General features: G+C 51.2%; 1 protein-coding gene across 6 annotated transcripts; it reads right to left on the bottom strand.

Annotated features, from left to right (window-relative positions):
* Positions 1–30,728: 30,728 nt before the first annotated feature.
* Positions 30,729–125,468, bottom strand: BCL11B (BCL11 transcription factor B). Of its 6 annotated transcripts, XM_067726177.1 has the most exons (6): positions 123,882–125,065; positions 123,510–123,624; positions 123,051–123,342; positions 109,297–109,665; positions 83,181–83,396; positions 30,729–34,021 (listed from the first exon to the last, which is right to left on the bottom strand). In XM_067726177.1, the coding sequence occupies exons 3-6, from the start codon at positions 123,106–123,108 to the stop codon at positions 31,950–31,952; spliced, it is 2,715 nt and encodes a 904-aa protein (XP_067582278.1). In that variant the 5' UTR covers positions 123,109–123,342; positions 123,510–123,624; positions 123,882–125,065; the 3' UTR covers positions 30,729–31,949. The 6 variants fall into 6 exon arrangements, with proteins under 6 accessions (XP_067582278.1, XP_067582258.1, XP_067582268.1 ...); XM_067726157.1 differs by adding an exon at positions 125,404–125,468 and having other exon boundaries at positions 123,051–124,101; XM_067726167.1 differs by having other exon boundaries at positions 123,051–123,624; positions 123,833–125,065.
* Between the last annotated feature and the right edge of the window lie 18,159 nt (positions 125,469–143,627).

The following is a 143,627-nucleotide window of genomic DNA, read 5'->3' as shown; positions in this document are numbered from 1 at the left end:
TGCTTCAGTAAATGGTCCCACCTTCCAGCCAGCCAGGACCACCTCCAAGTGGGCAGTCAGGACCTGCGGTCTTACCAGCCTGCCCCACACTCACCCTCTCTCCATCAGCCTGCAGCCCAGCTTCTGTCACTTTCCCCATCCTCATAAGTTCTCACATGACCTTCCTGCCCCCAGCTGACCCACTTCTTCCTCAAGGCAATGCCAGCTGCTGTTAGAAATAAAAACCACAACTTCAGAGGTCTAGCATGATAGATCTTTATTTCTCACGTAGCTAAGGGGCCAGGGCCAGTGCTCCTGGTTGCAGCAGGTGTTTTTTCTGCAGGTGGTGACTCAGGGACCCACGTTCCTTCCATTCTGTGTCTCTGGCAGCCCGCAGGACTCAGAGCTCTCTGCTTGGAGATAGTGGAAGAGCTCTCTATGGAAGAGCTTAGAGACCCAGCTTTATCTCCAGCATCCCAGCCCCTGACTGATTGAGAGGCAGTCACCTGGCTACACCTGGATGCAGGGGCTTCTGGGAAATGTAGTTCTTCCATGAACAGCCTCACCTGAGTCCTAATACCATATGGTGGGAGAGGAAGGGTGAGTTTCTTGGTGGTCCTCAGCCACCTCGCCACACCATCCCCCTCTCCACCCCCATACAGAGTGAGGCCAGTCCAGCGTCCTTGGGGGGCATAAGGGGTTCCCTGGGCAGTGTGGCTCACCTCCTCAGCCTCAGCCCTACCCACACGTTTACCCTGTGCCCCCAGGAGGCTGAAAGCCTTGAAGGTCTCCGAATGCACTGGCCTCCTCCTCTCCACACCTTGGCACAGGGGAACCCTCTGTGGATGCCAGGATAAAAACACCAGTTGACTGTGGAGAGCAACGATGAACCTTCAGACGTAGGCATGGCCCCTCCGAGCAGATCTTAGACCGGGAGGGAGCTGGATTCCGGGACATGGCCCGTGATGCTTTCTTGCACTCTTGGCAGGGCCAGGCTGTGGACAGGACATTAACACACTTCACTTCGCTGGGACCTCCCAGCGAGCCTGGAGGAGGGTCCAGTCACCGCCTTCCCTTTGCTGATTGGGAATTTGGAGCTCTGGAGGGCAAGGGGCTCCTTCAGCGTCACACACATTTGCTGAGTGGCTCCAGTGTGCTAGGCAGTGAGAACACAGGACTCATGGGCAGGGCACCCTCACGCAGCACCACCACCTTGGGGCTCAGCACAGAGCCTGGATCCCAGGCCCTCTCATCCAAGGCAGCCCTCTGGCCTCTGTCTCAGGGCCTCTGGGTGGGTGAAGGTCCATCCTCCCTAACTAACGGCCACCGGTTCCAGAAGGGCGGGCTGGAGCTGTATCTCCTCCCTGCTCCCTGAACCACAGACGCACAGCGTCCTGGGACCAGAGGGAGGAGAGATCACATGCGAGGGGTGTGGCCTTGCGGTGGAGTGGGAGTTAAACTCTACCAGAAAGCTTTTAACCTGAGGAGAGAGAGAGAGACAGGAAGGAGTTCTAGATGGAAGAATCGGGATGACAAGATGAAGGGATCTCAGAGAAGAGGCAGGGTGCAGGAGTCCAAGTGTCGGAGCAAAGAAGCCCTGGGGCCTGGTGAGGCTGTAGCCCAGGAGGCCGGGCCTAGAGGCGTCAGCAACCCCAGATCAGGAAGGGACTCTGGCCAGTGTCCCCGCCCCAGACCCACAGCATGGCTTTATCCAGAGCAGCAAGTCGGTCACCACCGACTTTGTGGAGAGCAGGCCAGGGAGCAGCTGTCCCCAGAGCTCCTAACCCTCCTGGTGCCCATCAATCCCCAGACCCCTCCCCCTCAGGAAGTGAGCCTGGGCTGCTTGGAACGATCCCAAATCAATAATACATCTTAATCAAATAGTAGCAAATCTTTAATTGAAACCAATCATGGAATTGCATTCTTCTCCCTTCCAAAGAGCTATGCTTTTGATTAGGCAGACAGAAGACAGCATAATTTCCCACCCAGGGACTCAGGGTCCTGCCCAAGCCCCCCCTTTTCTCTGCTCAATGGCTGAGGAAGATAAGACCCGTTGTGGGGACTGTGAGCTCCCAGGCAGGCCGCGGTCTGGGGCTGGCTGTGGTGTGGGGTTCCTTGTGTGGTCCCACAGAGGCTCCCTGATGAGGCCTGGCTGGAGTGACCCCCAGGAGGTGGGAGCTGTCCCCACCTGGGCTCCATAAGAGCCCGGGGTTGGGTGCTGCTGCCTCTGTAGCCCCAGGGTGAAGGATGGATGAATGAGTATCCCAGGGCCTGGAGGTGCCAGGAGGGCCTCCCTGGGGGAGTCTGCAAGCAGCTGGGAGGTGGAGAGCTGGGGATCTGGTGACTGCCAGGAACTGGACCCGGCCTCTGTATCTCAAAGCCAATGTCCAATCAAAGTGCTGTCATCTCTCCCTTCTACTCCAGCCTTGAGCATCCCGTACACAGGATGCAGCTCAGCATCTTTCCATGAGATGTGAGTGGGCTGGACTGAAGTCATCTACTCATTTACCAGAGACCTTTTTGACCAAGCCTGCCCTTGGCTCTGGCTCTAGCAGGGCGACCCATCCTCTAGAGGCCTGAGTCCCTGCCTGGCCGCAGTCCTGGGCTCACCGTCTTCACCTCCATGGGGAACCTCCTGGGACCGGACTTTGCGTGTATAAGCACTTTGGGTCTCCCAAGCCAGGATTCTGCTAGTTATCCAGCTCACCTAGCCCCCCTCAGGACCTCTGACTCTTGCCTCTGACAGTCAGGGGGCCCACCTGACCCTGTGGAGTGAAGAGTTAGTTAGCGCTGTGTCTACATGACCCACCCCCTCCTTGGCATTCCTTGGGAAGCCTCCCCAACTCCACACAGTTCTGTAGGACAACTAATCATAGGTCCTGTCCCCCATCTATCAAAGGAGCCAGGCTGCCAGCGTACCTCACCCCTGGCCACAGCAGTTTGTTCTGGGACAGATATATGAGCCAGGGCAGTCACAGGCTTCTGCCAAGATTGCTAAGCTTGGAGGATGTTGCCCAGGTGAGCACCATCTTACCTGCCAGACGAAGTCAAGAAGTGGCCAGCAGAGCCGTGAGATGCATGAGGGAGGGGGGGACTTGGCAGTGTTGCTGGAGGTCCTGGATCCAGCTGACCTGAAGGTCCAAATGGGATATCTCAGTTACCGGGACAATAAATTCCCCTTTTGTTCAAACCCCTTTGAGTTGGGTTTTGTCACTATCAAAGGACTTCTAACCTAATCCTGATGAAAATGTCATGAAATGTCACAAAATGTGTGAGCAAATGCTGGACTTAAAACCACCCAACATCACGACCCTCACAGTGAACTCCAGGGTCACTGGTTCCCAACCTTGCTAAGGACGAGGACTCCTTTACAATGTCCAAAACAACCTCACAAAGCCTCACAAAATAATATCTGCACATTTACTATCCCTGGGATGGTTGCAAAAACACACAAAGAAATCGCTAAACTCTCTAAATGAATGTGTGTTTTTTCTATATCAAGTATCTGCATACATCAGAGAAAAGCACACACACGCATGGTAGAATATTCATTATTATCAGTCCTGAGAGATGCTTGCTGGCATGTCGTGTGGACTTAGGCGGGAAGTCTCAGCGTCTCCTGGCCATCTCCCAACCATAGAGTCTCCCAAGTCCTCCAGGGAGAGGTTGCCCATCTCAGGCTCCAGGTCCCTGCCCTGGGAAACCAGGGGATCACTCCTCTCTTAGCCTTCTTCCAAGAGGCCCAGGCTTCCCGCAGCCCCAGGTCTGAGTGGCCCAGCCACCAGCAGTGTCAGGACCCTTTTTCTCATGCTTGTTTAAGGTACTTCTTCAGGATTCCCGCCTTCAGTTGGTTTCTGCCGGAGTTTCATTCCCTCCTGATATGCTCTACACCTGTGCTTCTCAGTTGCAGCAACAGATCACCTGGGACATCACTGGAAGTCCCAGACCCAGATTCTGTAGGTCCAGCTGCAGCCCAAGAATTTTTATTTCTAACAAGCATCTGGCTGTGTCCTTGGCCACGTGATCTTACAGTTCAGCCCCACAAACTTGAATGTTCCTAACATGCCACGTGCCGGCTTCATCTGTGCCCTTGGTGCCCCACCCACTGTGGTGATAGGAGGGACATACTTGGGCACTTGAGGTAGGGAAAATCACTTCCTTGTTGGAGTCCAAACAGGACATGGCACAGGAGCTTCCTGGGACACTTCCTGTGTAACATCATGAACCTTCCCCTGGAAACAGCTTGACCATTTCCTATGCAATACTCTGAGCAAGGGCTGACAAGCTCTCCAGGTCTCCCCACCCACTCCCAGACCTCATCTCTACTCCTCCACTCCTACCAACTTCTTTAGCCAGAACAAAACACTTTTTCAATTCCTCTGCAATGCCAGGCTACCAGCCTCTCTCTCTCTCTCTTTCTCCCTTCCCCTCTCTCTCTCCTTCACCCCCTTCTCTCTTCACTTTTACTGTCAGATTTCACCTCCTTGAGAAGCTTCTTGCTCCACACACCATCAGAGTTAACCATTCTGTCCGCCATGCTTCCTGACCCTTGTGCTACTGAGAACTTGCACAGAAGGGTGAGGAGCTGGAAGGCAAGGATGGCTCTTATCCACCTCTACTGCCTAATGCACTGCCTGACCTGTGGTAGGGACCCAGTATCTGTTGATCTGGAGAGAACAGAGTGTCCCAGGTTGTAAGATAGGGAGTTTTAGCTTTTAGAGCAAGAAAAGAGCAAAATCTAACACCCTCATCATAGAGATGAGGCCACAGAAGCTCAGACAAGTGAGGGGACTTGTCTAAGGCCACCCAGCAAGAAAGTATCACAGCAGGGAACCAAACTTAGACCTGAGTCCAGAGAGCTCAGGCTTTTCTGGCTTTCCCAGGCTGTCCCTATGGAGTGGTATTTGCTGAAATGGCGTTTTAGTGTTGGGTCTCTGAGCAACTCTTCTTTCTTTTGATTTTAACTTGGAGGACACTGTAAACTAAGGATGGCTTGCTTGTTTTATCCTCTTTGCTTTAGCAGCTAGCAAGCTCAGAGCCAAATTTCTAACAACATAATGGATACAGGCTGGCATCTCATGGACTGGCATTTCTCTTTTTTCTTATCCTCCTGCCCTGGTTTCCTCCCTTACTAATTCTTTCCTCTTGTACTGTTTGTTGCACACCTCTAGGTACAAGATATAAATACTTGAATAGTGATGTAGCACCCATGGCAAGACTGGAATCAGAGCCACCCCTCTGGACCCCCACCCTGGCACTCCTCAGCATCTCTGAACATCCCTAGCCCTCAAGGAGCTTACAGTTGTGGAGATATTCTGACCAAACCCAGGAGAACTTTCAAAGATCTCACTATCCTCATTTTATTTATCCCAAACTTTGGAAATTTCTCTGAAAACCCGATTAAGCATTTTCGCAGCACACAGCACACAAAAATCAAAACCTCCCCAGCCGTTCCTTTTGCCAGTTATTCTGGGAGAACAGGAAGAGTTCAAGGGAAAGAACAGAAGTGAATTTCATTACCATAAGAAGACACCAAGAACAGAATATGATTCACAGAGGTCACTGAGCTCTGACAGGCACATTTTGCTAAACAATTACCTGTTTTGTGCATTGTCATAAACTACGGCATCTTCCATAAAACGTCCAAATGTTACCGAGGGTGGAATTGGACCTCAGGGCCCTATTTCCCACCACATTACAAGTCAGTAATTAACTCAGCTCAGAGGTCCCGGTCCTCCCTCGGCACCTCCAGGTTCTGCCTCTCCTCGCTTCTTTCAAGACAGCTCAGTAGCTCACAGACTCAGAGCCTCAGGACCATGTCTGTAAAATGCTCCCCATATTTCCAGACATCACACCACCAGGCAGCCTGATGCAGTTTAATTCACCTCCACCTGGGGTCACCCACATGGCAAAGAGGTTCTCAGGGGTACCATCAAAGGAGCACACACTGAGATTCCCGAGAAAATCCTGTTCTCATGGCAATACAGGGACACCAGACCCTAGTTCCTTGTGCCTCCAAGAGCCTGTCAATGGCTCCCTAACCAGAGCTTGAACCCCGTCTCCCAGGAGAAGCACTCAGGGTCTTCCATGACCCGAGGGCTCCCTCATCAGCCACCTTGTTCCACATACACCTACACTCCAGCCCCACACAAGCACCGGGCCGTGCTCCAAAGGTACCCCGTCCTTGACGTCTCTGCGCCTTTATCCATGCTGCCCATCCCCCACCTTCTCTTGACAAACTCCCACTCATCCTGCCAGAATCATTAACTCCTCCAACAGCCTCACTCCAATCACCAATCATTAGCCAGGTCCTCCTCCTGCATCTATCAAGCTGAAAGCAAGAAAAGCCAATTCCAACCTCAAGCCTTAGAAGGAGGCCACGTGGCATGGTGTCCAGAGCCCTCTCATTCCCACTCACACCACAGTTATGGCTGGTAAATACCTTATGGCTGGTAAATACCAGAGGTACAGTCATGTACAGCAAGCAACTACTACTAAGTCACACTTTTTATCTGTCTGAGCTGTTTGGGTTCCATATCCGATTTCTTTAAAAAAATAATAATAAACTTGTTTTGTGCTTTAAAAAGAATTGTGCTATGAATTTGACACTGGCTCCTGGGAACGGGTGGAGAATGGCTGTGAACCAAGCTGCCGGAGACTACAGAGCAGGACGGGATGGCGTTACGTAGGGCTAGCCTGGGGGAAACCGGGAAGGGCATTTCGAGCAGGGGGTACAGTGTGTACAAAGGCCCTGACTTTGACACATTCATCTGCCAAAGGCCACAGCCTCTGTCTATCTGCCCCTCTCTCTGGGTCCATGCCCCTTTGCCCTCTCAGGCCTGGCAGGGGCAGCTCACCACTGGTGCCAGGCCGGGAGGCACTCACCAGCCCGTGTTGGTTTCGTTTAGTTCTGCCCACAACTTTGTAAATGTCCTCTCAACCTCTCCAGTCACCCCTTCTGAGCATGTCAACTGCTCCCCACCAGGACCCAGACCTACATCGCCCACAGTCTCGATTCATCTACTCAACCATGGAGAAGAAAAGGATGCAAGTCTGGAATTTGTAGAGTGCCCACATCAGGCCAGGCACTTTGGCTGTGTCATCTCATTGGATCCTCATAAACAATCCTGTGATACAAGTGTCATCAGTCCCTTTTAGAGAGGAGGAGACAGAGGCGTACAAAGGTGAAGTGACTGGTCTAAAATAACAAGCATTTTTCTTTTAATCCTAGAAACATCTTTTCTAAACATTTCTCTCTCGCTGTGAAGTGACATGACTAAGGACCACTCTTGCTTCTCCCGGATTTATGTATACGGAGGATCTTGAATGATGGCCACTTAAGGTTAGTGATGCTTATTGGGGGGTGGGGCGAGTGACAAGATTTGTGGTGTATGAGATTGTTTTCCTTTTACCTGTGTACTTTTATATATTGCTTAAATCTTCAAAATAATGAACATCCATCATTTTATTAAAAAAAACAATGATAATTATTCTAAAAAATAGAAACTGGGGCATAGGAAAGAGTCAGTGGTGGGCGACACTTTGTGCATTCCTCTGTCATGACTGCAGGGCTGGAAAGGAGGGTGTAATCCCAACATCACTCTGATATCAGACACTGGCTCAGCTCACTCAGGACACCCCTCACATTAAAATGGGGACCTGGGCTGAAAGTGTGTATTTTTATCCTACTCCAAAGTAATTTCACAAAAATATTTATGAATTAGTAATTCTGTGACATAGACATTTGCTTATATCACATGCCAGAGTCATATATCTTGTTAGTGAAAGTGTTTCTGGTTCACATCTCAGGAATTAGGAGAATCTATAGTTCCTAGTGTATCACAAAGAGCCCCGTGACATCCAGATGTGGGTGCTCCCTCCAGAATATATTTGTGACCTACTGGAGAAGGTGATGTCCAAGGTCCCATCTACCCCAAGTGTCAGGATTCTGTGTATTAGCTGATGTAGATGTCACCTAGAGATGATCCCATCTCCCAGGCTAAACCCAATAAAAAGTTGGTGAGTGCCAGGAGTAAACTGAGAAGGATTTGATGTTACAATTGGGTTCATGGGGAAAAGAGCAATGATAGATTAGTCAGGTCTGCATGGTCGTGAGAGGAGGTGTTGGAGCAATAAAATCTCTCACCTGATTCCAAGTCCTCAGATTCAATCAACTTGATCAAAACTTTTGTTATATTAACTCCTCAGGATATTTAAAATTGTCTGAAATATTGCGAGGTGGCATGCTGCTCACCAATTCTCCACATTTCCTGCTCTCCTGGGCACATCTGAAGTTTAGGCATTATTTTTTTCTTTTAAATTAGCTTTAGTGAAGAATAACTTACATACAATAGAATTCACCAATCATAAGTGTACAATTTGGTAAGTTTCTGCAAATGTACACAGTCATGTAACCACCACTACATTCATGATATAGGACATTTCCATCACCCTGAAAGTTCCCTTGTGCCCTTTGGAAGTCAATCCCCTCCTCCCACCCAGTGGCCCCCTCCTACTCACTAGTCTGCTGTCTATCACTGAAGCTTTGCCTTTTCTAGAATTTTACATAAATGAAAAGCATTCATATAGAATCTTTGGCTTCTTTCATTTGGTTTCTCTCATTTAACATAATGCATTTGAGATTCATCCATGTTCTTGCACATATGAATAATTCAATACATTTTATTGCTGACTACCATTCCACTGTTTATCCATTCAAACACTGATGAACATCAAAGTTTACCCAGGGTTTTTGGCTATTATAAATAAAGTTAGGCAAAGCCTTCACGTGAACCCATGTTTTTATTTCCCTTAGGTAAATATCTAGAAATGCAATTGTGGGTCATACAGCAAGGGTGTACCTGACTTGTAAGAAACTGTCAAGCTCTTTTCCAAAGCTGTGTATTATTTCGCATCCCCATTAGCAATATATGAGCGTTCCAGTTGCTCTTCATTCTTGATGGCTTTTGTCAGTCTCTGTCTCTGTCTTTTTTAATTTTAGCCATTGACGGATGATGTTGTGCACGTTTTCATGTGCTTGTTTGACATTCATGTATCTTCTTTGGAATAGTGTCTGTTCAAATACTTTGCCTGTTGTTTTTATCTTATTGTCTTTTTATTATTGAATTGTGAAAGTTCTTTTTATATTCTGGATACTAGTTCTTTATTAGATAGCTGTTTTGCAACTATTATTTCCCAATTTGTGTCTTGCCTTTTCATTTCCTTAATGGGGTCTTTTGAAGAGCAAATGTTTTAAATTTGAAATCCACTGATTTGTTTGTTTGTTTTTTAGTTCACCTGCTTTGTGTTTTATTTTTTAAATCTTTACCTAATTAATACAAGGTCATGGAGATTTTCTCTTGTTTTTTGTTTTTTGAAGTACGCGGGCCTCTCACTGTTGTGGCCTCTCCCGTTGCGGAGCACAGGCTCCAGACGCGCAGGCTCAGCAGCCATGGCTCACGGGCCTAGCTGCTCTGCGGCTGGGATCTTCCCGGACCGGGACACGAACCCGTGTGCCCTGCATCAGCAGGTGGACTCTCAATCACTGCGCCACCAGGGAAGCCCTCTTGTTTGTTTGTTTTTTAAGTTTTATAATTTTAGCTCTTACATTTAAGCCTGTGATACATTTTATGTTAATTTTAAGGTGGGAAGTAAGGGTTGAGGTTCATTTTTTAGTATATGGATACTACCTTGGGACAATAGTCAAAAACCAGTATGTATGTATGGTTCTATTTCTGGACTCTATATTCTATCCCATTGATCTATAAATCCACCTTTATGGTAATACCAACAGTCTTGATTATTATAACTTTACAGTAAGTTTTGAAATCAAGTAATGTGGGTGCTCCAATTTTTTAAATTATTTAGGTTATTCTGAATCCTTAATATTTCTACATAAATTTTAGAATCAGTTTGTCAATTTCTACTTTAGAAATCCTGATGGAATTTCAATTAGTATTGTTTTGAATACATAGATAAATATAGGGAGAATTAATATTGAGTCTTGCCATCTATGAACATAGTATATCTCTTCATTTCTTTAATTTCTCTAAGCAGGGCTTTGTAGTGTTCAGTGCACACACATGCATTTTTTGTTAAATTTATTCCTTGAAATATCTTTTTTTATATGATTGTAAATTTTACAGGCATACCTCAGAGATATTGCAGGTTTGGCCTCAGATTGCCACAATAAAGCAAACATTGCAATAAGGTGAGTCAAGTGAATTTTTTGGTTTCCCAATGTATATAAAAGTTGTGTTTACGCTATACTGTAGTAAGTGTGTAATAGCATTATCTCTAAAAAAAAGTACATACTTTAAAAAATAGTTTATTGCTAAAAAAATGCTAACCCTCATCTGAACCATCAATAAGTCTTAGTAGTAAGATTAAAGATCACTGATCACAAATTACCATAACAAATTTAATAATAATGAAAAAGTTTGAAATATTGTGAGAAGTACCAGTATGTGACACAGAGACTGGAAGTGAGCAAATGCCATTGGAAAAATGGTGTCTATTGACTTGCTCAGTACAGGATTGCCACAAACCTTCAATTTGTGAAAAATGCAATATCTGTGAAGTGCAATAAAATGAAGCACAATAAAACAAGTTATGGTCGTATTGCTTTTTAAAATTTATATGACACTTATTCATTGGTATTTATAGAAATACCATTGACTTTTGCATATTGACCTTGTATTCTGCAACCTTATCAAATTCACTTATCTGTTCTAGTAGCTTTTTTGTAGATTCTTTGGGATTTTCTATGTGGAAGGTAATGTCATCTGGGAAGAAACAGCTTTACTCCTTCCTTTCTAGTTCATAAGGCTTTTGTTTCTTTTTCTTACCTTATGGCATTGTCTAGAATCTCACATATAATGATGAACAGAAGTGGTAAATGCAGACATCATTGCCTTGTTCATGATCTTAGGGAAAAGCATTTAGTTTTTCACCATTAAATAGGATGTTAGCTATAAATTAACTTAGAAAGTTTCTTTCTGTAACTACTTTGCTAAGAGTTTTTAATCATTACTAGGTACTGAATTTTGTCAAATACATTTTCTGCGTACATTGAGATGATCATTATGATTTACTTTCTAGTCTGCTAACATGGTGAATTACATTAATTTATATTTTAATTCCTGGCATAAAACCCACTTGGTCATGATGTATTGCCATTTTATATATTACTGGATTCAATTGGCTAAAATTTTAAATATTTATATCCAAGAAGGATGTTAGTCTGTAGTCTTCTTTCTTGTAATATCTTTATATTGTTTGGGTATCAGGGTAATGCTAGCCTCATAAAATAAGTTGTATTATCCCCTCTTCTTCTATTTACAGCAAGAATTGGTATGCAATTAACATTATTTCCTTCTTAAATGGTAGATAGAGTTCACCAGTGAAGCCAGCTGAGCCTGGAGGGACTTTTGTTGGTTTATTTTCGTGGGAAAGATTTAAACTACAAATTCAATTTATTTGCTAGATATAGAGCTATTCAGGTTGTCTATTTATTCTTGACTGAGCTTTTGTAGCTAGTGTAGTTTAGAGAACTTGTCCATTTCATATAAGTTGTGGAATATATTGGCATTAAAGTGTTCATAGTATTCTCTTATTATTATTTTAATATCTGTAGGACATGTAGTGATGCCTACTCTCTCGTTCTTGATATGGATAATTTGTGTTGTCTCTCTTTTTCCTGATCAGTCTAGCTAGAGACTTACCCATTTTATTGATCTCACAAAGAACTAGATTTTGTTTTTATTGATTTTCTCTATTGTTTTTCTTTTTTCTATTTCAGTGCTTTCTGCTCTTATCTTTATTCCTTTTTTCTGATTACTTGAGGTTCCGTTTGCTCTATTTTTTCTAGTTTCTTAAAGTGGAAGATTGTCACTGATTTGATAACTTATTTTCTTATATAAATATTTAGCGCTGTAAATTTCTCTTTAAGCACTACTTTAGCTGTGTCTCACAAATTTTTATGTTTTGTTTACATTTTTATTCAGTTCAAAATATTTTTTAAATTTTCTTGTGATTTCTTCTTTGATGCATGAATCATTAAGCGTGATATTTACTTTCCAAATATTTTGGGAATTTTCCAGATCTCTTTTTGTTATTGACTTCCAGTTGAATCCTACTGTGATCAGAGAACATTAGTATGATTTCTTACCACTAAAATTTATTAAGACTTGTTTTTATAACCCAGGATATTATCTGTCTTAGTGAATGTTCCTTACGTTCTTTAAAAAAATGTGTACTTTGCTTTTGTTGTTGAAGTGTTCTATAAATGTCAATCAGGTTGAGGTGATAGTGTTGGTTGGTAGTTATGTCTTCTACAACCTTTTTCATTTTCTATCTATTTGTTCTATCAAGTATCAAGAAAGGAGTATGAAATCTCCAATTGTAATTGTAGATTTGTCTATTTCTCTTTTTAATTTTTTCAGGTTTTCTGAACATAAAATTCTATTATTATATACATATGCATTTAGGATTATTATACCCTCTTGAGGGTTATCATGGTCCCTTTTATAAGTGATGCTCAACTTTTTTGTCTGAGGCCCACTTAGTTGGAGCAAATGATCCTGAAGTTCATTACCCTGCCCATTCCCATTTTCCAAAGTAATTACCAAGAAAAAAAAAGATTAACAAAATGAAAACCTAGAAGCTATTCCACCAGTATATTTACCAATGTGAGACTAGAAACCATTGAAAACCACTTGAATTCAAGACCACACTGATAATTCACTAATAACAAAGTGTCCCTACCCAAAACTAGGGAAATTTCAACTCTTTATCTATGTATTTGATCTACTGTAATTTTGCGTCAATGTCAGGAAGTCGGGTTCCTTGATGGAATGCTAAAATAAAGTTCTTAGTAAACTCCGGTAATGCACTAAATTTAATTTATGAGAACTATATTTGTTAACTTTGAATAACTCAATGAGTCATTGCTAAGTAAACATCAGCCATGCATAACAACAAAAATAAATGGGCTTGTGCATCATTCACAACTATGAACTGGACTCAGAATGTACATTTCTAATTAGTTTGTGACTTTCCAGGAATCCCTTGCTTCCCACCAGTGTGCGGTGGACCACACACTTAAAACCACAACTCCATGCAAGGATTCATTAGAGAAACTGCTTTCAGATTAAAGTACCAGGAAACACTCTGCTTCCCCTGAAGCAGTACAATGGGTTCACACTGATGACTATACTCATTGTATCCCTTTTCTCTTTGACAGCCAGGAAGCTTGGAGCCAAACTTTCAAATTGCCTTGCGTGTTTTCATTCTCACTTCTTTTATTTAAAGCAGAATTTGCCCTAATCGTATTATTCATACCGTTCTGATTATTAAACATTGCTCTTATCAGCCATCTCTTTATCTTTTTTCTTATTTGTGTGTGTGTTGAACAAAGCACTGACATGAATAAATAAATGCATGACTCTCTGTGGGTCGCTTCAGATATTCCCACCATCCTTGAATGCAAAACTCCGACCCCAGCTTTGCATTCTGCTAGTCCCCTCCGGCCCCTTCCAAGCTGCTAAAAATACCCTTGCGTACTTAACTCTTTTAAGATAGAGGAGAAACAAAGTCAGCTCCCTGCCAGCCATCCCAGCATAAGAACATCCCAGAATTGCAGACACGGCCAGGGCCTGGTGGGCATGCGATGACTGAGAAAAGAAAAGCAATCCTGGTCACATGGCATCGCAGTGGAAGCCAGGGGTTGCCTTGTGCATTCTGCTAGAGCAGTTACCGGGGTCTGGAGTCCCGGCGAACATGACATTGTAATCTCAGTTATGTTTTATTTATGGGGAGTGGTGGCACATCGAGGGTGTGTTAACAAACAAAGATGATTGCTTCTGAGCCACTCTCGTCCTGAGGTAATTAACACAAAGTAATGCACCAGTTGGGGGATTCAAAGAGCCAACAACATTTTCCATAGGAAAATGATCGGCAACACCCAGGCCAAAAGGGTGGAATCTGGAGAAGTGAGGAAGTGTTTTATCTCTGCTTAAAGGTGCCTCATTAAAAGGCACTGGCATAAATTATCCTTCCTTGTTTTAAAAAAATCCATATAACGTTAAGAAAACTACAGAGTATAAAATGTCAGGGACAGAGATGTGTGGATTTGCAGCTGTTGGTGAAGTGGGCCAGGGGCTCCTGGTGTATCTTGCATGGCATAAATTAAAAATATTGACTGCAACCCAAATAGCATTTGCAATCAGCGCAATGTGGCAATGTGTTATGCAGACCATTTGCTTTTAAAAAAATTAAAATATGAATCAAACTTGGATGACAAAGAAGTTCAACTCGGGAAAAATCAAATACATCATCAAAAGGTCACAATTCGTAGACAAATTGCTGTTAAAATTTATGACTTGTTTGCAAAATGTACTGTTGATCATTGGTAACTGCTAAACGCTTGGGCGCCTTCTGACAAAATAAATAAATAAATAAAGCACTCTGCATTCATTAGGGGGAAAAAATATGAAAAACTACCTGGGATGCTAATACCTAGCTGAGGCAGGGTAGAGGGTGAGGCTGCTAGTCTGGGCGAAGCAGAGGAGGAAGGACTCAGGGACCTCAGAACCCAAAAGCAAAGAGGAATGAGTGTCAGCCAGGCTGACGCACGATCACTCCTTGGGAGGATCTGAGATGGCCAGTTGTCTAAAAATCACAAAAATCAGAGCATCTAAACATTAACCAGCAAGGTTCCTGAGGCCCCAGAAGACGTGCTTAGAGATTCTGTGCAATTCTAAGCTTCCCGAGGGCCCCAGCTCTGACCCTCATCTGTGCCGGGTTCTCCAACCTCATTACCTACACATCTCTGAACTCCCTGGTGGCAGAGGCCACGCCCAAGTCAGATGGGCCCCTTCAGTGCCCAGCAGAGCACCCAGCACTGAGCAGGGCAAACTGGAGGGCTTTATGGTCTCTCCCCAGCATCCCTTCCACCTTTCTTGCACTGGGCAGCAGCTACAGATCTAGGGTAGGGTAGAAATGCGCCCCCAGCATCCCAGTCCTACGCCCCTGGCCACCCTGATTGGTTTAGAAAACCAGGATTAAGCCAGTTGACACATGGCTTTCTTCTGGCCAAGGAATTGGTTCAGAAATAGCCGTGCAGTCCATTTCAGGCCAATGAGAAGTGAGGCAGAGTTGGCTGGGGAATTCTAGGAAAGGGGGTTCCTCCCTCTTCTGAGAGAGCCCCTAGAAACCTGTACCCTCACTCCTCGGGACCATGTGAGGATAGGAAATGGAATAGAAGGAGATGAAACGGGGAAGGTACGCTGAACCCAGCTATGAAGGATTAGAACGCCATGCTGAAGCCTCCGCAGCCCCCCCTAAAGTTAGGTTGGGGCCATGTCATTGCTTTCTGGCCAAGGGGATGGGGACAGAAGTGATACTCACCACTCCCTGTCCTGATCCAGTAGGACACCTGCGTGTGACTCTCCATATTTCCCAGTACTGATGGCTCAGCACAGAGGATCCAGCAGAGACCCCCGAGGAGACTCTGCTCAGCTCCATCCAACAGAACTTTCTGTGACGGTGGAAATGTCCTATGTCTGTACTGCCCAATATGATGACCACTAGCCACATGTGGCTACTGAGCCCTTGAAAGGTGGCCAGTGCAACTGAGGACCTGAATTTTTAATTTTATTGATTGTTAAAATTCACTTGAATTTAAATAGTTTCTGGTAGCTACCATATTGGACAGCACAGTTCTAGAAGATGGCAGCAAAACAAGACAGAAGGGGCTGGAATTCCTGACTCTCTCCATAGGAAGCTGCCCATCATTCACTTTATGGGACTGTGACATTAACAAGAAATCAACCTTCATTACATTGAGTCATTGGGATTTTGAGGTTGTGCCAGCAGAAGTGTGAATGATCCTGGCTGACTCACTGGTGCCTATTGGGTGTTGACTCAGTGCACCGTGCTGAGCACTTTGCATGCCGTACCGCATTCAATCATCCCAACAACTGAAGGAGGTGTGTAGCATCATTACCCACATGTTACAGATGAGGAAACTGAGGTGTCGGGTGGTCATACATATGGAAAGAGGCTGAATGGGATTACAACCCAAGACATCTGGCTTCAGAGCCCCTCCAAGGTTAAAACCAAGGAATCCATGAGGGATGTTCTTGTCGGGACCCAGACGGAAGGCAGTGGCTACATTGGAGATGAACCCCAAAGAGTTCTATAATCTAAGGGAGCTCAGACAAGAAGACCCCTTGGCAAAAGAGGCACCAGGTACCTGGTGGTCCTGTTCCTAGCTCTGAAATCCTCCTTGCCATGCTGCTTTGACAGTGCCTCTGAGGGGAGGGTACCTGATTCCCCAGGGTTCTGTACCCCCCCACACACAGATGGGTGTTCCCCCCACTGAGCACAACGGGACACCTCCTCCTTCCTCAACTCATAGCCCTCCAGGACCCAGGATGCTAAAAGCTACAGGGGACCATGCCAGGGCCTATGTGCCCATAGGTGAGAAAGCAGCACATGGTCTGGGGTGCAGGAGGTCCAGGAGACGGGGCAGGAGAGGATCTCGAATCATACATCCCATAGGACATGGATGGGAGGGGACACGTATTCCTGAAGGCGGGGACAGCATGGAGAAAGGCCAGATGTCTGGGAAGAGCTTGCAGTGTTCACAGGGGCAGGAGGCTTCCTCTGAGGGATGTGCTGTGGCAGGTGAGGTGGACTTGGGGTTGCCATCGTTCATTTGGTTGTTTATTTAATACATCCATCATTTTCTGATATATGTCTAGGAGCATAAGTCCTTCAGAGCCTTCCTCATGCATCACCTCATCAATCTTCCAACCGTGCTGTGAGGACCATACATCCACCCCTGTTTGCACAGAAGGAAGCAGGCTGAGAAGTGACGGGACCCGTCCAGGGTGAGGCCTCAGAAAAAAACGTGGAACCAGGAGGCACCAGCTGACGGGGGCAAGGCCAACTCCCCCTTGCTTCTCATCGGCCTGAAATGGACCGCACCAGCTCCGGAGACTAGCACTCATTTAACCCACACGGGGCTTCTCGCATGTGAACCTCCCCAAAAACCCAGCATCAGAATCTCTCAGGATTTATGTTTAAAATGCATACTCCACATTACTCAGCCACAAAAAAAGAATGAAATAACACCATTTGCAGCAACATGGATGGACCTAGAGGTGATCATACTAAGTGAAGGAAGTCAGACAGAGAAAGACAAATATCATATGATATCACTTATATGTGGAATCTAATTTTTAAAATGTGATACAAATGAACCTATTTACAAAACAGAAACAGACTTACAGACTTAGAAAAGAAACTTATGGTTACCAAAGGGGAAACGTGGTGGGAAGAGATAAAACACGAGCTTGGAATTAACATACACGCACTACTATATAAGATAGATAACCAGAAAGGACCGACTGTATACAGGGAACTCTACTCAATATTCTATAATAACCTATATGGGAAAAGAATCTGAAAAAGAATGAATATATGTATATGTATAACTGAATCACTTTGCTGTACACCTGAAACTAACACAACATTGTAAATCAACTCTACTCCAATTAAAAAATGCATATTCCAGGACCCAGACCTGCAGACTCGGAGTCTCCAAGCAGCATGAGCTGGAAATCTGTATTTTAAATACAACCTCCATGGATGAGGCTTCTACTAGTTAAAGTGTGAGAACCAGCAGACTAATCAGGTTTTGGGGGCTCCACTTCTTCAGGGAGCCTGTGGGACTTTCTCCAAGAGGCAGCAGCCTCTGGACAGGGTCACTGGTCCCTAGAGCCCTCAGGATGACCTGGGTGGGTGCCACACAGCATCTTCGCCCAGAAGATGCTCGCCAGGGTGGGTGCACTGGGTGTGCAGCGCAGGGGAGGGAGGAAAGGATCAGAGATGAAAGAACAGAAGGAGAGACGGAGGCGAGTGAGGCTCAGTGATGACAGACAGACAGAACGAGAAAGTGGAGGGAGAGGGAGGGGAGGGAGCATAAGAAAGACTAGAAGACAGAGGAGATGGTGCAACGTGACGGCTGCCATCTGCCAGGTCTCTGGCCCCTCCTGCGAGCGGGGGCCGGCCAGGCCGGATCAGCGCCCCACCTCCGGAGAAGCGCCCACCCCACATGCCAGCCACCCCCTGCCCAGCTGCCTGGCACTCAGGGCTGGGGCAAGTGGGTGTTTCCATGACTGTGCCCGGCAAGGCTCCCCCAGACACACACATGGTGGGGGGTGCAGTGATGGAGCCAGCCTTCCCGAGTCCAATCCCAACGGCCATCCGGAGGCTGCAGGTCATCTGCAGACTGCAGGGCGTCACGGGTGGGAGGCAGGGGGCAAGGAGGCTGGAGTGGTGAGGGGTGAGGTCCAGGGCTTGCTGGGAACATGGGACCACAACCAGAAAAGGTAAGGGAAAGCAATGGAATTTTGTTGGGCACCTTGCTTGTACCAGGGGCCTTGGCTACCTTTTGCTATTTGAGCCTCACAACTCTGCAGTGAAGAGATCTTGTCCCCATATTACAGATAAGGAAACTGAGGCTAAGAGACTACAGACCCCAGGTATTTAGCTGGTAAGAAGCAGAGCCGAGATTCCTGATCAGTCTCAAGTGCATCCAATTCTAAATTCCATATTCTTTCCACTGCACAAAAGTTTCTAAGTTCATAAGGAGACAAAGAACAGTACAGGAGATTTTGAAAACAGTGCAAGTTGGCAATACCAGAGCCATCACAAGGCAATCATGACCAATCATAGACAGGCATGTTTGGGAGTCTGGGGGAGAGAAGAGTAGCTTCAGCACAATGTCTTGGGAAGGCTCCATGGGGTGAAGGGAGTTATCTACTTATTTATCATTCTCTATCTCACCATTTTCTAAAAAGTATTGAAGAGGTTACAATAAGATCACATATACAATAAAGCTGTCAAAATAGAAACTCAAAAATAATATAGAAGAAGGAATATTTTTTCGACATCACTACAGCAATCGAAGGAGGAATATTTTTTTTTAAATCTCAAACTATGTGGATGCCGTGGTTGAACACTAAATTTACACGGAGCTTCCTGGCAGTTGTGGCAAAAAGTGAAATGCAGCAAGTTACATGATTCAAATACAAGATGAGCTATATGGACTTATCAAAAGAGATGTTTATTTCTCAATGCTAAGTCCTAGAAATCAGGGATAAGAGTTCCAGAAGGATAAAATATCACAAATTCTTGTTATACACTCAGACACACACATATATATAACTACATATATAAAACATGTGTGTATATAACAATATAGTTGTGTAATTACACAGTTATACAACTATATAACTATACAAGTATAGTTGTATATAAAACTTGTATATGTAACTCTATATACTCTTCTAGTTATATATATATGATTGTAAATACAGTATATAACTATATAGTTATATATACAACTGTAGCAATAGAGCTAAATAGTATATAGTTATATGGTACATAGTTATATATAGCATGTGCCTGTTTGTGTGCCTGTGTGTGTGTGTCTAAACCCAAAAGAAAGGGAATCCTTCCTGTAATAAACCATAATGGAAAAGAATATGAAAAAGAATATATATATATATGTATAACTGAATCACTATGCTGTACACCAGAAACTAGCACAACATTGGAAGTCAATTATAAGTTTAAAAAAAAATTAAGTTGCATGTACCTAATAAAAAAAAAAAAGGGAATCCTGGAAAGAAAAAGGAATCAAAGCCAGAGTGGTGAGAACTGACTCCACAGCTCATGGGTTGCAGACCCACAAACAGAACCTGGAACTAGGGACTGGAGTTCTGGCATCAGTCCCTGTGATGCTGGGCACGTAGACTGGATCCTTCTATATAAAGCCTGGATTCTGAAGAGCTGCTCTGTTGGCAAAAACAGGACAAGAAACACTATACCCACTGGAATGTAGTAAAGAAGTGTGTGGCCTCTCTGGGCCTTAGGTGGAAAAAAGTGCTGGGGCCAAGCATGTGTGGGATCCAGGTTTACACTCCCTTTCTAGACCAGCTGAAGTTGCTGGGGTCCCACAGAAGCAGCCAGTAATGTGTTCTGAAAGACGTTTTTATAGCAGAAGTCATCAGACTCACCCAGAGGGGGAACCCACAAAGATGAATTCACAATCCGAAATCACAAACCACCATGGCATCAGATCCATGAGAGTCCTTGGAGGAAACAAACCAGAGAGAACTCAGAATGATGCAAAGAGCTGAGCAAGAGATCAAACTACTGTGTTCGAAGGATGTCAAACAACATAACAGAACGTGTCTTTAACAAACTTTTTGTTTGTTTTCATTGGCCATGGTTGAGAGAATTGTTGAGTGACAATAATTGTTTTTGTAGCCAGCCCTAGAAATGGCCATCCATGGCAGATGAAAGTATCACATTATAATGAACCCCATTTTAGGTGTAGCCATAGAGAAAAGTTAATTGCTCGTGCAGTTTTGTGATGTTGTACCTGGAAATGAGGTAGATCGTGAAATTCAGAGAGAACTGGACATCTTGAAGGATACAAGTGGTCAGACTCCGGTGAGAGTCTAAGTTCTGGTCCTCTTTAAGAAAGGGGACAGTCATAAGCCCAGTTACAGGTGCTCAGAGGTTTCCAAGTGGTTGGCTCACTGGATATGGAGGCACGTTTACAAGAGTTATTAATTGCATCCTCATCATAACTCTATGACATAGTGTCTCGATCAGCTCACGCTGCCATAACAAAATACTACTATCTTCTGTCCTCCATCACCTGCTTTACCTCCTGTCCATGACAGTCCGCCCTCCACATGCAGCCGGAAGGGTCCCACTAAAATGTAATCCAGAACCAGCCACCAGTATCCTTCCCACACATTTCCTCCTGGCACTTGTTTTGACTCATATGTGTCTTCATAAAATCACAAGTATATAACAGACCCTGTAATGTGTTTATTTTAAAACCTAACATTCCATCACGAACACCTTTGCAGTGCCATTTAGGTCGATCCAATAGCAGTATTTTTGATACCTGAAAAAATATTCCATTGCATGGATGTTCTATCACTTACTTATCTCATCCCGTGTTTTGGGGCATTTTCTAGATTTCCAGCACAGTGAACGTCTTTTTAGTTAAATCTGTGACAGAATTATAGTTTCTTGAGGATGATTTTCTAGAAGAGACATTATGTCAGAGATTAATAAAAAAAAAAAAGGCAAGTTTGCTTGTGTTGTGATCCACGCTAGGTTTAGGGATGTATAGGCATTTCCACATTGCCCAATGGTAATTCTGTATGGAGCCTTTATATGTCTTAGAAAATCATCTGCTAGAGCAAAGGGCTCCAAGAGAGAGCAAATACTGGAGAGACATTTATTAGAGCCTCTCTGACACACATTGTTCACTTGAATATTTTCAGTTGCAAAGGCAATAGCACTAACCTCCTGAAACTCTGGAAAAGGTAGGAGAAATGAGGCTCTCCCTGAAGCAGCCACATCTGATATACTTCCATAGCCACACACACGTTTAGCTAGATAATTTGGAATCATAGCATATGAACATTTTCTATTCTTTTAAGAGTTAACATTAGGTAGGGCAGAAGATCTGAACAGACATTTCTCCAAAGAAGACGTACAGATGGCCAAAAACACATGAAAAGGTGCTCATCATCACTAATTATTAGAGAAATGCAAATCAAAACTACAGTGAGATATCACCTCACACTGGTCAGAATGGCCATTATCAAAAAAATCTATGAACAATAAATGCTGGAGAGAGTGTGGAGAAAAGGGAACCCTCCTACACTGTTGGTGGGAACGTAAATTGGTACAGCCACTATGGAAAACAGTATGGACGCTTGTTAAAAAACTAAACGTAGAACTACTATATGATCCAGCAATCCCACTCCTGGGCATATATCCAGAGAAAACCATAATTCGAAAAGATACGTGCACCCCAATGTTCATTGCAGCACTATTTACAATAGCCAGGACATGAAAGCAACCTAAGTGTCCATCGACAGAGGAATGGATAAAGAAGATGTGGTACATATATACAATGGAATATTACTCAGCCATAAAAAAGAATGAAATAATGTCATTTGCAGCAACATGGATGGACCTAGAGATTGTCATACTGAGTGAAGTAAGTCAGACAGAGAAAGACAAATATCTTATGATATTGCTTATATGTGGAATCTTAAAAAAAGGGTACAAATGAACTTATACAAAACAGAAATAGAGTTACAGATGTAGAAAACAAACTTATGGTTACTGGGGGGAAGGGAAGGGATAAATTGGGAGATTGGGATTGACATATGCAAACTACTATATATAAAATAGACAACTAATAAGAACCTACCGTATAGCACAGGGAACTCTACTCAATACTCTGTAATGGCCTATATGGGAAAAGAATCTTAATAAAGGGTAGATATATGTATATGTATAACTGATTCAGTTTGCTGTACGCCTGACACTAACACAACATTGTAAATCAACTATATTCCAATCGAAATTTTTTTTAAGTTAGCATTATCTCACATACAGTTTTTCTACTATTACCAAAGTCAACCCCCTCATTTTAAATGGATATAAACATTCCATTTGAACAAAGCCTTTTTCAATCATTCACTTCTTTTTTATTGAACACAGAGGCTGCTTCCAACGTTTGGCCGTCATGCATGTCATTGGCTGGAAGTTCTCTTCATGAATAATAAGCAGTGTGTCTATGTTTCTTCTTTCCCTTTGACTAGTGAGAAGCTTAGACGCACACTTATGATTTCAGTGCGGCACCGTATAGCCTGCTTCTCTATGATATACTTGTACACAGGTGCGGACACCTTGCTCTACCTTTTCTTCTCTCTGGTCTTGACGTTTTTCCGCTTACTTATATTTTATTATGTTTCCTATTGGCCTCCTCAGAGCTTTGTGGAATCATGGAAAAAGAATTTAATGAAATGTCAGAGTGACCATCTGTAAGCATATAACTCTTCCTCTCTCTAGGAGTCGCTGACGTGTATACTTAGTACAGTTGCTGAGAATAACATGACCAAACCAAATAATCACAATACCATTAAGCCCTTGATATGTACTACCCCAGAGCTTTCAGAAGGAAAAAGGGGAACGTGGTTGAAACACAATAGAGGTAACAAAACTGAATCCTCAATTACACCACCAAACACAGGCCAAAAGGCTGAGTGCCAAAAGTGGTTGAACGGCTGGGAGTGTCACCTGCAGTCTACCTCTTAATTTCTTCCTTTCACTTACCAATTCCTTGGATCTGTTTCCACACTGTACCGTGGGCCATGGAGTAGATGCTTTGTACAATCTTGTCAATGGAAGGAGGAAGAAGGGCTATGAAGAAAGAAGGAGGAAGGAGACACCATCCCTGATCCTCAGTAGTTCCTGACTTTGCTGGAAGACCTGCCTACCCTTTGGAAACTTCAGCCTGCAATGCATTTTGTGCCAAAAAAGTTCCATATGGCCTGTCCCATGAGCGACATGCCAGCATTGTTATCACATCATGGGATTTAGACTGGAAGGGAGACCACCCCCTTCCTCTAGACAGGACCCCTGCGTTCACATCCTGGATGTGTCCCAAACTAGACATTTCTTATTTTTTACATCTTTGGTTATAAAAGGTCACAGAAACACAAGTATATTTTCATCGTGGCCTGTGAGAAAGAGATCACAGTAAAGGGAGACAGTTTGGACTGCAGCAGGACACAATGGGGCAAGGATTGTGTTTCTAATCTGTAATAAAGACATGAATGTCTCCCCCAGCCTCATGTTGGACCCTGAGCTCCCATCCAAAAGACAGAACCCTGCTTGTCTGTTCACTCACTGCCTCCCCAGCTAACTGGAAGTCATCCATGCTGTGGACTACATCTCCAGGGTCTAGGAGCATGGGGCACTCAGCAGGAACTCCAGGGTCATTAAGGAAATAAATAACTGAATAGATGGATGGATGTCCCATCCTGCCAACTGAAAGGTAAACCCCTGGAAGGCAGGGGTGAGTCTTACTGATCTGTAACTTCCCAGCGGAGTATGTGACACAGCATATGTCTTTGATAAATGTTTATTAAGTGAATAACTTGTGGGTGGTTGGCTGGATGGATAAATGGAAGGACGGATGGATGGATGGATGGAATGGAATGGAAGGATGAATGGATAAATGGGTAGGTGGATGGATGAATGGTTGATGGGTGGAATGGATGAATGGATGGATAAATAAATGGATATATAGATAGAAGGATGGAAGGGTGGATGGATGGATGGACGGACAGATGGATGGATGGATGGATGGATGTGCTATAATTTAGTGTTTGGGAGAGGATTCCTATAGTAGATGGGCTTGTAATAGATGACTTCTAAGGGTCCCAGCCAATGATAAGATTTTGCTTCTCCATGGGCTTCACTGTGCTTTCCCAACAACCATGCATTCTCCTGTTCCATCCCCTCTGCAAGACATGCCATTTCTCCCTCACCTCTCCTCAACTTCCCAGTGAATCCTTACTCATCTTTCAAGGAGCAGCACAATTTCCCTAGTCTGCCCTCCCCCCAGCGGATTAGTTGCTCCCTCTTCTGGGCTGCTCTCACTGCCCACATTGCCCCATCCTGCAGCCTTGTTTCATAATGCATTTCTTTCATTAAACAAGGGGTCCCTCGAGAGCAAAGACCAGGCCCTAGACCTCCCTGTGTGCTCAGGTCTGACCTCCAGCTCAGTCTTTGCTTTGGGAATTAAATAGACTTTTGAGCTCAACCTGCTTTGACTTCTTCAGTGCATCCTAGATGATCTTCAACCAGAATGCTATAAAATTGTTTTGAAGGCTAGACAGAGCAGACAATTAGTGACTAAGATTTCACCTGCACACAAGAAAGTCAGAATTTGATCCTCCCTGGCTTGAAAGTTACATGCGTTTCATTATATATTTCATCACATTAACATTTTTTTAAAAGTTCTATTCATCTAGTTTTAACTCCAAAGCAGAAGATGTTTTCTAGCTTTAATTGCTGAACTTACAGTTGAAGAGTGAGCTGTTTTGCAGCCTACTCTGAGGTCCCCAACGTCCTCGGGACCGCTTAGAAAATGGGGAGACCCTGTGACTTGCAAGGTGGCGGAAGACCCCGAGGTAAAACCAGCAAAAACATGGGATTTTCTGTTCTTGAGAACCCATTCTCACCCTGTGTTTTGTCATCTGAATAGGGCACATTTCTGACCTTAACTTCCCCATCAAATTTTGTTACTCTGTGCACACACGGCAACTGAAGGCAGAATGGTTCCTTCCAGATCACCTTAACTCTCCATTTTACAGGTGGGAAAACTGAGGCCCAGAAAAGGGAAAGGACTGGCCTGAGGTCACAGAGCTACGGATGGGACAATGAGAATTGAATGGAGCTTTTCCTTTGCCCTACTGGTGATCTCCAAATTGGGCTGAGGGAAGGGACAGGCCATGAGTGTGAATGTCAGGCATTCACACATCATCCCAAGCATATTTTTTTTTTACTCAGTTTAGATGTCTGTTCCTCAACCCTAAGATGGAGGTTCTTCCCCAAATGACCACATCTCCGTGTATCCCTATCAGAAAGCAACTGACCACTTCAGCTCTGCTATTTGCACCGTTTTCTGGGCGGGAAAAATCACAAGTCAGTGGGGGATAGGCAGGACCTACGGAAAAGAAGAGAATTCTTATCGGGGCATTCTTATTCTCTACACCCCTAGAAAGCAGGGCAGGCCACCTGCCCTGAATGGCTACCCACTCCGTTTTTAGTGCTGGACTTTAAATCCTACCTCTATTCATCCGGTGGTTAGATATGGCCTTGGGAGCATGGTGACTTTTTGAAGACAGCACACAGAGGAACACATCTCCCTCATTCTTCCTATCATCTGGCCAGAACCCACACAGCATCTCTGCAAGCATGGCTCAGTGTTTTCATTTTCTGCAGTCTCCTTGTGAAGATTCCCAGGTTGCCTACCTTGGTACCTGGTTTGTGGATGGTGCCCAGTGAGTTTGCAGAAAAGTGACTTGACTGGAATGTTCTTTGTGTCTTGAAGAACAGGAAACATAAGAAGAGTGGTCGAGGGGGACGTCCCTGGTAGGTGGTTAAGACTCTGCATTTCGGCTGCAGGGGGCATGGGTTCGAGCCCTCGTTGCGGAACTAGGATCCCACATGCCGCAGAGTGTGGCAGAAAAAAGGAAGAGTGGTCGAGAACCCAGTGGGTCTTTGACCCCTTTTCACACAGGGGTGGGCTCTGACCCTCACTCATTGGAGGAAAGCAACAGTTTCCTAAGTGGGTGAAACCCAAAGGAAAGCTGCCGTCTTCCTCTTCCATCTTGTCAGTTGCTCTGGGCCCAGCAGGGGGAAAAGCCAAGCTAAAGGCTACTTCCTTCTGAAAGACATTGCCTCCTCCTCCAGATCTGAGATTATCCCTAAAGAAGGCATCCTCAACTCTATCAACCTCTCGCACAGGGGGAGGGAAGGTGGTCCTCCTGTGTGATTCTATTAAAACCCATGGATGGGTGGAGATGCTCTCTAGCCCAACAGCCTCCCTTCATGATGGGAACCCCAGGGGACCAGACCAGACCAAGGACCCAGAGCAGCAGGGTCTCTGTCCCACTCATTTCTGACCCCTCGGTGCCTCACCCAGTGGCTCTCCCTGGGAATTCAGGAAACGTCAGCTTAATTATACTAGACCTGAGCCTTGTCATTCCCAGACAAGGGCTTTTAGTTCTAAACGACTTGTTCTCAAACTTGCCTGTGTAAGAGTCACCTGGGTCATTTTCAAAACTACTGATGCCTGGATCTCACCTCCAGATTCTGATAGAAATTGGTCTGGGGTGAGGCCTTGGCAGTGGAATTTGGAAAAATTCCCATGTGATTCCAATGTGCAGGCAGGATGGAGAACCACTATTCCACATCACAGTGCTTCACAGGGGTAAACGAGGAGCACTGTTGGTCTCTCATGGCATTATTTCCTGTCCGCCCAAACACAGCAGTGAGGGGTTGAGTCAGGAGGAAAATGGAGAAAGACCTTTAAGTCACTCTTGGAAATAAGCTGTCCATTCCCTACCCTTGAAAGACACAGAAAAGGACAAGGTTTGGAGATCAAGTTAAATGTCCAATTTATTTTTATAACTTGAAACCAGAACAAACTTGGTTTTGAACAAGCGTACAAATGAAATGGCAGACACATGCTGAACTGAACATTGTGACATTAAGGGAAAAAAGAGGCCCAAAATCTTGTACAGAGAATAAAAGGAACAATAAATATTTTACTAAGCCATATTGAAATGACCTCCTGTCATCTCAACATTTTATCCATAATAAAAAAAAAAGTGCCTGTTTCTTAAACAGAGCACAAATACCAAGCAATAATAAATAGTTCCAAACTTGTAGTAAAAGACAGAACCTCCAAGTAAACAACAAAATCTCATACAATAAGTAATAGAAAAGGTAAGAAAAATATTTCGCCTTGCCAGTACAAATGCAAACAACTTAACTCAATGTAACTTTGCTTCACAGAGCTGATACAAAGAGCACCAAAATCATGGGTTTGCCTGTGTTCCACAAAATCTTTGACTGTCACTTAGGACAGGGACGAAAGGCTGATTTCCCTACTTTTCACATTTTTGCTTAGAGGAATTCAGCTTCCTCCTCCCCCCGTGAAAGACCCTCAAATGGCAAGTGGCAGGTTCCAGTTTGGGGCAACTTTGAACCAAGTTGTGGCAACTTTGAACCAAGTTGTGGCAGTGTGGAAACCGGCAGGGTCAGCTGGGTCCCCCAGGCTCGGGGCCTCTCTCACTGGGTCATCTGCTTCAGTGTTGGCTTTTTAAACATGACAGAGAAGCAAAATGCTCATTTCTCTGCAGTCGACAGAGACAAAATCTTTGTGCTTTAGGATGGCTTAGTCCTGGAATCGTGGTGACTTTGCGGAAGCTGGTGAGAGCTGGCTAGCTTCTGTTAACTACAGGAGGATCGCCTTGGAGGCTCTAAAGGACCTTCCCAGGGCATCCGGAGGAAAGGACGGGCCCCTGGGTCTTCGGATCAAGCAGGTAGGAAATGGACATCTCAGCTTTATCTTCCACTTCCTCTCCCTTTCTTTCTACTTTGCAAAGGTAAATGGCAAGGAGCAAAGAGCATACTAAACAGAAAAGCGCCCAGAAGAAAGATTTCTGCATTTGGTAAAGAATTGCCCGACAGGATGCTTGGTTATACTTTCGTAACCTGAAATGGTTTCTTAGAGTTCCTGAAATAAAAAATGGCTTCCTGATATAGGTATTTTTTAAAAAACGTATTATTCCCTCATCCAAAAAAACACCATTTTATTATCTTAAAGCTACTTGGCTTTACAAAAAAAAAAAAAGGAGTGGGGGGACAGAGAGGGAGAAATAAATCGAATAAAAACGAAAAGAACAAATAAAGGACTGACAGAGGCGTAAGGATGGAGAGGAAACACAGAGGAAGGAAAGAGAAAGCTATGGAAAGGCACCGAATTCGTCCCAGGCCCTAGGCATTCGGAAACTTGACGGAATGTAGGTTTCGGAGAGAAAAGCAGCAACGCAGGTAAGAAAGACAACAGGCCAACACTCTCCAAGGGATAAAAGGTCCTGGTTGTGATGGGGACTCCTTCCTGAAATCCGATTTGCGCTGGCCCCAGCCACAGATCACGTCACCTGCGCCTAGCTGATACACCAGCTCCCTTTATTACAATTTTTGTTTGCTTGTTTGTTTAATGCTTTCTCAAGGACTGAAGAAAGCTCAGCTTGCGTTTCTCTCTGCTCTGAAGGGCAGGGTGACGGCAGAGGAGGAAGATGCTCTGGGCTCTCCTCTACATCTGACATCTTTTACAGATGCCTCTTAAAGAAAGGGAGGGCTCTGTGAAATGGTACCTATACCTTGACAAACACTGATTTTTCCACTCAATACAAATAAAGAATTTCCCATCTGGTTTGCTGTGGCCACACCAGGGAGCCTTGATGCAAGGTTCAGGGCATTCAGAGTGAAGCCCTATTCGAACAGTCCTTTGTAGAGGCCAATTCCGACAAAAATATATACAACTAAAATGATTTGTGAACCAAAGCATTTAGCTACTTCCTTTTGTTTCTTTTCCTCAAAGGTTGTCAAACAACCCTTTTTTCTCCTGTACAATAGGACTTAACATACAAATTTTTTTTTGCAATATTTTATCCTGCCAAATTAAAAAAATATATTATGGCAGCCTGCTTGTTTTTGTTTTTTTTTTCTTTTTATTTCCAAATTCACTAACAAAAAGGTACATTAAATCCTTTTAAAAGGACAAGCTTACAGTTAAAAAATTACAAGCTCCAGTAAAAATACAGCAAGTGCTTACATCATATGAACCAACCAATATCCATTCCAGAGAGAGGCGGGAGGAGGAAAATAAGTACAGATCAGAAATGTGGATTTTTTTTTCTGCAAAGCAATAACAATATTAAGCACTTTTTTTTCTACATACTTTTTCTACATGGTGTAGCAATCCCCTTTTAATCCCCAAATACAAGTTTCTATACATTTTTTTTTGAAATAAAAATTCAACACCCAAGGCAGAAAAAAATTTACTAAAACTCCGACTTTACAGTTACTGTGACAAGAACAAATTATTATAGACCCCACCATTTAAATTTTACTGCAACATTTTCAAGGAAAAGAAAAGGGTTTTTTTTTTTTTTCTTGTTTTGTCAAATGCCCAGGCATTCTCGATTATTACAAATACTGGTCCACTTTTACAGTAATCAAGAAATTTTCATATATATAATATATACTAAAACCCCGTCACCAAAAGAAAACAATATACACGCAGCCACTGTGGCATCTTTTTATAACCTATTAAGCAAACTCTGAAAAAAACGATCGCTCCAACACACATACACACAATTTTTTTTTACCCTTGTATGTATCCAATACTGTAAACGTATTTTTAAGACAGAGTGCACTAAATTTAACGTTAGAAAAAAATTAGCCGTTGTTCCTGAATTGTTTTTGTTCTGTTTTTCATTCAACGATATCAACTTGTACCTTGTGTCACTTGAGTTTTAATTCAGCAGTAAATCACCTCCACTCCACATCTAAGCAGCGTTGTCCCACAGACAAAAGGGGCTGAGGATAATTCAGCTAATGGATATCCAAGGTTGTGCTGGGTTTATTTCGTCATTTGATTGGGTCTTATGGCATTTTCATGTCTTCAACCAGGATTTTTGAAAATTTATTTAAAGTAAATGTGGCTTTGTTTGTTTCTAAAGAAATGTACTTTTCTCGTTTTACTTTTTTTTTAAAAAAGTCTTTTCATTTCAAACAAAAAAAAAAGTTTTGCATTTGTCTCAAGAGACTCAAATAGGAAGATCAGTTTTCAAGGCACTCACATCAAATTGAATGGCAGTAGAAAAACTGTCCAATAAATTATTTTATTTTGTTCTTTATAGTGCCAGTATTGTGAATGCCACGCTTAGCAATACTGACACTCCATCTCAGCCATCCCTTACAGTTTAACCCACCTCTGGGCCAAAACGAAGAAGATGCTGCAATTTCTTGTTTAGAAGCCATTTAATTTAAATGCAAACAAAAGCTTTAAAGTGCGGGTCAACAGAATTCAAATGTCTAATCTTAACAGTCCAATGTTTAGTACCTTCCAACCTAATGGGATAGAAAAAAAAAAAACCTGGGAAGTAGCGCTGGGCATCTTCGGATGGAACTCTTCCCGTTCTCCAGTAAAAGGGAACTGAAATTGGCAAGATCCTCCCCCCACTCCCCCCCCCCCGCCCCCCGTCCGTACAATGTCATCAGTGTGCATTCCGTGAGAGAATAGTAACTTCCCTCAATTCACCATCAGTACACTTGTCTGCTTGGGAAACGATCAGTTGTCACTGGCAGCAATGTATGACTTAGGATTTCTGTGGTGGGGGTGATAGAGAGAGAGAGAGAAGCTGTCAAGCCAGAAGAAGCCTGAAAGAACACCACTGGTTTCTCTCCTTTCTGTGTCACTGCAGGCCACCACCATCTACCCCCAAAAGTACCCTCAGCCCATTTTATTTAGTCTAATCTACGGCAAATAGCAGAGATGGCATCCCAGGGCCCACCGACATTCCAAGAAAAGTACGGGATCTGATGGGAATGCACAATTTTAGAATGCTCTTGGGCCATTTCCCAGGGGCAGCCCTCAAAAACTCCTGTTTCTCTGGCAGTGCTGAGTTTTCTGAGGGCCTCTCCCCACCACCACCACGCAAAGGTCTCCTTATGTATTGCAAAGTTGAAATCAACACAGAAAAGGCCTCTGTTACTCGGGGCATCATCAGTGCTACATCTCCTTTCCGATTCTGAAACAAAGTGCTACAACTTTAAAGATTGTTATCCGCTGTTCATCCACCCCCTCCCCCAAAACAAAAACAAAAACGCATGCCACTTTTTATTTCAGGACAAAAAAAAAAAGGAATAAAAAAGTAAACAACTTTAAAAGTCATTTAAGTGTTGGCTTCTTCACAAGAAATTACACATGCTTAGCTTAGATTTCAAAAAAGCAGCGCCCTCCCCCCCCAAATTATAATTTAAAATATATGCTTCCCCTCTACATAGCTCGGGAGTCATCGCTCAGGCTACTACTGAGTTTTTAAAAAACAAACAAAAAAAAGAAACAAAAAAAAGAAACAAAAAACTGAAGAAGGGATGGATACCCAACAAAATCTCTTAAAGGAATTTCAACAGAAAGAATAATAATAAAAAGTACCTGCACATGCCAAAAAAATTACAAAACCCAATAAATACAGAAATTATTGCACAGTTAAAAGGCTCCACAATTTTTACTGCCTTAATCAACCCTCGGGTTTCCATAGGACTTCGCAGACACAGGTTAGGTTGGAGGGCCGCCTCCCCTGGGGCCCCGGGGGCTCGCAGAGGGTGCCGAGCGGCGGCGGCGACACGGAGGCAAGTGTCAGGTCAGCATTCTCTCGCTTGGCGACGGGGCTACTGTACAGGTGCGCGGGGGCCGCGCGCGCTTAGCTCCTCTCGGCCTGCTCGATTTTGACGTCGTTAGTCAGCAAGTGCTCGCCGTGCCACTTTTTCATGTGTTTCTCCAGGGTGCTGTAGACGCTGAAGGGCATCTGGCAGATGTCGCAGCGGTACACCTCCTTGCCGATCTGCCCGTGCGTCTTCATGTGGCGCGTGAGCTTGCTGCTCTGCGCGCACGCGTAGTTGCACAGCTCGCACTTGTAAGGCCGCTCGCCGGTGTGGCTCCGCCGGTGCACCGTCAGGTTGCTGCAGTTCTTGAACACCTTGCCGCAGTACTCGCACGTGTCGCTGCGCCGGCCCTCCTTGGAGCTCGGCCTCCCGGGGCCCGGGCCGCCCAGGTGCGGCGTGCTGCCCCCGCTGGCCGTGCCGCTGCGGCCCGACAGCCCGCCGTCCAGCAGGTCCCCGGGCGGCGTGGAGAAGCGCAGGCTGCCGTTCTCGGACGAGTGCTCGGACGACGTGGCGAAGGGCGACTGGCGCGCGTCCGTGAAGCCCAAGAAGGGGTCCTTCATGAAGTGCCGCGACGCCGCGTAGCCCACGAGCCACTGCGAGTACACGTTCTCGGACGGGATGAGCGCGGCGGGCGGCAGCTCCAGGTCCTTCTCCACCTTGATGCGCTTGGCCGCGCTGTTGAGCCCGGGGCTGGGCAGAGGCGCCGGCTTGCGCGGGAAGAGGCCCGGGAAGGGCTCGGCGCCCGGCGCAAAGCCGCCGCCGCGCCCGTTGACCGCGCCGCCCGGGCCCGCGTCGCCGCAGCCGCCCGCGTCGTCGTCGTCGCCCGGGTCCCCGCCGCCCGCCGAGCGCTTCAGGAAGGCGCCGCGCTTCTGCTTGTCGGCCAGCAGCTCGCCGTAGGGCGGCAGCGCGCCCAGGCCCACGTTCTCCATGACCTTGCCCAGCACCAGCGCCTTCTCGTCGGCCAGCGCCTTGGCCGCGCCGCCCACGCCGCCGCCCGCGCCCGGCACCCCGGCCACGCCGCCGCCGCCGCCGCCACCGCCGCCGCCGTTCTCCCGGTTGCGGCTCAGCTCCGAGTCCATGCTGAAGCTCGACTCGGGCCGGCTCTCGTTCTCCAGCAGCAGCTCCTCCTCCTCGTCCTCCTCCTCCTCGTCTTCCTCCTCAGGCTCGTGGCCCAGCGACGGGTCGCTCTCGTGGTGGCGGAAGTCGCCGTCGGCCGCCTTGAGGCCCTCGCCGGCCAGCTCGCTGGTGCCGGGCTCCGGGGAGCTGGCGGCCGAGAGCCCGTCGTCGGAGCGGCCGGCCAGGGAGCCGGCCTTGTGCATGTGCGTCTTCATGTGGCGCTTGAGCTTGCTCGCCTGCGAGCACGCGTGGTCGCACAGCTGGCACTTGTAGGGCTTCTCGCCCGTGTGGCTGCGCCGGTGCACGATGAGATTGCTCTGGAACTTGAAGGTCTTGCCGCAGAACTCGCACGACTTGCTCTTGGCCGGCGGCTGGGGCGGCGGCGTGCCGCCGGGGGGCATGGGCGGCAGCGGCGGAGTGCTCAGGAACGGGGACTTGGGGCTGGGCTGGAAGGGGTTCAGGAGCCGGTGCATAGGGTTGCCGCGGCCCGGGGACACGGGCGGCGGCGTGGAGCTGTTGCCCGCCAGCTCGCGGAGCCGCCGCGAGAAGTCCATGGCGGGCGAGTCGATGGCCATGGGGTTCAGGCGCATGACTCGGTCGAAGGCACTGGGGTGCTGGGCGACGAGCCCCATCTCCTCGGCGCTGAGGCGGTGCGGGTCCAGGTGGTGGCGCGGCGGCGGGCTGAAGAGCGGCGGCGTGCCGGGCAGGCGGCCCTCGCCGAAGCCCGGGTGGTCCCGCAGGATGGGGCCCGTCATGCGCAGCAGGTTGAAGGGGTTGCTGTCGCCCAGGAAATTCATGAGCGGGGACTGGGCCACGGCCTCGGGCCCGAGCGGCGGCGGGATGGTGAGCCGCGGCGTGAGCGAGCTGCTGGCCGGCCCGGGCTCCAGGTAGATGCGGAAGCCGTGCGTGTTCTGCGCGTGCTGCAGCAGGAACCACGCGCTGTTGAAGGGCTGCTTGCATGTTGTGCAAATGTAGCTGGAAGGCTCATCTTTACCTGGGGAGACACACGGACGGAAAGGCAGAGAGAGCGTGAGAAGCGGAGGACGGGGGCTCGCGCACCACGGGGCCACTGACCTGGAGGCGAGCCGGAGCCGAGTGTGTCCGGGGACCCGCGGCCCTTGAGGGCGGCAGCAGCGGGACGGCTTCTGAGCAGGCCCAGGCCTGCGACCCCCTGGCAGGTCCCCGGCAGAGGGGCTGAAGAAGCCTGCTCTGTGGGCTGGCGGCCCTGGCAAAGCCCGGACCAGGCATGCGTCCTCAGCAAGTTAGCGCAATTCGGTAGACATCCCTCTGTGCCCCTAAAATACGGTGTCCTTAAGCCCATCACCTCAGAAGCCAAAGGAGATGTGTTTGTGAGAATGCCTGATTCCAGTAATAGGAAGTATGGGAAGGCTGGACTGCATAAAAGATAGCAGGGCAGATTTCCGCCGTTCAGGGCTACCTTCACACTGGCCACGGTCTAGACCAGGGATTGACAAGCAAGGCACTACCGACATGTAGACCCTGATGATTCTCCGCCTGGGGGCCGGGGGCCGCCCTGTGCTTTGCAGGGTGTTCAGCAGCATCCCTGGCCTCTACCCACTAGAAGCCAGTAGCACTCCCCCCCCCAATCAAGAGGATCCAAAATCTCTCCAGGCATTGCCAAACCTCCCGGGGGGCAAAACTGGCCCCTCCCCCCAGTCACTGACTAGGCAATCTTTGATCCAATAAAGTTCTAAGAAGCACAAATCAAACCAAATCGCCTTGCAAACTTTTTTTTTTTTTTGCGGTACGCGGGCCTCTCACTGTTGCGGCCTCTCCCGTTGCGGAGCACAGGCTCCGGACGCACAGGCTCAGCGGCCATGGCTCACGGGCCCAGCCGCTCCGCGGCCTGTGGGATCTTCCCGGACCGGGGCACGAACCCGTGTCCCCTGCATCGGCAGGCGGACTCTCAACCACTGCGCCACCAGGGAAACCCGCCCGAACATTTTACGAGAAACGGCTGATACCTCTGCATCACTCGGGATTTTAACTACAGGACATCCCAGGGTTTCACACACCAGGGTCCATGCAGAAAGCGCTGTCAGATTTAAACACGGATGCGTAGGAACAGAAGGATTCAGCATGTCATGAACATCACTACTGGGTGACAGCTGTCCCCCACCATTGCTCTCCTGGCCTCACACACACACACACACACACACACACACACCCCTAACCACAGTGTGGAATCTGGCCTCCAGAGACCCCTGGGGAGGGGGAGGGGTGAGGTCCTTTGCCAGAAACACTGAGTGAAAGAATGTCACATCTGACAGGACGGTCAGGATTAATGGTGGCAAGTGTGGAATTGTTACAAACTGGCTCTGGTGACATCGGGAGCCAGTCTTAGTGGACGCTGGTGGCACAGAGCCAAAACGTCCCTGTCTTTGTCCATCATTAGGGTCATCACAAAATGGAGCCTAGACCTTCCAACCAGAACCTCTTTTGCGGCCAACGTCCTGAACCTGCGGGTGAAACTGGCTGCTTCTCCAGCCTGAACCTCTTCTCCTCATGCTTCACGTGAACAGGACAGGTGTGGGCAGGTCCTGCTTTCCAACATCAGGTTTGCTCACTGGCCGGGAAAGGAAAAGGGAACACGACATCACAGCTGAGATCCTGAAATACCCTTTTGTTTTTTCAAACGTTCTTGTACCTGGAAGATTTGAACGCTGATAAAGCACGGTAGCCGCAAGCTCCCTGGTGGAGCCAAACGTGCATGTTAATTTCCATACCCCCGTATCAGGAAGGGGAGGGGGGAGTACACGGGGCGGGCTGGAGCAGACAAGCCCCATCTCAGCCACTCCCTGGAAGATTAAGGACTTCTGAAATCCCGTATAGAGATGTATTTTTTTGGTTTTCCAGCCACAAATTATGTTTCTTGGGGGCTTCACCCTTAGCAGTAAAATCCAAGTGGCTCTGGGACCAAACGTCCCGAGTTCCATACAGGTTAAACTTGACCTCTCCCAAGGTCCAAGGTCCAAGGGGCCTGGACCTCCCTGAGCCATGCAGTGTGTGCGGGCTGTCCAGGGGGCAGGGGGGCAGGGTGGAGATTCTCCCAGACACAGAAGCAACTGGGCCAGATCACCCACCACTGGAAACCAAGACCTGCCTTCCAGGTCTGGTGGTCTACGGGCATCACTGCACGCTCATGTGCAACAGGACATGTGTCTGTGTCTTTGGTAGTGAGGAGACCAAGAGGGGTGCGGGGGGCAGGGAGGACAAAAAGGAAAAAAGAATTCCGAAGGTCAGCTTCACCTCACTTTTCAACACAGCTCCAGGAGAACTTCTGAGGCAATTTTCTTTATACAGGGTGTCTGGGCAACTTCCTCCTCCCAGTATGTCTGTGTAATTCAGTTCCCCATGCTGGAGCCCCTGGGGAGAATTTCCCCACCTGGAAACAGGGCCTTTCCTTCCCAAGGCCCTGGGCGGCCGTGGTCCTTACTGCGGGAGCGGTAAGGCCACACGGACACCCCAGCCTTCCCGTCCTGCGTGCCACCCCGCTACGGCAGAGAGCGCCAGCTTCCTGGAGGCAGCATCTCCTGTCCTGGCTTATTAGTTAACGCGTGTGGGGAGCAGAACTCTTCACCTCAGACAGCCTCACGGGAAAGCTGGCCAGAAGCCATGATATTTAGAGCCCTCCGCAAATCCTTTTCTGGAGCTAGGCAGAATAAACGAGTAATAAATAAGATAAAGGAAAAGTCCCTTTCTGACACAGGAGCTCATAACACAAGTGAAGCCCCACCTCCCACAAGGTCATAGATCTTCCAATTAAAGCGCAGTCTATACCCTTCACCTCCGCTCCAGCCACTCTCATTAACCAGGCTACTGCACACAGCTGCTCTGGTTCCTCATGTTTTTAAGACGACGGGCCGCCTCCCTTCCCCCAATCTCCTTTTTCATCATCTTCATTTCCTTGGGTCTCTCCAGAGCACTTCCTGTTTCTTCTTCTGATGGCTACACATTTTCTAGAAAGTTCTGCTGCCCGTGAGGAATGTTGGGTATCAGAAGACGATGCAAAACTCTTAGGCAGGCCAGGAATGAAATGGCCAATTAAAATATATATATTTTTTAACTCAAACGGCAGCTGCTGAGAAACATGTAGCTGCGTGTTCTAAAGAGTTCAGATGTTTCCACTTTTTGTATAAAAAAAAAAAAGAGCAAAAGACACTGCTAAAACTCTAACTTGGAGCAACCGGGAGGAAGTTAACTGTCCGGAATTCACCATCAGGGGGAGAAAAGCTCTGTGCGTATCCCTTGAATAGGATTCCAGGGTCCCTCGTCAAGCCAGGGTAAGCTCTTTTCCCGCACCCCTGAACCCATCTGGCGCCCACACTTCTCTCCACGCCATGGCAAGATTCACTGCAGGTGCCGGTCTTCCCAGGATCTGACAGCTTCCGATGTTTTTAAAATCTCCCAGCCCTCAAAGGCCCTCCCTAGACAATGCACTTTCCACTCTCCTCCGTAACTTTCTCTTTTAAATAAAATGTTCATTTCCATATTACCACTTCATGGTTATCTCTTACCTAGAAGCAGCCTTGAGCACTGGGGCTGCTCACTTTTGAGAACTGAACAATGTCAGGAAGCCTTTGAAGAGCCGCTCGGAACATTTTTCTGTTCAAAAACTCACTAAATATTTTAAAGCCCCAACACACACAGTCACCAATGGCTCATTTTTAAATGCAGCGGAAGACCCTCGGTGAGAGGGCTGCTTCGGACTCAGGGCTGTCCCCGCTCCTGGAGCTCAGGGCCACCTGCCCAGAGGTGAGCTGGAAGCTCTACCACGTGCCGACTTCGCTGGTGGCCCAGACAGGGTCCATGTCCCGACACGCTGCCACTGTGGCTGCCGACGTTCCAACTGAGAGGTCGACGCCTAGGTTATTTTTATTTTTATTTTTATTTTATTTTATTTTATTTTTTTGCGGTACGCGGGCCTCTCACTGCTGTGGCCTCTCCCGTTGTGGAGCACAGGCTCCTGACGCGCAGGCCCAGCGGCCATGGCCCACAGGCCCAGCCACTCCGCAGCACGTGGGATCTTCCCGGACCGGGGCACGAACCCGCACCCCCTGCATCGGCAGGCGGACTCCCAACCACTGTGCCACCAGGGAAGCCCGACACCTAGGTTATTTTGAAGCGACTTACCCAGCGACGCCAAACCTGGCCTACAGGCCGAGAAACGTCAGCTGCGTTTGGATCACTGCATCAGGCTTGGCAACTCAGAACCCAGGGCCCGTGTCTTGTTTGCTTGCTTCCTTCCTTCTTTCTTCCTCAGACATTTTTGGTATCCATTGGCAGAAACCCACACTGGGTCTTCTTTTGCTCTCCTGGCTTTCAAGGGAGGCCCTGTGTTTTTCTCAAATTCAAAACCCTCCCAGTGATCTCTGCTGAAGAGAACCCTGGACAGCAGCGTGAGTTCATACCTCCGCCTTGACATTCCCAGCAGAGTGATGTTGATCAAGTCGCTTAACCTCTCTGAGCCTCTGTTTCCTCATCAGTAGAGCGGGAATAACATATCTGCTTCCAAAGAGGGCCGGGGGAGCAAATGAGATCGCGCATATGGACACACCCTACAAAATTCACACATCACTGCGCACATGTTACGGTTGGGCTTTGCGTGTTTTGTTTATTATCCATCTCGTACCTGGCAGTGGACGCTTCAGGGATGCCTTTCAGTCTAACTCTGGCAGTAATAAAACCCTGGAGGAATTTTCTTTTCTTTTTTATTTTTTAACATCTTTACTGGAGTATAATTGCTTTACAATGCTGTGTTAGTTTCTGCTGTATAACAAAGTGAATCAGCTATACATATACATATATCCCCATATCTCCTCCCTCTTGCGTCTCCCTCCCACCCTCCCTACCCCACCCCCCTAGGTGGACACAAAGCACAGAGCTGATCTCCCTGTGCTATGCGGCTGCTTCCCACTAGCTATCTATTTTACGTTTGGTAGTGTATATATGTCCATACCACTCTCTCACTTCGTCCCAGCTTACCCTTCCCCCTCCCTGTGTCCTCAAGTCCATTCTCTACATCTGCATCTTTATTCCTCTCCTGCCCCTAGGTTCTTCAGAAACTTTTTTTTTTTTTTAGATTCCATATATATGTGTTAGCATACGGTATTTGTTTTTCTCTTTCTGACTTACTTCACTCTGTGTGACAGTCTCTAGGTCCATCCACCTCACTACAAATAACTCAATTTCGTTTCTTTTTATGGCTGAGTAATATTCCATTGTATATATGTGCCACATCTTCTTTATCCATTCATCTGTTGATGGACACTTAGGTTGCTTCCACGTCCTGGCTATTGTAAATAGAGCTGCAATGAACATTGTGGTACATGACTCTTTTTGAATTATGGTTTTCTCAGGGTATGCGTCCAGGAGTGGGATTGCTGGGTCATATGGTAGTTCTGTTTTTAGTTTTTTAAGGAACCTCCATACTGTTCTCCATAGTGGCTGTATCAATTTACATTCCCACCAGCAGTGCAAGAGGGTTCCCTTTCTCCACACCCTCTCCCCTGGAGGAATTTTAATGCAGCCTGCCTAATGCATTAGAGGTTCCAGGGAAGTAGAAACTTGCAAACGTTGAGGAAAAGGCATTTTTTATTGTGACTCTTGGGAACCAACACGCAACTGGGCTCCTGCAATGAAGTGCTACCGCCTCCCCACCTCTGCTAGTAGGAGTTGTTTTTTTATTTTTTTAATGAGCATTTAAATAATTGTTCTTCCTTATTATGCTGGTTACTCTAATAATACCAATAAAGGTATCAGGGATGTTCAATAAAAAGCACACCTTTAACTGAGTTATTATTCAATAAAAAGGCCATAATTGAGAGCAATAATTTAAGAGGGCTCTCCTAAAGCCAAGTGATACCCAGTAGAAGGGTATTCCTGCCTGCAGGGGATTTAGTGGTTCACGGCTGCTCAAAAGCCACCTCCCAGCTCAAGCAGGGCCTGGGGCGATCACCGGCCAGGGCCTTTCTCCTCCCAAAGCTGGAGGCAAAAATGAGAGCCCTGACACTTGGACACTGAAGAAAGAACTGGGTCTTGGCTTCACGTGGCCCTCTACAGTTTGCAAAGCACTTGACAGTTGGTTTGGCATTTTCACAGCCATTAGCGCATTTCATCGTCACTCACACGACCGCTGAGGGAGGCCAGGCAAGGACCACCTCCCTGCTGGCACGTGATGATGCGACAGCTCAGAGAGGCAGAGTCCCCCAGCCAGCAAGGGGAGGGCCATGTCCCTGCTCGGGCTTCCAGAGACCTGGCTCCATCCCAGCTGCACCCCCCAGCACCACCTGAGATCGTTCTCTTTACACTCGTCAGGGCCTGTTTCACAATGAAAAGGTCCTCCCATCACACTGTGTGTGTCCTCCCAGGGAAGGGCATCGATGACCCTTTGATGGAGCCCAGTCGGGTCCACCACGGGCCTTGTCCCTGGAGTGGAGATGTTTAAGAGAGCAGGTGAGCCTACGGGGCAATGTGCCACTCAGGACCTGATGAAGGGGTCATGAGACACTGGCAGCCAGGGTCTGGGGCAGGCTGTTAGATCCAGGGTCTCCCTGGGGCAGGCCCCTTCCCTCTCTGGATTTTAGGGTACCCGGTGCCCAAGGAGAGGGCTGGATTCATTGGCCGACCACCCAATCCTCCTCCAGAATCTATGCCCACTAGCAATGCCACCTCCTCAGCGCCAAAATGTTAATAATTATTGTCACTATTATCTCTAGATGTGTAGACCCCTTATTAGTTTAAAGACTGTCTTCCCTTTCATGATCCCCCAGAAAGAAAATGTCAGTTGGTTTCCTTGGGGAACTCTGTAAGTTTCATGTTCATATCATTTCTGAGCACAGTCACCTATGAAATCTATAAGCACCCCTGCTTGTTCTGAAAGCATCCTATCAAACAAAACCTCAGCCTCACCAAGAGAGAAGGTGGAGCTAAGGGAAAAATAACAGCAGTAACAAGAAACCGTTATTAAACCCTTACATGAGCTGCCTGCAGCTAAGGAGAACTGTCCTCACAACTCCCAAGGTCAAGAACTGTCAGCAGCACCATCTCACAGATGAGGAAACTGAAGACTGGAAGAGATAAGGTCATCAGCCCAGAGCCACACAGACAGCCGTGCTCTAGATAAAAGCTTAGTCAGAAGAGGAAAGGGTGCGGACCTGGGCCCCTCCCAAGACAAGGGACCCCAGGGTAGGAGACGGGGCAGTTGTGTGTGCCTCGGGATCTCACCTTTGGTTCCAGCCACGTGCTAGTGAAACGTGGAGACGTGTTGTTCTCGGCTAGAATTCAACAACTTGGTGAACTCAGGCCAATCATCTCATGGAAAAGTAATAGATGCCCTTTGTTGGGCGTTGGTTCTGGTGGTGACAGTAGTAGCACTACTACTGCTACTAAATGGTCTCCCTGGTGATGAAGTGCTGAGCCAGCCTCAGTCTAGCACAGCCAATGCCCGTGGCGGACATTGCCAATCCATCCCCACACTCCCCCACCAGGCCTCAGAATCCTCCTTAACCCAGAGCTCCAGACAGCCATTACCACCACACAGGGTGTGCGTCTGCCTCTTTGCCATCCCTGGATCCCGGCTCACATAAGCCCACTAAGTGGGGGGACCAAGATAGGTAGAGCTGAGTGGACTAGGTAGCAGGGTGTGTCCTGCAAGAGCAATGCCTACGCTTGCCTTTCATTCATTCATTGAAACACGTAGGAGCTGGGCACCCTTTATCCACTAGGTATTCTGCTGGTATCGAGGGATGCAGCTCTCGAATTCCAGGGGGAGACGAGAGCACCTAATAACCCTCTCAGTTATTTCATGAAAAGTAAGAGTGCTGCTAGGACCAAGCTCAAGGTGCAGGGAGAGAAAAGCACGCAAGGGCTTGGCTGCCTTTGGGGGTTAGAACCTGCATCACCCCATGTAGTCTCATGATAGCTCTCTGCCCGTGACCACACAGGAGCAATAAAGGAGGCTCAGAGACCGCAAGTAAGTTACCGGAGGCCACATGACTGGCCTTGGGTCATTTATTTAAAATTCATCATCTGGTCTGGATTCCAAGCTCCCTGAGGACCGGGGCTGAGGTGATCGTGCTACTGCCCCAACTCCGGCCATCAGCAGGGTGACGAACGCACACGTGCTTCAGAATTGCCGGCACCTGTGTTAGCTGTGTTCTGTCTGTTTGCTCCCGCCGTGGTCAGCGTGGCTAAAGTCATCACAGGCAGAACAAGGGCGTCTGCCCAGGTCTGGGTGAACCTTCCCAGGCTGCACAGTCTGCCCTCCAGGCAAGGCCGCCTCTGGAGCAGGGCCCAGCTCGGCACTCACCACGACCCCGCTTCCCGGGCTCGCTGGGCAGGACCCCACCTAGCATGCCCATGCCTCCCCGCTGGCTGTGTTCCAACCACCAGAGGATGCTGGGATCCAGGTGACTCCAAAGAAGCCAGACGCTCCGCCACCGCCCCCATCCACCTCTAAGCCAGCCGCCCTGGCAGAGGGGGCAAGCGGGCCAGTGATCCTCCCACATCACAGCCCTGACAGCCGCTGCTGCCCGGAGGAAGCACCGGGCTCTCAGCCTTCAGGATCCGGCCGGACTCACTGCCCACTCACGCGCTGGACCCCCACCCTCCTGGTCCTCTCCCTGCCCGTGCATCTCACACCTCCTTGCACCTGCCGTTTCAGCTGCCTGGAATACCTGCCTTTCCTCCTCTCCCTGCAAAACATCTTCTTAGACACAGCCCAAGCATAGCCCCCTCTGAATCCCCATAGCCTTGGGGGAATGCTGCTCGACACTGATCACCACACTGGTATCACCTGCCCTTGACTCTGGTGGGCTTGACTCACGTACCACTGCACGTGCCAGAGGTGGACTTGTGGGCGCTCACAGCCACTCTGGAAAGTGGGCTCTAATCCAGATCTTATGTAAAAGAGAAACTCAGTCTCATCACAGCTAAGTGAGGGGCCCTGGGTCAGACAGCCTGTGGGTCACAGAGCCCAGATTCACAGCTGGGTCTGAGCCCAGGGCCTGGGTCGTGTCTGACGCACACCTGGCTGCCCCTCCACCGGGCTTGCAAACTCCGCCGTAACCGGCCCTGGACCAGACACAGCACGCCATTCCCCCTGCCCCCGCGCACACCAGCGAGCTGGCCGGTGCCGCGAGCTGGAGGCTCTGTGCAGGAAATGCCACGTGGAGCTTGGCTGAGAATCAAGAGGCCCCACAAGTAAGAAACCTCACCCGGCTGCGGTCCACTCACCCTGAGAGCACCCATGCGGCAGAGGTCAGCTTTGTGCTTCTGATGCCCAAGTTACCTCGGGCTGGAGGACTGGGCCTTCAGGCTTCACCACAGCCTCAAACTGAGGCCCCAGCATCCCCCTAGACAGCCAGGGGCACAAGAACCCCAGCAGAGCAAAAGCAGCATCCTGGGAAGTTACTAAGGCCAAGGAAACCTAATCTTGTCCAAAATATTCTAGGGACGTCCCTTTCCCATTCATTCATTCACTCGTCCATCCGGTCACCATGTGCTAGGCGCTAGGACCCACAACAGGACCTACTTACTTGGAGGGATCAGCCACAGGTGGGGGTCGGGGGGAGCAGGGGTGGGTTAAGCTGTGGACACAAAGGATTCTGAGGCAGAGCAGGATCTGCCGAGTGACCTCAGAGCATCCAGGGAAGAGGCACGCAGGCAACACCGCGTGGAGGTGAGTTCAAGCCAGACACAGGGAAAGTGGCACCGGCCCAGATCCAGCAGGGAAGGCACTCGGAGTGGAGAGCCCTGTGTGAGCACCCTCGGGGTGCACCAAAGAGAAAGCAGGTCTGTTGGCTGCAGAAGCAGGCAGGGGCGGGGAGATGGGAGAGGCGATGAGAAAGGCAAGGACCTGCGGAGAACTGTGCAAGTGTTTCCATCCGATGCATCCCCTGCTCGTTCTGCAGGGTTTCCCGTGCAGGGCTGTCCTCACTCACCCACACTCACCCTCCAAACCCAGGGCTGAATCGTAAACGTGAAAAAGATGCCCCACTCTCGGTGTTTGCATTCTCCTCCTAAAAAGCCAGGAAGCCCCTCAGGACAACACCCAACGTCTGCACAACACTACGTCTGCACCCGGAAACCGAACCACTGGAGCAAAAGCTGAGAGGCTCTTGTCCACACGTCTGTTCGTTTGCTCCTTCCTCCCTTCCTCCCTTTACTCTACACGTGCAGGCAGCGTGTGTCGTCTGCCAGGCCCGCACTGAGCTCAGGAGGGATGCCCACGCAGAGCCTGCGGTCCAGGACAAGAGGCTCTTGACTCCACAAACATGCAGTAAGGGCTCAGGCCACTAGTTCACTAAGAAAGGGTGTGCCACACGGTGCAGGGCCCAGAGGAGGAGAGACTGATGGCCTGGGAGGATCGGGGGAGACTTCTCGCAGGAGGAGACCCTGGAGCTCAATGAGTCCATTGTGCAGAGAAAGGGCAGAAAGTGTGTGCCCAGCGGAGGAAACTGCAGGAACAAAAACATGGAGGTGGGATCTTAAGATTCGTGGAGGCGAGGACCTGGATGTGGAACTGAAGAGGCGATGGGGGATCCACCTGAGGAGGCTCTGAAAACACACAAAGAAACTGAGCTGGAGAGAGACCAAAGTCCATTGCTGCAAATTCCATCACAATGAAAACTTTGATTTTTTTTTTTAAATGAAGATTTTCAAGCCCACGCTCAAGGTCTATTTGAATCACGAACTGTTCAGTACAACAAAATCTCAGTACAACGAAAGGATGGAGGTAAACCCCTCGGAGAGTTTGGTTGCAGGCCAGACCTGCCCTTCCCAAACTAAGAAACCGTAATGTATAAAGAAATGACACTGGGGGGTGGAAAACACAAAGAGGGAACTTCAGGTCCAATCTACGAGGACCACGAGCTCAGGAAGCGAGGCGGCTTCTACATCACCGTCTCCAGCAGAAGTTCTATTATTCCAGCAGAAGCCTCTTATCTGAACACCCACGGCTGAGAAGCCCGCCTTCAGGAATGGGGTGGTCCAGACTCTTGGGGAAACAGGGAAGTATGAAAACTGAACTACGGCCGCAGGCCCCATACACCCAAGATTTCCCCCAAACAGTCTTGACTTCAACTGCTCGATTCTGTGGTCGCACCAGGTGTGCAGTTCAGGCTCAGGAAACAGCCACCCAGCCCTGAAACAAAGCAATACCTCTAACTGTGGAGGGGGCATCTCGGGGCAGGGTGAGAGCCGTGGTGTTTGCTAGTCAGATGCAAGAGCCGGAGGCAAGACACACAGAGTGATTTTATACGTGGCAACTCACAGCATTCTTGAGAAACTACAGCGCACTCCTCAAGATCATCTTTATACAGTCCCCCCCCCCCCCCGCTTTACACCAGGCTCTCACATGCGTTGGAGATCATGTCTTCCCCGAGATAGATGAATGCATCGTCAGACTCCCTTGAAATCTGCTTTCCGTAGACTTCTCTGAAAAGGACCTACACTTTTCCAGTGGGTGTTGGTGGACTGAGAGATGAATGTACTTCCCCAACCCTCTCCCCCCCAGTACAGGGTTTTCTGAAAGGATTCTAGAATTCTGGGGACGGGAATTTAGCAGAGAACATGAAGAGGAGGCATAGAGCAAACCATCCTCATCACTTAATAAAATAAAGAGTGAATTAAGAAATACACAGGCAAAACCCGTCACGCAGTGAGCTGCTTGGGTGCTTGAGCGCTGGTGTGTACACAGTTGTGCACACACGTACACACGCCAAGCACACCTCACACACACATTCTGGCTGACACAGGAAGTCTCCCTTCTCTGTAATTCATGACTTCCTTCACGAGGCGGGCCTCCATCCTTCCTTTCCTTAAATCCACAGAACTCTCCACGTTCCACCCCGAGAAGTACTGCAGGGGCAGTAAGCCTCGTTTTAACGGAGTGTACGTTTAGCCCGGAGGAGGTAACTGACGTTACGGAGAGCCTTGAGGCCGAGTGATACGGGTTAGCTAATGCGGAGCGGACCCACAGCCACACACCACAGACAAGCAGTAATATGTTACATAGATTGTTCTGAGCGGTGTGCGTTAGAGCAAAAGTGTGCGGGTCCACTGGGATTGATAAAACACAAGGAAACAGCAGATGCGCACCTGTAAATGTGTCTCATTTGTCTCTGAAGTGAAAGGTTATTCCCTTGTTCGGAATTAGTGATAAAAACATGCTAGCCCAAGGTTTGTGGAGAATATCTGAATATTTAAGTTGTGTATAATGATAGGCGATCATAGGATAAAAACTGGACCTTATGAACGGGGCAGGGGGCACTGTCTGGATCACCAAGTGCTTCCCACCGCTGAGTCATTTATCTTTAACGCACGAGCACTTCCACGCCACATGCTCCCCCCACCCCCACAAAAGGGCTGCAGGGACTGTTACCAGACCCCACCGCCACGAACCGGTAACCACCCAAGCTTGACTTTGCCTGGGTGGGTGGATTCTTTTCTTTTTTTAGTTTTGTTTTCTTAAATATGTCTAGTATCTCCCTGCAACCAAGAGCTGAGACTGAAGTCATGCCCCTCCAGGACAGCCTCCTCCAGTGGGCCACCTTTCCCGACCCTGAGAGCCGAGGCCAGGCGTAGGGAGGGGCCTCGGCCCCCGTGTGGGCGCCCTGCTCCCCAGCACCCTCCCTGGAGGCGAGCAGGGGGGCTGGCAGGAAGCACCAGCTGTGCCGCGCGCCCGGGCTGGCACCCTGGCATCCCGGCTGGAGCCGAGGTGCCCGCCTGGCCCCATCCAGGTTAACCAACTGCAATGTTACAGTAACTCCAGACAGCCTGTCACCGAGCACAAAAGTCACCAGCGAGTGAATGTTCTTTTCTGCACCACAATTAAGACGAATCAATACGACGGGCCACAAATGGTATTTTACTCTCAATAAGAACTCGAGCTGAGTTTATTCAGAATATTTTAGCGCTTCCCCGGGGGATTTTGGGCCGACGCAGATGGCAAATAAAGTACTCAGCCTAAGGCTACAGCACATTATGGTAATTCTAATGTCAGATGTACTTTAATATACAGCTCTATTTAATCACCCCATTATTTCACATTTCCATATGAAAAACCTGCAGCACTTCTGCGGTGCTTTGCCTCTGCCACGGTGCCAGCTTCCTGCAGCCCGCGGGCGGTGGGGAGATGGTCATCCTCGCCAGCCTCGGCTCACAGTGTCGAAGTTCCCAGATGCCCCTCTGCACGGCGGAGCTGCCCGGCATGATCAGAGAATCAGGGCGTTCGGAGACGCACCGAATGCCACGGGAGGTTATGGGAGAGAAACCTAGCAGCCCCCACAGCGGCTGCACACAGGTTCACACACACATGCAGGGGTGTGCACGCACACACACACACACGGGTGAGGGCTCACCACTCAGCCTCTCTCCAAACACCAATAACCCCAGCGATGTGGCTGGGTGGCCCACTGGTTAGACCCAACCAAGGCACTGGGTTGGACCAGACGCGCCTCCTGCACGCGGCTGTCACAGCACCGCCCCACGCCCCCACCCCACAAGGGCAGAGGAAGGCGGCAGCAACGCCAAGGGCGGGAGGAAATGTGCAGGGGCAAGCGGAGGCTGGCTGGCGACAGAGGAGGCGGGGTGGGAGGGGCAGAGGAGCTGCAGCCCAAACCGACTGTACATCTGGAGCCAGGAGGCCCCCAGGATGTCCTGTCGGGTTCGCACTGGAGAACGTGAAGCTGCGGAGCTCAGGCCCCAGGGGAGGTGGAGTCCCGCGAATTCCAAATGGCCGGAGCACCTCAAGGCTGGCTCGGGCGGCCAGCTGGCGGGAAGAAGCCGGTGGAAGCACGGGTTTTGGCTGAGCGCAGGAAATCACGCTGACGCTGTCACCTGCGCACTTGGCCACATGGCGTTCCAGAGAAGCCCAGCGCGAAACCCGCGGACCACCCAGTTCTAGATTTCTCACCGATAGGCTGCCGATGGGCGAAATGAAACCTGACGCCTGGCGCCTGACCCTATTGGATGCCCCACTCACCAGTCAACATTTAAGGCCACAGAACAGGATTGCTGTACATGGGTACAGCACATGCCATCCAAATGAGGCCGCTGCTGCCCGTGAGCGGGCCCGGTCCCACTCCTAACATGGGGGAAACAACCTCTAAGGGAAGCAAGGAGGCAGGCGGGGAGAGAGGAAGGAAAGAGAGGCAACAACACTGAGAAAGTCCTAGCGTACGTTGCCAGAAACACTACCAATTCCTCAGAATCGTCCGCTTACCAATAAGACTATCAGTTACCTAATTCTAGCAGATTTGTCTCATAAGCTCAGTCTGGGAGATTTTTTTTAGAGGAAAACTGCTTGATTATTTGAAGGTACAGACTCTGGCGGTTCCAAATCCTGCAGGTATCACCGCGACAAACGGCTCACCGCCCAGCATCCACCACCCACCGTCGTTGCCCCTCAAACCAGGATCAGGACTTCTTAAAATACACTTTGTGGGGGGGAAATTCAACAGCGGGAATTCTTTCTCCATTTCCAAGGCCTTTGATTCCACCCTATTATTTTTGGTGATCCGTGAACCTAAAAATAGATACTAATATTCCCCAGTCCTTTTCCTGGCTGTAGCGAGTGCCAGTTTGGAAAAAAGAGCTAGAACAGTGGTTCTCAACTGAGGACTATTTCGCCCCCCTCGGGGATTTTGGCAATGTCTGGAGATATTTTTGACGGCCACGATTAGGAGGGTGGCGGTGTTACTGGCATCTGGTGGGTAGAGGCAGGGATGCTGTCGAACATCCTGCAAAGGTCAGCAGCTCTGGGGCTGCCAATCCGAAGCTAGACGTGCCCCGGCTTCCCCAGCAGCACGGAAGCTGCACCTGGCAAAGCTGACTGCAAGGGGAAAGTGGGGATCGCGGGTAAGGCAGAGAGTGGGAAGGGGAGGAGAAAGAGGGGAGAAAGAGGGTGGAGAGAAACTCTGAGACCAGAGAAGAGAAGGAGGGGCCCACATCACTGACTTTTGGCAGTAAGCGGACTTGTGGAATCCCAGTCAATTTCGTCATTATAGAAATCATATGAATTCCAGAACGGCCTGGAGCTGCAAATATCCGGGGCTCCTAGGGAGCTCTGTGCCTGGTAAAGGGGAATGCCAGCCTCAACAGGCAGAGGGAGCAGCACCCCCTCCCCCGAGCCTGCCACCAAAAACCGTCCCCCTGACGGACGCCTCCCTCCAGAACTGGGCTCGGCCACCAACGCCAGGACGTCAGGGGCTGCCCTACATTCGGCTGCTCAGACGTGAGCCTTGCAACAGCGGCTGCAGGAGATGAAAACCCAAATACACTTCCTGAAGTCAAAGAGATAAAAATACAGTTTCTGCTGCGTACACCACGCTTTAACAAGGCAGCAATCCTGCCGCGTTGGGGGAGGGGGAGGAGGGAGCAGAGAGGATGACCACGCAAGCTTGAGTCCATTTAAAAAAAAAAAAAAAAACGCGATCCGGAGAGATTACATAAAAAGTACAATTAAGGACCGCTCAGAATCCCGAGGCCTTGGAGAACGTGCTGCCTCCGGAATATTTTTAGAACAATCACTGGAGTGATTCTTCTGAGTTGTAGAAACACTCCCAATCAGAAAGTCAATTTTTCCTCTATTTGCAGAAGTGAGCTGGCTCCACGGGACGGAATGCGTGTGTTTTGCTTGGCGCCCGTTCACAACGCTGTCTTGGCAGGCTTTCCTTGGATCGCGCGCGGTGAACCTGGCGCTCGCACAGTAGCACTTTCATCTGAAGCGCCCGGGCCACGCTTCCCTAATAACAGCCTGGGAACTGCAAAGCCCCTGCAAGCCCAGCCCTTTACATGGGGAACAGAGACGGGCTTTCGGGGGGCCCCTCTCGCCACAAGAGGGATTGTAAACCGGGGCTGGTGCTTTCAATAAAGCTGTTAAAAGGCGGAAAAGAAAACAATGCCAGCGAGTTCTGGCGACCTTTCACCTCACCCCCACCCCACCCCCCCACACACACACACACGCATACACACACATACACACACGCACACGCACACACACCCAGCCCTGATGGCTCCTCCTTCCCTCCCACTGCCCACACAGGTACCAGATTATCTCTGGACCATCTGAAGTCTGGATGGGAAGGGACACGGCCACTTCAGAACCTCACCGAGGCTGAGTCCCTTGGGCCTGACAGATCTGAATCTCCTGCTTGGGAGCTTCGGCTGAACGTGAATGTGTGAACTCAACTCTGAGCTACAGTTTCCTTCTGCACGAATGAGGTTAATACCTGTCTTGAGGATCTCGGGCACACATGTAAAGAATCTTACATCTGGCCGGCACCCAACAGAGGAAGCTATTCATGGGTAAGAATGTGAATGAGTGAATGAATGAGTGAGTCAGTGAATGAATGAGTGAATGATTAAATGAGAGAATGAATGAATGAGTGAGTGAACGAATGAGTGGGTGAATGAATGAGTAGGTGGCGCCCATGAGCCCGCCCTTCACCATCACTGATCAGCAGCCGCGGTCCCGCCCTCCCCATCAGGGGAGCTGTCACTCAGAAAAAGGACTTCCAGGTACCACTTCCTCCCCCCCCTGGCGTCAAGAAGTGTAGTTATTTCGGCCTCTTGGAACTGGCGCATCACCACTGTCTTGCTTCACACATTCCCTTTTCTTTCTCTCTGTGTTGTTTACAAAGGTTTCACTCTGTTTTCAACTCATCAGAAAGGCCCCGCTAATACACAATTAACATGTGATTATAAAAAAAAAATAAAATAGCTTCCAGAAGAAGGAAATGTAATTAACTAGAGAATGCTTTTCAGTAAGTGCTTGCTTTAAGCCATTGTCAGAACACAGTCTACGTTCACCCACAATGCCTGGAACAGATGCCCAGGGCAGAGTGTTAAAAACAAGTAAAAAAGGACATTATTTTCGGGGGGAATAATAACCATCGACTTGGTACAACACGCTGGAGAACTCAGATTCCGGCTGCAGAGGGCTGACCTCCCCCCAGTCCTCTCACCACCCTTTTCTGTAAAAACGCTTCTCTTCTAAAAAATAAAATAAATGACTACACCCAACTCTGACATAATAAGTGAAACAGAGTGAAAAAGCAAAAGCCAAACACACATACTTACAAACTCCACCATTAACAGAAACTCTAGTCCAGACCATGAAAAGAGTCTGATGTCACCACTTTTTAACCAAGTCCGGGATCATTTAGTTTCAGATCATTCTGGACAAATTTCAAAAGGGATCTCTCTTAAAAACCCCCAAATCGAAAATGGACTTTTAACCTCATGTTCAAGAAGCAATCTGAGAAATCGAAGGAATTTTTCTCCCAGCTTTCCCTGCAGCCGCCCCGACGAAATCCAGTCACTCTATGGGCCCGACGTTGATGGTTTCTGCCCACCAATATGGTGCCACAGCAAAGTCCAAATTCAAGGAGCTCCCATTTCCTTGGGAACCCTGTGAGAAACGTGTGTGTCCCCGCACACGAACCATCAACCAAAATGATGGAGGAGAAGCAACGTCGGAAAGCTCAGGGCTGGTGGCAGGGCCACCACACCAGTCACCTGTCTTCCATCCTTTGAACCCGAGCACGGAGCAAACGCTCCCAGCCCCAGACTGTTCCCAGCCGCTGAGGGAGCAGTCAGTGAACGGCCCACACTTCCACCTGGCCGGCCAAGAAGCTGGGGCTTCTGGACAAACATCCCACCGGGGAGGCATCCCTCTGGGCCACTCAGGACTCCATCCAGCGCCGCCCCTGCGCCTTGAACCACGCATGAGGCACGGCTCTATTCCTGACTCGGTGGGTGTTAGCTGGGTGACCCTGGGCAAGCTTCCCCACTCCTCTGGATCCGTCTCCAGTGTGACATTCCTCATCTGTGAAATGGCCCCAAGAGGAAGCAAATGTCTGTGTCTTACAGGAAGAAAAGTGAGATTCAAAGGGTTTAGGTGTCTGGCCCGAGCTCCTGTAGGAAGTGAGGGAGCAGAGACCACGGGCCAGTCTTCTCAACCAGGGGGCCAACTGCCCTCGGGGACAGCAGCCCCCGGGAGCCGACAGACCCTGAGGGGCACTGGGCACCCACGGGCACCAGGTCAGCAAGACCTCGTTTCATCCCACAAGTTACGTGCTTTCACTGCAGTCCATGGACGAGAAGCCTGTGGCAGAGGATTTACTCATGTCTGTCTAAGGCCACCCAAAGTGTAAACTTAAGGCAGGCAACAGCAAGGTCATCCAGCCCTCCCCACGTACCGGATGGGGAAACTGAGGCTGCCCAGTGGAAAAAAGACTTCCCAAGTCACACGTGTGTTCGGTGAGCCAAGCTCTGGCTCCTAACCTGTGCTTCTGAGTCCCCTCGACAAACCCACCCCAGGCACCAACAGGCTGGTCCGCCCTGACCCAGGGCTTCTTCTGAAGAAAAGAAAGAGAAGCCACCAATGGCTCCCCCGATATTCCCCACGCCTCCTTCGTGGGGTCTCCCCCAGCACCCCCATTTCACAGATGAGACCAGAATGCAGAAGGCGGACAGCAGGCCCACGGCCTACACTTCGCCACCCAGCACCCTGTCATCAGCCCACCCCACAACCCCTGAGACCCAGGACCCTTCCCTGGGACCCCAAATACAACAGCCTGCATGTCTCAGCATTCGTTTGATAACTCCTACTAGGGTCATTGCCTCGGGTTCAGATGGAGAATCCAAGGCTCAGAGACATAAAGCAATCTGCCTGAGGTCACACAGCTCAAACCCATCCAGCGGCCAGCAGCCACAGCGGCGCTCAAACTAAATGCAAATACATTTCCCAGTAAAGCGCCCCGACTCCGCTCCCAAGGGACAGCAGATCCCTCCAGAGTGGGAGCCTCTCTCCATCCATCCCGGAATCCCTTCATCACTTGGCACCGTCTTGACACATAGTAGGTGCTCTACCAACACCTGCTGAACTGAATCCTGCCTGCGTCCAGAAAAGCCATTAAAATTCTGCAGCCGGCGCCTGCCCCGCGCATCTGCACGGCGCAGCAAGAACTGACAATTCTTCCTAGATAAATATCTGGAAAGAAGTCGGGAAACAATTAAAACTAGAAGCTAATAAATGATGGAGAAGCCCATGAGCCAAGTCCTGGCCCACTTCCCAGTCTTCATTCATGCATCAAAAAACCCCAGCGGTCCGAGGCTTCAAGAGGGCAGCTGGGCAGTGGGGCTGTCCGGCGTAATATAAATGGGAATTAGATATGATCGAGTGTACTCATTGCACTCCCAACAGCAGACACTATCTCCCAACTCCCCCTCTCGTGTCTCCCCAGCCAAGCCCCCTCCTCAGGGAACTGGTGACAGATGATCTTGTAACCAGGCAACCAGGCGGAGGAAAGGTTCCAGAGTTCCTCCACTGGAGCGCGGACGGCTGCGTTCTGCTGAGCGTGGCTCCCGGGATGCAGCGCCGTGACACCCTCTTCCGGACCTTAAAAAAAATGGGGGAGGGGGCAGGTGCACGAGCTATCCCCCCACCATGAAAACAAGTGCTCTGGCGTCCTCCCTCCCCCTCCCAAGCTAGGCCAGTGGCCAGCTTTTCAGGGAGACAGGTTTCCATGTCTCCACGTCTCCCCCAATGACAACCATGGCTATGGACGGACCTGTAACGGAAGGTCCCAGGGCCACAGTCTTTCCAGAAAAGCTCTTGCTCTGCGGTGGCCATCCTCCTTGCCTATCTGCCATCTGTAGCTGTCTTAACAAATGCTCCCAAGATTCCAGGGAGCCTCAGAGGTTCAACCGGGTCAGCTGCACTTTGGGCAAACATGTGCCTACAAAGAGAATGCCCTGTATCCATGGTGCGGGGGAGGCAACGGAAAAAGGATGTTGGGGTTCTCAACCAACAAAATGGAAGCTCTGTGTGCAGGGAGCATGTGTACCCGTCCACTCTGACACGTCAAAATGCTTTCAAGCTGTATTAGACACCTCGAGAGCCCTTTCACTGGGTGTTTGCCATAAGCCAGGTGTCCTCACATCCAAGGCGATACTGGGTCCACACCAGTTAGGTGGGTATCATGATTACCATGCAGATCATGGCAACATCGAGGCTCAGGGCTAGAGGGGTTGCAGGAACATGTGCCCCGAGCTAGGAACTTGGTCGGGAGGATTTGTATAATCTCGTGAACTTTATTCTCAGCCTGGTAGGAGGCCCAAGATGTACAACCAGGGGGGCAGCTGTGTGGCTTCCTGCCTCCCTCACCTGTGCCCTTCCCAGGGTTCGTGACGGAGCCTTTGCCAGCCGTTGTCTCATCTTGGGGCACTGTGTAGGATTACGGTTGGTGGCATCGAGCAGATAAGTGAGAAGAGGACCACGGGCAGATGGGCACATCTGCAGAGGGCCCACAGCCTGCCAGGCGCCGCCCCGGGTCTAAGGAACCCCCTGGCCCCTTCCTGCCAGCCGGCTGAAGTCGGTATGCGAAGCAGGGTCCAGGCACTCTGAATTCAGGGCAGAGCTGTCAGTTTCTTTCTTTCTCTCCAGTAACCATAGTGCACTTAATAAAGAAAAGGAGCGAAGTTGGAAAATTGAAAATTGGAAAGAGAATAATTTCTTTTCCGGAAGGCAAGCCTCCAGGAGGTTCCTGTGGGTATCAGAGGGTAAGGGGCACTCAGGGAGGAAATGAAGACCCTGTTTGGGGGGGTGGATATCATCCAAGTATCTAATAAGGTTCTTCTGACAACGCTAAGATACACACACAAACCGCACACTCCCTCTTCCTAGCTGCATGAACAGATATGATTCTTTCTAACATCTCTATCAGAATGGAAATGACCACTGCCAGAGACCGGGCAGACGCTGGAGCGAAGAAGATGCAGAGACTGGGGCCCATCGACTCAACAGATGTCCTCACCATATGCCCCCACTTCTGGACCGCGCAGCCCCAGACCCAGAGGAGGAGGGCCTCTGACTCCCAATTTGGGGCCACAAGAAGGGAATGGAAATACAGCCAATAAAAAGAAGAGGCCTCCCAAACGCACAGGGATGCAAGCCTTCCGTGATGGGAAGCTATCCATCACCACTGGGCTGACACAAGTGTTTTCAGCTCGTATCCCCCTGTTACATCTAAGGGCTGAATGGTTTTCTGGGAAGTGGGAGGAGCTAATGAAACCACAAGGTTGGCAGAGCCCGAGGCAGGGCGTCCGGCTAGAAACTTCTCTTTCCGATCAGCTAAAGTCACCACAACTTTAAATCAATGTTACTGCGTCTTCTGATTTTTAAAGGAACACTTTCTTCTCGTAGAAAATTTTACAGATAACAGACCAGGATACGGAAGGAAAATAGAGACCACCAAAGTAACTTCCATTAACATTTCGGTGCTCCCTTCCAGTCCCTTTTCAGTGGACTTGTACAAACAGACACCTACTGATTGAGCTATTACTGTATACCGTTTTGGTTTGTGCTTTTCTCTCTTGATATTACATTGGGAGCATTTTCCCACGTTGGGAGAAACGCCGTAAAATCCTTATTTTTCATTGCTATGTGATGTTTCCCATCATACGGCTGGGACACCGTTCATGTAGCCATTCTCCTCCTACTGGAATCGACTTGCTTCCAAAACTTTCCACTGTGACAAGGACACTGCAGTGCGTGCCCATGTTTTCAGGCATATACCTAGTTAATCTTCAGGATGGTGACCCAGAAGTAGAATTCCTGGACCCAAGGGCATGAGGGATCTCTCTACATGTTCCCAGCTATGTCTCCAGCCCTCTAAATACTGAACTGCTTTACAACCACCCTAAAAGGACACAAGAATACCTACGTATTCTCAAGTCAAGAAAGCTTTCCACACGATCGATAATTTTGGAAAAACATTTCCCAGAGGGGCTGGCAGGCATGCACTCTCCTGGTCCCTGCCAGGCTGACAATACCTATTGTACGGTACAGCTGTCTCCCCCGTGCACCCTAGAAGTACACCCAGCACCGATGACCCACCAGCGTGCCTCTCTGGACGCCCTGGACGCCATCTCCCTCCACATGGAATGATGCTATTGTCCACAAACAATCATTTTTTAAAAAACAAACAGAAAGGGTGTGTAGGCCAATACTTCAGCGAGATAACTTGTCCGCTTCCTGAAAATGTGAGATAATGAATAAAAATGTTCATTACGGAATTATTCACTTTCCTCCCCGATTCACGTCCTGGTAATTACCGTGACCAGCCTAATAAAAACTGCTACAAACCGAAGGTCAACTGGCAGTTAGAAGTGTTCATTTTCATTTCAATGTATTCATCTCTGGCTCCTAATGGCCTCATTTTCTCCCATGCTCCTTAATAAATACCACTGAATTACAGGTTAAATAGCTAAATTAAATTATTGCAATTACAGCGTGCAGAGCCCTGAATCTGGGTTTACCTTTCCCAGTTCAATTAGAGGCGAAGTTTCAACAGCCACAGAATTCTGACTGCTGTCAATATTCTCAGTTGCTGAGAATCTGCGCAGACGGCCAGAAATTTGGTGAGAGGGCATTTTTTCCCCCTGCTTGTTTCTGAGGGGCTGATTGGAGCGCTCTCGACTGAAACAAAATCACACCATCAAAAGTGGTTTTTGGAAAGAGACCACAAGGCATAATTGATTCTTTTCGACTGAAAAGGGAAAAGACTTAGCAGGGTTCTGGCTAAATGCTCTGTGCATGCGTGTGTGCGTTGTGTATGTGTGTGTATGTGTGTGTATGTGTGTGAGCGTACACAAAAGAAAGTCCCATCTTCTGAAGGGGAAAAGTACATTTCAATAAATCCAAGTCCCCCCTCCTTCGTGCCACTGGCCCACAATGATTTTACAGGTCCGCATTAAAGAGCTTGCTCATCATTTAAATATATTTGAACGTTTGTTGCTATTGTCTCACCACAGGATTAATTATCCAACATCCCTTATAAGACAGAGTGTCTTAATAATACGGAGTGCCTGGGAAGAAAAAAAAAAAAAAAACCCTCACCAGTTCTGTTTTCCCAAATCCCAAGATATGAGAGTCTATTTCTTGTGGAAGAGCTCCCCCTTACTTCTCCATCCCTCTGCTTCTAAAGGCACCAGATTCCACCACGGACAGGGACTCTTGTCTGGCTGTGGTTTGTTTTGTGTTTTTTTTAACAATCTTATTGACACACAGCACGGGTGAGCGATAAAACCCCTCTAGGCCCACCCATGAGTGTTTAGAAATCTGGGATGCTGCAGGGGTCCACACCATGGAGAAGAGAGCCCACCCACTTCCCTGGCCCCCGAGCCCAGGCCTGGTCAGACTTGAAGGGAGGGCCGATTCCACCCCGGTGGGCGGGGAGGTAGGGGCCCGGCTGAAATCCCATTTGGAGATTCGTCATCCCTGTTCCGAAAGCCCACAGCTGAGCGCGTGCCAAGCACTGAAAGGCTGGTCGCGTGGCCAGAGCCCGTGTATGTGGGCGGCGGCTGAGACCCCGGGCACATCAACTATCAGGGCCAGGGGTCTACTCCCCGCCCGTGGCTCAGGAACCCACATCTGGAAGCCCTCCAACCACGACAGACCTCCTCTGGAGGCCGGGGCACTTTGCCCCCGCAAAGGTGGAGGATTCTCTGCCCAGGGCCCAGGGAAGCCACCTTGCCCGTGACGCTGGGGTGTGGGGCATCTGTGTTCACAGCGTGAGGCCCACCACTCCAGCCAGGACCATGGCCAGGGCAAACGCCTGTTCCAGGCCTGGGCCACAGCCACTAGGGACACGTGCCCCCGGCACAGGGCAAGAGGCTGGCACGGCCACTTCCAAGTCAACCCAGAACGGCATCAGAAGCAGGGGTCCCGACGGGGAGCTCCCCGAGGGCAGGGCCTGCATGCGGGTCACCTGTTGGGCCCTCTCCAGGGCCTGGCACAGAGCAGCCGGCCCTCCGTCAATATCTGCTGATCCAGACTGAGTAGGCAACAGCCTCCCAGCTGTCCACGGGCTGGCCAGAGGGAGCCAGGCCTCCCTGTCCACAGCCAGGGGCCTCGGGGAGGCCCTCGGGCCTTTCTCCTCCTACACCACGCTTTGCTGACATGGGGACAGCCAGGCCCGGCGTGGTGAGGAGATGCCTGGGCGTTGAGGCAGGTCAGAGAGTGGACAGACATGGCCCCAACGTTCCAGGCCCCCAGCATTCTCCTAGGACCGGATTAACACCACAGAGCATCCAGTTTCCCAGGAGAAGTGGCCAGTGGCCCCTGCAAATATTTCTACAGAGGAAAATGCGACTCTAGCCAAGGATTTCTACCCCTGGAAGCCAAACCAAGACTCATTTTAAAGAACGCCTGAAAAGCAAATTGACCATCCACTGCTTAAAACGGATCGGTAGTTGAAAAGCTGTCACGCACAATTAACACATCAAATACTGGGGGGTTTTTTGGAGGGGGGGGATGACACAAATGGCGACACCAGCCCTCCCAAGTACTAGGCGTGTGCACATCTGGATCCCTAGTTGAGCCTTGCAACAATCTGATGAGACATCACCATTGTCATCATCATTATTCCACTGGGGTGCCTCCTCCAGTTTACAGATGACAAGCTAAGATTCAGAGAGGTGAAGTGACTTATCCAAGGTCACACAGCTGGGAGCCCTCAGTCTCCCATTAGAGGGCTGCCCCCTGGAGAAACAGCAGACCCCCAAAGCTGGCACCTGGGTACCTCTTGATCTGCTGCCAGCGGCCTGCTCCACCCCCTGTGCACTTTGTCCCAGGCCCCCGACGTCAAGCTGGCTACTCGTAGGGCCCAGAAGTGTCTATTCCCTCACACCCTGTGCGCTGTCGCTCCCTTTGCCTACAGTGGCCTCCCATCCTCCGTGCAGCCTGGGGAAAGTCTTGGCCTCCCATGATGGTCCCTGGATGCACTGCACTGTTCCCTGGCCATTTACCTGGTGTCCTCCAGGGGCTGCCTCCCTTGTCCCTGGATCCCAGTGCCTAGAACAGTGAGTGGCCTGAGCAAGGCCTTTCCCCACTCTGGACCTGGGTCTCTGGCTGGGGAGGGAGTCAGGCCAGACAACTCCCCACCCTCCACCAAGAATCCAGGGTCGCAGAGCCCGAGAGCTCTGGGGCAGGGGTGGCCACTGAAAAGCTATGTCCACGGAGAATCGTGTGGGGCTCCCTGGTCCCTGCCCTCGGCCGTCCAATACCACAGCCCACTTGGACAGGACAAATGTCAGCTGCCTTTTCCAAGCCTCCAGCACGCCCAGGCACTAGGCTGGGCCCTTCCACATGTCATCTCAATGAACTCCCCATTTCCCGGAGGAAGAAACTGAGGCTCAGACATGGGAAGGAGGTTCCCAGCCACCGAGCAGGAAGGCAGCGGCTGCTGCACCGCCCACCAGCCCCGTTCTCGTCCCTGCTGCCCCAGCAGGCAGAACAGGCCTCGATGGCCACATGAGCACGGACCCGCCAGAGGGTCCACACTCGTCTCAGGTTTGCACCCGCAAATCCCACCGTCACGGGCGGAGACGGTGCAGGCATCACCAGGCTCTGAGCTGGGGGGGGGGGCATGCAGTTATAAAGGGACCCCCCAACACACACACCTGAATGCATCATTACAGCGCAGCAGCAAGCAACTACCTCTACCCCTTGGGGCCGGATAAATCCTTTTGCAGCACCCCTGCCCAGCCCCTCTCACCCCTACCTTCGAGCCAACAGGCATCGCAGAAAGGTCCGGGGTACCATGTGGTCCTGTCCTCCCAGGCCGCTGCAGATGGAAAGGCTTCTTCCTCATGGTTTGGGCCACTGCCCCTGCCCCAGACTTCCAGGCTCTTCCTGGCCCCCAGAGTGTGGGCACAGTCAGAGCTGACCTTGGAACGGAAAAGGCCGCATTGGACATGATGATGGGGTGTGCAGTCCTCATCCTGGCCAGTTGCTGCAGTTAAGACCAATGCCCCAGCTGCGTGGTGGCGCCTGGTGAACTTTGGAGACCGGCTATTTCCCGGGGGTCTGGGGTGAAGGCAGAGGCTGAGGCTCCTATGAAGCCCCAGCTAGCCTGTACCGAGCGCCCTGAGCTCCTCTTGTCTGCCGTGACTGAGGGCATCTCGCCCTACAGTGCAGGGGGGATGGAGGCCCAGGGGCAGGGAGGCAGGTGGGGGATGCAGAACTTTGCTCCCCCCGCCCTGGCATTTCACCCCAACAGCGCACAGGTAGGGGGTGCATGGCGACCCCTCCCCCCAGGACTTGCTCCACAGATGTCCTGCCAGTTACCCACCGTGACCCCTCAGCTGCTCACTCAGCACATCCTCAGTGATAGGGCCACCGCTGGGCAGCCAGGAGCTGGGCATTGACATGCATCCGACAAAAGTCCAGAACCTTCTCCCTGAAAAGTGACTTCCCTCTTTCCCTGCACCCAGGCAGAGGGGGAGCTTCAGCGAAAGTTGGGGAAGGAATGTTTCAGACTAAACTGAGCGCCAACATCTTAAGTTCCACCCTTGGGTCCCTGAAGGTGGTCACGAAGGGCATTCCTTGTTCAAAAATGTTAAAAACGCTAAAACCCGAAAGAAACTCATGAACTCATTCACAATAAGGTCACGTGGGCAATGTGAACACAGTTGCTTGGATTGGTTCCTAATTTAAGCCCACCTGGTGTGACAACACCTCTTATCAAAGGTACCTGGGACGGGACAGGTGGGCCAGGTCCCAGACCTGTGGGCAGGTGTTCGGAAGATGCACCTCCATTAAGGCTGAAATGACCGTTACTTAATGAAACGTGATTTTTCACAGCAGTGGGAGGGGGGAATTAAAACAGTTCCTTGAAGGAAGGGTAGGGCTGTCCTGGGAAGACGAGAGAGAATTCTGGGGCTGGTACCTCTGATGCTGCTTTATCCTCGGCCATTACTGCAGGGTGGTGTGGCCAGTGGTTCTTCAGACCCTAAAAATGAGCGTCCGGGGACATCCCTAACTCAGAATCCAGGGCCGGCTGGGACCATGGAGAACTCCCATCTACTCTGGGTGTCCCATGCAGGTTTTATACAGTTTGGGGAAATTCAAGGATTTTCCCAAAGGCTGCACTGCCCACTTCTGACAACAGTTAGTTAAAAGCAGCCACACTGCAAGGTGTCGGCTACACTGGCATCTAAGGAAAGGGGAAAGTCCATTCCCCGCACCTCCTGTGTGCCAGGTCCCGCCCTGGGAGCTTTACAAACCTCCACTTTCCAGAGGAGGAAAAGCAGCTCAAACATATGTATATCTTAGCAGTCCTCGCCCCCCTCCCAGCCTTTGGGGAATTAGGTCAGGAATAAGTAAACAAACTGAGAGTAACGGGGTCATGGCATGCACAATCTTCTAATCCCATACAGCGTCTCCAACAATCAAAAGAAAATACCAGCCCAACCACCTCTTAACCACTGTGAAGCCATAAAGCCAGCCCCAAGGCCTTCCTTCAAACACCTTTCCTTTGCAGAACAAGTTGCTGAAGGAAGGTCAAGGTCACCCCATAAGGGGCCGCCCTTTACAGTGAGGTCTCACAGGAAGGGAACCCGCAAGGCCAGGGCTTCCTGAACACCTGAGGCCAGGGCTTCGGGAAGGGAACATCTAAGCCAGCGAGGTGCATCTGCCCGGGGCTGGAGCCGGTGGCCTCCTCGACCCGATTCTCTCTCTCTAGGGACAAAGATGCCGAATGAGGTCTGGGGATGAGGAATAAAAGGACCAGACCCTCCACTTTATGTTCTGTCTCAACTTCTACCAGGGTCAGTATGAGAACCTGTCTCCGTTTCTGTGTGCTCAGTGCCATGGTGATCTGCAGTGTGACAGTCACTATTCCTTATCTCAGGGATCCTCAAACTACAAGCCTTGGCCTGGCTACCTGTTTTTGTAAATAAAGTTTTATTGAAACAGCCACACCCATTCAGTACACACTGTCCATGGATGCTCTTGCCCTGTAATGGCAGAGTTGAGTAGTTGCAACAGAGATGGTTGGGGCCCACAGAGCATAACATAGTTACTACCTGGACCTTTATCTTAGATAAAGCCCTGTCTTATCTAAAAAACCCTGAGATGAAGTCTCCCAGACTTGAAGTTGATGCAAAAATCTCTCTGTCTTGAACCATTATGCTTTGTTCCATAAGCAAATCAGAAGTCACCGTGTTTCCCTTTTTGCAAAGGCTGCCAGGAAGCTCAGAGCTAAATTCTGTGCTCCTCTGCTGTGTAGTTTACTGGGATAACCTTTCCAATAGCTTGAATGTATGACTCCCATTGTTTCATCATTGCTTTAATGCTTCTGTTACTGGTTTACTTAAAGTAAGAGACTTTATATCCCTTTATTATCAATGTGGCTACGGTATAAATCATAAAGAGAAAAAGAGCATGAGGACAGGATGACACTCCAGCTCAGGGGTCCCTCTGCATCATGATAAGTCTTTGCAGACCCCGCTCTCGAATTCACCCAGGCAAGGGACCCCCCATTCCTTCCCTTCCAATCTCAACTCCCTCCAGCTGAGTCCTCTGGACCAGGAATTCCTGCGTGAAGCTAGGTGAGCTTCAGGCACTCGCTCTGGTCACTTCCAGTGCCCTACCTGCTTCTGATGGGCAAGACACTCATTCACTCAGACCCTCCTGGACAGTAAGGCCCACTTACATGCTAAGACTCAGAGACAGAAACACAAAGCTCAAAGCACAGTCCGTGCCCTGGGAGCCCCCCATTCCACACAAGAAGGTGATGGACTCAGTCCAGAGGTGTGTACTAAATGCCGCCCAGGGGAGCTAGTCCCGGAGATGCGGACGAGAGCTGGCTCTTCGGGAGTCAACAGGCTACCCAGAGAGCCTGAGGGGCTTGCCGGGTAGAGCGCAGCCAGGCCAAAGGGCAGAGGTGCCCAGGGCTCAGCAAGGAGCCCTGGAGGCCGAGCTCAGCCACCTGCCAACCACCACCAACGGGGTTCGGGCCTAGCAGTGTCCCACAGCTCCACCCAGAAACCAGGTGTGTGGGCTGGGTGACCCTGAGCCAGCTACAGATGTTTCCTGTACTCACACCAACGTCGCAGCAGCAGCCTTAGGAAGACGCGAGTACTTTACCAATTGAAGCTGCGATGCACGGCCTGGCTGGGTGGTGGAGCCCAGGGACAGCACTGGAGGGTGAGGCCAGAGGTCCCGGAGGCCGTGAAGCTTACTTACGAGGAGCTTACTTTCCCCTGAGCATCCCCAAGGGTCCTGACATTTAAAAGCAAGAGCTCAGGATCCAATCCCTCGTCCTCCCCAGGAGCACAGTTTGAACTTGAGCTCAGCTAGGCCTGCCACCCCTTCCCCGCTATGGAAAAGCCCAGGTGTCACTGGGGTGCCAGCCACAGGCCCTGGGACTTCACTGAGCCCTGGATCCCAGGTGCGGACAGGGATCTGCCCCCGCAGAGGCCAGCGTCTCCAGGGCCGCCGCGCCGCTAATCACCACACTATTTACCTGGAGTTTATAGGCAGTTGCTGCCACTGGCTGCTGGCAGGCTCTCATATTTACACCTAGCTTTCTCGAGGTCTCCCCAAGTGCGGAAGTAATAAAAGGGCCGTTCCTTCGCGCCGCTGGCGGGAGGCTAACCCAAGCAAAACCAAGCGCGGGGCTGCGTTTAACGAGAGGAAAGGGGCTTTCGGGCTCTCTCTGGCTCGACTTCAGGATTCCGGCTAACAAGCCTCCCTTGGGGGGTGACACGCCCAGCCGCCTCCATCCTGTCCAGGGAGGCTGGGGACAGAGCCTCTGCCCAGAATTCAGCCAGACTTGCTTGAAGCATTCCTGACCCAGGGCGCAATGGGGTAGCGTGAAGGTGTATTTGCTGAAGGACCACTCTGGCTGTCCATCCACCCATCCCCCAGACATCCGCAGGCCCCTTCAGTGAGCCAGGCAGGATGCTCACACCAGAGATACAGAAGTCACTAGACAAGGTCCCTGCCTCAGTCCAGAGAGGGGGACATGCAGGCAGACACCTACACTGCAGCCAGGCCAGGGCACCCAAGAGGAGGGAGGGAAGGCTCCCGGCAGGGAGCACGTCCCGGGGGAGCAGAGCACGCAGACGGCTGCACAGGAGGGAGGCAAATTCAAACCACATCTAGAGGGAGGAAAAGAAAGGCTGTGGCCTCGGAGACCTGGGATGAGCTTCCCTCTGCTGCTTCATAGCCGTGCGGTTCTATAGGAGAGCTTGACCTGTACCAGGCTCAGTTTCCACATCTGTAAGATGGGAGTGGCCACTGTGACGAGGATTCAAGAGGTATAGGATTGGAAAGACGGGGCCCATGGGTCCCCAGTCTCTCTCAGCTCACGTTCCTACTGGACCCCAAAACATACATCCTCAGCTGACATCAGCCGGGAATTCTCAGGTGACTGAAGAGCAGGCTCGTCTCTGGGGTGCAAACCCCTAGAGACCACGGAGACCATGTGACGGAACAAGCCGAGTCCCGAGCCAGGACCAGGTCAGCGCAAGGGCCTCCCCAGCCCGCGGCAGCTGGGACGAGCAGAGAAGAGAACCGGGCGGCCACAGTCCCGCACCCGCCCTCTAGGGCTCACAGTGATCTCAGCCAGGTACCAGAGAACACGGGTCCCCGGGGGCCGGGAGGGGAAACCTCAGCCTCGGGTGGGCCAGTGCCCACCACTCCAGGCAGCCAGGCCAGAGCAAGATCTGGGAGGGTGAGGCACCCATAGCTCAGGTGAGAGGTGAGAGGCCTGGGGTTGAACTGGCCGGGTCAACCATCCTCTCTGCCTCTAAGTCTGTGACCTCACGTCAGGCCTTTGCTTCTCTGCATCCTCACCGCAACACTGGGCAATGCGGTCTGCTCCAGAGGGTCAGACTGGCTCCGGCACACACCAGCCCTTAGCGAGACAGCATCATTTTTACAACGGCTACACTTAAACCGAGGCCTCCCAACTACCTCCGCCCAATTGTCCAATGACTTGGAAAGACCCACAAGACGCAGACATTCCCCTCAAGGGCTGAGGACACAGTGCAAGGTGGTGTCTCCTCTCCTATCAATTCCCTCACGGCAAAGTCATGCCAGGATGGGAATGAAATTTCAACTTCTGGGCTGGTGTGATCAGTTAGTAGTGGCAGCCTCGCTTAGCCACTTAAGGTGCCCAGGCCCAAAGGACAGAGGTACCGTTATGGACTAGTAATAGCTGTCATAGGTACAGGAGGGGGCAACGGAGGCACACGTGCTATACACACCTGACCCCAACACATCTCTGGACAACAGCATGCCATTTCTTCAGGAAGAAACAAACGAACACAAGCAGAACATGGATTGTAGAAAATCGGAAAGCTGGGACAGCTGGTCCAAAAGGATGGCCAAGACCAGGGGAAGGAGGAAGAAGAGTTGCCCAGAATTCCCATAAACCTCTGAACTTTACCAGCAACAATAAACACAAGGCCACGGGTTTTCTACAGAGGTGTTTACTGAGAAGGTTTTCTCCAGGGAGAAATGACTGAAAATAGATCTCTCCCCTCAGCTAACCACCTCCCTGGCTCTGGCCCCTCTGCTCTGGGTCTGGAACAGGCTCCCAAAGGCACCCAAGCAGCTCGTGTCCAAGGACCAGGAAACCACCATCCTGGGGTCTGGGTTCGTGGCGAGGTGCGCAGGGCCATTCAAAGAGGAGACACAGGCAGCAAAGTCAGAAAGCCAGGACAGGGCACGGCTTCCCACAGGGGACAAGGAGGGCCAGGCGAGCCCCAAAGAGCAGCTCACACTGGTCTAGCAGGGGACACCTGGGTACTCCAAAGCCTGGGGCCTCCACACATAGGACATGAGAGGACCCTGAGGCAGGGGCCCGGCCCTCATCATCACCCCCTCTGCTCAGCTGTCCCCAGCATGGGTCATCATGAAGAAGACACCTTCCTCTCTACCAACAATCACAATGATCATCATAGGACAGTCAGTAAAGGTGCCCTTGCTGGGGCCTTCCACGTGCCAGGCCCCATGCTTAGCACCGTGCACACACTGGAAACTAGGTAACACCATCATCTCCTCCTAGTAAGTGAGGAACCCAGGCTCCAAGACGGAAGCAAAAGGCCACGGTCACCCAGTTAGGAAGGGGCAGAGCCAGGTCAAGCCCAGGCCTGGCAACTCCCCGGCAGGGTTCTCTGCCCACCCATCTCTGCCCCTGAAAGCACCAGCACGGTGGCCAATACGCACCCGGAGAGTAAGAGCCGGGGTCCCCAGGAAAGCCTGCATTCACACACTAGGGCAACATTTGGGTCTCACTTCCTCTTGGTCCTGTTTCACTGCTCCCTGGCCCTTCACAAAGCAACAGAGCAGCTGACCATGGAGCCTGGTCTTCAGGATGGAGGGCGGAAGCACCGTTCATGCACACACATGCACATGCGTCCATGCACGCAAACACACGTAGGCATGCACACATGTGGACACACATACACATACATGTACATGCGTGCATGCACACACACATGCCTCCTTCTGGATACTCAAGTCCATTGCCCTTACTCCCCAGGGTGACCTCCTTAACATAAATGAACCTGCTGCTGTAGAGTCCAAGGCTCTGACATGCTGGCCCACCTCTAACCCAGAGGTTCACTTGAAATGTTTACCCACCCTTCGGAGTCCTCCATCATGGGTTCCTCCGATCTAAACCTTTGTTTATTTTATGGGAAATTTAATGGGTAAACGAACTGCTTTTCCAGCCTGCGCTTCTCATGGTCTACACGGGCTTTTTCTTCTTACTCATAAAAAGAGAAAACTTCAACTTAATAAAGGTAAATGAACTTGAACCCCTGCCCACTCCTACTGCCCCACACGCATCCCCCAAAAGATGTGATGGTGCCAAACTCAAGAAACCAAACTCTGTATCCCATTCCAAACCAAGAGCCTTCCCCTATCCTGACTGCTGACTTCACGGGTCCATCCTCCCCACACGCCTTCCGTCTCTGTCTTTCTCAGATGTGTCCCTAAGCACTGTCCTCCTACCTGAGGATTCACCTGAGCGGTGGGCGGGCTGGAGCATCTTGTGGAATAAAGAGAAGCAAAATGGACCCCCCAAAAAAGGCTAAAATTCCAGACATCAAGTGACGCACCCAAAGCCAGAGAGACGCAACTCCAGGTTGGCCTGACGGCTACATCTTACAGAACTCAAGTCTCGTATTTCTTCGATATGCAAAGCTGCTGTTTCCCCTGGCCCAGCAGAGACTTCCCAGACGACACTCCCTCCCTCCCTGCCCCCCTGCAAGCTGCATCTGGGGCCGAAGGTCAGCTTACCTGTTGCCCAGGCCCGTGGTGAGAGGATGAGAGGGTGGGAGGCACAGGAGACAACAGCCCAGGGGCTGACCCCAGCCTCACTGCACTCTTCAACCTCCCCGCCTGCTTTGGTTGCTCTCCCCCAAAGCAGGATGCACGGCCTTCAGACAAGAAGTCTCTGGGTCTGGCCCCTCCCCTCCAGTGACACCTCCCTGCCCTGGTTTAGGACTTGGGCATCGGAGGCTCCTGGGAAAGATATCCCAAATCTAGAGACCAGTTTTTCTTCTTCTTCCTTCCTTCCTTCCCTCCTTCCTTCCTCCCTCGCCCCTCCCTCCCTCCCTCCCTTCCTTTCTTTTTTTCCGTGCTGCACAGCTTGCGGGATCTTAGTTGCATAACCAGGGATTGGACTCGGGGCCGGGCAGTGAAAGCCCCGAGTCCTAACCACTGGACCACCAGGGAATTCTCAAGACCAGTTTCTTTGAGGGAACAAAACACAGCCTGTCTTCTGCACCCTCACCTGAGCAGGAAACCCACCAGCAGAGGGGACCCTGGGATTCTGTGCCAGGGCCGGGCACGGAGCAGAGAGCTCACTGTACCCCACGCCCATCTGCTTCCAATTCACATGAGCAGACAGATATGGAACCCTTTCAACTGGACATTAATCATTCACAGCAATTAGATCCCCGAGACCTCGCAGAGGGAGTGCGACGAGCCCAGGAAGGAAGGAAGCCCCGAAGCGCTAAGCAGCGCGGCCGTGCCAACCTACGTGTGCCGACACAAAGGGAGATAAAGGCCCCGGGTTGCTCTCTCTCACCTGCCGCGTGCAAAGCCCCAACTGTGATCAGATGGCAGAGGGCTGCGCTGCAAAACGCTCAGTGGATTATTCTGCAGTAAGGTATAATTGGAAGGATTAACATGAAGGCGATGTTTCCCTTCCAAAAATTCGAGGAACGCCAAAACGACTCTCATCTGGTCTGGTATGACTCATGTTTTAATAGAGGAACTTAATTTTCACTTCTGAGGAATTTGGGCTCCGGGAAACATCGTCTAAGAAACACTCGTTTTGCTCCACCGATGAGAAGTACCGCCACCCCGAAAGTAAAAATAAAGGTCCCCCAGCCTGTCCCATCTCCCAGAATCCACCGGGCGGAGCCTCCACACGCTGGGACAGAGCACGAGTTCTCAGGGGAGAGGGTGGGGTCTGAGGTCAACCAGGCAGGTCCTAACTTGGCGTGGTGGCCCTTCCCGTCTCGAAGGCACTGCTCAGGCCGGGCCTGCCCAGAGGCACCTGGCAACACTGCACAGCAGCCCCTGGCATGGGACACTGTGTGGGCAGGATGTGAGCCTCCTGAAGAGGGACGGTCTCCACATCCCGACCCTCTGGCATCCTCCGCCCGGCAGCAGTGGCTCCCAGGAGATCGCGCCCCAGGACACTGACTCCTGCCCCTGCCTGAGCCTGGCCCTCACGCCCAGCAGGGGCCGATGGAACCAGGGCTCAGAGGTCAGGACAACCTGTCACCACCCACCAGCTGCCTAATTAGTGGAGGCAAGATTCCCTACCTCCGTGATGAGACATCACAGAAGCTCCAGAAACACCCATCCCTTCCCAGACCCCGCCCTCCTCGCACCACCCGTGTGCCCACGTCCGTGTCCCTGCCCTGAGCCCCACAGAGACCCTGCCTCCCAGGGACCCTCCAGACACCCCACCCCACTCCGGATTCCAACACGTGTTGAGTTTTACCTAAAAACTGAACCCACGATGAGCATCTGGGGTGCAGATTTCTTGCAACCAGCAGTACCTGGCAAGCCTCTGCTTTTCTGCCTCTCTACCTTCCCAGCTGTATTTTCTTATTTACATTGCCCCCAGCAGGTCCCTAGCGCCCACAGCACCTAGCTGATGGACGGTTCCTGAAGGGAGCAGGGATCATGGGGGCCGGCTTGAGGCTGCAGCCCCCGAGTACCACCGTCACACCACAGAAGAGCCCCACAGGTGAGAATTTCCCATCAAGCATTTCTGGACAGAGGATGCTCCAAGATACCACCAATGCTCAGGTGCTCATCACCACATCCTGGCAGCTCTGTTACCTGACTGGCCGCAGCAGGAGTCCCTTCTCTGTGCTGCGCACCCTTCACCAAGGCTTCCGCAGGACCCAACAGTGACCGGGATGGCGCCTGCCACCCCTACCCCAGCCCTGCAATGGAGAACAGATATCCAGATCCCCTCCCCAACTCGTCCCCACCTCTGCTCCGGCCAAGGGAGAGGCGCTCATTTATAAGTTGCAGATAATGTCACCCACCATTCATCCAAATGTGTCAGTTACATCCCATTAGACAGTAATTATTTTTTAATTAAAACTAAGAAAACTGGCATGCCTGTGCCGACTTTATGCATCTGTTATGGGTTAAAATAGCTTTTAAAAAATGTTTCGGAGACCGCAGTCTATTGTGGCCATGGCCTCTGCCAAAGAAAACGCAAGCTTGCTTATTTTCTCTGTGGGGCGCGACAGCGCCTGTGTGTGCCGGAACAGAATCGGCTGGCCGTGAAAAGAATTCTAAATAAAACACAAACATGGAATTTGGCAACGCCACAGAAGCAAGCTTAAGACTAATTCCAGCATGCGGACGGCTCTCACATAGTAAGTCTGGCTCCAGCATAAATGAAACCAGGCACTGTAAAATACCAAGCAAGTTGGAGTTTCAACTTAAAGGGACAGAACGCTGGTTCCAGGTATAAAAGCTTATTAAGCCGGCTCATACTGGCTCCATAAATCCATAGGTTATTAGCTGTTTGCTTTCAGCCAATCCCTCCTTAAAGAGATGCATATTAGGAGAGAGAGAAAGAGAGAAGGAGAAATGAAAACCATCACTTTGCACTTGACTTTTAGTACAGCCGTTCTGGAAATACTGTGTTCATTATCTCAATTAGAGGAGAAAGACTGTCAGACCTCAAGTACACACAAACCCAAAAGGGAGGGGAAGGTGAGGGAGGGCCCGAGGGATGCAAGGTAGGAATGCCCATCGCACTGGAAAGATGAAAACGGTCCCCCCACCCCCGCAGAAACCAGAAACATCAGGGGGCGGGACTCGGCCACAGGGGGAAAGCCATGTGGATGCTGGAATACCCCCACCCAGGGAAACAGCAATGGTAAGGATTTTGATAATAATTATAGCAACAATAGTTGCTATAAAAATAGTATAGTACTACCTGCTACTGGGCACCACCTTTCATATACCAGCTGCGGCTGAAGGTGGCATAGTATAACAGGGACAGTTCTAAAGTCTAATCAAGGGGTTAAGGTCTCTGAAGTCAGACTTGCCTCAGTTTCCAAATGTGTAAAATGGGGATAACAGTGCCTTCCTCACAGAGCTGGGCTGAGGGATGCTGAGGATGCAGCCCACGGTAAGCATTTAGCAAAGCACCCCTGTCAGAGTCGGGACTTGAACTCAGCCGTCCTAAGGCAAAGCTGGCAGCCCCCTGCCACACTCTCCTGGGCAGGGCACCCACGGGACTGGCCAGATTTTCCGGACTGGGAACTGCGGGCTCCCTCTGAGATTGGGGTGGGGCAGGGGCCGCAGTCTCCCCCAGAAGGTACTGAGAAGGCCAGTTCATCCCCAGAGAGAGACTTGCCCTCAAAGGCTTCAGCGGACCTCAGCGCTGAAACATGATCGCACACACCGCAATCCAGGAAGAACTGCAAAGTTCAGGGAAGAAAAATAATCAGAAGTGTCTCCACCATAAACACCCGGCACTGGGCGGAGGTGCAGGTGGGGGAGGGCCCTGTTCTGTGCTGACAGTGCTTCCACACCACCACACACACACACACAACGCGCGCACACACACACATGCATACATACACACACTCACGTATACACACACACGTATGCATGTACAGACATATAAACACATGCACTCACATATACATACAAAATACACGCACATGCGTATACATACACATGCATGCACAAATACACACATTCATACACACAAATACACACTCAGATATTAACACACAAACACACAGGGCCTCCTGTTACGGGGTCTGTGCCAGGCCCAAGGACCTGGCAGAGGCAATGGGAAAAACCAGGGAGAATATTACATGAGGCGATGTTTTGCTCCAAATGAAAAAGCCATGGAATGTTTTCCCTCAAGTCTTGGTTATGTCTTGCAGGTCCACTCAGACCCGGCTCATCACAGCCTCGCCCAGAGGGAAGCCCTGACCCTCCTGGTCCCGGAGTTAAACCAGCTTCAATCCTCCCAGTGGACCAGGTGTGGCCACAGTCAGGCCGCTCAGGGACTACCCTCCCAGCAAAGATATGCGCGGCCAAATGGGGGTTCCTGACCCTCTGACCCACCCCCGTCCCCACCCTGCTCCACAGGCTACTGCACCCTGACTTGGTGACATCATACATGTGCATCTTCCTGAAAAGATGCTCGACGTCTTAGAAAATGCAGACTAAAAATACCCCTGGCTTCTCAGAGCCGGTTTACAAAAATAATTATATTTTCTTAAAAAAAAGTAGATTAGAGGCAAGTATGTGTCCGGCTATTTTTAGCTTCTATTCAACTCTACTAATTTTTTCTCATAATAATCATTGCAGACTTTTTTTTTTTTAAAGCCACCCGCCTCTCTGTTAATAGCTGCGTTCTGACTTGGCACGGGGGATTGGGAGGGAGGGCACACAACCTTCCGTAAACCATGCAGGTCTGAGTGCTGCCCAGAGGTGACAGCGTCTGAGAGTCACCGAATTCCTGGGAAAGGAACATGCGGCCACTCCTTCGGAGACCAGCCCCAAGTTCAACCCACCACACATTTGGGGGACCCTGTCCCAGACCTCAGGAGTTCACAGAGGGCTTCCTGGGGTTCCTGGCCTGGAGGGGCTCACAATCCAGGAAGGGGTATGTCGTGGGTTGAATGGCGGCCCCCCGAAATGAAACACCCATAACCAAATCCTTAGAATCTGTGAATATGACCTTATTTGGAAAAAGGGTCATTGCAGACATAATTAAGTTCAGAATCTGAGATATCGCCCTAGATTACCCGGGTGGGCTCTAAATCCAATGACAGTTGTCCTTTTAATTATCCAGGAGAGAAAACAGACCCCCAAGGAGGAGGCCACGTGACCATGGAGGCAGAGACGGGAAGGATGAGGCCACAAGCCAAGGAATGCCCGGTGCCACCAGAAGCTGGAAGAGGCCAGGGGCAGATTCTCCCCTTCAGAGGGAGCACAGCCCTGCTGACATCTTAGCAAGGTTGGCATGATGACCCCCAAGCAGAGGCAGATAGGAGAGGCTCAGAGAGGGGCAGCACAGGCCCCGGGACACCAGCCAGCCTTAACCTTGCCCCCAGGTGTCCCCACTCTAAATACACTTTCTGCTGAACTGAACCCAAATCAACGCCCTGAGGACACAGCAGGAAGGAAAGTGAAAACTGTCCATTTGCAAAATTTTCTTTCCTTCAACTCTCAAGCTAGTGAAATGTTTAGCTGACAGCCAAAAACCAGCATCTGGGAGATGGGGCCACGGTGGGGAAGCATTTACACGAGAGACTGATGTTAGAGACCCTGAAAGGAACTGAAGACACTGGCCCGTGACCAGGGCCACAAGCACCAAGCCCGAGTCAGTGGGGGCCGGTTCCATGCCGGACGCTCAGGCCTATTAACCACATACCCTGGGCCAGCTGGTGTCCACATCCCTGAGACTCAGATTCCCATATGGTCCAGCAATTCCACCCTGGGTATTCACCCAAAGAACTGAAGGCAGGGTCTCCCACTAGTACGCGTACACCCACACTCCCAGCAGCACTATTCACAGTAGCCAGAAGGTGGAAATAAGCCGTGTCCATCACAGGATGAATGGATCAACTCTGGTCCAGCCACACAATGAATATTACTCAACCTTCAAAAGGAAGGTGTAACCTCTATGGGAAAAGAATCTGAAAAAGAATGAATATATGTGTATGTATAACTGCATCAGTTAGCTGTATACCTGAAACTAACACAACATTGTAAATCAACTCTACTCCAACAAGAAGTAACAATTATATTTAAAGAAATAAATAAATAAAAAGGAAGGTGATTCTGACACACGCTGTAACCTTGAGGACCTAATACTGAGTGACACCAGCCAGACACCAAAAAGACCGTGATTCCACTCATAGGAGAGTCCCAGCGTGGTCAGACTCATAGAGACAGGAAGTGGAGTGAGGGCTGTGGGCTGGAGTTGTGGGGGGGCGGGGGTGAGCGTTTAATGGGGACAGAGCTTCCATTTGGGGTGACAAAAAAGTGCTGGTGATGGATGGTGGTGACTGTACTTAAGGCGACTTGACTAAAAAGGGTTAAAATGGTACATTTCATGTTTTGCATATTTACCATGATAAAAAATAAATAAATTCCAGCACACATAGGCTCAAACCGTTGCGAGAGGGCTTCCCTGGTGGCGCAGTGGTTGAGAGTCCACCTGCCGATGCAGGGGATGCGGGTTCATGCCCCGGTCCGGGAAGATCCCACATGCTGTGGAGCGGCTGGGCCCGGGAGCCATGGCCGCTGAGCCTGTGCGTCCGGAGCCTGTGCTCCGCAACGGGAGAGGCCACAAGAGTGAGAGGCCCGCGTACGGCAATAAAAAAAAACCAAAAAAAAACGTTGCGAGAAAGAATCGGTGCAGATGATCGTATGCAGCCCGTGCACACAGTGGGCCCTCAAGCAGTGGTTCCCTTCACTAGTAAAGCAAGAATAAAACAAGGCGCCGGTTAATAAAGCACAAGGAAACTCAAGACGAGGGCGCCTGCGTCAGCGCTGCTCACATACAGCTCCAAGGGCGACTCAGGCACCCGGGGGCCTGGTCCCGCCAGCCACTCCTCACCTCTTATGAACAAAGGCAATCATTAAAAATGTCTGGACTTATGGAAAGACTCCAACTGCCCCTGTCTCTGCAGGTGGTGACTCCGTTTTTGCACTAACCTCCCTGGAGAAGTCCCGAGACCTCTGATCCCTTCCGCTGAAATCATAAAACACAGGCATTCTTATCACCCCGAGCTGCTCTGTGATTCATAACTTGCTCCTCTCCCTCACACCTGCCAGGTACAAGGCCAGCAGGTGGGCAGTCTGGGAGCCAGAAAGCAAGAAAAGGAGCAGGCTGTGGTTCCCAGACCCAAGGAGACCCGGGTTCAAATCCCACCTCTGCCGTCTACCAGCTGTGCAACTTCGGGCAAGTCGCATCACCTCTCTGGTCACAGTCTCGTCACCTGTGAACTACAGAATAGGTTGCCTTCCTAAGGGAGAAGCTTACATGTGTGGGAAGGCCCCTGCAGAGAGCCTGATGCACAGTGGGGACACAAAAATGATGACCAGGGCTTCCCTGGTGGCGCAGTGGTTGAGAGTCCGCCTGCCGATGCAGGGGACACGGGTTCATGCCCCAGTCCGGGAAGATCCCACGTGCCGCGGAGCGGCTGGGCCCGTGAGCCATGGCCGCTGAGCCTGCGCGTCCGGAGCCTGTGCTCCGCAGCGGGAGAGGCCACAACAGTGAGAGGCCCGCGTACCGCAAAAAAAAAAAAAATGATGACCAGGCCATGACCCGGTGGCCCCCTGCTGAGTGTAAGGACGCTGATGGGAGAGGAAATCACGGTGGATGCATCACCCACCCTGACCACACACCGTGGTCACACACACCCCCACCCCGGGCTCTCGGTTATTATTAAATAACACCCAAGGAGGGGGTGGGAGTGACGGGCAGGCTATGATTCCCCGCAGGTGTAACGCCGGGCAGCTCCGAGCAGCTAAACCCCACACAGAAGGACCCCTGCCCGCCAAGGGTGTCTTCCCATCGCTTTTTGGATTAAATTGGCCAGCCTTGATTATGTTTGTCATGGTTTAGATTATTTGGGTTTGATTGTGAAATGTGTACAGTACACAGCCCCTCTGCCCTGACCAGCCCTGGGGTTTGAAAAGTCAAGTACATCTTGTTCCTCCCACCAAAAAAGCAACAAAGAACACCTCCAGCTGTAAGGACGATGAAAAGTTGGTTTCTCCTGAAGGAGGAGAAATTGCTTCTAGGGAACTGTGTATGAAAATGAGATGGGAACAGCATGCCCTGTATTTCTTCGGCTTGCTCTCACAAATGTGAACACACCTTTTCTGGGTCTTCGTCATCCACCAGCACCTAGAGGGCTCGGCCAGCCCAAGCGCTGGGAAGACCAAAATAGCGATATAAGTCAACCTGGTGTGTGAAGGAATCTGAGGTTGATTTAATGATAAAAGCTTTTCCCATGTTCCAGGCCTCTTCATCAATGTCACAACTTCCCTCTGGTGGTCTGAGGGTCCAGAAACACTCTGTGTTCCTGCAAGTCACTAACAACTCAGACCCCTTAGGGGCCAGCCGGGACTACAGAAGGCTCACTGGGTCAGCAGGACCCCTCCTGGCAGGTACCCACACCCACATCTGTCACTGACCCACGCCTTGGAAGAAGCCTGTCCCCTCCGCCAGCCTCACCTTCTCCATCAGGAAAATCCCAGTGGTCCTCGGGGGCCCTCCCAGCTCCCACAAGCCCAGTTGTTTAACTTCCTTTAAGCAGAGAAAGGCATCATGGAGCGTGTCTCTCGCACTCTGTGCTCCCCCACTGCCGTGAGCTCCTCTAGGGCAGAGACCCCAGGGAGCTCATTCCTGGATCCCTGGAGTTCAGCCCAGATCAGGCACCAGCATGATCGGTGAAGGAAGGAAGACGCAGGGGACTCTCCCAGGATCGTGTCCGAATGTGGTCTGGTCTCTCACGGGTGAGCTGCTTTTCTGTTGCCCACGTCTGAGCCACCAAGCAGCCCAACGTGAAGCCGGAAGGGAGAGCCGAGAACACGACTTCACAGCTGGCCAGACCTGAGTTCCGATCTCAGTTCTGCTGTTTGTGTGCTGTGTGACCCCCGGGGCATTGCTTGGCCTCTCTGAGCTCCAGTATCCTCATGAGCAAAAGGATGGAGCTGCCTTTCCTTACAGGTGCTATGACGACGGGTGACTGAGTGAGGTATGCAAAGTGCCCAGGACAGTGCTGGGAACTAGCAGGCCCTTTAGACACGGCGGCAAGTCTTAGGAGCAGTGATGGCGGTGGGCCATCCTCCTCTTTCATTCATGCTAAGAACACCTCCCAGGCAGGACTTTCAAACAGATGGCAACCAAGTCATCATCGAGGTACGGGGTACCCAGGCTTTTCGACAGCCCAGCCTTCTCCTTCCTGCCCCCCCACTTCCCTTTGCCTCTGCTTCCCCACGTGCTGGTGATCAGCAGTGGCCACCCCAGCGTGGAAGCCCATCAGGGGACCCTCCAAGGCAGGGATCAAGAGTGGATACTTCTAGTGTCCCCATTTCCCAGATGGGGAAACTGAGGCTTGGAGAAAGAAAGCAGCTGGCCCAGGGTCACATATTGACACCTGTGCACCTTGAGAACAAGGACTAAGCACGGTCCCATCTCTGGAGCTTCCCACAATGCCTGCAGCTCTTCCGCCAATATGTGTCCACTATGGCATTTAAGTTCAAGCATAAATCCAAGCCACAGAAGAGACGCCCAGGAAGAGATGGAGCTGCCAGCGATCAGAGCACAACCACAGAATGTCTCAAACCTGGGATGCACAGAGGCAGGTCCCCACTGCAGATGGCAAAACTGGGGGCCCGAGAGGCTAGGTACAGGGCTCCCCAAAGCAAAATTCCTCTCCGTTGCCAAATCTAACTGCACGTTTCACATGGCTTCAGCTAGACGATGAATCTCCTTCTCCAGTTTTCAATATGAACCCAAGAGGGGCAGTATAGCCTAGTGGGCAGAGCCCGGGGGACTCGGTCCAAGCCGGCTCTGCCCCACACACCTTGTGGTCTCTTCCCCACTCTCTGCCTCGGTGTCCCCATCTAGACAATGAAGGGGTTGGGTGAGATGATCTCTCGGGACCCCTGATCCTAGATCGTTTAAAATTAACTCAAGCCTTCAGGTCACCAGAGGCGGACCCATTTCTGGACCATCCCATCCAAGCAGAGGGCGCACAGCCTCCTCTGCCCCTTTCGGATTCCCTTTCAAGCTGCAGAACGTGGCCGCCTTGCTCTGAGATCTCTGATGTCGGTGGCCAGTGCTGCTTCTTCACATCCACTAACTGCTTTAAAGCGCTGCACCCGGCGCTGCATTAAAAATTAATTACACATGCTATTTTATTGCCAGTGCATAATGTAATGAGCACCAGCTGTGCTAAACAGCCAAACTCCTTTTTAAGACAGCTATAAAAAAAAAGAAAGAAAGAAAGAAACTGCACTTCCAAAGGCCTCTCCTGTCAGAGCAGAAAAACAGCAACATCTTGTGCGGATTTGAACAGAACTCTTTGATTTAGCTCTGCCTTCAGAACGTCTGAAGGGCCGGCTTGCAGAGGGAAACGGAATCTGGTGAGGCTGCACCGGTCTCCACTCCGGGATGTTGCTGGGACCCCCCTTTTATCTAAGGACAGTCATGCGGGTAGGTGCCCCTGCCCCCCACTAGGCAGCATCGCACTCCTTCTGGCCCCCAGTCCCCGTCTGGCGCCCGGTGGTGCTGGAGGAGATGTGAGTCTGCAGCTCTGGCGGACAGGGGACTTTTCTGGAGTCCACCCAAGCCCTGCCACCCTCCTTCCCGGGAGCCTTGCAGCTCTCCATGGCCTCTCCCAGCACTTCCTCCGATTACTGAAGGAGGTGCCTGGGTTCTAAAGGCAGGTGGTCAAGGGCAGCCTCTACAGCAGCATGATTCCAAGAAGCCAGCAGACACCAGAGCAGACTCCAGGAACCGCTGATAAGCTGGACCCACAGCCCCTTGCACGATGTAGACAGCGGCGCAGGGCGTACAGACGACTCTTTAAATTTTTAATAATTCCCCTGAAAGCCCTTCCTCCACAGCGAGCCAACCACCATGGCCCCTGGGACCTGGTGAGCCCAGAAAGACCCCACAAGGAATGGGACTTTGCAGAATCAGGAGAAAGGCAAGGGAGTGTCCGGAACCTTCCCCGAAAGCGTGCTTCTGTCCACCCACACTCACCCACACTCACTTCTCTTCTTCACCCCATACTCACCCCTCCCTCCAAGGTCTCCACGGAGGCCCCCACGCCCCACCGGAGCGCCTCTGCACCCCCTGCCCCAGACTGGAGGCATATGCACCAGCAGGGGCCTGGAGAGCGTTGCCATCTTGGGCCACATCGCCCTGCGGCTGCCCACTGATCCTCCAGTGTCAATCAAACCCAGACCGAAATGAAACTACGGCCTGCTTCTTGTTCTGGTATGAAATGTGCAAAGCACAGACCATATCATTAACATAAAACTTCCAGAAATAAGACCACTTTCCAGACAGACTGTATTAATTGCATCAAGCTTCCACAGCTAGGGTGGTCTAAGCTACGGCATCCCATTGGAAGGATTCGGTTATAAAAACCAACGCAAAATGAACACTGGGATATAACTGAAAGAGGAGAAAACGACAGATTCTACTGTGAAATCCTACTATGTACTTACAGGTATTCTTTTATCTTTATTGTCCCTTTAACCCATGCCAAGACACCCCAGACTAGTTAAATAACACAGCAAGCACAATTTCAGTAGAAAAGTAAATTGAATTTAACTTTACAAGATTGCCCTGTGATTTCAGCATATCCTAATGACTGCAACTGACTCCTTCTATTAAATCCAAACACTTCACTTCCCCGAGCCAGGATCCCGTGCGTTCTTGCTGAAGACCTTGAACTTCACCAAGCGCATGTATTAATCATCATGGCTGATGACCATTTGCGGCTTTTAAATATGCAATGAAGTTTCTCAGTTCCTTTTCCACTTCCCGATGCTGGTACACGATCTGAGCCAGCCAAGAGGCTAAATGCCTTTAAGAATGGAAACTAGGGATCCAGCTTGATTCCAAACAGAGCCGAGCAGGTAATGATATAATGATGTGAAATCCATCCTGCTCGGGCATGAGTCAGAATGTCTGGAGGGCTCACTCAGCAAGAGGCATTGTTCTCAGCACCTGGCGTGTATGACCTCAGCCAGTCCTCAGAACAAGTCGTCAATGACCCCCATTTTGCAGGTGGGGAAACTGAGGCAGAGGGTGGAAATGACTTGTCCAAGGTCACAGAGCCATACAGGACGGAGCAGCCTTCACCCTGCAGTCTGATACTCTGATGACTGCCTCCCAGTGGTAGAAACCTCAGAATAGGGAAGGGTTCAGGGGTCCAAAGCCCAGTGGTTCTCTGAACACCCTACCCCTGCCTTGGGAACCCCCGCCAAGTCCCATACCCAGGCATCCCTAGCATCTCAGTAATCGACACTGATCAGTATGTTCTCAATATGAGGAGCCTCGTTTTTTTGTTTGTCTTGTTTTGTTTTGTTGCGGCACGTGGGCCTCTCACTGCCGTGGCCTCCCATTGCAGAGCACAGGCTCCAGACGTGCAGGCTCAGCGACCATGGCTCACGGGCCCAGCTGCTCCGCGGCATGTGGGATCCTCCCGGACCAGGGCACGAACCCGTGTCCCCTGCATCGGCAGGCGGACTCTCAACCACTGCACCACCAGGGAAGCCCAAGGAGCCTCGTTTTTAAATGCTACATATGTACCACACACACGTGTGTATGTGTGTGTGTGTATACATATATATATTTACACAAGGGGAAACTGAGGCCCAGAGAGGGGAAATGACTTATTCAAGGTCACTGGCCGGGTGGAGTAAAGGCCAAGACCACAGCCTTAGACTTTTGATTCCCCGGGCACCTTGGAGAAGTTCCTACGTGGAATTTCTCAGGGTAGAAATTTCAGTTTCCAGGAACACCGCAACCCAACAGAGTCAAAAAGCAAAGGGGGCTCCCCTGGTGGCGCAGTGGTTGAGAGTCCGCCTGCCGATGCAGGGGACACGGTTTCGTGCCCCGGTCCGGGAAGATCCCACATGCCATGGAGCGGCTGGGCCCGTGAGCCATGGCCGCTGAGCCTGCGCGTCTGGAGCCTGCGCTCCGCAACAGGAGAGGCCACGGCAGTGAGAGCCCCGCATACCGCAAAAAAAAAAGCAAAGGGGACCCCTCCTTCCCACTGTGACCATCAGAAGGAGATCTGGGGTTGGGGTCCTGGGAGGCGGGGCTGCTTGGGATGCCGCCAGCCGGAAAGGTACACAAACACACATAACTGTGTGGATTTCTCCCCCATAATATCACATCTTTCTATAAATAACCTCAAATGCATTCACAGGCATGCAATTAACCTGTGTGAAACACAGTTACATCAGGGTTTTCCATATTAATTTGAAGAGATAGGTTCAGTGCATCCTGATGTGAAAAGGGACAGAACAAAGTAAGGACGGCGGCCCCTTTCCATCTTTACAGAGGACCGCTTCTTCCTAACGGGTTACTGGGAATTTGATGGCTCCATTCAAACTACTAATTAAACAGGCACTAAAAACACTTTAGCAAACAGCCCAGTGCCAGGGACAGAAGCCACGAAGGGACCAAAACCACTGGAATAGGATATTTTCAGGTACTGAAACTGATCTGAAAATACGATGGCACAACCTGGTGCAGGCTAATTACCGCAGACCCATCGATGAGAGATCAGTGCCGGCGATCAGGGTACAGCGTCGGAAGCTGAGGGTCGGCCCCTTAGCAGGTCAGGAGGAGAGGTCCCAGGGACCCCAGAAACAGACACAGGCCCACCTCACTCCCCTCCCCAGCACTGCCAGCAAGCATAGGGGCTGTTCACGGGTTCTGAGCCCTCACAGCATCAAATTCTAAAATCAAAGAAGGCTCTAAGCCAGGTGAGCCAACGTCAAAGGTGAAGCAGGTGCAGGATGAGTGACCCAGGATCAAACCCCACCTCTGCCCTTCCAGCCCCTCCCTACAGGTCCCCATTCCCACTCCACCACCCGGCCCACCAGACTGCAAGCTGCAGGAGGGCTGGGACCTGCCATGATGGACCGCACTGTGGTCTGCACAAGAATGAATGAATGGGGTCCAGTGGTTAGGACTCCGCACTTCCAGTGCTGGGGGCCAAGGTTCGATCCCTGGTCGGGAAACTAAGATCCCACAAGATGCGCAGTGTGGCAAAAAAAAAAAAAAAAAAAAAAGAATGAATGAATGAATGAGTGGACAAATGAAGGTGAGCCTTATTTTCTCAACTGTAAAGTGGGGACAGTAAACCCACCTCCTAAGGTGGCTGTGAGCATTAAATTCAAGAACGCACACAAAATGCCTAGCACAAGGCAGCACACAGTAGGCCCTCAATTCATGGTCCCTATGAGGAAGCGGGCAGCACTGTGGCTGAGAGAGTGACTGGGTGAGAACGTCCCCAGGATGTAGGCAGAGGCATGGGGCTCAGTGGGAAGAGGGGTGGCCTTGTCGGGAGGCACCCTGACCACAAATCCCAGTTCTGCAACCTGGGCCCAGCCCCTCACTCTCCCCAAGCCTCTGTTTCCCCATCTGTAAAACAGGGGTGTAACAGCTCCTGCTCGGCACCACAGCTTCTAAGCAGAGCCAGAAGTTAAGCAAAGTGGAAAGTTAAGCGAAGCCCCAGGCACTCCACTGCCAGGGAGAGCGTGTTCCCGCACCACAGAACTTAACCAAGTCCAGTCATGAACGCTCAGGCTGATCTTTGACAGTACGGCCCCCCGAGTGGTTGCAGGGCTGCAGCACTGATTACAGGAAGCCATTAGAGCAGGGCAGCCACCCAGACGAGTAGGCATCCCACACTCAGCAAGCAGGGATCACAGCACAGACCTGCGGAGCCGGGACCGGAGCCCCAATCACCGTGGGCACCCAGGCAGCCCGGGGCAGGGAGCCGGCTTCTCTGTAAGCTGTGCGGACTCCTTCCCAGGTGATTCAGTCTTTGCTTTGTGCGTTCAAGACACAAGCCCAGTACCTATGATGTCACGATCTGTCACAGCAAGGGGTGCTGAAGGCTGCAGGCCACCCCACCAGCAGGAAGGCCCGGGGAGCTCTTGACCCTGGAGCTGGGCCACCTGTGGCCCTCTGCAGAGCTGTGGCTCTAACAGGGACCATCCCTTGGGACAGCTTCAATTAAAAGCAAAACCTGCCCAATAAACAGTTTTCCTTTTACCACTCGAGTCAAGAGAAAGCCTGCAACATACCCGGTGAGAAAGCAGGGACACAAAGAATCTGCCCCGGCTCGGCACCCACCCTCTCCTCTCCCGGCCCCTGCAGGACATTCACCACCACCGGTGTCTGTGTCAGCATCCCGGCTCCCGTGGCCTCAGTGCTTTTTGCATCAGGCTCCGCAAAGATACTGGGCAGGAGAGGCTGGAATGAGAGGTCCCTGCCTGCAAATTCCAGGGACCCCAGGCCAGGGCAGGAGTTTGGGTTTCGCTTGGGGAGGGAGAAGGGATGTAACAGAGAGCAGGTCGGGTCGCCACACTGCGCTGTCTGCCCATCTGTATAATGGGCAGCCACGCCGACCTGGAGCTGGGCGCTCAGCCCCGCCCCCTACCCCTACCCCCACCCCCGACACACCCCACAATGTTTCACTCCCTCCCAGAGCCGAAGCTAACAGGCTCCTTCAGAGAAAACTTTCTTCTAAAAGTTAATGGGCAACACATTCTCGCAAAGAGAAACTCAGCATTTTGGACGGCTCCAGGGATGTACACAGACAACCAAAGAATCTTCTCCTAGCCATGAGCTGGGGGTGAGGGTACTGGTTGGGGTTGGGGGGGGGGGGCGGCAGTGGCGAGGGCAGAAGAAAACCTCAGATGTTAAGCGTTATCCAATTAAACTTTAGCTAAACAGCCCAAAGAGATGAAATTTGGGGGCTGGGGGAAGGCGTTCTGGGAGTGAGACCTCAGAATGGGTGGAGGCACGGGGGTATCTCCTGACCAATGGGGACCAGGGCACCCGGGTACAGCTCTGCCGACATCCTTCGCCATTTCCCCGGCACCTCCCCAAAAGTGCCTTCTGGGGTGCAAGTTGCACGTCTCCCCTGGGTCCCCACCTTGCCCCAGCCCACCTGGGAGAGGCAGCCGCCAGCCCTGCCCAGGGCACACCCGCCATCCCCGGGAGCCCGCCCCCACCGCGGCCGTCGGTTACCTGACAACTGACACTGGCATCCAAAGGGAGCCTCCGTCTGACCCTCACCCTGAGTCCCGTCACCCGAGACAGGGCGCGCGCTGCAGCACGGCAGGGGGAAGCAGGGCGGTAGAGCGCCCAGGGCACGAAGAGGTGAAGTAATCACAGATGTGTGAGGGTGGGAGGAGGAAGCAGCTATGGGGGCCATCGCTGGCAGCTGGGCAGGCCTGCACGGCCCTGGAGAGAAAACAATAGAAAAGGCTGGTCAGTCGGACCCTGGACTGGGCAAGGGCTTCAGGGTGTGGAACGGGGCCCGGGGCAGAGGGCTGCAGGCTGCCCTTCCAGGGTGGGAGGCTCAGGGTGGCAGCCCCTGTGGGGGGCTTGGCGGGGGTGGAGAAGGGAGATGCAGCTGGGACTCGGGTGGGGGCAGGCATCAGGGAAGCGGGAGGGGCCTGAGGGGCTCCTACGTCCTCAGCTGCCAGGTTGGGCTGTCTTGGGACCAGACTTCCATCCCAGGGAGGCCTAATGCCGGGGCCGGGACAGATAGGAGCTGTTGGGGGCCCCTGATCCCAGGAAGGTCTCCCCAGGTAGGGACTTCTGGAGTGTTCTGGAGCAGATCCATTTGGGGATCTGTTTCCCCAAATCTGGGCCACCCCCCTCTGGAAGACCCAGTAAGTTCCAGGCCACCACTTTTCGCTCCATCAGGATGGGCTGCTGGTGCAGGCCTCGGACACCTCCAGGCCACCTCCCAGCGCCTGGGCACTGGCTGAGCCTCCAGCCTGGAGGACTGCCCGCCGGTGCCCCCTCCGGCCCACAGTCCTCAGCAACCGACACCTACACGCAGCACCCAAGCCCCAAGGCCTGTGGGACAGCTCTGAACCTCCTCCCCGAGAAAGCACCGGCACCGCCCAGCACCCCTCTTCACACCTCCCCGGGTCTGACAGCCCCAGCGCAGGGCCAGGGGCCTGCCTGTCTCCAGCAGCCCTACGGCTCGCCCGGGCTCCCCGGCAAGGCCTGCGTTTGATTTGGCTGTTTATCTTCAATGGCTAAGAGACCACCAGGGCACAACATTTGTGTGGAGCCCTTGCCAAAACCACAAGTGAAGAAGCCCAAATTCCCTGGGTAAATAATTGAGCGGAGAAGCATCAGACAAAAGGAAAACATCAAGAAGATGACGGGCAGCTGGGCCCCGGGCCGGCCCTGCCAGGGGTGCCACCCCGCACCCCCAGGCTGTCGGTGCCCCGCACAGGTTTACAGGGGCGGGGATCTGCCCACTCTACGGCCCCCATGAGGGAGTACCCCGTCCGGAAGAGCCACGGGGCCCTGCAAGCCCACCGTGAGCCAGCAGCCTATCAATCTTGATCGTGAGTGCGCTTCCCGGCATGCCCTTGGGGGCAGGGCTCAGCAGACCCACTGCACAGACCAGGAAACTGAGGACATGACTGCAGAAAACTGCAGACAGCAGCAGACAGCCCCACCAAAACCCCGGCTGGCTGCCTGGCTCCAGAAGCAGGGCTCTTTCTCTGTGACCCCTGTCTCTCCAAAACAGGTATTATCCAGGACCGGGGGCATTAGAGCATTTGAGGACCACTTGCACATGTCCGGCCAAGAGGCCAACGCTAACACCACCACCAGCACCTGGCCCCTCTGGGCCAATGAAGACCTTGTGCTAGGCTAGGCTCAGGGCCCAGGCCATTTCTGAGCCCATGACACAGCCCTGGAAGGTGTGGCCAAGACCTCATGCGCTATTCCAGTGACAGACACTGAGCGCAAGGCCGAGTCCCAGATCTGGTGCAGGCCCTCGAGAAACGTCAGCACCTGAGACCAACGTCGGCCACCTCCTCCCGGAAGCCTGCCCTGGCTGGTCCTTGCCTGAAACTCCCCAGCAGTGGACACAGCATGTCCGTCCTTGTCAACCACGTCAGCCCCACTTCACACCATTGAAAGCTCCGGGTCATCGTAACTGTGACAGCGGTTTTGTGCTGGGTCCCTACCACAAGGAGCTGGGCTCGCTTCACCTCAAACACCTCACTCGGCAGGGAAGACCACCCCCCATTCCACAGGGCGGAAACTGAGGCTCGGGGAGGTCTGGACTCGAACCCAGTGTGTCTCCAAAGCCTGGATGTGCCCTGCCTCCGCCTGGGGCTGCAGCTGGGGTGGAGTAACCAGGGAACCCCAGAATCTTGAGAGGAAGGGTGGGAGGGAGCCTGAGGGTCCTTGGGCTGAGTCGGGCTGCTGGAGGTTACAAAAAACAACTCCGGGCCCCCAGGTTCTGGGTGAGGCCACAGCACAGCCACCACCATTTACCATGGCTGAGAAAACCAGCAGGATGCCCAGGTAACTGCTGTCCCAGGCCGGAAGGGTGCAGAACCTGTGTGTCCATGCTTGGGAGGAAGGACCAAAGGGCGTGTCTGGCCGCACCCCTCTCCTTCTGGAAAGGTTGGGCTGAGTTAGGGCCAGAGTCTGTATAGGCAAAACGTCATCCTCCAACTCAGGTAGGGCTGGGGGGCTGGGCCGCCCCCTGGAGGGGCTTCTGAGTGGCCTCCTTAGACTTCTGGCCTCCATGAAGCCCACCTGCTCCAGGGACTGGCTCAGTGGATGCAGGGGAAAGAGAAGCAAGGGTCAGGGGCTTCCAATCCTAAAGCTGCCCACAGAGGACCCTCAGGGTGCTCTCAGAGGGACCCTCTGCCCTGGGGGAGGTCCCCTCACGCCAGCCGGAGCAGCTTAAACCGGAATCCTGCCCAAAGGTGGAACTCCAAAAACACTCTTCTGAAGCTGCAAAAGCCCAAGGTGATGCCAAGAGCCACCTATTGTATGATGAGAGGAAGTGTCCGGAAGAGCAAATCCACGGAGACTGAGATGGAAAGCAGAGAAGTGGCCGCCGGGGCCGGGGAGGGGGGCTGGGGGAGTAAGGGCTAAAGGGTGGAGGGTTTCTTTGGGGGGATGATGGAAATGCTCTGGTGTCAGTGTGACAGCTGCACAACATGGTGAACATACTCAAAACCACTGACTGCACACCTTAAACTGGTGACTTTTACATGATGTGACTCTTATCTCAACTTTTTTTAAAGCCCAACGTGAAGACCGTCTCTGGCTGCAGCACCTGTCCCAGGCCACCTCCCAGCCCTGGGGGTGGCTGCCTTGAGAAGCGCAGCCAGGGAATCCAGAACGCACTTGACAGAGGACTTGAGACCCTGTGATGAGACTGTGCACCTAAGCAGAGGCGGAAGAAGCCCAGAGCACAGAGGCTACGCTGCCTCGGAGAGAGGCCCACGTCCGTCTCCTCCTCTGCCATCTCCTGGCCGCATGACCCGGTTTGAGTCACTGTCTCAGAGCCTCGCCTTTAAAGGAAGGTCAGGACACGCCTGGCCATCTAGTAAACACCCAATAACCGTCACTATCCTTCATTTATTTTCCATTCCGGAACTTTCTCTGACTCCCTATGGGTCCTCCCCACAGCATGGCAGCAAAGGCCGCCACCACCCGTCCCCACAAAGCCCTGAAAGGCACTCCTTTAAAAAGGTACTCTCTTCTGAGGTCTAGGCTGGCTCCCCTCTGGAACTGGAACAGACACACGTGTACCGAGGTATGTGGCAGAGGGACGCCAAGACGCCATCTCAGCTTTACGTGGGATCCAGGTGGCTTAAAGATAAAATCCCGGCTGGCTCGATTCCTTACCATGGAAGTTCACTTTGGTTAAAGGAAAAAGAAATAAACAATGGCTACACATGTCATCTCATTTAAGCCCAGCAGCCTTCCTATCAGAGAGCTATTAGGACCCTCCTCTCACAGACAAGGAAACTGAGGCTGGGTGTCCAACACCACAAGGCTCAGAGGGCTGAGACTCTAGCTCTATGCAATCCATACAGAAAGGTACAAAATGACCAAAATTAAGACCCCTAAGATATCTCCTAAGCTCCAAATCCGGGTGATTTGGAATGCCTCCATTCTGCGGGAGTCTGTAACCACCCATCTCCCTTCTAGAGGGGCCCTGCAGATGGTCCTGCCTCACTCTGCACACATGCGCACTACCCAGCAGACACGCCCACACCGACTGATGCAGACACAAAAAACTCCCTGGAAAAGCCCCAGCCTGGTTTCGAGGGGAAGGCGAGCCTTTCCCAACGCTGCATCCTCGGTGTCCCCTCCCACATGGGAGGGTTACAGATTCCTAGCTAGCAAGAGGAGTTCTAGAATACACTGTGTAGGAGATGTATATTTTTCTCCCTACCGATGCCTTTCAATGGATACATTTTATAAGCCAAGAACTCCTACTGATGGTGCAAAAATGAGTCATAGATCAAGGAGGGAGACAGACAGGGAGCGAGTGCATGTGAGTGAGGGCCACTGGCAAGGAAACCTGACAGTCCCCGCGCCCCCTCCCCCCATGCCAAGACATTAATTCTCACAAGTCGGAGAAAATTACTATGCATGAATGCAAAAAGCATGATCAGGAGTAATTAACATGGCTTCATATGCAAATTTTATTAATGCAGAAGTACAAAGTCATTATGCAAATGAGACTTACGTCAACTCTCTTGACAAATATTCATCTCTGAGGCTCAAGTTTCTTCCTTTTTATTTATTTATTTAATTTCTCTCCCCACCCCCACCCCCACCTTTTTTTTTTCCTGGTGGTTTGGTTTGGTTTTTCGATTTTTTTTTTTTTTTTTTTTTGCAGGTGGGGGGCAGGTAGGGCTGGTGGCCACTTCGGTGGCAGCAAACCACGAGGTCTGTTTGACAAGTCTGCAGAGTTGTTTTTCAACCAGAGAAATTTATTCTTGCATTGTTGATTTTTTTTTTTTTTTTTTTTTTTTTTGCGGGGGAGTGCTGCTGGCAGGTACAAGACAGCTCATAGGAGAAGAGGAAAAAGTAAAAAAATTTTTAAAAAAAAGCTCTGGGCAGCAGGCAGCCAATCAAAACGCCAGAGCCTGTAATGAGGGCGATTGATGGCTCTTTGGCTTTTACTGCAGGGTAATGAACTAGACTCCAGTCTGAGGAGGGGGAAAATATGAATATTCATGAGACTGTGCTCCTGCCTTTGATGATTAAAGAAATTTTTAATATTCAAATAAGCACTTGCCAAGTGATTAACAAAGAACATGCACGCAGAAATATGGAAATGGGAGCCGGGAAGGATTCGAGAGGCGAACAGACTGCAGGAAAGGCAGCCCCAAATTTCATAAACAAGATAGGCAGATAACCCAGTTCGCACGCGGGCAAATAAAAACATTTCTTTCGATCGCTTAAATATTTTGCCAGCTACTTTGTCTTAAGGATGATAAAAATATTACGTATTAAGCAGGAGGGGGTAGCAGGGAGGGAGAAAGAGAGAGAAATCGCATGAAGTCAAATGCTCTGCTCACACTGAAGAATCCTCATCCTAGCCCACCTCCCCGCACCCCGATGGGAAACGGGGACTCTTTCTGGTTTGCTAGAGAGAGAAGATGGAGGGAAGCCACCTTAGACTTGAAAACCCAGTGATGGAGGTTCTGGCCTGCCTGTCGGGGGCACTGCGTGGTGGGGATACGGCCTGGGGTTGGCATGTCCGCGGCAAGTGGTCATTTGTTGCTTCGAGGCTGGTCCAGAGGCTCAAAGGCAGGAGACCATGACATCTAGAGGTGCGGGGGGTGTGATTCTTGGGGTCTCCAACCTGGAGAGCTCAGGGCCTCCTCTGGACTCAGACCCTGGTCAAAACACCTAAGGAAAGTAGTCATAGGGAATAACAGGTACATCTCGAGAAGGTGAGCCGACTCAGACTCCAGCACGGGGTCTGGCCTGGGCCTCTGCAGGGCCATCGAGGGAAAGGGCTCCATCAATCCAGCAGCCTCCATGAGCTGTCTGCTAGGGCTCCTATTTTAACAGCTCCACCACGGGTTCACGGTGAAGCACATAATAACAGTATTAGCTAGTAAAACGACCCTGCGGTTAAAACACATCTAATTAGCAGCCGATGACATCCATTTTGGCGATTTCCTATTTGAAAGAAGCAGAGCGCTACCTTAGAGCCAAGCAGTGGATACTTACCCAATAAACCCAGGCCTTTCCATCATCTGTCTCTTTCTCTCTCTCCCTCTTGTGCGGGGACTGGGGAGGGGTGGGTAGAGAGTAGGGAGTGGTTGAGACAGTGGGAATAGGGAAGAAAGATTCTAAGGAGCCTTCTTTGTTACTCAATTTCTGAGCTACAAGGGTCCTGGGGGAGGGGTACTCAAAAAATAAATTCCTTCACTCCACAGGTATTATTTCATGTCTTTTTCTTAGTTTTTCATAACCAAGCTCTGGGAACCAGCGAAGACTAGAAGTTGTTTTTCATTTCATTCTAGATATAGATATAGATACAGATATAGATATAGATATAGATATATAAAATAAGACAGAGCAGAAAGGGAATCCAAGGCTTTAAGTGAACGCAGTAAGTCACCGTGAGAACCCCCAAGCCCAAGGTCAGGTCCCCAGGGCAGGCCCCGAGGGTGAGTGGGTGTGGGGCACGGCTTGGTCACTGCACCAGAGCGTTTGGGGGACCTAAAATCCTCTATGGGGAGCTGCGGCTCCCCAAGTCCTACTTCCCACTACCAGATTCACATTTAGTCAGGCTAGTCTGAGCACCCACCAGGGTGTCCCTGGCTGCAGCAGGTTTGGGTGTGGGGGTGCATGTGTAAGGTCCTTTAGAAGAGAAGCAAGGAAAAGGAGAAATGAGGTCTCACGGGGTTTGCACAGCTGTGTTTCAAGCCTTCCCTTACGGTCATTACAGGAGAGACAAAACACATAGCTCCAATCCACGTCCGGCCTTTACTGAGGCTGCATGCTGCCAACAGCAGCCCTCTCGCCTGCCTGGGAGAGTGGAGGTTCCGATGCAGGTGGAAGGGGCTGCTTGGCTTTCCTCCCTGCAGCCTGGGCCTGGCCGGGCTTAGGAACACCGTGGGTACCCAGTGCCGGGCAGCAGGAGGGAGGAGCCTGCAAGAACGTCTCTGGGCCTAAGGCCAGGTCCACTGCCACTCCCCCAGTGAACATCCAGAGACCGCCCAGAGCCCTGGGTTAACACCAGGGCATCTTCCTGCACCCACATTCTCCAGAAGGCTTGGCCACCGAGAGGAGGCCAGAAGCACAGCCCTCCCGACACCCCAAGCCTGGCCACCTCCCCCTGGTGCGCCTCCCACCTCCTGTGCTCCTGAGATCTGTCACGGTGAATCACCACTTCAACTATTTTTGCTCTGCAGTACGCGGCACATTTAATGCATCCCAGAAAAGGGAGAGGCGAGGCACAGGAACAACCTTGCCCCCCAAAAACACCGCCACACCCGCTTTCCTCCTTCCACCGGGGCTCGAAAAGGGAACACCCTCCCCGGCAGCTGCATCTTGCAGTTAGAAGCAGGCACACACGCGCACCCCCTGGCCAGGTCCAAAAGCACCTGTTCCAATGACTACCAACCACAATTTCCTCAAGATGCAAGCAGCTGAAATACGCCAGGGCAGCAGATCCCCTTTCCTGCGTCCTGAGCCAAGGATCAGTGAGGTTACATCACAAATTCCAAAACCTTCCCTGGCCCTTCCAAAAGGTCCAGTAAGGGATCAGAGGAAACCTCAGGCACGGCTGGGGAGGCAGGGTGTGGCTGAACCATATTCTGGGAACCGTTTCGGGGTAAGATGGAGGCAGCTGGGCAAGTACTCGGGCTGACCACGCCAACCCCTAGTGGGCACCTGCAGGAGAAAGTGCACAGCTTCAACTCTCCTTCTGCTGTCTTTCGGGGAAATCCCTGGAGCTCTCTGAACTGCTGGGATGCCAGTAAACACAATCACTTGTTCTCCAGCCGGGAGGTAAGGCCTAGGCACCGTGGCTTCGAGACACACACAGATAAACAGGTATGAGTCCTCTGGGATGACCTCAGCAGGAAGGGTCGGCCAAATTGGAGCCCACGATCCTGGAATGGGCAGGCCTGGGGACAACAGAAGGTGAAACCATGTGTCTCACTAGCTAGAAAAATGTATGCATGCACATCTATTATAGAGAGATTGTACATATATGCATACACACACACACACAGGCACGCATACATCAGCAATGTGGGCATGTTAAAATGTCTGCATGCGCTCCACGCAATCTATAGAGGCCAAGGACAAACCAGAGTTGACAGATTCTGTGAATCTCACCAGCAAAAACAGCCGACCAATACCTAGCAGAGGAATTTCCCCTTTCCCCCTGATTTGGGCCTTCTGATCAGAAGCTGGGTAGCGGCTTCCATCTTCAGCAGTTTCTGCCCTAAAACACAATGTATGCAAGATCCTCAAGGAATCTTCTCTTGGGCTGTATCAGGAGCCACAAACAGCATAAGCACGTATCTTCGTGAAACACCCCTGGGCAAGAAGCTCAGTCTATACGTGGAAGTCAGAAGCTGGTTAAATCGTTTGGATTTCAAGCAGGAAGACTTTGGGACTTGGGGTCAGGACCCTGCAGCCCTTTCCCAGATGGCCAAGCTCCAATGACCAGCTTGGCCAGGCAGGCCTTAGACATGTCCCCATTCATTTCAGCCTGGGGGGAGGGGGGAGGGGGAAGTCCACAGTCAAGACAGAAGTCACGTGTCCCATGAAGGGAAATAAGCCAGGAGGTGATTCTTCAGATTTGGCGCCTACAGTGAGTTTTAAACTAAGGGCATATTTTTGTTTCGCACCAGCATCCACTGGGCCTGGTATCTGAGGGATGCCTGGGAACACTGAACCCTCACATTAGTTTACAAACTGGTGAGTTCATAAGTTGTCGTGGTTTGCAGGTCCCACCAACTCCAACACTGGCTTTGCCATGTGCAGAGTGCACAGTGGAACCACAGGACAAAGTCTGAACTATGAGAATCCCAGAGAATTAAGAACGAAAATAAGGCAGCCCAGCCAATGAAAAGAACATCACGCCACTGGAATGCCCAGCAAGGTGCCCAGCAAGGAGGTTACCCTGATGACTCAGTCTGAGAGGAGCAGGCAGGAAAAGGGATTACAATTCCAGGTGTTGATGGAGTTGTGGATTTGAGGAATGTAGGTATCACCAACCTTTTTTTCAGCTCTGTCTTTTTTTTTTTTTTTTTTTTGACCATAAAATTCTACCTGGGCAATAAGGGAACATGCAACCACAAGGGCCAGTGGAGGTCCTTGCTTTAGATGGACTAGAAATTTAACCCGATTACAAGGATGTTTTAAAAAATAATAAAGGGAGAGAGGGAGGGAGGAAGAGAAAGAAAAAGAAGAAGAAAAAAATCCAATTGTATTAAAAAAAAAAAAAAAACCCTGCTACAGTGTAAATGCATTTTTTGGTTTTAGTTGCATTTATTAGAGTTACATGCAATTGATCTCTACTATTGTAATAAAAAAACCCAGCTCTCCCCTGCATTTTGTTGTTGATTGAATCTTCTTTTTCTCCCTTCATTTCTTTTCACCTTTTGCTAATGGACATATAAAACACTGAGGTTCAACGCTTTGCATCACGTAAGAACAAAATCTTTCTATGGCCTCTTTATGTTTCTAAGCCAAGTCTGAAATGTCACTGACTAAAACACACTGAACAGGCCTATAATTACTTTCAACAAAATACTTCCTTTAACTGAGTTTTCTGTATGTAGATGGCATTTCATGTACATATTGTGAGCCCTCCTTTCAGCGCAGGTAGCATTTGATGGCGAAAATCACAAATGTTTCTTCTCAGGGAGCCGTCTGACAGCCACCTTCTTCTTTTTCGACGTGAAATCATTTTCCTTTCCCAACACACCAACAGTGACGTACAGTGTGTGCACAACAAAATTTGTAAAAATTAACACTTCGCCAGATTAATTTAATAAAGATAGTTAGCACATTAACACCAATAACATTGCTCCTCGCGATTCAATCTAGCCGCGTTCCCGGTGTCGCTGTAACAGGGGTTTACGTTCAGCTGAGGTTTACACCGCCATTTAATGTAATTAAAGAAACCGATAGTACAGTCCTCAATGGAAATATCATTTCTATTGCGGAGTATTCCCATTAGAAATTGGGGGAAATCAGAGCACGCTGACTTTGATTTTGTTGTAATTTTCTTTTCCCCTGGCTCTCTCTGAAACAGAGCTGATGTCCTGGACCTCAGACTGAATGCACTGCAAAGATTCCCTGATAAGACCCGCCTAGACTCCTGGAAGCAGCACCCAACATTTATGTGCCATTGTTTTGAATTTGAAACTGTTAAAAAAAAATTGTTTTTAATCTCTAGTCTATATTCGGCCGTAATTCTCTGCCCAGCAAACAGCGTCACATCGTGAAAATGACTTTTCAGATACCCCCCAAACAACATTATGGATAAAAACCCAAAGGAAGGGAGGCCTCCCTAGCTGTTCTTATATATAAACAACGATAGTGTAGCTAGAATTCCAACAAGCTCCAAACCCCGAACCTGGACAAGAATTGAGCTATCACCTCAGAGGATGATTACAGCAAAGCACTTGCTCAGGAGGCCTCCGAAACTAAACAGACACAACACCAACCCGAAAACAGAAAAAAAAAAAAAAAAAATCTTTGTACCACATCGTCCAAAATGGCAGAGAAAATTAAGTCTTGGGGCAGAAATGAACCCGGCTCAGCTCTCCGGGCCGAGCAAACAAAAGTGAGACGATTTCTGAGCCTGCTCGCCGCAGGTCCCTGTGCTGCGCAGGTGACTGAGTGGGGTTTTTTTTCCCCTTCCCTAAGTGCATTTTAATACCCTTATTCTACAATACATCCTAATTTCTTTGGGGAGAAAAAAAAAAATTAGTGACACTTAAAAAACGTCACTCTGTTTTGCAAAATCCAGCAGCTTCCTTGGCAGCAAGAGAGGCTGGCTGGCATTATCCCCTCATTTGACAAAACTACTATTTCTGGGCATGTGCTCAAAAACAGGTAGGAAGCAAATGCTGAGAAATAAGGAAGTAAAAACAGCCAACAGATTTTTCACTACCAAGAGCGCCAAGCGTAAACATGATTTATTTAGCTGTGTTTAACGTCTGTCCTCCACACAGCTACAAGACCGCTTGGGTTGAAGGAAGGGTGGGGAGGATGGGACAGAATCGGGGGGTGCGGGTAGCTGGGGGAAGAGCAGGGGACCGTGGAGTGGGGGGCGGCCCTGGACGAGGACTTCCTGAACGGCTCCGCTCAGAGTTTTAGGAGAACAAGAATCTTTAGCCCCAAAATATATGCATGTGTCAAAAGAAGGCAGCAGTAATCTGCTGGTTAATTAACGAGCTGCCACTAACAAAAGATGGAAAACCCAGTTCATACAAACAATATTTACATGGGAGCTGCGAGATCCTGTCCCCAGCCCCCCACAGTTGCCTTCCTCTTTTGCAAACCACGTGGGCTGGGTGCAGGGAACGGCAAGGAGGCCCTCCGGGTTGGGGGGTTCGGAGCTTCCAAGTCCAGGGGGAAATCTCACTGCCTTCCCTGCCCACCCTTGCATGCCCACGTGGAATTGACCGAGCTCTGTATTCAATTAAGGAGCACCAGACAGCTTCTGGCTCCAAGCCTGCACCAACACAGGCTACGGGATCTGCCGTGCCTCCTCCAGCCCCCTCCAGCTCCCACGCCCATGCCAGGGAACTAGGGCTCCATCGCATCCCCCGTGGAGAAGGCGGAGTGCCACACTCCCCCACCCCGACCCCAACCCTCAAGCCTGGGGTCTCAGCCCTCCTGGGGTGAACCGACCACATACGTAAAGAAAGCATCCGTATTTTCCAACTAGCAAAACTAAGCCAGAGGTTTGGGGCCTTTGCCAGAAGTGATTCCTATTAAAAGTCGAATTCAAGTCATTCAGCATTTGCTGGAAAAAGAATCCAAGCCTCTTCAAAAGAAAAACGGCAACAAAAATGTAAGACGAAGCCCCAACAGGACACTTGGGGCCTCCCATTTCCCCTGTGAAGGTACCATTTCAGTGCAGCCAGCTGTGTGCTCAGTGGGCATAAATGCCAATTCTTGTTAGCTTTGTGACGTGGTGGTATAGCAAACCGAGGATTTCCTCACCGGTCTGCACTGAGTTCCTTCCTCACCTGCATTCAGCAAGACTGTGCACTTAAAGGCTGCCTGCTGTATGCACTCTTCCCCAGCACAAATCTACATTCCCTTTGCTCCACTCTTCTCTTGGGGCCAGACACCAAATGTCAGGAAAGATGCCTTTTCTGGTGTATTCAGGCCAAGGGCAACAACTCTGTGTTAGGATTCGGAATCACATGACAGTCCCCAACAATAACAAGGAGCTGAGGGAGAGGGGGCAGCTCCCTAAAATGAATGGGGACGGGGAGAGGTGTTTCCTATCGGTATTAGGTTCCTAAATTGGAAATTCAAGTCCTGCCCCTCATACCCCTCCTAAATCTCCCAATTCTTCCCCCTCCCATTGAAAACGACAAGCTACACAAGTAGCTATTTGATTCCTTTCCTTTGCAAATTAGTCACCCTGCCCCCATGGACTAATAAACAAGAACAGTTTACACTTTTATGATGTCTTTGCAATCAGCAATTACTTCACTCCTCCAGAATGATTTGTTCTCGTATCTGGACGGCGGCAGGCGCATTAAACAATTGGATAGCCCCATTTTACAGATGAAGAAAGGAAGAGATGAACTGGTTTGCCCTGCGCTTTTTAGGAACAAACCCATTTCAGACTTGCAGGTCCTTGCCTACATCTAGGATGCTTCAACACGGCCCCCAGCACAACAGCAACCGCTAATACTGATCACAAGTCTAACCCAGACTCAGGTGCTGCCTGGGAGGCCATGCTCACAGAAGATCCTCTAAGAAAATCTAGATTGCTCACAGCAGTAACATTGAAGATGCTTAACTGCACCTCTGGAGGAGGCCTCCCCGGGACCCCTCTGGCTACCAATTCCACGGGTATTTCCACACGATCCAGCCAACAAAATCCCCCGTTCGCGAGCCAATCTCCAGAACGTGGCTCCTGATCGAAGCAGGGCTAGTCACCTGTGCCCCGCAGACCTGTCCCACGGCTCAAAACCACATGCCGCAAAAGCAGCCCACCTGCCACTCCAACACTGAAAGGTGTGTGTCCTCCAGAGGAGGGAGAGGACCCAGAGGGGCTGCGAGCTCTCTTCGAGGATCCTGAACGAGAACCTTCTACCACTCTGCCCCAAGCCTTGACCAAAAAACTAGCGGGAGAAATCACTCGTAATTTTTATCATTGTTAAGCCGTCAAAATAAAGAAAACAGAAATAAGGTGGCCTCCTCCTCCCCGCGATAGCCATCAAATCAGCCAATCACACGTTTACCTGTCTTGCAGGCCAAACATGAACAATCACACCCGCACACACACACACACACACCTGGTCTCCAAAAATCCTGAAATGGACATCCCTCCAAAGGAACTGCAGAGACCCAAGAGGAGGCCCCTCGAATACACACCCATAATTAGTGTTTCATGTTTCTTTCTGTAAAGGAATCCGGTAACATAAATATTAATCACACGTGAGAATCTGCCCCTTCAGTCTTGGACCCTTACGAGTGTCGGACTGTGATCTTTTACCCATATTTACAGATATTCAAAGGCAGATTCTATCTTGTTAGAACTGTTATAAACGGACGTCTGAGAAATCAACGAGCAAGTTCAGGCAGATATGAAAATCTTCCTGTCCAGGACTGGCAGCAGCTTTGAGTTCCCAAGTGTTGAATTTGTTACCTTTTCCGTAGGCCTTTCAAAAAAAAAAAAAAATGGACAGATGCCTTCAGCAGAAGTTCGGGTGAGCTAAATCTGAGATTTTCTGAGATCAACTGTTGCTCAAAATGCCATGAAAGCATTGTTTACAAAACACTTTAGCCTTTGAGAGCACAGAACGTGCCATACGAATATTCTGTTATGATCTGCGCCAGCCCACATCATAAATATATATGTATATACATTTTTTTTTAATTACCTTGACTCTCGTTACAGCAAATATATTCTGCTTGGTTCAGACCTACTTCTGAATAATGGAAAATAGAGACATGGTTCCAGTTCTAGCTAGAAAAGCTGTCATGGTGAAGGTAAACTTTTAATCTTCTATAGGCAAACAGCATACATTTTTATTTCCAGAGCAGCAGCTTTGGGGAAATGTTTGAACATTCTCTTAAGAGCTTTGTGGTAAATACATTGGGCGTCCAACCAATGCTTTTCTGGGTCTTTAAGGGCCTGTTGGAGTGCTTTAAACAATTGGAGGCCAATTTTTAGGAAGCAAAAATAAAGAGCGACTCCTAAGACGGTGACCATTTGCATTCAAATTCTCTTTGGGGGGGTTATTGTAAGAGGTCAGGCTGGAAGAAGGACTGACATTAATTCCCTGTAATTCCAGGAGGCTTTATGCCCCATTCTAGTGGAGGGTTCCATTCCCACACAATTGGGAAAACACTTTTGTTCCTGAGTGCTTTAAAATCCCAGCCCCAGGAATTCCCTCTAGAAAAGCAGACTCCCTCTCCTCCCCCGCAAAAACAAAACAAAACTCCAAAGAAAACCACTCTGGGACAGGGCTTTTGGCCCGGGATGGACATAAAAGACACAAGGGAACTCTTTGAGGCACCTTCCAACCGGGCCTCACCTGGATCTAGGGAACTGTGGGACTCTGTCGGGCCGGGCCAAGGCGGGTTGATGAGGGCGGCACGACCCTCTAGAGCACTGGCGGCAGGAGGAGAGGGGATCCCCAGGCGCCCCCAAGACCCGGCACCAACGCCAGGGAAGGAATGCCACCCCAGCCTAGGAGGCCCGCCCCTCGCGCGCGGCGGTTGGGAAAGAGGGGTCCACTGGCAGGAGTTTTCAGGAGTCCTGAAATGCAATTCCCCACGCACGGAAAGGTCGCCAGCGCGGGCGCACGCCGTGGGGTCTGGGGAGGGGGCGGCGGCGGCGGGTGGAGGAAAGGCGGCCCTGCGCGCACAAAGGGGCCCCGGGCCCGCGGCCTCCCCGCCCTTGACCTTGGGTCTCCGCCTCCATCCATCTCCGGGCGCTGCCAGGGAAGAGGGCTGGCCCGGGGCCAGGGGCGAGCTCGCCGGACGGCTTCGGAGCCGGGGACCAGGGGGGAGGATATCGGAAAGAAAGACTCAAGGGCAGCAAAGTGCTCCGAAGAAACCTGCATTCCAACTCCCCCGGCTCCTTCGGGAGCCGAGCCGGGTCTTGGGGCGTCTCCGATTCACTGCACGCCTCCGCCCCCGAGGAAAAGTTGCACGAAGGAGCGAAGGAAGCCCCCTCCCCTTGGCTAACCCTACGACTCGCCCGTCCCCCGCCTTCCACGGACCCGGGCCGAGAGGGGGAGGGGAGCTGTCACGGGAGGAAGAAAGGAGCGCGCCTTCCCGGCCAGGCCAGACGCGGGCAGGGTCAGCTGCGCCTCCGCCCGCCCCTCGCCGCCCAGCTCGGGCAGCTGGCCCATTAAGCCCCCGAATTATGCATGGGCCTTAAGTCCCCTCGGCACTCCCGCCCCTGGAAGACACAATCTACGTGGGCGGCAGCCGGGGGCCGGGAGGGCAGGAAGGAGTGGCTGATGGTCGCACAGCCGCGCGCCCGGGGCGCAGACCGGAGAGGCCGCTGGAGAGTCGACGAGCCCGGCTGCCCCGCGGGGGCCAGACGCGCCCAAAGGCCCTCGAGCAGAGCCTCTGCACCCCCGGCGGGACCAGGACCGGCCGGGAGAGGGGCACCGACCGCAGGGGAGGCCCCCGGAGCGGTCACGAAGTTGCCAGAGTGTCCGCCCATTTCCCGTACGAGGTCGGGGGGGAGGGGCGGGAGGGGAGGGTTCCGGCCGCCCCCTCGCCCCTGCCTGAGCTCTGCACCACCCGCCGTAGAGAAGACCATTGTGTGTCCGGTCTTGGCAGGGAAGGGAGACTAATGGACCCCAACCTTGGAGGCCGCCCCGGGGGGCGGGGCCTAAGTCCCCCGCCGGTGTGGCAGGAGGCGCTCCGTCCCCGCCCCCTCCCACGGGGGAGGGGATGGTTTGCAGGTGGTGGGCACCGTCGGGGGGAGGGGAGGGGACTAGGCTGGGGGTGGGGGAGTCGCTGGAGATCCGGAGAGGCGGCCAAAGGAGTCTTACACTTTGTAACCGTCAGGACACATGGGAAATTGCGTTCGTGGTGAGGCAGGTGCCGGCTGGTTTCATGGGAGCGGGAAAAAGGGATCCAGTCTCAGAGTTGGGAGGATTTAGGTGTCCATCTTCCCACCCTCCCCCGTAACGCGCCAACGACCCAGGCCCCAAAGCGCAGGGCAGCCTCGTAACCCCTCGGAGTCGGGCAATCCCCACAGCAGGCTGCTTTCGGTGTCTGGAACCGCCGTGCTCCGGGCGGGCAGCACGACCCCGACGCCAGAGTGTGGACCTTGTTTGCTGTCTTAGGCCCCATTTGTCTCCTCTCCCCTTCCCTCCGAAGCACAGGCCAGGTCAGGAAAATTACATACTTCTTTTTCCCAGCGAATAAAGTCGCCTCGCCTCCTTTGCAGGGAAAGTTTTACAAGCCAGTGATGTCAGTGATGCAGGGAGAAGACCACACTGTTTAGATTTCTTAACTGGCTGGCTTTGAACTCGGGGTGGGAGGGGGAAAGAATCCACTCTGGCTCCCTTGGAGAACTTAGTTTTGTGGGGTCTACCAACCTCAAACGTTTTAGCCAGTTGCTGGGGTGGGAGGGGGTCATCAAAGCTCTGTCCTGTTTCTCCTTAAGGGAGAGGAAGAACCCTAGACGACTGTGGTCACACTGAGCCCAGGACAGGCAGTCCCTGGCCCCCAGCCCCAGGGGAGGACCCCTAGAACCCAGCTGGGGGCTATGCTCTCCAGATGCCATGCTCTGGCCCAGAAAAGCCTTTGAAATAAAGCCAGCGTTTCCTCCACTACTTTCAAGGATCCCCTTGGTACCTGATGTCAGGAGAACAAGCCTGTTTTCTGGACACTGCTGGGTTAGACAGGCATCCTCCCTCGTGCTCCATCACAGCCCAGGCACTGAGGCTGTCAGGCCGCGGGGCTCTGCACGTGCGGGTCCTTCTTGGGTGGGCGAGGACCCACGCACCTGTTGGCACCTTTGAGCCTGGATTCATCTGCCTACACCTAAGGCTGTGTCCACACTTGGAACATGAAGGCGGTGGAAGCTGCCCAGGGTATTCAGCCAGGGTCAGCAGCCCTGATCAAATACTGCCTCGGCTTAGAGAACCAGCTTGCTGTCTCAGGCTGGGGGATGCACCCCGCCCTTGGTGGTACATCCAAACAACTGCCTTCTCCTCTCCACACCAGGAGGGGGGGATTCTGACTTCTCACGTCCAACGAAAGGCCCTTTTGTAGCTGTTTTGCCACCCAAAGGAGCCTGGGGTCCCAGTTTCCATGCTGTCTGAGCAGCGGCAGGCAGCTCTTCTCCCAGACCTGTCTCTCATTCAAGTGGTCCCACCTCTCCCTCCCAGGCCTCCCCTCCCACACCCACCTAGCCTCAGCACAGACTCCTCCTTCCTGAGCGCCCCCCACGCAGGGGAGCCTGCAGAGCAAAACCAGCAGACCAGGAAGACAGCCCTAAGGACACCCACTTAAAAACAAAATAAAAGGAAGCCTTGGGCTTCCCTGGTGGCGCAGTGGTTGAGAGTCTGCCTGCCGATGCAGGGGACGCGGGTTCCTGCCCCGGTCCGGGAAGATCCCACAGGCCGCGGAGCGGCTGGGCCCGTGAGCCATGGCCACGGAGCCTGCGCGTCCGGAGCCTGTTCTCCGCAGCGGGAGAGGCCACAGCAGTGAGAGGCCCGTGTACCGCAAAAAAAAAACAAAAAAACAAAAACGAAGCTTTGCCTTCTCCAAAAAGGCCTCCCTTCCCCTGAGTCCAGCTTAGGGCCTCCAAGTCCTGAACCACCCCGCCCTGCCATCTGGAGCTCCTCCCTGGGCTCAATTCCAGCAAAGCTGACACTCCTGCCCCTTAGGTCACTGGCGGCCACCTAGCAGTGCCTGGGCCAGGATGGGTCCAGATTCCGTGGGACCTGAGGTTTATACAATGCGGGCCGGTCCTCTTAACAAGAAAACAAATACCAAGCCATATCTACAACAGTGGGGACAGTGCCCAGAAGGGGCCTGGGCACTCAAGGTACCCCGAGCCTAAATTCCATCAGTCTCACAGTGCGTGCACCAGATCCTCCCAGAAGAATCTTCACAGCTTGGAGCAGAAGGAGACCCTGTTTATCCTTTAGTGTAACAGTTTTCATTTTCAGCCACCAATTTCTTCAAAGAAAACCTACTTCCAAGCCCAATATGTAACAAATGAGGAAAGTGCCTGAATAAACTTGCTTTATTCAATAAAATTAAACTTTTTGGCTTCTTTAAAAAAAAAAAAAAAAGGAAGGGAATTTAGGTGGAAAGTTGGAGTCCACCCCCTACCCTGCTGCCAGGCTCCGGAAGCTGTCGGAAACCACTGGGGCCTCCTTCTCATATTTTGGCTAAGGAATTTCAGGCCCAGAGAGGGGTAGGGTCTGCTCAAGGTCACACAGCATGCGGGCCACAGGTTTGGGGCCTGCCCCTCCCCACACTGCATCCAATAAGCTCACCTGCCTGTTACTAACCCTACCCTGGGTGGAGGTCAGCTCCTAACAAGACAGTTTTTTTGCACAGATGGCGGTAGGCACACAGACATGCCTAAGACAGGGCTGGGGTGTCCACTGTCCTGATTCCTGCACCCCACACTAGACCCCAGGGGCCATCACGGAGCTTCACCCTTAGGGTGGAAATCGGGAGCAGAAGGGGCCCGTGTCAGCCACAAAGACCCACATGAACCCCGGGTGGCCTGGGCTCCCTGGAGATGACCCGGTGAGGACCCCATGCCACCCTGCGAAGGTCACTGGCTGGAAGTCAGGAGCCTAGTTTCTAGACACAACCGTGCCACTGACTCACAGGGTGGCTGTGCAAGGCGCCTAACGTCTCTAGGACTCAGTTTCCTCGTCTACAAAATGAAAGTAATATCTGATTTACCGCCTTGGTGGGGCAGAGACAGTGGATGGGAACGTGGGATGAAATATGACCACCGGCAGCCCATGCCTCACCACAGGAAAGAGCATGACTGCCGGAGTTTACACCATGGGTTCACTGGCTGTGTGACCTTGGGCAAATGACTTAACGTCTCTGTGCTTCAGTTTCCTCTTCTGTAAAGTGAGGTTGCTAGGAGGATTAAATCAGTTAATATGTGCAAAACCCTTCAGTGACTGGCATGTTGTAAGTTCTAATAAGGATGTGTTAAATTAAAAATCCAAATATGAAAAACTCAGTCTTTCTGTCTCCTCGGTGAAAAGAGAAATCCAAGGGCGCAGGGGGTGACAGCCAGGCTGCCTTATTTATGTAACTTACTGACGTAGAGCCCACTCCAAAGAGATTCGACAGCTGCTGGTTATGCCTTAGTCAGGCACGAAAATTAGGGGGGGAAAAGCTGTCAAATGCCTAATAAAAAACTTAAGTCAACTACTAGCTATTTACTGTCAAATAAAAACCCTAATAATAATAATAATAATAATAATAATAATTGAGGCTGAATGCTGGTTAGGTTCTCTGCTTGGGAGCCCAGTGCCTTTTCCTCTCACTCTCTTGCTTTACTTTCCTTCTCCCTTCCTGCCCTACTGCTGGAAGCAGGGATCCACCTATATAAGTCACAGATAATAAGGTCCAAGACCTAAAAAGGGGAGAAAACAATGACCCTCTAGCTGACCGGTATTTCATGTCTTCTTAATTCAATACGACTTCCAACTACGACTCTGTGCTACAGTCATGTTGCGTAGCTGCTGACACTCTTTGCCATGGTTTGGACAGTTTACCAAGGTACCTGCCATCTCCTGCCTCCCTGGGAGGCCAGCAGGACAGGGACCACTCACCCCCCGTTTACAGGTGAGGAAACCAGGACTCCATGAGGGGAAATGGCTTGCCTCAAGCCGCAGGGCTGGGCAGCCTGGTGTGGCCAAAGGTCACCTGTCCCTATTCAAGATAAACGGGGTCTGGACTCAGCCCCGCCAGCAACCAGTTACACAAGCTCAGACAAGTCCCGTAATAGGCAAGAATGGGGAATCAGCAAAGAGATCCTTCCAGCTCAGGCCAGGAGGCCAGAACCCCCATGCACCCCACTGGCAGCTCTAGTATTAACAGTTAAGAATCTACAGGGACCTATTATATGCATACATTGTCTAAACCAAACCTTATAACAAGCCTGAATGGTAAGAAAGATTATCTCCATTGTACAGCAAACAGATTTGGAGAAGTGAACATTTGGCTGTAGGTCATACAAGTCACTGGCAAAACCCAAATTCCAGCCCTGGTCCATCTGAATTCACATTTTATTGCTTGCTTTTCTGCCACCTTCACCAGGAAGTATGGGCAACTGTATGAAGATGCCTGGGACTGTGCATCAAGGTTTCTGGGGGCCTGAGGCCTCCTGGCAGTATCTCCAAGTGTCATACCCGGGACAGTCTTCAAAGACCTCCTTGAATGGGGTCTAGAGATAGTGCCTGCCACCAATGGCTCCACCAGCCAGGCAGAATTAGAATACCTCTTCTCCCTCAAGGCCTCCACACCCTGTGCTATCCGAAGAAGCCAAGCAGACCTGAATCTGATTCCACTTTGCTGTGTGACCTCGGGAAAGTCCCTTAACCTCTCTGAGCCCCAGCTCAAAGTGGAATTAGAAATATCTAGATTTCAGAGTGGGGTTAATGGTATCTGTTTCAAGACTGACGTCTATTTCAAGGTGAGATAACCCAAGAAAAGCACCTGACACAGTGTGGGTGACCAAGTTGGCCCCCTCTTCCCCACAACCCACAGGCCCTGCCCAAGCTCTGAGGTCAGCCCTGCAATGCCCAGCACCCCAGCCGGAGCCCAGGGCCATGTCTAGAACACTCCATGACTCCTTGGTGCAGACAGAACTAGTAATTAGCTGTCACGATTTAATAATAAAAAAGATAATCCAGGCCCCAGCACACACGGATTTCACTAATCTTAATTTGAAGGGAAAATATAAATATATCAAATGCAAGTTTTTTAAGACAACCTGCAAGTGGGGTTTATCTCCAGTCTCCAGCACAAGCAAGCTATTTAGTTCCTCCCACTGGCCAAGCTAATATTCTTCTCTTCACACTTACTTATGTTTTACAGTCTGAAGCAAACGTTCTCAGAGCAGCACGTAAATCCTCCAGCTGAGCAGAAGCCCTTTTCTGCAACGCATTTTGTCACTGGGACCCCAAACCAAAGCTCTGGTCTGTGCCCTGCCTGCTACGTGAACCCCACGCCCTACCCGCAGACACACCCCCGGCCCTTCCCGGGTTCCCAATAAAGACATACAGAGCGGGTGGGGCCGTCACACCAAGGACCTGCCCGCCACCTCCAGCCCAGGGGGACCGGCCACGTCCTGTCACCCACTGCCTGTCTCCTGCATTTCTCCAGAAATCTGACATTTGGGGTTCTGGAGGAGGAGCAAAAAAAAAAACAACAACAACAAAAAAAAAAAACGGCAAAAGGCAAACGTGTTTCTGACAGCTGATAGCTCGCTCCTTCCGTGATAGCTTCTTTCGGTTACGGAAGGGGTGATAACATGCAAAAATAAAATACCTGTGATCGGGGGCTATAAAATAGGAATTCTAAGGAGGAATCTGGAGAGAACGGCTGAGAGAGATATCCAAAGTAAGTTTTCAAGGTTCTGACTTAGAAAAGCAAGCACCTTATGCCACCAGGCAGGGTCCACGCTCTTTTAAAAGATTTCTAGATGCTTCCACTTCTCAGTGGTCTATCCAAGGCCAGACCCTGTGCTAGGTGGGCGCTTAACACCCTCACCTCATTGAATTCTGAGCTGAAGCCAAAAAAGTAAGTGCAGACAAGGAAACTGAGGCCCAGAAAAGTAAAGTGACTTGCCTGGGTGAGCACGTAAATCCCACCCTGGCCGACTGGCAGCAGAGCCTGTGCTCCTTCAACCCCCCCCCCCCGCCCCCGGACCCTACCCCCAGGGTGACCCGCCCTCAGAGCTGTCACCATATGACAGTAATGTGACTGGAGACAGGGGAAGGAGGGGTGACACACCAGACGGGACAGTCGTCCTGAGGTTGTTTCTGATGATGGCATCCTCAGAACCCCATGGAAATTTCTCCCCGATCCCAGGGAGACCTACAGTACTAACACCAGGAGATGACGGAGCCAGGGAGAGAGCAGAGCATCCGTGAGGGAAGGGGGAGGGTGTTCATATTTGCAGTACTTGCACCGTGCACCAGGCACATGTCATTTAAACGCCATGAGTGTTGTCAGGTAGGTTCCCAGATGAGGAAGCTGCAGCTCAGAAGGTCAACTCACAATGCGAGGGGCCGGCAAGCAGCAGGGTGGGGCGCAGACTTGGGCTCTCCAGTGGAGGCCGCAAACCTGGACACCCCTATACCCCCTTCTCCTCACCCCTTCCCAGGATGCCCATCCCAGATAACAGCTCAGAGACTCATGCTCTTGGCGAAGCCTGGGCCCCACTCATCTCCCCTCCCAGGCTTTCCTCTTCCTGCTCCCCTTGATGCATGGGTCCCCCAGCTCCATCAGAACCCTCCACAGAGGCAGGGAGAATGCAGCACGAAGGGATCTTGAGAAACGTAAAGAACTCCTATTCAGGCAGACATGTATCCGATGCTTGCCCCTGAGTCAGGTCTCCAGCCAAAGCCCTCACCTCTGACCCATGCCAGCCCTCTGTCTGCAGATGCGCCTTGCACACAAGCTCCAGGGACCTCCTCCACCCGCAGCTTATGGTCAAGGAGCAGTGCCCCAGGCCTCGACCGCACACATCAAGGGCAGGGCCGCTCACACTCCGGCCGTGTCCCCCAAGCGGGACAGAGCAGCGGCCCAGATGGCCATCCTCCCACATGCTCCCACCCCCTGGATGTTCTTTCAGGTGGGGATGTCCGGGGTGGGGGAACAGCAGTAGGTGCTCAGTTGTTGGTTGAATGAATGAATGAATGAATGAATGAATATCCTCCAGGAGACAAGGCTTCAGAAACGTCCTCCTTCTACTCTCCTACTTCTCTATCATTAAAAAAAATAAAAAAGGAAGAATTAACTATTTCTTTTATACCCGTCTCCAGAATACCATCTCCAAGAAAGGGTCCAACCCTGGTGTCATGATCTACGGAATTCCCACACAGTTCTCACCCTGGGGATGCCCTTAACGGTGGAAGGGATCCCACATATTTACAGGCCAGCCCTGCCCATCAATCTCTGGAGCCCTGCCTCTAGAAGCACCTGGCAGGAGGAGAGTTGGGACCTGCCTGTCTGGACCACACTCAGATTGTGGGCTCCAGGAAAGGCGGGACCCTCACGACCACCTGGGCACCTCGCCTCAGACAGCCAAGCCAGAGGTGGAGTCCCAAGGATCAGCCCTCCCCGCCCTGACCAGCTACCGAGCGGGGCCAGCTCTGGGGACAACAGCGGAGCATGGACTGGCCGGAGCATGCCCCTGCCACGGCCGGGGAGCAGGGACAGGAGAGGCCTGGGCGAGGCCAGCGGTGCCAGCGGCCGGGGCAGCAGCTGTGTGGATTTCCGGAAGCCCGGGTGGAGAAGCGCCTGTAATTCTTAGTCCCCCTCTTAAAATATAAAGACTCAATTATCTCTGAGCAGCTTGCTTTGCACATGAATTGACACATTTATTTTACAATAAATAACTGAAAGTTATCTGTGTTTCCTTTACTGTTAATCTACACAGAGAAATAATAAACAGGGCTTGTCTACAAAAATGCAACTCCTGCAGTCCTCAGAATTCAATTAAGCTAAAATAATTAATGCTCCCACCATAGTAAATGACTATACATTGGAGCCACTGAAGTTTTGTGCTTTAATCTTTCCTTTTTATTAAAAAAAAAAAGAAAAGAAAAGTTGGTGCCAAAGTAGGGAGGGGAAAAAGCAGAAAGGGAAACTGGGAAGGAAAGAGCATGATGGGCTGTTAAAATGGAATGGTCGTCTTCAGCTGACACAGCATGGAGACTGTCTTGTGCTTTCGATTAAAATAACATTTTAAATGCTTTGAACAAACATATCTCTTTAGACTTCTAAGAGATTGTTTTACATATTTCTTCAAGAATGAAGAAATCCATTCGTCCTGTTGCTGAACAGAAAGGGCCAAGAATATCTTTCGTCACACATAGAATAAAAATACTGTAGGCCACTGCAGTATTACAACCCAAAAAAGGGGGGGATGGTGGGGGACGGGGGGACAGGGGGGTGAGGACAAAGCTGCCTTGAAGATTAACGTTTATGAAATCATAAACAAACCTACCCACAATGATCTGCAAACAAACAAACCTACCCACAATGATCTGCAGCCTCTCATTGGAAAATACCTTCAATGCGAAATGAGGATTCGGATGGGTTCTGGAGAAAGCAGGAAGAAAGCCCTTCCACTGAAACATGAATAGGGGACCGTCTCATCGGCAGAAGCCACCCTGAAAGGTCTGTGTGCACTGATGCCAGGTGTTTATACCACTGGTGAGAACTATCCCTCTAGCGTCAGACAAAGAAAAGAAACACAGACAAAAGGGGCCCAACACCTTTGTGGATCGTGGCTCTGGCCCTAAGGAAGGAGCACTCAGATCTACACGGTGCTCTGAGAAACCAGGGTTTACTTTGGCCTGAACATGTCAGACACTTTTCTCAAGGCCCTTGGCAACTTAAGAGTGTGGGAGACTTCGTGCTAGGACACCCACAAGAAGGCCAGCCGCACAGGCCAGTCTGGTTAGACAGGGTCTCCCCAGGGCCCAGCCGGTGCCTGCAGGAATCTGCACACCACCGCAGTCTCTTCACAGGAGAGAGAGTCCATTAATCCCACTGTACAGATGGGCAAAGGGAGGCCCAAGGTCACAGAGCTGCCAGGTGGTTGCCACAGAGCAGCTGGGCTTGCTGCATCAGCCTAACTGCCTGCTGGGTGATGGGGGGTTCCTGGCCATGCCCACCCATCTCACCCGTGGGAGCAGAGTGCCCCACTTCCCTCAGGCTCACCCCACAAGGACCACCCAAAGCCTCAGTCCACCCAGTCTGCTTTGGACCGAGACACGGTAGAGATGGACACACAAACTTCCAGCCAAGCAGCTGCTTGTGCGCTGCCACACCAGAAGGGACCCCCAGGAGAAAAGTTCCACTAGCAAAGCATTTGTGGAACTCTGCTCCTTTAACCCACACACCAGGCCTGCCGGGATCGTCCCTCCTGGTGACACGTGGAGAAACTGAGGCTCTGACCCTGAAGGTAGTCCAAAGTCTATCGGCAGGGTCTAAACCCTCACCTGCACGAACTCCGATAGCGTCTTGCTGCAGGACAGACTGCTGTTTCTAGGAAACACAGGCCAGCCAGGGCCCTGAGCTCAGAAGTATGAACCGGAAGCAAACACTCCGGGCTGCACGGAGCACAGGCTCCCTGCAAGAGGCTCTGGTGCGCCATGACCTTGACCCGGAGAGGACTTGATGCGTAAGCCGACCTGCCCGAGGACGCAAGCCTCTACACCTGTGCTTCAGGTGCTAAAAGCCAGCTGTCCAGATGACCGGCCAAGTGGGCATGGCAGAAGGGACGGCCAACCTCCCCCAAGGGGCACCTGCTCCAGCAAGTTCTCACAGGCCCCTCCCCAGACCTACGCCTAGGACCAGGCAACATCAGAAGGAGCCTCTTTCGACAGATGGGAAACGGAGGCCAGAGAGCAGAGGAGAAGTGAAGGCCCCACCCACACGCAACATCTCGTAAAGCCTCACAACCACCCCGACGAGATGGGTCTCATTCGCTCCACTGCGCAGATGTGGAAACTGACTTGTCCAAGTTGTGAAGAACGAATTCCACCCAAGACTATCTGCTTCCAAAGCCAGAGACTAGGCCAAGAACGCCTGCAAAGGGAGGGCCAGCTAGCCTTCCGAACGTCCATCCTGTCCTCCTAGCCGCCTACGGATCAGGCCCCACCATGGAGCCTGTGGCCAAAAGCACAGTGACCACCATCAGCCCACCGGGCCTCTCCGAGCTCCAGGCCCGTCTCCTCCCGAGGGTCACTGGACGGCAAGGGCGAGCCCACCTGTGGCCCCGTCCTGGTAGCCCCCGGGCCCTCCCAGCACCAGCACCCTCAGACAGAGGGCGAGCCCCCCCACAGTGCAAGGGGCGAGGGCAGGCCTGGGACCCGAGAGGTGGCTTCGGCAGCGGCCAGACGAGTGCAACGTTCCATACCTGCAATGTTCTCCTGCTTGGGGCAGATGCCTTTCGTGGGTGAGAGCAGGTGGTCATCTTCGTCGGGGGTGACCTGGATCCCGATCTCCACCGGCTCGGACACTTTCCTGAGCTCAGAGCGTGAGGAGGGCGGCGGGCTGCCCTTGTCCAGGCCTTTGTCATAGCAGCCACCCAGGCTGCCGCCACACTGCTTCTTCTTGTGCTCTATAAAAACCAGGATGTCCCCCAGGGGGAAGTTCATCTGACACTGTCCACAGGTGAGCAGGTCAGGGTCGGGGCCCCCCACCATCAGCCCCAGGCTGCTGGGCTCCTCTATCTCCAGACCCTCATCTTCCTCGAGGATGGTGGCCTCCACATGCTCAGGCTCTGCTGGAGAGAGAAAGGAGAAGGGGGGGGGGGGGCAGAGAAGACAAGATGGGCTTAGGCAATCACAGGCACCCAGCGCTCATTCCAACCCTTCCCCACCAAGAGGCAGGCCCCTCCGCTGCAGGATGCTAGACGTCAGCACGTCCTCCCCACAACTCCTGGAGGCGGGGGTTCGCCATCCTGCGTGCAACAGATGGGCAAACTGAGGCTCCCGGAGCAGCACTGCAGCTCCCAGAGGTTGCTGCTTAAGTGGTACTGATCTTACTGCTTTCTAGTTTATTTCCTGCCAATTCTGCCTCCCCCCCCACCACCAACTCAGCATAGGGACACACACACATGACCACCCGCATATCCACACACATCTTGGTTTCACCAGAGACTGGGCCGTCTAGAGAGGTGTCTCTCAAACTCTGCAACATCTAAGAACCACCTGGGAGCTTTGAAAACCCCCGACACCCAGGCTGCACCCCAGACCAACTACACTGAGAGCCAAACATCAATCAGTCTTTTCCTTTTTTTTTTTTGTAAGATTCCCAGGTGACTCCGATGGGCGGCCAAGGCTGAGAACCGGGAGCCAGAGCTGTCTCTCCCCGCTTAGGCTCAGGCTGCCCCCTCTCTTCCCTCCCACCTTTCATTCACGTCCTCCCCATTCATAAGAGTCCTGCTTGCATTCCTCTGCCTGAGACCTGGCTGCACACCAGGCAAGAAAACAGAAACCCAGACGGGCGTCCCAGGGCCAGTCCTTGCGAGAGAAAGGAACCCACGGGCTCAGAAAGCAACAAGTGAGCGTTGGTTCAAAAAGAAATATTGAAAGAAAAAAAAAAGAAAAATGCAGGGAAGAGACGCTGGGAGTTGGCTGGCTGAAAGCGGGAGCCGGCTTTCCTGCCAGACACTCTGCTCCCGGTCAGCCTTCCATTGCTTTGTAGATTTCCCGACACTCACCAACTCCCCACTGTCCTTTTTTGTTTGTTGGTTTTATTGTCACTCCCAGAAAAAAGAAAAGAAAAAAAAATAATTCTTCAGACTACAAAAGCATTTCTTGGCAGAGGACGAACCACACTTTCAACGGGCTGTACGTTTTCATATTTCTTTAGCAGCCGATATATCTCCTTTCATTCTTTTTTGTAGGGGGCACGGGACCCAACTATTTTGAAGCTAATAAATGCCTCAAAACGCAGCAACCCCCTCAGGGAAAACTGGGAGACACGGCAGCCGAAACTGTCATAAATAAGGGACGCGGACAGTGAGGTTGCATCCTTCCTCGGGGTCTGAGCAAATTCGGGGTGGAATTTTTCGAGAGCAAATGTCAGTCGTCATGTAGATAGCACAAGCGGCAGGGTCTTCAGAGAAGCAAGAGGGCGGCCAGAGGTCTGAAACCCGAGGAGGCAGGTACATTTTCTGTTGTACGGTATTTAGGAAAGGATAATGAAAACCACAGAACACAGGGAAGAAATGGAATGGGGGAAAACACATTCCGTGGCAGTGAAGTTATTGACGGGTCAGAGCCAAAGAACAGACAATTTAAGGAAAAAATTCTGTGGCATCTTCCATCCTACATATAAATCACTGCTCTGTATTTTCTGAATACAAGCTTCTCCAGGGCCTGTGAGAGTCCATGTATAAGACCGGATAGACGGCACATGTAACATGTATGAACTAGGCATGCACGGGTCAGTGCACAGGTATTGCTGAGAAGGGAAGTGACAATTTGAGATCCCGCCTGTGCTTATAGAAAAGCAGACAGAACCCTCGATGAATTACACGTAGAAACGCACTGGAAATGTGACCGCACAGAAACACTCCGCAGATGAGGAAATCCGAAATCTCTCGTCTGCATACCTCTAACAAAAAGAACCTATAAGATATGAGAAACAGTGCACAAAGGCAGCCCCAGAAACCACTAATTACACTTTAAAAAGAAATCGGGGTTTATTTTAAAAAGAGTTGGAAGACAATGCTACATGATTCATTTACCAATTTATTTTATGAAAAGACGCTTTGCTATGGTTAAAATGTAATCACAACCCTCACGCCGAACAGTGGTTCTAGGGGGCACTGGGTTCCAGGTTCCTGCGAACGGTTTGCCAGAATGTAAAAGGTAATTATTCAGTGCCTCTTTCCCCTTTAATGATCTAACATTGAGCAATACTGTTTATATTGAAAAGCTCGCACCTTTAATTACCAATTACATATACATAATTTCAGAGCCAAAGGAGAGGGCTGTGAAAACAGTTCTTTAGAAATATAAGGATGTATTGTAGGCCATTTCTAGAAAAGGAACTCTAATAAATGGGGGGAGAATGTCAAAATATTGTTTTGTTAAAAAGAGAGAGAGAGAGAGGCACAAAGGAAATGCGCTAAAATGCAAAAGAAAAAGGACAAAATGAAATTGAGAATTCAAATGAAACAGGGGTGAGTTCTGTGGAGGTACCCGGGCCCTCCTGAGCGGGCCTGGCAGCCGGCTGCCTCCATAAGGGCATTTGATAAAAATAAACAAAGACAACAGCTCATCCATCCAAATCCCAACTTGATCATCCTTTCTGAGGATGGGGAGGTGTTTTCTGCCGTCTAATTTCATCTTTGGTTTCCTTGTTTTGGTTTTGCTTGGTTTTGCTTTTCATTAACTTTTTCAGCCAAGTCCGTCCATCCGTACTCCTGGTGGGAGTTTTGGGAAGAAGCATGAATATCTCCTCTCTGTTGGGAGGTTTTAAGCTACATAATTTCAATTTTCTTTTCTCTTTTAAAAGAAACACAGACGAATTTAAAAATGAGCAAAGGTCACCTGTTCATAAGTATCCCTCCCTCGCCCCTCCGTCTTTTGCTAAGGACTCTGTACCAGTACTTTTTCCTTTTTCTCCTTTTTTTTTTGTTTTGCTGTTTTGGGTAACATCTGGTATTCTTTCCTTTATTTGGCGGCCTCTGCCTTTTCACTTTCCTCACGCAGCAAGCCCTTGTGAGCCCCAGTAATTGAGTTTGAAAATAGCCGAAGCCGTTCACTGGGCTGCAGGTCTAATTTCTCCCTCCAGCCAACCAGCCTGAGCAGCCAGGCGCTGCTGGCGTCCCATCCTGCAGACGGCTCTGAACTCGGGTCTCCAGACCCCGGGTCCAGCTCACTGCCTCCTCCAAGGGCGTGCAGGAGAAAAAGAAACACAAAAAAATCCCCTTCCCCCCCTCCCCACTTGCAGTGCTGAAAGTAAAACTCCTTAGGATGACAGGGGTTTTCACCCAACTCCAATAATGGGGTTCCCTCTGCCCAGCCCCTGGCACGGGGAGCTCTGGGCTTTGACTCTTCAGGAGGCGCTTCCCAGGAAGGCAGCGACGTCACCCAGAACCCCAAAACTGTCAAATTTCTAGGCCAGAGCAGGTGGACCAAGACAGCTTGCTGAATCTCATGTTCAAGGCCTTCGGAGACACCCCCAAAGGGCTGTGGTTTCACTTCCGCTGGCAGGCGGATACCGAGCTGGGCGTGTGGGGTGCATGTGTGTGCGTGTGTGTGTCTGTGTGTGTGTCCCTTCTTAGAACCCTGTCCCTCACAGAAGAAATAAAAGGAGAAAGAACCACTTGCCCAAGCTCAGAGGAGGGCAAAGTGAGATGGGCCTGGCCCCCACCCCAGAACCTTCCTTCCTCTGACCTGTGGGCACCTCGATGGAGCCCACACAGCCTCAGAGAACCCGGCCCCTGCTGGGACAGGCACCCAGCGATGAGAAAGCACCAGAAAAGTGAAAAGCCACATACAAACGAAACAGCCTTTCAAATTCCCAGACCCTACAAACCAGTCCCTCAGGCTGCCCTGTCCGGCAAACTTCTTCAAAAAAAGAAGGCGAAGATGAGGTCTTTCCCGCGAGAGGATTTTTGCTTTCACGCAAAGCTCCCCGAGTGTCAGGCAGCCCTGGAAAATACTGCTGCCCTCACTAGTACGAGCTGAATAAAGCAGAGGGATCGCTAAAATGTTTGACTCATTAGGAGGAAAAATGAATGAATGCAGCAGACGACCTGTTTAAACGTCAGGTATCAGATTGGGGTGGGTCCTGAAATGTGACGTCCGAAAGCACATGGACAAACGTGTATTCACACACACACACTTATACATTTGTTGTAATTTTCCTTTACAACAAAACCACATTTAATTCACAAGGCGAGGCCTCCTCCCAGCTGATAAATGCATTCAGAAGCAATGAAATCAGGGTTCGCAGATAATAATGGACGTTGTTGTTAAGTGGACGAGGAAGCACTTGGTCCTAAGACTCGCTCCCCCATGCTTGGCTGGGAAGGAATGTGGGCAGAAGACAGATGGAAAGACATCATTAACACCGGCCCAGCCAAGCAGCCCACAGGCCCCCGGCAGCTGCAAAGGCCTAGCGAGCCTTACCTGGTCAGTGACTGCCCTACACACACGCTGGGCTCCAAGGGCCCCGCCCACCCTGGGTCTCCCCTAACAACTGCCCCTGCACCTGCCCTTCGGGGAATTCCAGCCAAGGGGCGGGCCTCTGTCCCCAGAGCACAGCGTGTGTGCCCTGCTGCACACACAGCGCACAGGCCCGTGTCCCCTTACCCCTGCACTGATTCAAATCCAGATCGCTGTCCTTAATGGCTAAGCCACAGACCAGGAGACACCTACATAGAGTTATGGATTCAGTGATGGGGGCGTGGGTGGATAGGGGAAGGATGTGGGGAGGAGGGGTGCCAGGCTCTCAAAATCTTGGGCCACCAACGTCACAGCCGCCATCCTATTTGCACGAGTGTTTACAAGAAACGTTGAGCACCCATCCGCCTGCCGGAGCCCTGCCTCTGGAGACGTTACACCTGCTTCCTACGAAGACGGAGCCTTTGCCAGCCGGCCCGTGCTCACCAGTAATCTGCAAAAGGATCTTTTCACTCTCCTCCCCGCGAACAGTCAGGGAGGGGCCAAGACCCCAGGCGACACCTAAACGCCACTAAAACGCGAACTCGACGGAGCACAACACTTTCTGAGCTTCCATCAATGTTTAATTTATTGGCTCCAAGAGAAAATAACAACCGTGTGTGGCGGGGGGAGGGGTGGATGGGAGAGAGAAGGAATCAATTCTTGGTGGAGAAAATAATCTATGACTAGATGACGCTTAAAGGCTCGACAAGACATTTATGAAGTTCTCCGCACAGAGGGAATCGCGCAGCGCCCGGCAGAGGAGTCGCAGATAAGCGGGGAGCCTCAGCTGAGCCAGGCAGTGTCCCGAGGACGTTCCTCGAGGGGCCAAGAAGGGTCAGGACGCAGCCGGGTCCCTGCCTCCCGTCTGCCCACCCAACTCCCGCCTCCAAGCAAGGACCCGACCCGGGGGGGTGCAGCCAGGCTGGTGAGAGACGGGTTCCGCAGAGAGATGAGCTCTCTCTTCCCGGACCACCTGCCCTCCAGGGAGAAGGGCTGAGGACTCCAGCCTGTTCCAGGTGTCACCCAGACCCCGAGCCTCCTTGAGACCCTCAAAGGCCACCTCCCCAGCGCCCTCAAATCCGCTGCAGGGACGGGCACACACCAGGGCCGGCCACCACCCCTCAAGGCCCCATCTGCTCCATGCCAGACACAGCACACGCCTCAAAATGAAATGTTCAAGATTTCTGACATCTGGGCAGAGAGAAGGATGCCAGGGCACAACCTTATCTGTAACGTGGATTTCCCTTCCCGTGAAAATGACCCAGGGTCTGGCTGACCGGGCCCATCATGGGGAAGGCTTGGCCTGCATTTCAGGAAGGCGGGGATTCCTGATCCGAGGAGAGGTTTGGGGTGCAGGAAGAACCCAGCCGGTAGACTCCAGGTGGGGAGTTCTGAGGGTGTGAGGGGCACCCCCATATACATACACATATTGTCCTCCATGCCCCCGGCCTGGTTTCAGAATACTTTAGCGTGTTAAAATCAGCTCGCTGCAACACACCCTAACTTGCTCCATGGACTCAGTCCAACCTCTCCCCCCTCCCCCACTGCATCCACCTCTCCAGATCCCGCAAAACTGAGCTCCGGAGGCCGGGTCTCACACAGTCAAAAGCAGGAAAAAGAGCCCATTAAGGAGAGCAGCGTTCAGGTGTATTCACAGAGCCCGTCCACTACTAAAAGGTTACTAAGAAAGAAGTCAAGTCCATGAGACCAAAGAATGGAGTGACCTATGATTTGAGAAATAAAATAGTTCTTTAAAGAAAAGAAAAAAAAAAAGGAAAGGTACAGAAATACTTCTAAACACATTCAGAAGATCCCAGAAAATTGCAAACGCCTTAAATCTTCAGAGACACGACAGAGCTCACAACGATGCGACGTAAAAGCATTCTTCGGGGCCCAACGAAGAGATTTGTTTTATGTAACGCTGTGCTTTTTCAAAGGTGCTCAGCAGAAGAAAAGGGCCATCATACAGGACGCTGAGCTACAAGCCCTTAACTGGAGGAGAGTCTCTGAGGCCGACAGCAAACTAGCAAGAGTGGAAGCTGCTTTCAGCATCTCGTTTCCAAGGGAGAAATTTAAACGTGATCCTCCACCAATTTTTTAATTCTCAGCAGGGCATCCATTTCTGAGGTGCACGTTCATCACAGTAACATTGGCATTCAGCTTCCTTGAGTCATTTTCGTGTGTTGTTTTAGCACTGAAGTTGTTAGAACGTTCTCAAGTGTATTTGCATTTCAGCAGTTCAATTGAAGGGGGTCATAAAAAAGTTGTGTGAAACAGAGGATTTTTTTTTTTTTTTTTTACTTTGAAGTTACCTAATTTTGTGTGGTCTGGGATTTCATTACAGTACCAGAGCTCAGTCTGTCTGATTCAACACCCAAGCAGATGATCAGCTGCCTCGGAAAAAGAAATAAAGAATGAATTTCTTGAATTTCAGCAACTACACAAAAGACTTGCATATGTCAAAATGCCGGACGAGAGTCCCCGTGAATGTAGCACCATTAATCAAAGCGCAATCTGGTGTCACTTTTGCCAGTAAAAACGATGCTGTTCCCCTCACCCCACTCGCAGGCTCGTGCAGAAGACACACGAAGTGTGTCCCTCTGCTTTTCATGTGTCTCCAAATAGCCTGCTCTCGGCACTTTTTATACTCGCCTGGGGAAAACTACTGCTCCAGGGAGGAGGTCAACAAATGGCTTTTCTTGGGGAGGGGACGACAGCTCGGGTAGATCTCACTGAGGTTTGGCTCTCTGGGAAGGAAGGAAGATGTGTGGGATTGGGAGCAGGGGGTGGGGAAAAGGACACACAGGCCCCCAGGCCCAAGCGTGTGAGTAAATAGAGCTGGAAAGTGACAAAGCCATGCTCAGAGCAGCCGGGTGACACATTCATCCCTGGTCTTCTGATGTGCCCTCTCCCCATGAAAAAAATACCCCAGCGGGCCCACAGCTAACACCACCTGCAGATGCTTGGCCGGCATCAACAACTTGACCGTGGGCATGGTCCCCAAGGAGCATTTACTGTCCCTTGTCCTCCCAGATGTGACAACAGCATTCAACTTAGTCCAAAGTCCCTGGAGAGTTTCAGCTAACGGTAAGACCTAACTGGACAGCCAGAAGGTCCTTCCTTAAGCCATAGGAGATGGAGGAGATAGTCCCCAAAGGTCAAGGACCCCATCTTTACCCTCCCCCATATAATATTTTTCTTCACACATTGTGGTATCTGTAGTCTGTGTTTAGTTACAGCTTGTGAAACTCCCCCAAGTTCCAAGGCAAAGGACTGGGGATTTCTGAAATGAATTTTTTTAACGGTTCTCTGCAGGCCAGAGGCAACTGTCCCAGCCCAAGGCTTCGAGGTGACAGTGACGCCTCGTCTCTGAGTCGTCAAATGAGCTCGCTGCCACAATATGCTTACAGCAGGCTCGATTCAGACATTAAATGAAGTCGAGAAATCATCAGATAAATTGCTGGCCCTCTGTACTGGAGAGTGAAGGCTCTTGCTCTGCCTGATGACAGCGCTAGGCTTTTGTCTGACCTAATTTATTTCTCTTTCAGGTTAGAATAAAGCACTCCTTTCCTGTCGCCACGTTACCTCTTCTGCCCATATATTGAACTCAAGCAGAAGACTCTGGGTTAACTGTGCTGTCTGCAGATTTCTTTTTTTTTTTTTTTTTTTGCGGTACGCGGGCCTCTTACTGTTGTGGCGTCTCTCCCGTTGCGGAGCACAGGCTCCGGACGCGCAGGCTCAGCGGCCATGGCTCACGGGCCCAGCCGCTCCGCGGCATGTGGGATCTTCCCGGACCGGGGCACGAACCCGTGTCCCCTGCATCGGCAGGCAGACCCTCAACCACTGCGCCACCTGGGAAGCCCTCTGCAGATTTCTTGAACTTGGAGAAGAAGACATTATAGATCCACAAATTCCGTGATCAAAAGCACACATATTCCCCAGCACGAAATTACACGGTTAGGGGAGAAATCGTGTCATTAAAAGCCATCCATTAAGGGCACCGTTTGGGGTGAAAGGTATTAGCAACGCTGGGTCTAGCAAGCACATACTCCTTCCAGACAAAGTTTTACACATTATTCGAGTTGGCATTTTATCTCTTTGGGGAATGGTGCTAGTTCACTTAGTACAGTGGGAACGTTACCTAATAAATGGAATTGAGGATCCAAGTGTTATAAAATCTGAGCTGAAAAGATTTCCACTCATCAAGCTGTTTGAGACGCATGACTCCCCAGAGCAGTGGCAGATCCCCAGGTCTGTGACATGCAACACAGGAATGGACAAAACGAGGTTCACCCTTCGCAGACCCCCTCACCCCATCAGGCATGCCTCAACGACCTAACGCAATTCAGAAAGTCGAGACCGCAGACTAACCGGAGGAAACACGCCCATTCAAAGCTAACAATTGTAACTGTTTAAAAAAAAAATTAAAAAAAGAAAATTGTCCCCATCTGCCTAGTGAGGGCTTGTAAATCAATGCCGACGGCTCGAAAATAGACTTCTCAAACTTATATTCTCATTTTGTCCTGCTCGACTCTCTGCAGGAAAATCAATATTACAACTTCACACTTAGGACATTTTTGCAGCAACGTAAACTGCTTTCGCGGCTGATGGAAGCCGGGTCCCGGCCCCTCGCAGCGACGGCTGCACGCATGACACGGGCACCGAGCTCCCCCTAGCTGCCAAGAGGCGCCAGACGCTGCTGGGCGTTGCAGCCTTGCCATCAACTAAAAGCCAATTCAACTGAAAGTTTATTTTGGAAAGTATTTTATCACAACAAGCAACGGAGAATGCAAAGCGATCGGAGAAAGGAGATGAAAAGGAAAAAGAGAAGGCGGGTGCAAGCCGTGTTCTAAGCCCAAAGACAGTGCCAACAGCTCGATTCTGATAAGGCGCTAGAAACCAGTGCCCTCTACAGCGGGAAACTGATCGATTGCTTTGCGCGCTCCCATCTCACCTGAGACAGATGCTAATTACTGTCCGGGGCACCCAAAATTGGCCTCCCCTTTGGTCAATGAGACCCATCTGGCCCCGCACAGTGGTCAGCAAAGCATCACATCCCAGCATCTGACTCAGCCTCCCTCCATGTTCCTAAGGCCGCCTTCACCAAAGCAACTGCGTTCACTCCAGCACTTGAGAAATGACTCGTTTTCTGTTACGAAATATTTTGAAGGCCAGACAAAAATCGCCAAGGCCAAAGCACAGAGAGCCACCTCCCACCCTCAGAAAAAAAGGAAATATGCCCCCGTGCATAATTTTCAGGGAGGGAAAGACTACCCTTTAAAAATATTATGGGTTGTTAAAATATGCTCATGGCTATTTTTTCTCTCAGGTGTGAATTACAAATGAATAAAGTCCGCCTGGCATAACACCTTGGATGAACACATTTCTATTCTCCCTTAGAATCAGAGCAGCTGACTTATATCACACTTCTAATGATATGGGGTTCCCTTCTGTGCAGAAGGGAGACAAACTTCACTCCCCCCACCAACTACCAAAAAAAAAGAGGGACCCAGGTCTTATGAAATTTATCAGAGGCCCAATTTTGAAAGATATGTGGACACCTGGAGATATACTCTACCCTGGGAAGTTAAGATAATTGTAAGCACAGCGGCCTTCAAAACACACAGCCACAGCAAAGCCTAATTTAAAAGGCAACCATGGAATTAACACACCCTAACTTCCGTGTCAAATCTGGGGTCTCTAGTAGTTCTGCAAAATCGTGAATTCATACGGAAAATTACTAACCTTCCAAGGAAACCTGTTGGTGGGTTGTCGAAAAAAATCACCTTCGCTGGGTCTGTGTAATCTACCCTGGCCTTCTTATTTCCTTCGGGAAGCCTCAGAGCTCCTGCATGGCCTGGGGTTCATCTGCCTCCCCACTCACCCGGCCTGGCACAGTGGGCTCATGGCCCTTCCCTCTGCCTGGCCAGTCACTGGTCCTCATCCTACCCTGTCCACTACTGTCACTGTGTTGTTTTGTGTTTGTTTTTCTTGAAAGCTGTGTCTGTCCTCCGGTTTTAAAAGCCATATCCATCTGGGTCAAACATTTTGAAACAAACCAGAAGCCTCAGTCTTCATCCCCAGCTGTCTCCCACTCTCTCTTTTCTACCTCACTCCTCTTCTCACTGGCCCTGTCTGTAAATTTAACTAGCTCATTATGGAGCCCTTCTCCCACTTGCCAACCCCCCTGCAAGATGATCGATGCTGTTTGTGTGCTCTTCTGTTTCTCAAACCATCAGTTATACTAAGTTGCATCATCTCTAAAGAACCTGAGGCCGGCGGGCTGCCACCCAACTGAAGATGCACCACGTTTTAGGCTGTTTCTTTCACATTTGAACTAAAATGTGGACACCGGATCGGGGCTGCGGCAGCACTCATTTTGCTGGCCAGGGCTCCAGAGCACACGAGACCCACAACTCCTGCATCGTTGTGGAAAGGCACACTTGCACAGGCCCTACAGCCGAAACTGCATCCAATTCTTGCTTTTCCCCTGCCTGCACTCCCACCTTCCGGGTGACATAGGACAGACAGAAAAGCCAGCTGCTTTTGGATAATAAATAGCCTTGTCTGAAAACTGGTTGGACCACTCTCCCTGCTTAAACCCCTGCATATGCCCTGGGCTCCGTGCACTCCAGGAAGGCAGGTGGGATATCCTTTGCCCCCTGGTCTCCTCCCCACCTCTCCTTCCCTGCCACTGCTCCAGGGTCAGCCGGCTTTCCCCAGCACTGCTCTGAGCAAGACTGAAACAGCCGTGAAACAAATGAAGGATGGAAGGATGTTGCACTAGGCACCCCTCGCCCCCCATGCCCAGCTGCCGCCAGTCCTCCTGGCCAGGGCTTGCTCCTGAGGTCCCAGGAACACCAGAGAGGAGAGAGCAAAAGCAAAGCGAACCTACCTGCTTCTTTCCCCCTTTACACACAACTGCAAACACTCCTGGCTCCTTCGCTGCTGCCAGCTTGGCAATGCACCCCAGACAACTCCCCCTTCCCGGACTCCCCCCCCCCAACTTCCCCCTCCTCAAAAACAACCCTTGCAATTATACAGAGGCTCTGTGGGGCAAATTGCCTCCTGGAGAAATTAGGCGTCTGCAAGTACAGACATTCTAACAGCCACTCCACCATCTAAACGGGGGAGGGGGGTAGAATAAGCGATTGCTAAAGGATTGGTAAAGGACGAAATGTCAACTGGCGATGAGGACCTTGATCAAACCAGGTTCAAATATGGTCGCAAAACATTTTGTTTTAAATGCAACCAGCGAGTCTCCTTTGATGTTACAATGATGAAAAATAGAAGTCCTCTTCCCTCCCTCCAGAAAGGTATCCCTCTCCCAAGGCAAGCCCACTTTAATATCTATTCCCTTCCCCCCAAAATAATAATAAATCCACAAATTCTTACTAATGTATCTGCTGTAACAAAGGAGAGATGGCAGCAGCAAATGCTCCGAGCAGATGGCGCCTATGCTGAGTTTTCAGGGGAGGGGAGAACCCCTTTATATATTTATTTATTTATTTAAATTTTTTTAAATATAACATAAATATTCGGCTCTCGGCCGCCCCGCAGCCGGTCCTCGGCGGCGGCTGGGCGCGCAGCCCTTCTCCAGCTCCGCGCCGGCAGCCCGGCCCCAGCCTGACGAGGTGCTCCAAGGACTGCAGGAACACAACCTGCCCGCTGTTTCGATGGCACCCAGAGGACGTTTTATTTCTATTGCAGTTTCAAAAAAATTAAAAAAAAAAAAAAAAAGCAAAGGCGACCCAGGCACCGCGAGAGAAAGGACCGCGGGGAAAGGTTTGCGCGCCGCGGAGCAGCGGCCCCGCGGGCTGCGGCGGGCGGGGAGCGCTGCGAGCCGACCTTCCGGGGGTGCAAGCGTGCAGGCAGCCGGGCGAGCTCCCCTGCAAACCCCGTACCTGGCCCGCTCCCGCACGCTTCTTCCCTTTGCTAAATAAACCCGACTGCGGCGCTGGAAGCTGCTGCGTCTCTGCCCCGCTGCCTGACTTTGCCCGCCCCGCCACTTGCTTGAAATCCACACGATTTCAGCCGGTGGATTTCCACTGCGACCTGCCTTGTTTATTTAGATAGGGGAGATGAAAGATCCGAGATAGGAAGATGGGTGAGAGATTGATAGATCTCTTTCCTTTTTTCTTTTTTTCTTCCCCCCCTCCACTATTGTACAAGCACATCCCACTCCTAGCTAACAACGCTTTTTTTCCCCCCGTGGCGGGGATTTTTCACAAGCCCCCGATGCCCCCACCTTCTTTTGGAGTGGGGGAAAGAAGACAAGATCATCCCAGGAGACAGACGGAGGTGGGGAAATGGGGGTTGGGGTGCAGGAGCCCGGCAAACAGCCACGCAGCTGGATTCTTTTGCAAATAGCAAGAGGAGGGGAGAGAAAGGCGGCTGCGGAATCCTAGGACCGGCGTGGCAGGCGCCCTGCCCGGCCGGGTGCAGCGCCTGGGGGACTCGGAGCCGGCGGCCGCCCCTCGCCCCGCATCTCCCCCAGGCCCGAGCGCACCCCGCTCTCCTCCGCCCGCGCCGTCAGCGCGGACCCACGCGCTAGCCAACTTTTCCCCACTTCCCGGCTCCCCTCCCCCTCCGCTCCCCCAGCCCCCTCCCCCTCCTCTCCAAACCCCGCCACCAGCGCCGCCGCCGCCACACACGCCGCTCGGAGGGGCGAGCGTCCAGCCGGGATCCGCGCGCACACACACACCTCCTCCAGCCCGCGCGCCCCCTCCCCGGCCCGGAGCCCGCTCCGCAGGCCCCCGAGCCCGAGGCGCGTCTGAGTGCGCAGAGCCCGGACTCTCCGGGCTGCAAAGAAACTTTCCCAAGGCCCCCCGCCCCCTACCATGCTCTGGGCCGACGCTGCTGCCTCTGCGAGCCCGCGGGCCTCCCCGGCGCCCGGCCCGGCTGCGCCTGGCTCGGTGTCCCCAGCCCCGGGCGCCCGGAGCCCCATCCTCCGGCCCCTCGCGCGCACGCCGCAGACACTTACGGGTGATGAGCTCCCTCTGGGACAAGTGCTGCGGGTTGCCCTGTTTGCGGCGGGACATTGCCCCGGCATCTATTCTGGCATCGCCCGGAGAGCTGCACCGATGGGGGGAGCCGGGGGAGGGGTCCGAGCCGCCGCCGCTGCCGCCGCGCCGCGCCGCTGCCGCCGCCGCCGCTGCCGCCGCCGCCGCCGCGCCTCCTCTGCCCGGGTTGGTGTTTTGGTTTTTTTTTTTTTCCTTCCCCTCTTGCCCTCTCTTCCTCCTCTTCTTCTTCTTTATTTTGCGCTTTCTTCTATGCTGTTTTTTGTTTTGTTTGCAAAAAAAAGAAAAAGAGAAGGAAAAAGGAAAACCTCTCGATCTAAAATAGGAGAAAGGCAAAAAAAAAAAAAATCTGCTCTTGCTTGTCGCGGACTGGCTGGTTTCTTCAAAAATATATTCTTTTCAAGGAAAAAAAAATTGCTTACACTTCTTCAAACTGCTTGGCCTCCTGGACTTGCAAATGTCTTCTTGAACTTAAACCGGATTTTGCACCGGCTCCTGACACTTTCTTTCAGGGTCTGGTAGGTGGAAAGCGCACTTCTACCAGGAGGGGGAAAAAGGAAAAAAAAAATGCAAACAAATAAAAAATAGAAGAAAAAGAAAAGAAAAAAAAGCAAAGAAAACTTGGGGACTTGTCTCGTACCCCCTCACCCCGCCCCCTCCAGAAACCCAAAGCAATGTAAAACTGCCCCGGTTCGGTTGTTTCTGGGTTTTCTGCGGGCTGCCTGTTTTTTTCTCGGAGACTGACCCTTCCGAGGCTCTGGGGGGACTCCAGGAGCGGCTCCTTCCCAGTTCACCTGGCAGGCTGGCGCCGGCCGGAGAGGCTGCCGGGTCCCCGCGAGCGCTCCCCAGCGCTCCCCTGGCGCCGCGGGCCCGAGGGGAGCTGGGCCGAGGGGCGGCTCGCCCAGTGCGCCTGGGTCGGTGCGGGCGCGGACTGGGAGCTATAGATTGCAACGTGAAGATGGCGGAGTCCGGGTTCTCTGGGAGCTCTCGGTCTCTCTATGGCTGGGGCTGCCTCTGTACAATGGGATAAAATTCAAGTTCAAGTGCGGACGTGACGTTTAATCTGCACTAGAGACAAAAAGACCCAGAGAGTCGGAGCACTGGGGGCGACTAGCGGTGGCTTTTTAACATTGTACCCTGTAAGAGAACAAGAAAGCGCACACACACACACACACACACTCACACACTCACACACACTCACACACATATTCGCCCGTGCGCACACCCGCAGTCCAGGCCGGCCACACGTGCAGCGTTTTAGAGCGCTCCTCTCCTCCCCTTGCACTGCCAGCGCAAAACGCCTGGGGGAGGGGGGGGGAGGGAGGACGCTGGGCAGGATATTTTTAAATAAAAGAAAATCCTCCATCCCTCCTCCCCTCCAGGGAGCTGGACCCCGAGAGAAGAGGGGCGGAGTGCGCTGTGCGTGGAAGTAAGTTGAATCAACGCAAGTCCCCACCCACTCATCCGAAAGCTCTTGGCGGGGGGGGGGGGGGGGGGGGGCGTGGGGATGGCTGTGAAAGAGGGTTGGGGTCGACACGGGGACTGGAGGCAGATGGTCAATTGCTTCATGTCCCTAGAAAAGTACCTTGGTTGTTTTCACTTTTGTTTTATCGAGGGGTCGGGGTTAAACTTCCAAAAAGTGTCTCCATATAAATCCTGATATTCCAAACTCGGCGAGAGCGGAGCGGACAAAATAAAAGATGCTAAGAGCAGAGAATTAAGGGCACATTTGGGGGAGGGGAAACGTGAGACCTTGTCTGAGTCGCATTCCGGAAGGAATGTTCACCCCAATCTGTGCGCTCCCTCCACCTCATCCCATTAACTCCTTGCGGTGTACACGGACACCCCGGCCCCAACGTCGAGATCTGTGGGAAGCGTGGGGGTGAAGGGCAGGGCTGCTCCACGTGGGAGAGGTTCTCGTACCTGCTGACCCAGAAATAGGTGTGGCCGGATCTCTGGACCCACTCGTGTGGGTGACCCCCTCAGGTCCCCCAGTTCCCTCCCACCCCCTGACAATTACTGCAGCCTGGAAGTAACGCCCCCCTCCCCCAGGGCTCCTCCGCCCAGGGCAGGACTGGAAATCGCCCGTCAGACCGGGAAGGACACAGCTGCCTTGTCAGCCGTTTGATCTGCAGCCGGCGAGGACAAGAGGAGTTGTGGGCGCCTGTCCGTGGCCCGGGGACAAGGCCAGGCCGCAGTCCGCGTGGACCTCCACCCCCACTCCAACCTCCTCGTCCCTCCCCAGGCCGCAGCCAACTTCATCTATTTCGCGACTTGCCCTCCCGGCTGGGCGTGCCACGCGGCCGGCCCCCTCACCGTTCCCAGGGCATCTCGGGTCTGGGCCGGGAGGCGGCGAGGGCGGGTCCGGGCCTGGCTCCCGACTGGGCTTCGCGGGCGAGCCCAGCTGCACCCACCCCACCCCGCCCCCAGGCCGGGCCCTGGCGGCCTCACCGGAGCGAAAGGCTGGGCCGTGACGCCTCCGGGAGCGCCGCCTCCCTCAGGGCCTTTTCCTCTGGGGAGGATACGGGGGTGGGGGCGTTCGCCCCCAAGGTCGTGGGTCGGGCGACGGCACCAACAACTTAACAGAGCGCAGCGCCCATTGGCGAGGACAGAAAAACCTCTCAGCCCAAGCCACCCCCACCTAAAAACTAATAACAATAAAATGTGCCCTAGCGTGCAGCTCTGCGGACCGGGCGGCAGGGTCGGCGGACGAGCGGGTGGAGACTGGGCGGAGGGGGCGGCGTGGGGGGCGAAGGGGCGCGGGGGGCGAGCCAGTCCGCACTAGCTACCCACCCGGGGCTGCGCGCTGCAGCCCATCACCCACCACCTACACCCCACCTCCACGTGGTCCAAAGTCTGGAAGCACCTCCTCCCATGCAGCCCTACCACGAAAATCTTTCCAGGAAAGTGGCCTAAGTAAGAAAAAAATGCCCACACGCACCTTAAATAAACTTCTTTAAGAAAACCATAAACCGGCCATCCCAACTTGCCCACATTCTTAAATTTGGGAGAGCTCTCTGAGCACTGGTGGTGTGAAGTCCAGAGAGGGACAGTGCTTTGCCCAAGGTCACACAGCGCACGGGGGCAGGTCTGGACTCAAATCGCCGCGGCTGGCCTGCCTCTCCGCGCCGCCGGCGCTTCGGCGCCCGAAATCCCAGCACGCGACCCTCACCCTCCCGGGGCCGATTACAAGGATGGGGGACCCGGTCTGTGGCCTGGGGGAATGGGGCAGCCCCCTCCTAGGAAGGAGGCCCCTCCGCGGACTGTGCAGGGTGCCCGGGGGCCCCGGCTGCAGCTGCCTAATCGCGCGCGCTCGGGCGGCTGGGTCCAGGGATGGGGCACCCCCGCCCCACCCCCAGCAGGAAGTAGCGGGCAGGGGGCGGCGCGGGCCGCGACTGACCCGGGGAGCACTTCCTCATTGGCCCCACGCTGCCCCGACGGCGGGAAGAGGGACGCGCGGGCGGGCCGGCGCAGGGCTGGACACGCCGCAGCCCGCCGGCGCGCTCCACCTCGCGGCGGCCAGGGAGAGGCTGCCCTGCCCCTGCCCAGCCCTGTGCTGGCCCCTTCGCCCTCCTCCCCCTCCTCCTACTTCTCCTCCTCTCGGGAGAGGCGGCCGGGCGCACGCAGCGAGCGATCCCAGCTGCCGCTCCAGTCTCCTTTTTTTCCCTCTGCCCGTCTGGCACGGGCATCATTAGCGCTGAAAGCTGTTAATGTCTGGTCTCACAGCTCCCCCTTTAGTCTTGCTATGCTCCCTGTCTCGCGTTCCAAGTAGGATCAATAGCTGCCTCTCCGCCGACCTTGACCTCTCCCTCGACCCCGCCCGGCTACGGCAGCTGGCCCCCAGTTTCCCCACTCTCTCGATGCCCAGACAACAGGCGGGCGGAGCGAAAGTGGGGTGGCGGAGCTCGGGTCACAGCCCCGTCCCTGCCCCGTCCCTACCCCGTCCTCAGGACCCCTGGCAGGCAGGGGATCCAAGACCCTTCTGAGAAGGTTACTACACACACACACACACACACACACACACACACACACACACACACCCCACTCCCTGACCTACCAAGCCTTTGTTTAGAGTAAAAGTCACTCCCATCCCCAAAATGGGGGGGTGGGGGGGGAGGCAGGTGCTTAACATATGAAAATATAAATGGGAAATTGCAAGTACAAATGTGGTCCTAAAGTAATACCACAATCCTTCCGACTCTTTTCTTCAGAACGTGCTGTAGACCTACTGTGTGCTCCGCCCAGAGCTGGGGCTTTGTGCAGACTGCAATCAGACAGAAAGAAATGCCACATTTTCTGCACCATCTTTCAAAAAAAAAGGAGAGGTCAGAAAGCTTTTTGAACTCACAAATATTTCTAGCTTCACAGTGCGTTCCAGCAGATAATCCTTAATATTTTTCAGTTTCTTTAAATTTCTTTATTGAGGACTAGTTCGGAAATCATAAATCATTTATCAAATCAGAGCGTCTTTTTACTAACCTTGTGTGGGGCTCTGATTCCCAGTGTGTGCTGCGTGGACCACGCCATGCAATGGGGGCAGATTAAACAGTCACGTGACCCCCTAGCCGAGCTTCTTGTTTAAAATTTTTTGAACGATTCTCAGTGCTTAACTCTTAGCTAAGGTGGGGCTCTATTCGAGATTCTGCAATGTTATCTTTGCCTTCTGAGCTGTTATATTTTATATTATGTCTTTACAGAAAATTGGAACGAATCGAGATGTGTAGTGTCAGTAAAAATGGGAACTCAATATTTCTGCAGAAAGAAAATCGTCGTTTCATTTGTTTGTTTGGTTTTTAAACACGGATCCACCCTCTAAAATGTAGTCAGATAACTTTGTAGCAATATAAAAACTCAACAACATATCTTATCAAATTACCTTGGGCTTCATTTCTGATGCTTTAAAAAAGAAAAAAATCCAGGCAAAGAGAAGGCAGATCTTTTCGTATTCACAGGTGTAGGGCAAACTCAGAGGCAAACTGTGTCTGCTGATTTCTATTCCTTGGAGTCTATAAACGCTATTGACTGCGAAGATGAGGATAAATAAAACACATCGATCTGATCAGTGGATTGACTTGTTTTAACTTTCGAAGAAACTGCAATGGAAGTCCTATGCAAGTCATATTTGTGTACATATTAATAAGGTTCCCAAGATGGCCTTTATCTCCTTCTTTACTGTTCCAGAATCTCTAGGAGCTATCAAATCCCAAAGCCTAAAAAGACAAAAGAGGCATTTTAAGCTTCCTGGCGTATCTTCTAGAATTATTTTATGTCATTTCTGAAAATTACAGCCAATTTCTAGGAGCCATAGCTCTCAATTAAGGCTTTGCTAGATTTGGAGAAGTTTTTTGCATTGTCACCTTACAGCAGAGACAGGCCCACAAAACTTGCCTTCCAACAAGTGTGAGGTTGATTCTTTCCATGCACTGAATTTAGCAACATTGCTTTTGTTAAAACATGGCTTAATTTGCACCTTATTTGTTTCTGCAGTAATACCTGGGCTTGATACAGTGGTAGATTTCGGACTACGGGAAGCACGGAAGCTCTAGGAAATTGAGGCATCCCTGCCTGCAGGCTTTATAGCTGCAGCCTGCAAGGGGTTAAACCAAAGTCACTGTTCCTGATTCATGTATTATTTTCCTTAAAAAATACTTACCCAGCTCTCCGTATATGAAAAAGACTTACGCCCACATTGAATGTTCCTAGCTCTGTCCCTGTCATCAGAAATGATATTGAATGGCTCAGTACTAGGGGATCTGGAACTATTTCTACAGCTTTCTCACCTCATTTGGAATTTTCTTGCCTTGCTAATTTTAATTCTTTAGTTGAGTCATCAATTCAAATTTGGTAGGGATTGGCATCACCCAGTTGGTCGACTTGGTAGAAACATTGTTCACGAAGATGATCAAACCGCACCAATCCCACCCCCTCCCCACATACACAGAGATCAGAGTGGCTGTGGGGAGTGTGGTGTGTGAGTGTGTGTGTGTGTGTGTGTGTGTGTGTGTGTGTGTGCTGTACAAAAAGGGTCTCTCTGCTGCTTTCCGTCCTGTCACCAAGTCTCCAAATTGTATATCTGAAAATGCAAAACGCACACACAGACACCAGTTTGAATTCAGTGGGCTAGTGACCGTCAATCTACCCTATTTAGAGCACAGACAGGGAAGAGAAAGAGAGTTAAAATGGTTCATTTGGGGAAAGAACTGGGATTCAGAAGGGAATTTTCTGTTCCAACTCTGGCTGTCAGCGGCTGTCGTCAGACCTGGCGCTACAATGAGGTGTCTTGGTGATAAGAAACGGGGAGGCGCCGAGGAGGGAGGCAATAATGATCACCTTCTTAACAAGGGTTTTATGAAGCTGTGAGGATTAATTAGTTTGTATCCTTAAGCAGTTTGAGAAAGAGGAAGTTTCAGTAAATGCAAAGCTGGAGTTGTAGACATCTCTGACTCAGTTGCGAGCTCTGCGCCCCTCCCCCCTCCCCCCACCCAACAATGTAGGTTCTGAATGCTCCTGTCTGTGCTGTGATGCTCTACAAAGGAAGCGGTGAAAAAGGGAAGTAAGGGGGAAGCACTCAATTAGGGAGGAGCAGAGGAGAGAGAGGCATGAGTCAGGCGAGCATCCCTCTGAAAGGCAAAGGCACCGTTAATGAGGATGCTGCAAGGGGTCACTTACCAAAAAAATAAAACTGAAAACCGGCCAACACCTTGTTTTCAGATATGCCTTCCAGAGCTGGAAAAGACAAGGGAATCTGGGAGAGCTCATCGGCTGTTTCATAGTTTTAGAAAGACCCACAGTACGCTTTCAAGTGAATTCAACAAAGGTAGTTTGTATCCTAGAAAACACTTAAGGGCCATTCCCTCTATTCAATAGCGGAGCGTTAAGGTTGCAAACTGACAAATAAACAACCTCTACAACACAAAGTTTGAACTGCAGGTGCATTATTGGAGGTGGAATAATATATCTACAGTACGTGGAAGTTATCAAAGTTCTCCCATTGTGCGCATTCTAAAACATTGCATCTGCTTGAAGACGCAATTTACGGGGCTCAACTTACAAGGCAGACAATTTGCTGCAACAAAAGATAATTAATGCTGTAGAGGGAAGATTGAGACGCTGGATTGCTGTGCATCCTGGTATTAGTTTAAGCTGGGTCCTTTAAAAACATGGTTTCAGTGTGATTTTAAGCCTTTGGAATCGTTGAAACAACAATGGCTTCTAAAATATGGATGTGGCAAATAATGTTTCCGGTTTGAACTTGCAACAAAGCCCCTCTCTCTCTCTGTCTCTCTCTCTCTCTGTCTCTCTTTCTCTCCCATATGTGTCCTGAAATGGAACACTGCACAGGAGCAAAGACACCCACCTTTGACCTGTGTCCAACGGTCCACCGTCTACGCAGGGCGGATCTATGGTCGATTTTTCACATCTGAATTCGGACTTCCAGATTCCAACCCATGCATTCATCAACTGTTGAGATTTAGCACAGGCGCCTGCAGTTTCATTATTTGTATCTGATTAACAGGAACAATTAGAGAACTGAAGAGTGAGGACGCCTGTTTGGGGACCGCTTCGGTATTGTACCCAGACCACACATTCCAGCTGGGAAGGAACACAGTAATGGAGAAAGCAGTAGTGGATTTAACGCTCGGCATCGTGTTTGGGGAATCGAATTGTTGATGTTTCTGGCAAGAACTCATACTCCAACTGAAATCTATCAAACACCTTAATTAGCTCTGGGTACCTAAAGGCACCCAACCCAGAAGCAAGTTGGAAATCCAGGAGAACACAAGGGCAGGAGCTGCACAAGGGTGGCCGGGGACTCCCTGAGTTCCCCCCAGGGTCCTGTGGCCTCAGTTTCAGGACCAGGATGTACGGGCCGTGGTGCGAAGAGAGCCCCGACTCTCACCACGGCGGCCATGGAATACAAAATGGAGGATGTTTGGATGGTTTGACGGGTGTCAGCTAATGGGATGGGAAGAAGCCACGGTGACACGAAGCCGTTGCCGATGGTAACTGAAGTCTTTTCCTTCAGCCAACCATTCCACATGGACCTCAGCACAAATTATTGTTTTCAATTACCACCTGTGTATTCCTTCCCATGCAACTTATTGATGTAAAATTATAGCTACACCGGTATAAATAAGTTATGCTGCAGTTGTAAAATGGAAGAATTTTGTTGTAGCAATTATGTTCAGCAAGATGACAAAATAAATTTCCAGAGCTGTGCCTGCAGCAACCTGGGGAATTTAAACCTCATAATTTCCATTCATTTCAGATAATTTGGAGTAATTTCTATATGTAATAACTTTGTAATGAAAAACACAGCAGTACTGAAGTGATTTCGCTCAGTTGTTTTTTTTTTTCTCCTATGGTATACATGGCACAAAATAAATGATAAAAATAATATTTCCTTTTTATATGTGTGTGTGTTGAGTAATTCCTTCGGCAAAAAATCGTAAACTAATACCCAGACTAAATCTCTGTCCACAAAATGAAAAATAAATTGAGTTAAAGAAAGTGAAAAAGTATGAAAGGCTTTGGATGTTTTATTGTGACTTTATTGAATTGTCTTATTCTCAGGTTCCTTCTGATCTCTAAGGGTTACACTTCCCAAGTAAGGGAAGGCAGGCCTGCCCCCAGATTCCCAAGGGGGGCCGCAGGGAGACCCCCAAATCTGGAATATCCGGGCCAGGTAGCGATTTCTTCCCCAGAAACTGTAAGGAAAGGCAGTCTCCTCCTGAGATCAGCTGGGATGTTCTGAGTTGCCGCTTCTCATCAAGGTCTTTAACAGAAACTTTCTCTGCGACTGGAAATGACTTATTAGGCTGGGCAGTGGTCACGGAGGGCCTCCTTTAATTAAAGACATGTGAGGTGGCGCTGCTTCCCTGCCTGCCCCAGTGCCCTGCCCGACCTCTGACAGTGACACCCGCCACGGATGTACACAGCCCCCAAACGCCCCGTGTGATCCAGCGGAAGCCCCCACTGCGTTGTTGGAGGTGACAAGGATTACAGCAGCTGCATTACTCCCAGTGCCGTGCAATTAGCCTCCAGGGCCCATCAAGGGTTTCCTCCAGAATGAAAAATGGAGGCTGGATCTGGTTGAGTCATCTACCCCCTAAACCCTCCCTGCCAGGAGGGAAGGCCAGACCACTTGTCAGCTCCCGAGAGGGCTGCCGACTGCCTCCTACTAGAGTTTCTCCCCCTGCCCTGCACGATCCTGCCACTGCGTGCAGCCAGGGGCGCAGACCTGGGGTCTCGGACTGTGTACCAGGTGCCCACTGGCTGGGTGCTCTGGGGAGAGGGGGGAGGGCCTTCATTCTCAGCTCGGTGACCTCCCTTGTCAGATGGGGCTCCAGAGCCCCTGTGGGCTACTGGTTGAGCGGAGGTAAGTGCTGGCCCAGTCCCTGGCACGTAGCAGTCACCCCGTAAGCATCGCTGTGACTCATCCTTTCAACAATGCACGCTGATGGGTGCCTGCCGTGTGCCAAGCACGCTGAGGTCCAAAGACTGCTGTGTGGTTCCTCGTTCAGACAGGCCTGAATTTGCCACACCACCCCCGCTCCGAGGACCACGTGGTAAAGCAGACACAGTTACAGGACTGCAGTAGTTGTAACCTAGCCCACCAAAGGGTCTCGTGGCCATGCATTCTAAGTGCTATAGGAGCGAAGGAGTAGGAGGCAGGGGTCCTGAACAGAGTACAGAATTTTCCCCAGACCCTCAAGGCCTGCTAGGTCAGAGAGAGACTCGGGCGGTTTATCTTATCTAATCCTGGGAAGAGAAGGACCTTCATCCCCAGGAAGCCCAAGGCCACTCGTGAAGGGGCCGGGCCAGAATCACCACCAGGTTTGTCTCGGGTACAGCCGTGCCACCCGCCTCTGCCCAGATTGGACGCCCAGACGTCCTGCAAGGCAGCAGCAGGTGACTGGAGGTACCACTGGGTGTGGAACTAAGTCAGCAAAGCAAAGTGAGTGCAGGACTGGAACCCAAGAAGAAAGAGAAAATTTAAAGAGAAGCAAGGATGGGGTTAGGAGAGGATGTTTTCTTCCACTGGGGACAGCAAGATCCAGGAAAGCACGACCATGGCTCTGAAGCCACGTAATCTAGAAATGGGATGAAGGAGCAAAAATAAAGAAGGTCTGGATGTGCTGAGTCTCAGAGATGGCTCAACAGAAGAAAGGGGCTTGAAGTCCAGCCAGAGGGAGTGGGGGTAGACAGAGGGGTCTTCTGGTTAAATTTCAGAATAGACAAATACTAATACTGGTACAGACTGTTACAGAGTGCAGAGCCCGGTCGCCACCCAGACTTGAGTTTCTCCTTCCAGCAACCTTGTGAGACGTGCAGGGCGGGGCACAAGCATCTTGATCCACACCTCCGAGAGGCACAGGTGTTGAGCCCCTGCTGTCCCCACTGTTTGCTGGGAAACCTCAGGAGAGCTGCTCCCCTTCCCAGCATCCCAGGTCCTCCTATGTTATGTCCCAGACTCTCAGCAAGGATTCCATCAGATAATCTATTTGAAAGCCCAGATCACGGGGCCTGACACATAGTAGGAATTTAATAAATTATAGATATTATTCTTTTCATGGAGCCTTACGCTGAGATCAAGAGGAAATTCACATCCAACCCAATCTATGGTATACACTTGAGCCCTTCATTTCAGGAGTGAAAAGAATAATTCTCCCTGGATTTCATTCGTGAGCGTATTTAACTAATGTCGGTGAAGCGCCTACTGTGTGTCAGGGACCAGGCTAACCTCTGGCCAGACCCAGAGGTTAACCTTATCTTTAACAGCAAGCAGGCTACAGCACATCACTGGACTCTGAGCTCCTCAAAGCAGATGGCAGAGTCTGTCTTTTCTCCTCCGCCCGTGACGGGCATATAATAGGTTATCAATGAACAAGACAGCAAGATGTCCATACAAGACTTAATAGGTCTGCACGGGGGCCCTGAAAAAGCCAAGCCTGCAGAAATAAGACCGAGAAGACACCCTTTGGTGTGTACGCGGGAGTCATCTCAGAGATGGGGAGCAGAGCCTCACCATTTCCTTCTCTCAATCTCCAAATTCCCCGTAGTCAACATTTATGGCTTGTATAATCAGCCACAAGAAATTAAAAAGGGTTGTGGCCACAGTACTTTGTGTTAGCAGAGAGGGGGGAGATAAACTAACCACCTATGAAAAAAAGACTGGAAGGAGATACAGAAATAATGACCACTATTGTGTTAGAATTATGGGATTAGAGTGTCTTTTTAAAAAAACTTAATTTTCCAAATCTTCTAAAATGTCGTAGAAGATTTGCCATACATTTTTAATAAAGTTTTGCAAAAGCATCATAGGAGCAGTCCCTGGGCTCTGAAGAGCTCTGTGGGCTCATCTGGCCTTAAGTCGCAGTGGTTGGCGGACACTGTCCTGACACAGGGACCGTCCTGGGGGCAGGGGCCACTGCGAGACGAGGTTGGATGGGATCCTTTTTAAGAAGTTCCCTCATTTTTTTCCCTTCATTCCCTTCTGTTTGGAGGCCTCCATCACCGGAAACTGCACGTCGGGTAAGACTCTCAGAAGTCCAAAGGGGCAGGTGTTAAATGCCCCCTCTCCCCACCTGCTGGGGACACCAAGGAGCTGGCATCCTTCCCTTCCCCCTCTGCCATCAGCATCAGGGAGCCGCCTGGCCGGGCTCTGTGCAGGGTACGTGCTAAGTGGGGGTCGTTTTAGACACGCACGATAAAGAATGTCCTCTCGAAGCTTCCCCCTCTTTCCCACCTTCTGTCATCCCGGGAGATAATTCATTTATGCAGCTTTCACAGAAGACTGACATTTTCGACTTTTTTAACAGAATAAATTTATAAGGTAAATTAGGGGGTGGGAGCCCTAGTGTCCTAGGCAGATTCAAACCGGTAATTACAGAGGGCCTAATTATGTATTCACCACGGAGCCTTCTGGAACAGGGAAGGCTACAGGGTGGCTCTTGTTCCTCCTGCAGAGGACATTCTCCCCTGGAAACTTCACAGCCAGCGTGTGAGACGCTTTTTCTTCCAGCCCGAGCTATTGCGGGGAAGTGTGCTCCCGTCAGCGACACCCAAGCCCTGGTATTTGCAGAGAAAATCCTGACCCTAGTCAGAGTGCCCAGATTTTCCCCAGCAGCTGTGAGGTCAAGTCTTTTTCAGATCAAGGGGGCCTGACTTGGATAAAATAAAAGTTATTTTTTAAACCACAATTTTTTCGTTTTTTGTTTTAATATTTATTTATTTGGTCGCTCCGGGTCTTAGTTGCGGCTCGAGGGCTCTTTTGTTGCAGCATACCAGCTCCTTAGTTGTGGCATGCACGTGGGATCTAGTTCCCTGACGGGATCGAACCTGGGCCCCCTGCCCTGGGAGCACAGAGTCCTAACCACTGCGCCACCAGGGAAGTCCTACCACAGTTTTTAAAAAATCTTGCTCTGCCACATCTTCCCCGAATTCCACTTAGAATTCTAGATCTACATCTACCAGCCTATGGTATCAAAATTATCATCAGAGCTATCTTCCGTGCTTGGCTGGGGGCTCCTTGGGAGCCGAAACTGTGTCTTTTCCTTCTCCATCTCATCAGAACTCGGCTTGGGAGGCTGGCCTCTCTATAGTTGCTTAATGAACGAATGAACAGCCAGCAAAAGTGCACAATGACCCTCAGAAGGGAAGGACCCTGGTCCTCAGCAGAGTGGTGAGCTGGGTAAACGGCAGCCTTTCTCACACAGCCCAGCGCACTCAAGGTTCGCATGTGTCCGCTCATCTTAAGCGCTGAGCCCTCCTCTCTGTGGCCAGCTCTGCCTCATTTTCCAGTGCCCTCTCTGCTCCCCAGGTGTCTAATCATTCACTTGGTAAATACGGGTTGTGCTCTGCTGTGGGTTGAATTGTGTCTCCCCCCCCAAAAAATATGTTGAAATCCTAACCCCTGTACCTGTGAATGTAACCTTATTTGGGAGCAGTCTTTGTAGATATCATTAGTCAAGGTGACCTTACACTGGATTAGGGTGAACCCTTAATCCAATATGACTTGAGTCCTTATAAGAAAAGGAGGGGACACGCAGAGAGAAACACAGAGAGGGCGGCCATGTGTCCACGGAGACAAAGACTAGCCCAGCAGCCACCTGAAACTAGAGAGGCAAGGAAGCATCCTAGGGCTTCCCTGGTGGCACGGTGGTTGAGAGTCCGCCTGCCCGTGCAGGGGACACGGGTTCGTGCCCCGGTCCGGGAAGATCCCACAGGCCGCGGAGCAGCTGGGCCCGTGAGCCATGGCCGCTGAGCCTGTGGGTCCGGAGCCTGTGCTCCGCAACGGGAGAGGCCACAACAGTGAGAGGCCCGCGTACCACAAAAAAAAAAAAAAAAGGAAGCATCCTCCCCTAGACCTTCAGAGGGGGTGTGGCCCTGCCGACACCTTGATCTCAGACTTCAGGCCTCCAGAACTGTGAGACGATACATGTCTGTTGTTTTAAGTCTCCCAGTTCATGATGCTTTTGTTACGGCAGCTCTAGGAAGCGGATACGCGCTCCTGCCATGTGCAAAGCATGAGCGAGGCACGGGAAACAGAGCTGGACCACGCAGATGAGGGCGCTGCTCTCAGGCGGCTCAGAGGCTGCAGGCCTTTTCTTGAAGGCCGTGAAACGCTGTGAGAAGCTTCCCAAGAGTTTCACATTTGCAAAGAGAATGTTGACAAGAACTGTCAGTCCTCCTTGTCACCCTAAAAAGAGCAGTGATGACTGGACTAGAAACACCCCGATGCCAAGACGGTGGCGGGTCCCTCCCTCCACCCTGAAGCCCCACTCATACACCCACGCTGCCCTCTCGTCCTCTCTTGGTACTTGCACAAACTTCAGACTCCAGTTATAATGGCAGAACTTGGGGAAAAGCAGAACTTCAGCGAGGAGATTCTGGGATGGGAGGGCTTCCCATCGGCCCTCAGATCACACGCCCCCCAGTAAGCTCACACCCAGCATGGATACAAGGTTGACTCTAAAATGCGCCGCCACCTCTGAAACTCTGCAGCCGCTTGAGGTGTTAGCTTGGTGTGTGGTTGGGTTTCGTTTTCATTTTGGGGTTTAATAAACAAAGAATAAAAAGCAAGAGACAACAAAGAACAGCCCACTTCGTAGCGGTGGTAGCCAACGACCATGCAGGACTAAGGAAATGGAACTGGATAAAAGTTGGGTCCCTGGAGTTTTACTGAAAACCCCTTGGGGTGAAGTAGAAGACCCACTGCTTTCTCCCCCCCCCCCCCCCCCCCCGCCGAATCATCCAGTCAAACAAACGCAGCCCTGCTCCTACATGTGCCAGAGAGGAAAGACAACTTTTTACCTTTCTCCCCCACGGACCCTCTTAAGAAAGGTCCAGCCTGGGCAGGACTGGCTCCGGATGGCTCTACCAGTTTCTGGCCTGTGTGTACAGCTGCTGGGGAGCCGGATGGAGAGTTCACACTTCTGAGAAGTGCTGGGTTCACACCCAGACGCAGGCATCTGCAACTTTGACCAGACGCAGGGATGAATGGCAAGTGGATATTACTTAGCCAATGCAGGGACTCTCTTCCTGTTAGGCTGTGAGGGAGTGGAGAAATGGGGATGGGCTTCCAGACGTGGTCTGGAACGGACATGGTCTGTACCCCTACTATGTGCCAGGCCTAGTACACATAGTAGGGGTACAGCTGACATCTACAGTTGAACAGTTGACACCTACTCTTCCAACACACGCACGCTGTCAGGTACATATCAGTATATCGCATTTTACAGGAGAGAAAAACCAAGTTACATAGCCAGCCCCGTGCTGCACAGCCAGAAGCAGCAGTTAGGATTCCAAGTGTGGTAGTGCGGGTACCATTCATTTCTATATCCTCACATTAGGTTTAGGCAGGCTGTGCTGCAGAAACAAAATAATCTCTAACAGGAAGAGTTTGACACGAGAAAGGCACACAGTTTTCCTGATGTCCTATACTTTGCATGTTAGCGGCCCTCCTGCCCCTCTAGCCACTCCAGGTGGCCTCCAGGGCCATCGCGGCTGAAGAAGGACATCAAAGAGGCCACTGGCTCTTAACTGCCACAGCCAGAAGTGACACACATCACTTCTACTCACAGCCCATTGGCCAGAGCTAGTCACGTGACCCAGCATAACTGCAAGGGAGGCTGAGAAATGTGGACCAGCACCTGGGATATTGGAAGTCTGTGCCTGTTGCCACCATATCCAGAAACAGCACTTACTTGAATAAACGGGCAAATGGGCCTTAACTGGAAATTTCTCTACCAGTCAGTTTGGGGAGCAGAAGCATGGCTCCATGACAGTAATAACCTGATTAATAGCCTGATTTGTTACATAACTGTACTTAGGATTCTTACTCTGAGCTTTTTTTTTTTTCCCCATCTTCTGATATTTACTCATGGCACTGTTTCTCTATCCATCTCTCACCAGGCTTGCCCCCATCACATGGAAGAAGGGAGGACCTTCAAGGCAACACAGAGATCTTAATCTAGAAGACTTTATTCCTCATTGTGCAACTTGCCACTGAGAGCAAACAAACCTACAGGATGTAGAGGTGACCAGTCAGCTCCTCAGAGAAAAGAGGATAATGGATGGAGCCCCTCTGGTCCAGAAATGTGTCCATTTGACATGACAGTCAAAAAGACTTTGAAACTCTGGAAGGTGTGAAGTAGGTGTGTGGGATGATGTAAAACACCCAGGCTTCACTTCAAAACCCTCAAAATAGTGTTTGATGGATGGATTTAGATCAGAGAACTTTTAGGCTGGGAGGAGTCAAGAGATGATGCTGTCCACCTACCTCAGGGGGAGTCTGAGGCTGCGGGAAGGGGCCCATGCCCAGAGGGAGAGCCCGAGCCTGGAGGGTGGGCCCCCCTGGCCCCGGCTCCCGGGCCGTGGCTGCAGCCCCAGATTCCCCAAATGCCCTTTTGATCTGTCAGTCAACAAATGTGAAATGAGCTGTTAAGAAACCACAGGACTTTGTCACCATTAGGCCTGACAAAGGCTTGGAAGAGCTCACAAATGCCAGTCACCTAGGATGACAGCTGGTGACAGGAAAATGGCGGGCGTGATGGGAACCTTCCATTGTCAGGGAAGGAAAGGGGCGACTCAACACGGGGCTTCCCTCCCTCCAGGCCATCTTCTCCCAGTCTCTCCGCAGCACTGGGTGCCACCCATGCCGTGCTTGAGGTCAGACTGGCCAGACCTCACCTCAAACAAGGTGTCTCCCTTCAGGAAGGCCACCAGGTCCTCAGGACCTAAAGAGACTGACTCAGGAGGGACAAGGGTGTCGGGGGGCAGCAAAGAGCACCACCCAGGCCACATGGGACCTCACTGAGGCCTGGCGGGGTCCCGGTCAGGATAGGGGCCTCTCCCAGGGGTCTTGCCTTGAAACACAGGCCACCCAGAGCTGAGTCTCACCACTCTGCCATGTCCTCGTGGGTCGGGAGGCCCAGCACCCCTCCAAGTGGGAAATAGAACCCTCCAAACTGCCAGGGACTCATTGTCTGGATGGGTCAGAATGGACAAGCTCCCCCAGGGAACACTGAGAGCTAAAGGAACCCCGGGATGAGTGGTTTAGTCCCAGCTGGTGACAGGGGGAAACTGAGGCCCACTGAAACCTCATCTCCAGTCGGGCCACCTCCTCGCTGCAAACCAAGCACGGCCTCCCTGCCTGAACCCGTTCCGTCTGCCTGGGGGGCTCTGGCCTGGCTCCTGCAGCAGGTGACAGGCGGCAGCTCATCATTCAGGGCCCCATCCTGGAAGCCAGTCCCCCTCGGCCCACCTTGCTTAGGCGCTCGCTCTGTCCTCCTGCTTCCACAGCAATTAGCCCTGCTCCAGAAGCAGCAACCCCTCCCAGGCTTCAAGGGTTCTCCCTCATCCCCTCACCCAGACGGTGAGTAACTGCGGGCAGAGACCAGGGCTCACTCAACCGTGTGTTACCGGCCTCCCCCCACTCCCACAAAGGAGGCTCCCAGGGTTAATGCACGGAGCAGCGAGGGGAGAGGTAGCAGGTGAAGCAGAGGATGAGGGTGCAAAGACGCTGATGGGGGAGGGGCAGGATGATGAGGCTGGACCAGTGAGTGACCCACGGAAGTGCTGCCCTTGCCGGGACCTGCTTCCTCACCAGAATGCAAAACCCAACGCATTGCATGATCTCAACTAAGAAAAAGAAACGTATAAAAGAAAATAGTTTATGATATTTTTAATAAAAGGAAAAGAAGGCAAGGAACAGAGAGAAAAGAAGAAAGGGAGGGTGGGATTAAAAAGGCAGGAAGAAGGAAAGAAAGAAAAAAAGAAGAGAGAGAGAAAGAATGAAGGATGGGAAGGTGGGAAGAAGGGGGAGAAGGAGAAGGAAGGGACAGGAGGGCGGGAAGGGGCCGAGAGAGGGAGGCAAAGACAGACTAGAAGATGCGCCAGGCTAATTTCACTGAACTTGATCCTCAGGGGCCCCTGGAGGGGTCTAGGCAGAAGTGGGGCACTGGAGGATTTGGTGCCACACAGGGCCCCCTGGAGTTAGCCTGGAGCAAGGGTCATGCCTCAGTTCTCCCCACGGCTCACCGCTTAGCTCAGGCAACCAGGTGTAAACCACTCAACTCGCCCGCAGCAGGTCCTGCGATGGGCTAGCATGGATGCAAGACATGCTCTGAGTTGTTATCTGTGCAGCCAGCCAGGAGGCATTCTCCTCTGGCTTCTGGAAAAAAAAAAAAAAAAAAAAAAAAACCTCACTTCTTTTTTACATCATCTCAAAAAATCATTTCCTGAGCCCCTACTATGTGTAAAGGCTCCTGAAGTGAAGGACAAGGTTTGCTGGGTAGGGACCAAACCGAATCCAAATCAGAGCTCTGATATTGCCTTGCAGGGTGACCTTGGGCAAGATACTTCACCCCCAGCACCTCAGTTTGCTCATCTGTAGCGGGAGTCATAGCAGGACCTCAGGTCCCCTGAGAACTCACTGAGATAACGCAGTCAAAAGTACCAAGCTGAGCATCTGGGTATGGAAGGTTCCCGATACAAGTAAATGGGATCCAGATAAATGACCAATACCAAGCAGAATGAAGCAAGTTCTAAGGAGATGAAGATGGGGGACGTTGTGCAAAAACAAAGGCAAGATAACTTGACTAGGCAGATCAGGGAAGGCTTCCCAGAGGTGGAGGCCTTTTGCCTCCCTTTCAAGGCTCAGCCGAGCATCACTTCCTCCAGGAAGACTTCTGTGACTGCTCAGCTGGGTCAGGTCCCCCTGCAGAGCTTCCACCAGCCCTGGGCTTCATCCATCACACTGCATCCTTCCCTGGGCTGTAAATTTCTATAGATCCATTGCTGCTGCCAAACTGCCCGGGGCAGAGGTTGTGTCTCCTTCACGCCCGAGTCCACAGAGTCTCACATGAAAGACACATCCTAAGTACAGAGTAAATGGCTCCTATATTCTGGGCTGTAATTAAAACATGCTGTGATTTTCCCCCATCTCCCCCAGGTACCACCCCATTTCTCCAAGAAGAGAAGATTCTTGAAAGAAGTTGTGTACACTTACTCAGTTGAATTACTCTCTCCCATTCCCTCTGGAAGCCACTCCATCAGGTTTGGCTCAGCCAGCTCCAGCCAGCTGCTCTTGTCAAGGTCACCACTGTCCTCCATGTTGCTAAACCCAGTGGTCAGAGCTCAGTCCGCACTCTACCAGACCCATCTGCAGCCTATAGTCCAGCTGACCACTCCCTCCTCTTCAATGGGCTCACAGGAGGCCATATGCCCCTGCTTTTCTTTAACCCCATCTCACTAGTCAGCAGTCTCTTTTCTGGCCCCTCTTCATCTCTCGACCTCTGGACATAGCACAGCCCCAGGGCTCATGCCTTGGCCTTTTCCTCAATTTACACTCACCTGTTTGGTGACACCAACCTGTCAAGTCCTTTAAAAGCTATCTACATGCCAATGACTCCCAAATTTATATTGCCATCTCCTGAACTCTCACTCCATCTACCCAATGCCCTGCTGACCTCCTCACGGGGTGCCTGATAATCGCCTCACCCGTAAGCCCTCCAAAACAGTCCTGAACTTCCTCCCCCAATTTACCCCTCCCACAATATTCCCTAACTGGGAAGATAGTCATAGCTCAGGCTAAAGTCCAGAGAGTCCACCCTGACCTTTCTCTTTCTTCCACGCCTGACATCCAATCCGTCAGTACATCTTACTAGTTCTACCTTAAAAGTCTTTCCAGACGTGACCATTTCTTACCACCTCCACTGCCACCTCCCTGGACCAAGAACCTTCTGTCTGGGCTTTCCCTCTCCATCCTTGAGTCTGTTCCCAATAGCCAGTCTGACCATTTGAAACATAAGTCAGACCACCACAATATTCTACTCTAAACCCTCAATCACTCAGAGTAAAAGCCAAAGACCCTACAATGGCCTGGGTGGTCTTAGGTGGTCTGGGCTCCATCACCTCGCTGACCTCATCTCCATCACCTCTCTGACCTCATCTCCATCACCTCTCTGACCTCATCTCCATCACCTCTCTGACCTCATCTCCATCACCTCTCTGACCTCATCTCCATCACCTCTCTGACCTCATCTCCATCACCTCTCTGACCTCATCTCCATCACCTCTCTGACCTCATCTCCATCACCTCTCTGACCTCATCTCCATCACCTCTCTGACCTCATCTCCATCACCTCTCTGACCTCATCTCCATCACCTCGCTGACCTCATCTCCATCACCTCTCTGACCTCATCTCCATCACCTCTCTGACCTCATCTCCATCACCTCTCTGACCTCATCTCCATCACCTCTCTGACCTCATCTCCATCACCTCTCTGACCTCATCTCCATCACCTCTCTGACCTCATCTCCATCACCTCTCTGACCTCATCTCCATCACCTCTCTGACCTCATCTCCATCACCTCTCTGACCTCATCTCCATCACCTCTCTGACCTCATCTCCATCACCTCTCTGACCTCATCTCCATCACCTCTCTGACCTCATCTCCATCACCTCTCTGACCTCATCTCCATCACCTCTCTGACCTCATCTCCATCACCTCTCTGACCTCATCTCCATCACCTCTCTGACCTCACCTCCATCACCTCTCTGACCTCATCTCCATCACCTCTCTGACCTCATCTCCATCACCTCGCTGACCTCATCTCCATCACCTCTCTGACCTCATCTCCATCACCTCTCTGACCTCATCTCCATCACCTCTCTGACCTCATCTCCATCACCTCTCTGACCTCATCTCCATCACCTCGCTGACCTCATCTCCATCACCTCTCTGACCTCATCTCCATCACCTCTCTGACCTCATCTCCATCACCTCTCTGACCTCATCTCCATCACCTCTCTGACCTCATCTCCATCACCTCTCTGACCTCATCTCCATCACCTCTCTGACCTCATCTCCATCACCTCTCTGACCTCATCTCCATCACCTCTCTGACCTCATCTCCATCACCTCTCTGACCTCATCTCCATCACCTCTCTGACCTCATCTCCATCACCTCGCTGACCTCATCTCCATCACCTCTCTGACCTCATCTCCATCACCTCTCTGACCTCATCTC

The sequence above is a fragment of the Pseudorca crassidens genome, chromosome 1, assembly GCF_039906515.1.
Source record: "Pseudorca crassidens isolate mPseCra1 chromosome 1, mPseCra1.hap1, whole genome shotgun sequence".
In the NCBI taxonomy this organism is placed as follows: domain Eukaryota; kingdom Metazoa; phylum Chordata; class Mammalia; order Artiodactyla; family Delphinidae; genus Pseudorca; species Pseudorca crassidens.
The sequence above is the reverse complement of the archived record's forward strand: the minus strand, read 5'-3'. Positions and strand labels throughout refer to the sequence as shown.

Excerpts from the sequence above, each read along its gene's own strand:
- BCL11B (XM_067726157.1), bottom strand. The coding sequence starts at position 123,108 with ATGTCCCGCCGCAAACAGGGCAACCCGCAGCACTTGTCCCAGAGGGAG. Across the intron at positions 83,397-109,296 it reads CAAGCAGGAGAACATTGCAG|GGCCGTGCAGGCCTGCCCAG; the intron begins GTATGGAACGTT and ends TTTTCTCTCCAG. Across the intron at positions 34,022-83,180 it reads ATGCCAGTGTCAGTTGTCAG|GTAAAGATGAGCCTTCCAGC; the intron begins GTAACCGACGGC and ends GTGTCTCCCCAG.